Source organism: Chenopodium album, chromosome 23 (genome assembly GCF_948465745.1).
Source record: "Chenopodium album chromosome 23, dcCheAlbu1.1, whole genome shotgun sequence".
Taxonomy (NCBI): Eukaryota; Viridiplantae; Streptophyta; class Magnoliopsida; order Caryophyllales; family Amaranthaceae; genus Chenopodium; species Chenopodium album.
In genome coordinates, this window is record NC_137856.1 from 35,530,504 (window position 1) to 35,636,491 (window position 105,988).

The 105,988-nt window shown below is 33.4% G+C and overlaps 13 protein-coding genes, 3 non-coding genes and 4 pseudogenes across 19 annotated transcripts; 13 read left to right on the forward strand and 7 right to left on the reverse strand.

Annotated features, from left to right (window-relative positions):
* The first annotated feature begins 1,548 nt into the window (after window positions 1-1,548).
* Window positions 1,549-3,159, forward strand: LOC145609040 (zeatin O-glucosyltransferase-like). The gene has a single exon (XM_081664612.1). It carries the CDS (start codon window positions 1,549-1,551, stop codon window positions 2,974-2,976), a length of 1,428 nt encoding a protein of 475 aa, XP_081520738.1. The 3' UTR covers window positions 2,977-3,159.
* Window positions 3,160-8,271: 5,112 nt separating this feature from the next.
* LOC145607495 (splicing factor SF3a60 homolog pseudogene) lies at window positions 8,272-9,567 on the reverse strand (annotated as a pseudogene).
* Window positions 9,568-10,632: 1,065 nt separating this feature from the next.
* LOC145607496 (RING-H2 finger protein ATL22-like) lies at window positions 10,633-12,911 on the forward strand. Its single transcript, XM_081663129.1, has 2 exons — window positions 10,633-11,269; window positions 12,433-12,911. The coding sequence occupies exons 1-2, from the start codon at window positions 10,633-10,635 to the stop codon at window positions 12,909-12,911; spliced, it is 1,116 nt and encodes a 371-aa protein (XP_081519255.1).
* A 2,161-nt stretch (window positions 12,912-15,072) lies between these two features.
* Window positions 15,073-15,700, forward strand: LOC145607497 (RING-H2 finger protein ATL22-like). The gene is made up of 2 exons (XM_081663130.1): window positions 15,073-15,520; window positions 15,657-15,700. The coding sequence occupies exons 1-2, from the start codon at window positions 15,073-15,075 to the stop codon at window positions 15,698-15,700; spliced, it is 492 nt and encodes a 163-aa protein (XP_081519256.1).
* A 2,257-nt stretch (window positions 15,701-17,957) lies between these two features.
* Window positions 17,958-19,934, reverse strand: LOC145609559 (bark storage protein A-like). The gene is made up of 5 exons (XM_081665014.1): window positions 19,622-19,934; window positions 19,279-19,434; window positions 18,831-19,031; window positions 18,493-18,672; window positions 17,958-18,385 (listed from the first exon to the last, which is right to left on the reverse strand). The coding sequence occupies exons 1-5, from the start codon at window positions 19,892-19,894 to the stop codon at window positions 18,209-18,211; spliced, it is 987 nt and encodes a 328-aa protein (XP_081521140.1). The 5' UTR covers window positions 19,895-19,934; the 3' UTR covers window positions 17,958-18,208.
* Window positions 19,935-22,169: 2,235 nt separating this feature from the next.
* LOC145606626 (bark storage protein A-like) lies at window positions 22,170-24,585 on the reverse strand. The gene is made up of 5 exons (XM_081662434.1): window positions 24,279-24,585; window positions 23,629-23,784; window positions 23,179-23,382; window positions 22,834-23,013; window positions 22,170-22,424 (listed from the first exon to the last, which is right to left on the reverse strand). Exons 1-5 carry the CDS (start codon window positions 24,546-24,548, stop codon window positions 22,248-22,250), a joined length of 987 nt encoding a protein of 328 aa, XP_081518560.1. The 5' UTR covers window positions 24,549-24,585; the 3' UTR covers window positions 22,170-22,247.
* Window positions 24,586-33,109: 8,524 nt separating this feature from the next.
* On the reverse strand, window positions 33,110-35,963 carry LOC145609278 (bark storage protein A-like). The gene is made up of 5 exons (XM_081664803.1): window positions 35,682-35,963; window positions 35,412-35,479; window positions 35,139-35,294; window positions 34,168-34,521; window positions 33,110-33,504 (listed from the first exon to the last, which is right to left on the reverse strand). Exons 1-5 carry the CDS (start codon window positions 35,917-35,919, stop codon window positions 33,328-33,330), a joined length of 993 nt encoding a protein of 330 aa, XP_081520929.1. The 5' UTR covers window positions 35,920-35,963; the 3' UTR covers window positions 33,110-33,327.
* Window positions 35,964-39,241: 3,278 nt separating this feature from the next.
* Window positions 39,242-40,633, forward strand: LOC145607498 (putative RING-H2 finger protein ATL21A). Its single transcript, XM_081663131.1, has 2 exons — window positions 39,242-39,965; window positions 40,215-40,633. Exons 1-2 carry the CDS (start codon window positions 39,242-39,244, stop codon window positions 40,631-40,633), a joined length of 1,143 nt encoding a protein of 380 aa, XP_081519257.1.
* Window positions 40,634-42,728: 2,095 nt separating this feature from the next.
* LOC145607500 (putative RING-H2 finger protein ATL21A) lies at window positions 42,729-43,874 on the forward strand. Its single transcript, XM_081663132.1, has 2 exons — window positions 42,729-43,467; window positions 43,690-43,874. Exons 1-2 carry the CDS (start codon window positions 42,729-42,731, stop codon window positions 43,872-43,874), a joined length of 924 nt encoding a protein of 307 aa, XP_081519258.1.
* A 1,760-nt stretch (window positions 43,875-45,634) lies between these two features.
* On the forward strand, window positions 45,635-47,301 carry LOC145607501 (RING-H2 finger protein ATL22-like). The gene is made up of 2 exons (XM_081663133.1): window positions 45,635-46,358; window positions 46,916-47,301. The coding sequence occupies exons 1-2, from the start codon at window positions 45,635-45,637 to the stop codon at window positions 47,299-47,301; spliced, it is 1,110 nt and encodes a 369-aa protein (XP_081519259.1).
* Window positions 47,302-55,117: 7,816 nt separating this feature from the next.
* LOC145607502 (trans-resveratrol di-O-methyltransferase pseudogene) lies at window positions 55,118-56,769 on the forward strand (annotated as a pseudogene).
* A 208-nt stretch (window positions 56,770-56,977) lies between these two features.
* On the forward strand, window positions 56,978-64,317 carry LOC145607503 (trans-resveratrol di-O-methyltransferase pseudogene; annotated as a pseudogene).
* TRNAV-AAC (transfer RNA valine (anticodon AAC)) lies at window positions 56,984-57,057 on the reverse strand. Its single transcript has one exon. It is a non-coding gene; the product is annotated as a tRNA-Val (tRNA).
* A 622-nt stretch (window positions 64,318-64,939) lies between the features above and the next one.
* TRNAV-AAC (transfer RNA valine (anticodon AAC)) lies at window positions 64,940-65,013 on the reverse strand. Its single transcript has one exon. It is a non-coding gene; the product is annotated as a tRNA-Val (tRNA).
* A 91-nt stretch (window positions 65,014-65,104) lies between these two features.
* Window positions 65,105-65,178, reverse strand: TRNAV-AAC (transfer RNA valine (anticodon AAC)). Its single transcript has one exon. It is a non-coding gene; the product is annotated as a tRNA-Val (tRNA).
* Window positions 65,179-70,337: 5,159 nt separating this feature from the next.
* On the forward strand, window positions 70,338-72,280 carry LOC145609720 (putative RING-H2 finger protein ATL21A; annotated as a pseudogene).
* Window positions 72,281-73,230: 950 nt separating this feature from the next.
* Window positions 73,231-74,777, forward strand: LOC145606608 (putative RING-H2 finger protein ATL21A). Its single transcript, XM_081662400.1, has 2 exons — window positions 73,231-73,975; window positions 74,350-74,777. The coding sequence occupies exons 1-2, from the start codon at window positions 73,231-73,233 to the stop codon at window positions 74,775-74,777; spliced, it is 1,173 nt and encodes a 390-aa protein (XP_081518526.1).
* Window positions 74,778-84,395: 9,618 nt separating this feature from the next.
* Window positions 84,396-87,411, forward strand: LOC145608899 (putative protein phosphatase 2C 8). Of its 2 annotated transcripts, none has more exons than XM_081664484.1 (3): window positions 84,396-85,057; window positions 86,635-86,740; window positions 86,856-87,411. In XM_081664484.1, the coding sequence occupies exons 1-3, from the start codon at window positions 84,416-84,418 to the stop codon at window positions 87,167-87,169; spliced, it is 1,062 nt and encodes a 353-aa protein (XP_081520610.1). In that variant the 5' UTR covers window positions 84,396-84,415; the 3' UTR covers window positions 87,170-87,411. The 2 variants fall into 2 exon arrangements, with proteins under 2 accessions (XP_081520610.1, XP_081520611.1); XM_081664485.1 differs by having other exon boundaries at window positions 86,895-87,411.
* A 7,700-nt stretch (window positions 87,412-95,111) lies between these two features.
* LOC145606695 (spermine synthase-like) lies at window positions 95,112-100,286 on the forward strand. 3 transcript variants are annotated; one of them, XM_081662516.1, is made up of 11 exons: window positions 95,112-95,362; window positions 95,874-96,091; window positions 96,229-96,267; window positions 96,471-96,547; window positions 96,642-96,764; window positions 97,551-97,655; window positions 97,732-97,804; window positions 97,949-98,020; window positions 98,222-98,417; window positions 99,343-99,472; window positions 99,951-100,286. In XM_081662516.1, exons 2-11 carry the CDS (start codon window positions 95,908-95,910, stop codon window positions 100,044-100,046), a joined length of 1,095 nt encoding a protein of 364 aa, XP_081518642.1. In that variant the 5' UTR covers window positions 95,112-95,362; window positions 95,874-95,907; the 3' UTR covers window positions 100,047-100,286. The 3 variants fall into 3 exon arrangements, with proteins under 3 accessions (XP_081518642.1, XP_081518643.1, XP_081518644.1); XM_081662517.1 differs by having other exon boundaries at window positions 95,889-96,091; XM_081662518.1 differs by having other exon boundaries at window positions 95,112-95,329.
* Window positions 100,287-100,875: 589 nt separating this feature from the next.
* LOC145609379 (pentatricopeptide repeat-containing protein At2g02980, chloroplastic-like) lies at window positions 100,876-103,833 on the forward strand. The gene has a single exon (XM_081664876.1). It carries the CDS (start codon window positions 101,032-101,034, stop codon window positions 103,780-103,782), a length of 2,751 nt encoding a protein of 916 aa, XP_081521002.1. The 5' UTR covers window positions 100,876-101,031; the 3' UTR covers window positions 103,783-103,833.
* Window positions 103,834-105,988: the final 2,155 nt, after the last annotated feature.

A 105,988-nucleotide genomic window follows, 5' to 3' on the forward strand; every position in this document is an offset into this window, starting at 1 on the left:
AACTTTATCCATTTATTACCACCTTTTGATCACCGATATGAAAATGTCTTTACGGGCCTACCTTATCGATTACGACAAGATGCTTTTCACACTATGGAATAATGAACCTTAAACAAAAATGGTCCAAGGAAATTAAAGAGCTTCCCATGCTAGCTAACATAAGAAGCAAGTAGGCTGATTCTTATGATCTAGGCCATGCCAGCTTGCAAAATGTTGCAATAGAGAAAGGGATAAGTAGTTTTAATCAATCACTTTATTGCAACTACTATTGAAACTCGACATGGAGCTTGAGTGCTTGACCAATGTGATGGGAGACATACTACACCATTTTACATCATTAACATGTCCAGTTTCCTTGTTTTTTAAAAGGAACATGTTCAATTTCCTTATTCTTTAAATTGCGTAATGTCTCTAATAACCATAAATTATTGCGTACGGAGTAGTAATCAACTGAGTTGGCAGGGTTTTTGGGTGGCGTGTTATTATTCTTTTAACAAATAATTCTTATTATCAGATAAATTAAGCATAGATGTGAATGCTAGACCAACAATCTAATCTAATCTAATATATATATTTAAAGGAGAATTTTTTCCCGAGTTTTTAGAGCGCCATGTAGGATTTTTATTTTAAAAAAATTATTAGAGTGCCACATATGATAAATAATTTTAAAACTCTACAATAGGATTATGCCATCTACGATTAGTTAACGTGCTACGTAGCATTATAAATTATAGTTATAGCCAATAAATAATTTAAGTGGCACATAAGCATAATTGACCAATGAGATTTTAATGGTTGCATTAATCAAATACGAAATATTATCTTATGAAATTAGGAATTTTATCTAATATTTTAAAACAAACACGAAAAAATGATATATTACGTACAACTAATAAAATACGGAGTAACAAATGTAATCACATAAATATGAAAAATATTTTTTTTTAAAAATATAAACGATTTGTGCATCGCACGGGCTTATCTAGTTATTTTAAAAGCAAACATCAAATGATGATTTCTAAGCAAAACTAGTGCTTTGAAGAAAAACCTAAATTAGTAAAGAGGGTTCTACAAACTTGGTTTCCACTACCTATCAATCATGGCTACTTGCCTTCATTTCTCATGGTTAATTACTGAGCTTTACAATAATCAATGACATAAGCACACTGATCAAGCAATCATGACAAGGACATGATTTGATTGTCTCCAAATTAATATTGTCAAATAAAGCCGCAATGCAATACAGTAATTCTTCACCGTCTAAAATTAGTAACATAGTTTAAAATGGTTTGAAAAGTAGTCACTTTTAAAATTTTAGTAATAGTATATCACTAGAATTTTCTTCCTAAAAATTATAGACATTATTCAACCCATGATGTCACAAACAATAGAATCACAAAAGTAGCACAAAGGAGTAATGAAGAGAGGCTTGAATACAAGGATAAGTATGAGCATAATAAATGACATATGCTTGTATAATTTATCCTAATCTTCTAGCACTATATAAAGGTACAACCTTCAGGCCAAAGATGTAACCCAACACTCAAAATGGCTGATCAAAATTACCATAAAAACAATAAAAAATATGACCTTAAACATCCCTCAATTGCAGCAATCATAGTACCTTTCCCAATGCAAGGCCATCTCAATGAGTCTCTCCATCTTTCCATTCTTATAGCATCATATGGCATACCGGTTCATTTTATCGGATCCATGGCACACAATCGCCAAGCCAAACTACGTCTCCATGGTTGGGACCCGAAAAATACAAGTAAAATGCACTTTCATAACACACAACTACCTCCTTTAAGCTCAAATCCTCCTAAACTCAATGCCTATACTAAATTCCCTGGGCACCTCCAACCACTTTTCGATGCTACTTTACAGCTTCGTAAACCTGTGTTCCAACTTCTACAAGAACTATCAGCTAAGTTTCGAAGAATCATCGTTGTTCATGATACTATGATGGCTTCAGTTGTTCAAGATGTAAAATTAATCCAAAATGCAGAGTCATATGCTCTCCACAGTGTCTCTGCCTTCACCATCTTCTTCTACGTTTGGGAGTTGATGAAAAAGAAACCTTTCCAACTAGATATTGATATCCCAAACGACAAAATCCCCTCGAGTGAAGGGTGCTTTACACCCGAGTTTGAAGACTTTGTAGCAAAGCAATACAAAGTTTTGAACTTCGAGAGTGGAAGACTCTATAACACATGCAGACAGATTGAAGGTAGATATATGGACTTACTGGCAAAGCTACCAACAAATGCTAACAAAAAGCAATTTGCAATTGGACCTTTGCATCCGGTGGAGATAAAAGGCAGATGCAGCAATAGCAGACATAGATGCCTCGAGTGGCTGGACAAACAAGAGACAAATTCAGTGATATATGTATCATTTGGAACGAGCATATCAATGACAGAAGATCAGATTAGTGAGTTGGCTGTTGGATTAGAAAGAAGTAGGCAGAAGTTTTTATGGGTTGTTAGGAGTGCTGACGGAGTAGAAATTGCTGCAGAAGATGATGTCAGAAGGCCTCGGCTGCCAAAAGGGTACGAAGACAGGGTACAGGACAGGGGAATGGTGGTAAAAGACTGGGCACCTCAGCCTGAAGTTCTTGCACACCCATCAACAGGAGGATTCATGAGTCATTGTGGTTGGAACTCGTGTATGGAGAGCATCAGCATGGGAGTGCCAATAGCAGCATGGCCTATGCATTCTGACCAGCCAAAAAACAGCATTTTGATAACAGAAGTCCTAAAGATTGGTTTATTAGTCAGGGATTGGGAACAAAGAGCTAAGCGAGTAACATCAACTTCTATAGAGAATGCAGTAAGACGATTGATGACATCAAAGGAAGGAGAAGAGATGAGGAAAAGGGCAACAAAGCTAGGTGGTGCAGTCCGAGGATCAGTTGCAGATGGTGGAAGTTCTCGATTAGAAATGGATTCTTTCATTGCTCATATCAGTAGATGATGATCTTTCTCATCAAACTACACAAGAAGGGTATGGTAAAAAGCCAACAAATAAACATTGTTTCTCTTAGTAAAATTGTGGATTGAACACTATTACATCAATGCTACATAAAATAAATTGCAAAGCAATCTTGCACGAAACTACAGTTGTACAAACAATATTAATTAGTTTGATAAGGCTCTTAACAGGAAAATAAAGCTTAATTGACAGTATTATGCACTTCTCACTTCCTGAAAGTAGGATTTTTACTACCTCAATCGCATTCAGATGTCAAATTGTTAATTTCACCATTGTGACAACTAATTCCTGACAGACGGAATGTTATTCTAACCATTGGAACATTTACAAACAGAATTTTTTTATATACGTAAGCCATGTATCCTCCACGACTACCAGCAAACTACCTAGACACCTAGTTCATGATTGCAATCATCGATTACTTGAACAAGCTACTATGCACTACAGGCTTATTAGAGCACTACAGGAAGTACCACAAGAATCTAGAGAAACTATGAACAAGAATTCCATGACACTTGAGAAAGCACAGAGCTTTGACATAATATCTAGTGGTCCAAGTTCCAGGCTCAACCAATTAATGGAAATCTTGCATCTTTAAAACGTGCAACTTTTATTAAAATGACTTATATCCAAATGTCGAGTATCCGAAACAAGTCCTAGATGAGAAAGAAAGGACCTGTGTAACATATAGCCGCTTCTCACTATCACTTTAACCCTCTGTTCTCTTGAAAAATCAAAGATATATAGCTATTAGTAACTATCTCATTATTACAGATGTTGCTTTCTATGCACCTTTATGTTTTTTTTTTTTTTTTTTTTAATGGTAATACGCTGATTAAGATCAAACTATACTATTAATCCAATGAGTAAATAAACGAATTCTTGATCCAATATGGTCTAATTGCACCAGAACATCAAACTATGCAGATCTAGTTACTACTACATCACAATCAACAAAATTGCTAGGAATATCTATCTACTCTACTTGTTTTCTATTTATTAAAGTGTCCTAACAAAAACGTTGCGAGAAATTTTCATTGAGCCAAGCACGCATAAGCTGACCATATATAAGCCTAGTAAGGTTCCATCATAAAATCGGAGGGTTAGCGTGCCAAACTTATATGTTAGCAATCCTCCTCCCCTTTTTTTAAAGGGGAACAATTAGTCTCAACTCACGCCTAACTGACCATATATAAGCCTAGTAAAGTTCCATCCTAAAACCGGAGGATTAGCGTGCCAAACTTATATGTTAGCAATCCTCCTCCCCTTTTTCAATGCGGGACAATTAGTCCCAACTCACATGTACAATTTCCTTAACACATAAACGTGTCAACTAGTATAAAACTAAAACTTTAACACTGGGATATGGAAATTACTAGTATCCAAGATCATCCAATCAGTCTACTTTTTGCAATTGTGTAAAACAATCATAAAATCCATAAATTATTCGATGTATGAATATAAATTTCTTACATTTGTGAGCTTTGATACAAATACGAGCGAAAAGTGTATGAATACTGTATTAAAATTCAAGTTATCAATAGAAAAAAAAAAATGAAATTACCGATAATTTTGGAGCCTCCAACTTGTGAAAATTCCCCTTGATGCTGCGTCCAAGAATTTGACAAAAAGACTAGACAGGATCGTTTGAATCGTATTCAATTTGGGTTGCAATTCAATTGATATTCAGGTGATCAATAATTCGATTAATTTTTTGGGGGTTTAGGGTTTGGTTATATATTCGACTGTAATTGGAGTAGTATGTTAGAGAATTAATTAATTAATTAATTTTTTTTTGACCAGAAAATCAATTAATTGAAGCGCCTTATTTCATCTCTGATTTTTTTCCACATCATCCTAGAAAATTTTCATTTAAATTGACCAAGATATAAAAAAAAAAAAAAAAAAGCAGTCTAATTGTGAAAGGTATTAAGATGAACATCACAAATTCTTATATGTAAGTTGGCCATACGATATGTGTAATCATCATAAAGGGTTATTTTGTCAGTGTTATAGAAGTTAGTCAGTTAGTATTACATTGTTTATTCGGTTAGTATTATACAGATTACTTTGTTCTTTTATAAGCGGTCACAATCATATGGTATGGCCAGCCGCACACAAAACACGCTACTGCATATATTTGGAGAGTTATGATGGTTTTGATTAGTACTTATTAATATTGATTCTTAATCTAGCATTAAAATATAATTATTAATCATTATATGACCATGAGTGGATTCGCTTATTAACAAACTTCTCATCATAATCTCGTTAACAATCATATACAAACATATAACAACAAAATTAACAACATTATCAGAGCCTTAATCTCAATGATGAAGTCAATTAACTAATATGAACCAAGAATCTATCTCCTTTCTCCTTTAGAATCTGACTATGGATTTTGTTAGAGGACCAACGTACTCAACCAAAAGCTTAACCTGATGGTTGAGGCCCCGTGACCTTTGTGTCACACTGACTCTGATACCAGGTTAGAGAACCAGCGCAACTAAAAGTTTAAGCTGATAGTTGAGGCCCAGGAATATATTTTATACTCTATCAGATTTTTTATATGCTCCTTTAACCCCAATTTCTTCATACACAAACATATTACCAATTAAAATATTTACATACAACAATTTGCAAAATGTTGAAAGCAATAATAACAAGGCTATCATCAACATTTAAGGAGTGATTCTAAGAATGCCTTATAATTTATTCTCATTTACTATACATAATCAAACAACCTGATTACCTGAAACAAAACCTCATATAGACCCACAAATTGTATGATCAGAAGTTGAAAAATTCAGCATTGAAAGCGGCAAACAGGACAAGTTTGACTCAGGGGAAGCCATTGATCAATGCAATGAGCATGAAATAGATGGAAGCAATCAAGAAACTCTACCATTTCGCCGTCTTCATAATCATCCAAGCATATCGAACATCTTTTTTCATCGTCCCCTTTAGGCATGCACTTGGAGGTGTAGGCCACTTTTGGCCTCAAAGTTATTAAAATCTCTGAATCAGCTTCGTGGCACGCGACATTAATACAGCTTAGGAGACATAATGCACCCACCACTGGCATCAAAGATAATATTTCAACAAGAAACATGATCAAATGTACAAAATTAGATTAAAAATGATGTTTGTTTTGGATGATGAAGACGATTGAGAGGTCAGTTTTTAGGGGGGGACTAATTAGTTTGCACGTTCAAGTTGAAAGTTTTCCCCCACTAATGAAAAATGTTAGGCCCCTTCTTTTATTTGGGGTTCTAGGACATTTTCAACAATTTTTTAAATTTGCGATTACAAACTAAAAGTATTTTTTTTTTAATCTTATTTCTTTTATAATTCTTTTGTTATAAGCAAGGACCATGTTAAATTTTATGTTTTATGACGTAACTTCACCTCCAAAAAGAGGAATTAAGCTCCAATATGAAACTTGATTTAATGTATCTTTATGTTAAACCTTAGTGGTTACGCTTAAAGTAGAAACATTAATCATTAATTAGCGAAACAACACCAGGCCAATTGACACATTGTCATATATTTATATAATTGAACTAATACAAATTTAGGTATTATGCTAAGTACCTTTGATGGATTAGCCTTTGTATACATCAAAATTGTTTTTATTAAATTCCATGTATAGAAAAAGAGTTTAGACCAAAATATCCAAGTTTTAACACTTCGATCAACAATATGTATCTCAGTCATACATCTTGCATTTGCGTAATCAAGATCTATAAATTAGTTGAATTGAAAATTAATTGAGACGTAAATTGAAGTAAGACATGTTCGAATTTAGGTCTTATATTGAATTGGTAACTAAAAAAGGTGTAGCTAATTAGGCTGAGGATCCAAATGCATGGCGGTTATATGTATAGGTAATTAAATTCTTCATATTGAAAGAGAGCTTTACCAAATTTTATTTGAATTGAAATTAGCTTGATTCACTATTTTTGTTTTATAAAAATGATATATACTCATAGTTTATTGACATTAAATGTACGGATATTATCCAATAGTCATTATCAAGAATTGGTTGAGAAAAATGAGTTCGAATTCTTGACAATGAGTTCTAAGCACGCATTGAACTAGTTTATATCTTGAATTAGTACTCCTAAGTTAAACTAGGACGTGCCAACCAATCAACATGTTACATACATTGTCAAAATGCCCACGAATAATGCTTTTATTAGTTGGATCAATTATCTTCATTCATATTCATTTCATTGTTAGAAATATTTATAAGCAAAATTAAATTAGCCATTTATTGAGAGCATGGCGTTCATAGGAGTCCTAGCTATAGTTCCTGTTATCGCGATTTCTTGTTTGGCTACGTTTATTGCATGCCAACATCCTCCTACAACATTGACTACACCCAACTTATGGCCTTTCTTGCAATTTGCTTATCAGGAGAAGCCAAACGCGTTCCATGGTTCGTTTATTAGTGTTCCCATTGATAAACCTGAGAGTTCAGCCCAAGGTGCAGCTAGGAGAGCGAAGAGAGCAATCTAGTAACGCGATTTATTATTAAGTGCACTAGGGATTGATGGCCAACCATTATATATATATATATATATACATATACGGAGGAACTCGTATTTGCTCAACATATATGCTTGTTGCTGGAATGTTGAATATATATGGTTTTGGTGTTTTAAGTATCTCAATTTTTTTTTAAAGGTTCTACTCAGATTTTCATCATTTTGCCAAGTATATTGTCATTAGTGGTGATTACTAGTTATTTTTCTTTCTTTATGTTGCTCATCTGATTTGTATATGTAGTAGACGTACGAACTTGTGTGGTACTATTAACTAATGTGGCCTATTGTCTTAGCAAAAATTGTAACGCAAAAGTTGTAGAACACTTTATTAGAAAAGATGTACGAACTTGTGTGGTACTATTAGTTTCCCTGTATTCATACACTGCACTACAGTGTTATACTACGTATGTTTCTTAGAAGTCGTCTAATCTATTGCATTATTATTGACTTATTTTAGTCAATTATGGCTTCTGCCTTAATTAGCAAAAAGCAAAAATAGAATTATGACTATTGTCCTTGATCTCATCTTTACTAATCAAGTGTTCTACAACTTTTGCATTACATTATTTGCTAAGATGCAATAATATTAGATTAGGTAATTAAAGGCGCAACCTATGATGATAGAAGAAAAGAACTTGATTCAATGATATCAATTGATTGGAAATCTTGTACTATAAGAACAAATTAATCTACTACAAGAATTAAAATAGTAAGGGTAATTGATCTAAACTTGAATGATGCCCTGCCTAACAAGATCATTGTAGGTCTTCTTGTTGTAAACATTACCCTCTGCATCCTCGTATTCCTCAAGTACATCAGGCTGCCACAATGACAACCCTTTCCTAAGCTGAATCTGCTGCCACAGCTCCCTGGCATCATCGATTTGAGTGATCTCATGAAAGCTCTTGGTGTTGGGTATACCCAAGCAACTCATCCCATGCTGATGACGCGCTCCATGGAAGTGCTTTTCATAAGCCCTTCGTCCCTTGTAGGTGAAGTTCCCACATATCTCACACTTAAATTCTTGGTCAAGGCCGTGAAGCTTGTAGAGCCAGTAAGGTATAGGCTTCCCATCCCAACCAAGTGGCAATTTAAGCGGATTACAATCTGTTTTGTCGCCGTAGTCCTCTTCTACATCATCACTTCCTATGTCATGTACGAGTTTCTCATGATCAGCATCACGATCACGAGCTAACTCATCGAAAGTCATCCCCTGCCTGTTCCTAAGACGTTCTCTAGTCCACTCAAGAACGTCTTTTAGAAGCTCACACAACTTGTTTACTTTGGCTTCAATTAGTGCAGTTTCCTTACAGTAGTAGTCATGTTCCCCTAGGCCTTTTTCCTTCTTAAAGTGCTTTCGGTCAAGCTTCTCTAGAGGCGTATTCTTCACAAGAAGAAGTCTCTCCGCTCTTTGGTAGACAGTACCACCAGATTTAAGCCCCAAAGTGTTCAATGCCTCGTTAAGCTTCATCGGTCCTAACTCAATTAGACTCTCAACCGTGCTATATCCATCAAACTGCTCGATAACATCATCGACACTAGTCGTTGTCCTAGGCCGCTTTTTTTCTCTTTCAACTGTCCAACGCGCCTCAAATTCAGATTCCACACTCTTAAACACCCTGTCTAAGAACATCAGGGGCTTCGTACGATCCAAGAAAGACATCAAGTAGGCAAGCACACCCTCCATATACTCCTTGTATTGTGCAGTTGCCTTGAATTTGGAAGGAATCGTATCAATTGTAGGAAAATTATCAAGATAAACCAGATAATTGATAGGGTGACCAAATTTAGAATTAATATACCTGTTATAACACTCGTGTAAATCCACATATTGTCCGAAACATTCTTCACCACTGAAGGGTATCTTCATGTTTTGTAAATTAGCCAACATCTGCTCGTACTGCTCTCCATCACGGACCACCGCTGAAGTCGCCTCGGGGTTTTGACGGCCAGATTCTCGTATCATCTTTAACATGTCATAAAACACATCAAACACCTTACTATTGTTGTAAACATCCATCATAACAAATTAACAGATTTTCCTTAGACAACTTCTTAATTTTTCTCTCAAATTTGATTGAATTTTTTGTTTCAAATCAAAGAAGTTTCTCTCGTAAACTAATAAAGCTAATCACTGTTTTTTTTTTTTTTTAAAACAAAGCTAATCATATATAGATATTTGAATTCTATTATAAATTAGATTATGCATCGCCGACTCTTATATATAATGGCTACCTAAATTCTATATCTTAGCAAAATTTGTATTTTTGGTAAATATTATTAAGGGAAAGTGTTTTGGTAATATTATTAAGGTAAATATTATTTTTGGTAAATTTATATTTTTCGATTGAAGTTGGATATCAGAGATTGATATTTTTTTTTGGGAACAAACACTCAGAGATTAACAATAGAGTAGCTTTTTTTTTTTTTTTTTTTTGAGGGCAATAATATTTTTTTTTTTTGACAAGGAGGGCAATAATATTATAATAGAGTAGCTGGTTTAAGTTAATACAATAATACCCATTTAAGATTTTTTTTACAAAAGTCAACAATAGATTTAGTCCGACTGAATTTCATTTTTGAACTAGAACTAGTTAAAAATTTAAAATTTCTAGGTTTCAAAAAAAAAAAAAAAAAAAATTAAATTTCTAGATTTTTCATCAATGGTTAAAAAATATAACATATCTTTTGTTTATTTGTTCTTATCTTATATGATTTCCGATCTTTGATAGATGAGATTTGTAATTTGAAAACTAGATAAAATATAAGTATGTGATTAATTTACGATTATTTAGATTTAGGGAGTAAGTAAAATATCCTAATTGATGTGGGTTTCTAAGTAAAATACCCTAATTGTTTTGAATTTAATTTCTAGGTTATCCTATGTGATAGGGTTTAAGCGTACTAGACAAGTGTGATACTTTGTTGAGAAGAAAATCATGAAGAAGATTGATTATTATACGGAGTATTACTTTGTGAGAATTTAATGAAACAATATTTTTTAATTGAGTGAGATCTAAATTTCCTTATAAACACTTGTCTCTTTTAATATCGTAATTATTGGGTAAAAAGGATAAAATAAAGCATGAGAAATTCGAAAAAGCCAATCGTTTTTCCTCTCATCTTCCTCTTTTTCCTATGTATGCTAAACATTAGCAAGGGTGAAGATGATTGCCGCACAATGACTTGCAAGACTTCGAGCGACATCGTCGATATCTCGGTCGCCTATCCTTTCCGGTTAGCAGATCGTCAGTCCGAGTCGTGTAGTTCTGCAGGATTCGACGTGTATTGTGATGACCAATTAGGCTTCCTCCTAGAGCTCCCTAATGCGGGGAACTTCACTATCGATGCCCTCGACGGTTCTTTGAGACTTATAGAGCTTTTGGATCCGAATGATTGTCTTCCAAATAAGTTATTATCTCTAGATCTTTCGGCGATAACTCCATTGCAAGTAATTGACAAAAGTGAGGACTTTTGGGTGTATAACTGCTCTAGTGTTGATGACTTTTATGATCCCTTCGGCTTGTACGATAAGATTGATTGTCTTAGTGGTTCGAATTATACCGTTTTAAGTGTGAGCTTAGGTCCAATTGCTGACGAATCTAATTGTGCGTTGCTTAAGACCGTGTCGGTTCCACTAGCTTCTGCGGCTTTTGGCAATTACAGTACGCTTAGTAATTTTTCAAGTTTCGAGCTTAGTTGGGATACTAGCCAGTATTCTGGTAAGTGACTCCTTTTATTTCAACTCGCTATTTTTGTTTCTCCAATTCTTGTTCAACATCAATGCTTATTATTCGCGCTTATATTGCTTACAATACTTATTGTTGAATTGATAAGACTAATACTCCGTATATACTTCATCAAGCCATTGTGTATGTATGAATGTGTGCGTTCGTATAATTGTGCGTTGTTAAATTAGTTGTGTGGTTTAATTTACAGTCTTTATATAGGCTTGTGTTGCCTATAATAGGGCAATTTGATTGAGGTCAATTTTAAGAAATTGAGTTAAAATAATAATATGATTGCTTAATCTTTGAATTAGGTTGTTAGATACTTCATCAATAATTATAATTGTTGAATCGATTTGACTAATACTCCATATGTACTTCATCGAGCCATTGTGTATGTATGAATGTGTGTGTTTGTTTAATTATGTATTGTTAGTTAGTGTAGTTTATAGTCTTTATTATTGCTCGTTTTGCTTATAATAGGGTAAGTTTGATTGATTTCAATTTTAAGAAATTGACTTGATTTTAATAATATAGTTACTTAATCTTTGAATTAGGTTTTGTTACATACTTCGTCAAAAACAATAGGAAATTAAATTAAAGCATTAAAAATTCCTAGAAATTTGTTAATTTATTCTCTCATATTGCTCTATTACTTATGTATTCTATAGATGAGTAGCACTGAAAATTGTAGCACAATGAGCTGCCACACCATACATTCTTTCAACCACATCCCGGTTATCCCCATCGCCTTTCCTTTCCATTTAGTAAATCATGAGCCTGTGTGGTCCTGTGGTTCCCCTGGTTTTCGATGTGTATTGTGATAGCAAGTTAGGCCCTTCCTTGAGCTACCTAAAGCCGGAAACTTCACTATCGATACCATATATAGACATCTCTTTGAGACATATAGAGCTTTCGGATCCGAAACTTCACTATCGATGCCATATATAGACATCTCTTACCAAACTACAAAATTATACCGTTTTAAGTGTAAACCCAAGTACTTCTGTCTATGTCTATGAAACAAATTGCAAGTTTACATAATTAATTTGTAAGGGAATGGATTAGTTGCTAATCTTGCTACTACAACGCTATAAATTGTGAAATTTTGATTGTACTTTATCTAGTAATTTTGATCAGAATTCTTACTACTACAGCTTCTAGATCCGGCAATGGCGGCAACACATCAGATGACTCATCAGATCATGTACACTACGGTGGAGTAGCAGCAGGAGTAGCATTAGCCTTGATGGTATTTTTTGTTTGCTGCTGCTGCAATTCCAGACCTCAGCCGCCGTCAGGGATAAACGTTGTAGCACCTGTTGTTGCTACCATCAGTACAAATCAGGCAATCTCACAAGAGCAAAGTTCAACACCATCGAATAATGTGCATCAAGGAGGACTCGATCAGGTCACGATTGACTCGTATCCAACCGTGTTGATTGGCAAGAGTGGCCGCCTGATTACACCAGATGATGGCATTTGTTCAATTTGCTTAATGGATTACCTCCCTGGTGACAACCTAAAAATATTACCAGAGTGCCTTCATCGCTTCCATGTTTGTTGTATTGATTTATGGTTATCGACTGAATCTACTTGCCCCATTTGTAGACATTCTCCACCTTGCAATCCTTAATTAAACTACTTGATCATCATCATGTGTAATTTGTTACACTGGCAATCTCATATATATGTTGCGCGTTATAACAATACCATTTATTTATGTCTGTCATTTTATTTTTTTTTTCGAACAAAGGATGCATTAATTAAGTTAAATGTTGGTTACAATCCATGATCACTGGGACATCACCAGTCAAATAAGTATTAGAGTTTGCAGAACATGAGTTCAAGTCTCTCTCAAAAGCAACAATACAAGTTTCTGGTGGAGCATGCAAAATACAACATTCGTTCAAGCGATCCAGATTGGTTCGAGCATCCTTTGCCAGTACGTCAGCTACTGCATTACCCTCTCGCTTCTCAAAGTGCATATCCACATGGAGGTCCATCCTTAGGTCCCTGCATTTTAGTAACATTGATGGTGCATTAGAGGTACAGTCAATGGACAAAATATCATCAATTGCACGTTTAGCATCTGAGCAGAGGATTGTATTTGTCCAGTTTCTTTGCTTAATCAGATTCAATCCCAGATGAATAGCTTTCAGTTCGGCATCATAAGGCGAGGCTAAAAAGCCTCTCCAGCTTAGGCCGACAATCCATTCGCCAGACGAGTTTCTGCACACAACAGCGCATCCAGCTTCTCTTAAGGAGATCAAGAAGGATGCATCACAGTTAACTTTGATGGAACTTGAAGGAGGGGGAAGCCAGTGTAAAGGAGAGGGCTTTGGACTTTCAGAGCTACACTTTGTGGAAAAGAAGTACTCTGAAGCAGCCCATTTACACTGAGAGATTGCTGAAGAAATTGGAGAGCTAGAATTTGAGAAGTACCAAGCATTTCGCCTTAACCAAATGTGCCAAATAGCAAAGGTGAATACAACATTCCAAGGTATAGACCAAGTGGTCATGCTGCTAGACTTAAGGTTAGCTGATAGCCAGTCAATCCAACCATTGAGGGGGGTCACAATCTGGCAGGGCAAATGAGTCCAAAACTCTTTTGCTCGAACACAGTGAAAAAAGATATGGGCACAAGATTCTTCTTGGGATGGGCAGAAGAGGCAATTTGGGGGGATAGAATGGATTCTTTGGTGGAGGTTTTTTCTGTGAGGGATACGCTCCCAAGCTAAGAGCCACAAAAACGACTTTATTTTTGGGAGGGTGATTGAGTGCCAAATCAGGGACCAATGCATATTAGGGGCAAGGTTCGGGATTGACTCTATGATTGCTAGCTTTGCTTTGTGAGAGTCGAATTTACCTTTGTAGGACCAAGAAGAGAAGTGAGAGTCAGTGTGGGAGACATTGAAAGTTGATTGAAATAGAGAGAAGGTATCATCAGAAATGGGAAAGGAGATTACTGTCTCCATATGAGGTTTGGAACAATTGTTTATGGTGGACAAAGTGAGGGAGGAAGCGTTGGAGTTGAGCGGCCCAATGAAATACTCTCTAAGGGTCGTTCTTAACAACCACCTATCTTCCCATAGACTTATGGCACCCCCATCACCTACATCCCAAACAATACTGCTTTGGAAAAAATTCCAGACCTTCCCAATGCCCTTCCAGATGAACGATCCCTTGGTGAAAGAAGATGGGTTGGTCTTGTTCTCAATGTAAACTTCTCTCAAAATTTCAGCAGCCCATCCTTTTTTATTATAAAGATGCCAACAAAGCTTTGCAAGAGAAATGGTAGTAAAAATACTAATTAGTGTCTTTCTGTATAAAACAATTGGATGTATTCAAGGTGTAACAAATTTTTTATGATAGATTTTGGTCTGTATGTTTATGGAAACTACTCTCCATTCTTAAAACCCTTTAATTTGGTAAACCATAATTATTATCGTCCACTAATGAACATAATTTAAAGCACTACACCCAAGTATCTAAATGACTTTACAAAATTCAAACTAAACGCCATTTGACCAATCTAGAATCACTTGAAGCTATGTATCGAATGTATTGAATTAATTGTACTCCTTTAAGATTTTAGATAAAGTCAATGATACAAAAGTCAAAATATCATCTTTGAATTAGCACTAGTTATTTATGTAAACAAAAGATGTCGATAGCACGCAAGATTAGCAACTGGACTATGCTTGAAGCAAATTATTTAATTTGCAAGCATGAAGAATTCCAGAAGGTTTATCATTTTCCCTCACATATTCTTCTATTTTCTTTGTATATCAAAGATGAGCAGTGCTGAATTTTGCGGCATAACGAGCTGCCAGGAAAAAGTATCTTCCGATTCATTCGATGATATCTCAATCATGTCTCCTTTCCGGTTAGTAAATAGCCAGCCTGAGTCCTGTGGTTTTCCCGGGTTCGATGTGCATTGTGATGACATGTTAACCCCCTTCCTTGAGCTCCCTAATGTTGGAAACTTCACCATCCATGCCATATACTACTCTTCGAGGCTTATACAGCTTTCGGATCCAAATAATTGTCTTCCACAAAAGTTGTTATCTCTAAATCTTACCTCGATGGCTCCTTTCCTACCACAAACCCAAAATAATAGTGAGAATTTCTGGATGTATAACTGCTCTGTAGGTGGTGATTTTATTGATATCTACCAATCGTATGAAAAAATTGATTGCCTTAGCGGTTCAAATTATACCGTTTTTAGTGTAAGCGGCCCAGGTTTTAGCTATGTAACTGTACTCGGCTTTTTTTGAGAAATTTCAAACATGTACACATATTTAACGATAGTTTATAATCGGTTGTACAATACATTATACAAAAATTGATTTTATGAATTATGATATAATTTTGTTAGGCTTATATGTGGTCATTAACCTCGCGTTTCACTCTTTGATGTAGCAAATAAGTTTGGTGCACTACTCCAATCATTATTAACAAATTGATTTATGATAGACCACAGACCACCCTAATTAAATGGAACTGCTTCTTGGAGCTTTATTTAATAACACGTTAAGGGTAGCTACATTTGCATCATCAATATAACACATACTCTACCATGATTATTTCTAGCATCTAAAACAGTTATGAATTAGGGCATGTTCACTTCAGCTTAAATTAATATAATTTCAATTCAGTTCAGCTCCAATCAATTCAATTTAGTTCAGTTCAGTTCATTTTAATTCAGATCCTAATTTCCTTCTCTCATAAAATATTCATTTTAGCTCTATCCAGTTCAGTTCAGCTCCAATTAGTTCAGTTCAGTAATTGTGAACAGGCCTTTAATCCCTTTTCTTGCTTTTTCAAAATGTGCATTCATATCTATACTACATATTTTTTATAAAGTGTTTATATCTAAACAACATATTTTTATTAAATGTCGTGTAACTTGTCTAGGTGAATTGCAACACTACAAAATGTGTTTATATAAAACTATATGCCGATTTTTAAGTGTTACTTTAATCGGCACATAGTTTTAGACACTTTAATTGATTTAAATAAAATAAAAGGTAAATAGAATGGGTGAAATAGTAGTGGGTTTTGGATGGAGACCATTAAAGACGAAAAATATAAAAATACCACTGTGTTTTGTAAGTGTAAAGTGAGCCAACGGATACCTTGTTAAATTTTCAAAATTGGAACTGAAACCTGTTACACTATGCTTTTCAAAATAACTCCCTTATCCGGCCTCAACTCTCATCCCTTCTTTTTTGAGATGGATTGTAGATTTGCGGGTAGTCCGGGTACATGTCTCATCAATTGTGAAACACGAGTTGTGAATAACGTGAGATTCCATTATTTAGTTGCTAAATGTCATCATATAATTGTCAGAGTATTTAGAAAGATATTAAAAACGATATCATTAATGAAGAGCTTTTTTTGTCAAAAAAAAAAAAAAAAAAAATGAAGAGCTTTGAATATTACAGTAGATCAAATGTTAAAAGTACATGATGCTTTTCTCATATGCTTTATTACGTACAGTTAATTCAAATTTAACATGACTCATCCTCTAATAATTAATAATCTATAGTCTTGCCTTTTGCACACATATTTTGGAAGGTACATACAAAGATTTAAATTTAAGATAACATGGTATGGAATATGGATTGAAAAAAGATGGAAAAAAAATCAAAAGTTGATTGATTAAAGGTGAGTATAAAAAGTAAACAAAACTACCAACACAAATTCTTATATGTGACCGGTCACACGGTGTGCTCAACCAATATGGAGTTACTTTATTTATGTTATAGGGGTTACATCGTCAATATTATATAGGAGTTACATGGCTAGCGTTATAGAGGATACTACGTTAGTGATGGAATTATTACTTTGTTTTTTTTACAAACAGTCACATGGTGTGGCTAACTATATACAAGATGCACTGAAAAACTAAAAGTAGATGTAAAAATTAATGAAAATTAAGTAATATTTATCATGAGGAGAGGTACTTGTAATTTTTATATATGAGCCCCTTACGTGGTCCAACATTTTGATTCAAACTCATTTTTATCTTGTATATCTAAATATTAACATGCCACATTTAATTTGAGCATCAATTTCTATAATAATGAATTGATATATATATATATATTTGTAAATACTTGCATGTGCATTTGATAATTTAGATTTGGTTCATAAACTTTTACCCTAAATATACACATTGTAAAACTTTATCTCTAAGTACCTATCTAGTAAGCCGCACATGAGCGATGATCATAAAAGCTTAAAAGACCAACTGTGAATATCCTTACGAGTATATAGTGTTAAAGCACCGACTCAACCTAAAACTTAAGCTGATGGTTGAGGCCTAGAAATATATTATATACTCTATCACGCTCCATCATACGAGAGCCCATGTTAAAGGACCAACTAAATTAAACCAAAAGCTTAAGATGATGGTTGAGATCGAGAAATATGTTTTATCCAGGCATGTAAATATATAGTTATTACTTTGTAGGTTTTATTTTCTTAAACGCCATAAAAATTATCTTCATAGCATGAGCGTGAAAATATCATAATTTTTGTTCTGTAGAGATATTGTACAGATTATATAGTCTTTACATATTCAATGTAGTAATATATATATTTTTTTTTCCAAGTAACTCCCATCAAGAACTCTAAATTTTTGTTTTTGACGGATCAAGAACTCTAAAATTAATTGAAAATAAAGGGAAATATGTACTAAAGAGGCCAATAAGTTGCATAGACTTCACTCATCATCATACAAAGCTAATTACGGAGTACAAAGCTTTGGTAGGTCAAAGTTCTAAACACCGTAACCTAGATTTTTCTTCCACTTGGCCCTTATTATTGAAGCACTTACTGCAAAGTACATACTTGGCTAAACGCCTAACATCAACCACTCCACACACAAAACACTTTAGTAGTACTTTTTTTTTGAAACACACTTTAGTAGTACTTGTACTTAATCAAAGGTAGCTGATTAGCGAGTAATTCAACAAACTTAGAAGCCACTTTGAACGAATTTTTGGTTGCCAAAGCACCAAGTTTTTTGTCATACGGCATTCCTGGCTTGTTCGAAGCACCACGAAACACGATATGTTTCACTCCATTGGCAACGGCAGTCTGCAACATCATAGAGTATAATTAACAGCCATTCGAATTACACAAGTAATATTTAGAGATGGAGGAAGTAGCTTAGTATATATGCACGTTAGACTTAGAAAACTCACCGAGACTACAGCGGCACTTTTCCTGTCAACGGTTGAGACGTTGAGGTGTTTGTTGAGGAACTTCCCGTAAGCATGGTTCATCAAATATGCATCGGACGATGCGCCTTTAACACGATACACAACACTAGGTACATCCTTGGTGCACAACCTCTCATCAGTGCAGCTTTCAAGATTCATATCCTGAAAAAAATATTAAAAAAAAAAAAAAAATCAAAACTTGGTTAGACCACTCTTTTTACCAAAGCGTACCTCGGCCTGGTCCATAATCACCTCTATATACTCAAAATTGATTAATGTTTGTAATAGATCGAATATGGTGAAAATGAGGTTGAAATTACCTTGAGTTGAGAAGCCATTTCAAGCCATTGAGGATCAATGTAATACCAAAAGGTTTCCTTGTTTGAACCTTTAGGTGTATATTTATTGACCTTTTGGTATTGCAAACTACCCAACTTATTATCTCCTGCTTCTGGAACATTGTAGTCTCCAAATCTTAGTGATGGTAGCTCATTCGAAGCTTCTACTCCACCTTCATATTCCTTATGATTGATTGTCCAAAGGAATTAATAGATTAATTACAAGAGTGAAATGAACGAACAAATAAATACTCACTTGTTATAAATCTATCTCAATCTCTTAATGTGTACGTACTTTAATTACATTGCCACGTATACTTATATTTGGTTGAATTGAGTTGATGAAAACACATATAGAGGGACGGAGGGAATATATAAATAATATTAAAAATTATACGATATGGAATACAAACATATATACATAGTGTACCTTCCATGTCCAAGCGCTAATAAAGGAAGTTTCAGCTAGCACAGCAACATCAGCAAGTTTCACTGAAGGGCTAACTGCGGCGGCGTTTCCTAAATCGATGATCCCCGTGATGTGGAAGTGATCAACCAGAATTTGTACTGTTGCACTTACATGAGCCTACAAAAGACGAGATTAATTACCGTCATAGAACGACTAACCTAATTATAGCACGTACGTGTATTAGTATATATATATAGGACTAAACTTTTGTAAGATATATTCTAACAATATATAACTAAAACAATAGGTTTAATTTTCAAACGAAATATTTAAATTAAGAGGTATAGTACTAGATAATACTTACGAGGGGAGCAATAGAGACAACGTAGATGGTAGGAACACCGTTGAAGGTACCAATGTTTAACGTTCTTCCGGCTATTTGCATTGAAGGAGTATCGGGCTCAGGGACGTACAAGCCTGAATCCAAAAGGAGCTTCTCATAGGAAGCACCGGATAAGATGAGGCCGATAAAGGGACCGTCAAGGTCGGGGTGGTGTAAGGGGAGTGGCATGGTGTTGGGCACCATTGCTAGTAGGAGCCCTATAACTATTGCCACCCCTAACATCTCACGAGCCATTATGGTGTATTGTATAATTGTGTTTTACTCAACTTGCTTTGTTGTGTAACTTGTGTTAGTGAAGTGCAACTCTACTTGTGTTCTTATATAGAAATGTAGCGGGCCCTTCACACTCAGATCATATCAAAATGTGCAATCATACCTATAAGGCTATAATGGTGCAGAGAATATAGGTATATGATATCTTGTTAAATTCATTTTACTATTTTTTTTTTAATTTCTAAAATTTACTATACAGTTTTGACCATTTATTTTTTATTATAACATAAAATTAATTTTTTCGTCGATAAGATCTTTTTCAATTCAACTTAATGTATATCGGCCATTGTTGGGCAAATTTATGATTCCATACTAAAACAAATTGGTGATGGTATGAGTAACCCCTCTACCTTATAAATTAGAACATTTTCTCCCACATTAATTGAGTGTATAGGTGAGAGTTTGTAATAGGGTGTGTATTTCATATTGAAGAAAGTAGAATATTGTGTTAACTCTATAAGACTAAAGGATTACGTACTCCCCTCATTGTCATATGACTTTAAGATGAAACCTCCTTACTCGTATAAAGTGGACACTTGTGATGGGTGTGTCCTAACCCGTTTATCATTGTATCTGGTTGTAAAAATATTCAATCAATTAACTCAAAAAAAAAAAAAAAAGTTATCAACCATAGTTAATGTGGTTTTAAAAAGGAATTAGATTGGCTATTTGTTATAGTTTTTGTTGTAGTAAAAGGGTAGTCCTGTAGTACAAATTAAATGTGATATGCATGTGTTACACGAATCATCTTTTGTCGGTTCTTTTCAACTTTTTCTACAAAAGAAAATCAAAAAGCTGTTTCTCTTATAATTAAAGACAATGCTTAATAGTCTTCAAAAAAAAAAAGACAATGCTTAATATATAAAAATAAAAAATTAAAAAACATAACAAGTGGACATTAATGACTTAGGCTTTTTCCTCTGTTTTCTTTTGAATGCATGTCTAACTTTTATTGATACGTCTGCTAAGATACATCTTTGATCATTAATATTTTTTTTTTATAGAAGATTATTAATATTTTTAGGAAAATGGTATACATACCCTTTAGGACTACATATAAGCATTAAAAACACTCTTGAAAATTGTTTAATTTTAGAAAATCATGATAAAAACACACTAATTACACTGATGTACGCGTGTTTTTTTCATGAATTCCTAATTTTATACAATTTTCAAGAGTGTTTTTGATACTTATATATAGCCCCCATGTATAGCATTACCCATATTTTTAATTTAACATCAATTTATATATATATACAAAGTTAATAGTATGTAAATTGATATATTAGTTAATGAATTAGTTAAAACTAGTAAATTCATACTCTATAATACAAAGTCAAATTAATGAGCTTATTAGTGAGATCAAACAAATGTAGTTTCTAGATAGATTTAGGGTATGTTCTGATTGACTGAACTGAACTGAACTTATTGGAGCTCAACTTTAACTAACTGAATATTTTACGAGAGAAGGAAATTAAGATAAGAACTGAACTGAACTTATTGGAGCTGAACTACACTGAACTGTAAATAAGCTAAAGAGAACAAGCCCTTAGAGTCTTAGACTATGCTTTCTTTATCATATATATATATATATATATATATATATATATATATATATATATATATATTATTTACGTACTCTAGATAGAGTAAATTTAGATAAAATAAGGGTTGACTAGTTCATGTACTCCTTAAATAAGATAAAGAAAAATAAGTTTAGATAATAAGATAATGGTTGATTAGCTTTAGCGTACTAAAAAAGACTAGGATTGATAAGTTCCAATAAGGTCGATCTTATAAGAGGATAAGATACAAATTGCATTGTAGTTTGATGAATAAGGGGTATTATTGTATTTAACATCTTTTGACACAACTCCTTAACATGTGACAATTTAATTATAAGAAATGGAGAAAGTATTAGATAATAAGCTAAGATATTCAAATAATTAAGCTCAATAAAATGATTTCATATATATAATACGATAAATGAAAATTAGGTGAAAAAGAAAGCTACCTTAGCTCTTAGTTTAATACTCGTACAATATAAACAAAAATGTAACTTCAATGTGTATCACTAATTAATTTAACCTTAATTTAACAACCACAAAAACATATGATCAAATAGGGCCAACCATTTAATTTGCATAGGCTCTTCATTTATTATCTTACAAAGTTGGGTACAATGCTTAGCTCAAAGCTCATACACCTTAACTTTGATTTCTCTTCGCTTTGGCCCTCTTTATTTTGGTACTTTATTACAAAACTAAATACAAGCTAGACATGGAAAAGTAGTAAACATACACAGAAAAACACTTCAGATGTACTTGTACTTAAGCATAGGTAGCTCATTAGCGAGTAACTCAACAAACTCGGAAACCACTTTGAATAAGTTTTTGCTTGTCAAGGCTTTGATTTCATTGTCTGATGATGTTCCCGGCTTGTTCGAAGCACCACGGAACACAATGTGCTTCACTCCATTTGCAACAGCAGTCTGCAATAACATCAAGTAGTATAACAATTTATGTTACATGAGTTAGTTTCATCGTAATAATAAGTGTATGTACTCATGACTTGAAATAATGTATTATTGTTGAGGAAATCTTTGTAGATGGTTAAATTCAACAACACAGTTTTTGTAAATTAGGAAAATATTTTTTTGAAAAAAATTAAAGGTTTGATTGTATACTTCTCTAGCTCACACACTATATATGTTCGTTATTAATCTCAAGTCTTAAGTTGAGTCTTGGAATTTCAAGACTCAATCAACTTGAAACTTGCTTGAGATTTAGGAAGAAAAATGGGAAAAGTTTTAAACATAATTCTTAAGACTCTTAAAACTCAAGATGATGATGTCACCCCTTGGGGCTAAAATTGTTCTTAGCCTTAGAGATAAAACTCACCGAGACTGTGGCGGCGCTTTTCCTATCAACAGTGGAAACACCGAGTTCCTTGTTTAAGAACTTCCCATAAGCCTCATTTTGCACATATGAATCCGAAGATGATCCCTTTGCACCAAATTTAACACTTGGTACGTCCTTAGTGCACAACCTTCCGTTAATGCAGCTTTCAAGAGTAATATCCTGAAATAATAAAAACATACAATCAATTAACACATAATTCTATTAACAATATTCCTATCTTGATTCAAAACTATGAATTATTATATATTATGATCATATATACGTAGTACTGTGTATTGTAACGTAAGGTACGTACATTATGATATGCTTAGGGTCATTACGTACCTTTAGTCGAGAAGCAATTTTAAGCCATTCAGGATCAATGTAATACCAAAAGGTTTTCTTGTTAGAGCCTTTAGGTGTGTATTTGTTGATCTTTTGGAATTGTAAACTTGCTAGCTTGTTATCTCCTGCTTCCGGAACGTTGTAGTCTCCGATTTTCAATGATGGAAGATCATTCACCGCTTCCATTGTACGGCCTTCGTATTCCTGGAGGAAATGATGGATCATTTAATCAATATTAGGAGCCTGATCGACAGTTAGCCAAATAATTGCATCACAAATCACACATTTGTTTATTAAGCAGGGAACATGAATTGTATGTGTTCGAATACTTTTGGAGTGCCCAGGATCTTTAGTAAACATGTTATCGATGGTATAAAAATGTCAACTTCATCGATGGTATTTATTAAGGACAAATCTTAGCTTGAGTAGAAAAGGTGTAGTAGTATGTACCTCCCAGGTCCATGCACTAATGAAGGATGTTTCACTAAGCACTGCAACATCAGCAAGTTTTACTGAAGGGCTAATAGATGCAGCGTTCCCATAATCGATGATCCCTATAATTGGGAATGTGTCGACCAGCATTTGGACTGTTGAACTTACATGAGCCTACAAATATTGTGAAAAAATAATTATTAGCAATCATAATAATAATTTTATAATCAAACAACGTTCTTGTAGAGTTGGAAGGTCCAAATTACAACATGTGTGTGATCAATTGACACATAAACACAATGTGTGAAAAAACAAATACTTCCTCCGTTCAATTTGGAATATATGCTGTGGTCATTACACTTCCTCTTCCATCCGGGCAACACAACTAGTTGATTGGGGTATTGCAAATACTGCGTAATAAAGTTTGTTTCAATTATGATTTTTTTTCGTTTGATTATAAGAACTATTTGTATCTCTACTAGGGCAATATTGTCATGTACTTGTAGTGCTACTGTCATTCAATATTGTCATATAGAAACGACCTTAAATTAAGGTGGTTAGTTTTCGCGCTCCTCTTTTTCCCACAATTGAACAAGTCATATTACATGTACACATGTATATATTAAGCAATAAAATTGATGAGTTGATCGATACTATATAAATCTTACCATAGGTGCTAAAGCAATGACATAGATGGTAGGAACACCTTTGAAAGTTCCAATGTTAAAAACTCTTCCGGCTTTCTTGACGGACGTTTCAGGGACAAACATACCAGAATCCAAAAGTAACTGCTCATCATTAGCAGTCGATAAGATGAGCCCAACAAAACTACCACGGCGATCAAGGTTGGCGCCGGTTAAACGAGATTGCATGGTGTTGGGCACCATTGCAAGTAGGAGCCCCATAACCATGACCAACCCCAACATCTCACGAGCCATCTTGGTGTTTTTAGTGATTGTGTTTATGTTTGGCTAAGTTCACTAGACTAGCTTGGCTTACTTTGTTGTGATTTTAAGAGTGTAACGCTTGCCATTATATAGAACCTGCAGTGGGCCCTACTCCATAGATAAAGAAGTAAGGATTAAGTGGCTCTGGAAAATTCTAAAAAAAATGTGTTGGTTTCTTTTTTTTTTTTTTTTAATAATTTTTTATAGGTTATTGTTGATAATTATTACTTCGAGTATAAAGTTGTGAATTTAAGTTGATTTGTAAATTTAAAGTCACAACTAAAATTTGATACATTTGATAGAAAAATATATGCGTTGAAATTCAGTTCAGTTCAGTTCAGCTAAGTTCAGTTCAGTTCAGCTCAATTCAGTTCAGTTCAGTTCAGCTCCTAATTTCCTTTTCTTATAAAAAAATTTATTTCAGTTCAGCTCAGCTCAGTTCAGTTCAGCTGACTTCAGTCAATGAGAACAGGCCCTAAATATTAAAACCGTAGAATTGTATCAATATTTAAACTAATGATTGAAGCCCAAGATTTTATTTATACTTGTTAATCATTTAATAAGAATAAGATATAGCTAGAAGCATGTATGAAAAGAGTAGTATCACATACCAATACTCCCTATTAATTATTTATTCTTTGGACCATCAAATCAAATTAAATAGGCCTAGCTATTTCTTTTCGATTTAGAAGTACTCTATATTAAATTTTTACATTATGTTTTATCCTAGCCTAACCTAAATTTGTACTTCCTAATTTGAATTTCTCAAGGACAAGGCATACTTGGAGATTTTTTTGTCATTTGAGGGTATGTCGAATTTGCCTTAAGACGTGATGATTAAGGATGAATGAGATGGTTCCGAGCACTACGTATGACTCCTAAGGCCCTTTGGGAACCTATGTAAGTACTTGGATGCATAATCTCTGGGTGAAAAAATGATATATGGAAGCCAAATATGAAGGCTATAATACACAAGATTGGAGCCATTTAGGAGGTGTCTGGAGCTGATGTCGGAAATTCACGAAACACTACGGGATGCATCTCGGGGTCATATAATATTGTTTCGACTTATATATGACCATTATTCGGCTACGTAAAGACCCCGTGAAAGCATATAGCCAATACAAGAGGTGTGTACGAAAATGGTTACATTGGATGCCTAAAGGCGAATTGGATGGTTCAACCCATCCAATTAAACTCTTAGAGGGCATTAGGGTCCATGGTAAAAATCTCGGCAATTTTTATTTTCGGGAGAAAAAAAGTAAAAAAATTCAAAAATTGAAGGTTGTAATCCACGTTTTTGAGGAATTTTGAAGGATTTGCAGGGTCCGGTGTCAAAAAGTCTTGAAATACTAGGGTATATATCTCGGGGTCATATAATGTCGATTAGAACTATATATGATCATTATATGCTGCCATAAATGTTCGTGGTAAGCTTGACTTTATGAAATCTATGCAAGTTGTAAATGGGTAAATTGGATGGTTAAAGGCAAATTGGATGGTAAAACCCACCCAAATGGACTCCCAGAGGATATTAGGGTCCATGATAATCATCTCGGCATTTTTCTGGGCCAAAAAAAGTAAAAAATTATCAAAATTGAAGGCTATTATCCACTTTTTTGAGCAATTTTGGAGGTTTTGGGACCCTGTCTCATAAAGTCTTGAGATGATAGGAGATACATTTCAGGGTCATATAATGACGTTTGAAAACATATATTACCATTATATGTTGTCATAAATACAAGTCTTGAGTATTTCTTAAATAGTAAAACACATAAAATTACACGTGTATTATTACTCTTCATTATTAATGTTTCTTGCATCTATCACAACAAATATTTAATATGTACTATTCCTGTTATAATTTAGTACGGCCTATACTAAATGTTTGAAAAATAAGTTTTTCTTTTTTAAAAAAAAAAAAACAAAATTAATGGTCTGAAAATATAAGAACAAAGAACATGCTATAGGGGTGTGGAGATTGTAATGAAGAGGTGTGAACTGTACGTGAAGCAAGTATGTGCGATGGCTTTATGCTTAGCTTGTTTATATAGTCCTCAGTAGGCAGTAGCAAATGAGAGCTATTGAGGATTATCAAGGCACGAGCGCACGACTGCGCAGGCGTGCATGACTGCATGAGGTAGTTCGATTGAAGATAGATCGAGGTGATAAGATTATTTGGCTATGCTAATTTATGAGTGGCAACACTCGATCTGTGGCTCTGTGCCACTGCCTCAGCATTGCTTCGTACCGCGTTCAATGACTTCAATCGGTTGCCGCAATAAGGCCAGCTAGCATGTTGTTGAGCCTACGAGTAAACCCACATGTGAGTGGTGTGTTGTCCCACATTGGTTTAGTTTATAAGTTTAAGTTTGTATTGGGATGTGTATCCCACATTGAACAAATAAGAAAGTTGTGTCCATCTTATAAGGCTAAGGGGCTACTCCCCTCATTGCCAAATGGTTTTGAGGTGGAACCTCCTTGGTCGCATCAAGTGGACAACTGTGTTGGGTGTGGCCCAGGCCCGTTTATCACATGTCCATGCCTTGCATTGGCTTACCTATACTGTAAAGTTCCAGTACAAATGGACATTTTAACAACCATACATATGTTTATTTGCTTATGTATATGTCCTTATGGTGGTTATTAGGGCCGCGGAGGGGGAGGATATTTGTGGCGGATCGGAAGTCTTGGGTTTTCAAAAAACAAAAATTATTAAGAACTTTCAAAAATATAAAATGGACATGGACAACTCAAACAAAGCTTAAGAGCTTCCATACTTAAACCAATTGACAATAGTAGGTACTCCTCTACATTATAAAGTGGAATAATGTCTCATCTTTTTCCAATGTGGGATACTCACAAGTGAGCTACAATAAGTTTCAACAGTACTTAAAAAAAAATAAAAATAAATAAATTAATTAATAAAACCCTCAAGGATACAGGGTACTCATAGATGGTAACAAATCAAGGGAAATTTTTGCATCAGTACACGTTCCCCAGTCGCTCCATTTCAAAAATGTCCCAAACTTTTAACGCTTGTACGTGTATAACCGACATAGTTGAAGAATGAGGACGTACACTTACTGTTTTATGAACATGATAAGGAATTAGCGGCCACTAGCTAAAGGTTGTACTACCCTAATCTGCAATGGGCTTCAATTCTCACACGTTTATTATTGCTTTGTCTCATAAATTTTACTACGTACCTCCGTTTTTAAATACTTGCTCCATTTTTTCATGTGAAAATTAATAAAATATGAAGGTAGTGGATTAGTTGAGAAAATAAAAATTTGTAAAAAGCAAAAGTAGTGGAAGAATAGGAGAAGAGAGAATATTATGTTGGGTTCACTAAGTGTGAGAAATGAATTAAATATTGTAAAAGCTTTTCAAAAAAGGAAATGGAGTAAGTATTTATAAACGGTCGGAAATAAAAAGTAGAACAAGTATTTAAAAAACGAAGGGAGTAATATCTAAATAACAGATTATCTCTGTTATCCACTTTTAACAAAGTAATAATTATTACGGATTAACAACTATGGAGTATGAAAGATTCGTACAGGAGTTGTGGTCCTTGTGAAGTACTCCCTCTCTTTTTAAATACTTGCTCAATTTCTCCATGCGCGGAGTTTTAGGAGAAATTGAAGAAAGCAATAAAATATGGAGGTAGTGGGATTGGTGGAAAATAAAAAATTGTAAAAAGTAAAAGTAGTAGAGTGAATTAGAGGAGAGAGAATATATGTTGGGTCCACTATGTGAGAGAAATTAATTAAATATTGTAAAAACTTTTCAATAAGGAAATGGAACAAGTATTTAAAAACGGAGGGAGTATAAGGTTAAAAAATTAAGGTAAAAAATCTTCAATTTATACAATTATCTTGGTTTATAGTTTAATTTAAATAGTTAAATTTGAACCAGTAATTAAACACCATGAAGTAATTAGTAGATTTTTAGTACAAATGAAATCTTACAAATTTACCATACATAAATGAGTGATCTCAATCATTTTCACCGGTCATCGTATAACTTTAAAGCGGTAGGGTCAGATGCTTGTTATATATAACACGTTGAAATGTTGCATAGGACCAAATCTAATTAATTTTGATCATTTTCTTTGGCCCTCTATATACAGTACTGGTAAGTGGTAGACCCATTTACTTGTTTTCTATTCTCTAACACGTTTGATAGGAATGAGACTTTACAACCAGTAATGATGTGACCTCCATACAATTCATACACCGTAAAAAAAATTATTTGAATTAGGTCTAGACTATACGACTATACGTTAATTATTGTTGCACAAATCTCAATGTTCAAGTAGAGTGGCCTGGTTGCATGAGTTCATCGATACCTTTTAAACTACTACGTAACTAGTACCTGTATTAGCTTGGGTAATTCAATTAAGAGATGGTCTAAATTGAAAATCATACACACTACATACCGTAGTGTAATGGAATTGAACAAGAGAGACAAATTAGTAAGCATATCATAGTAATTAATTACTTAATTGGTATGGAAACTACATCACACAAATAATACGGAGTAGTTTTCTAAATTCATATCTAGAACATATTAATGATCAAGGCAATCATTTGCATTTAGGACTATTTGATTGTAGCTTATAGCATAACCATTGCACATTACATATACACTTATTTGAAATAATCTGAACTTATCTTAATTTATCTGAAATAATCTGAACTTATCTTAATTTATCTGAAATAATATGAACTTATCTTAACTTATTAAATCTTATTAAAACTTATATTTTAGTTGTAATTTGTAATTGAGTAATCCTTATTAGAATTTAGTTTACCTAAACTGAATTTAATTGGATTTATCTAAATTTAACTGAACTTATCTAAACTTATAACATCTGAAATAAGTAAAAATAAGGTGGTAGAACATACCCTAAAATGTGGCTCACTCAATGCAAATTATCAAATATGTGTTAGGAATTCGTCTACTGAATAAAAAATCTACAATATGGGACCAACTTTGAAAAAACGATGTTGAAATCAATTAAAGTGACATACTTTGACAATTGACAAACATTGCTTCCGTCCGATCTAACATAAATTTTTATGACACGTTTTTTAGGAAAGAAAGGGCTCTACTTACGCCCAAAAAAAAATATTAAATGAATAAATTAATTATAAAAAATACCTATAAAATAAATAAAAACATAATAATGAAAATTATGATATTTTCTCTGTTATTATATAATTAAGATGTGTTATATTCACCTGATATTCACTTAATTATATGAACTTAACTTACCTGAACTTATTACACTTAAAATAAATAAAAAAAAGGTGAACATCTGAACACACCCTTAATTAACACGTAAAAATTGGTACTATACCATTTAAAAAAAAGCTTAAGTGAAGTAATTTTATTAAACGGTTTACTGTAAAATCAAGTTAGAGGAACTTTATTTTATTCATGGAAATGTGCAAGTGGCGGACGATATATATATTGTAAAAAAATGGAAGGGGATGGTTGTGGGAGATCGAATACGCGGTCTTTTTTATCAAATGTAGTCTCTATCACCACTGCATCAATGTCAATTAGTATAGTATACTACATTATTTTAATTAATCTTTCTCCTCACATAATTTCTCCCTTCCATTTATCTCATCCATTATTACTCCATCCGCCCCTTAATTAGATGACTATTTCTCTTTATTATGTAAGTAATAAATGTTAGAAATAATCATCTAATAAAAAGACGAATGGAGTATTAATTATCTTTTACCGCATCCTTTATCTTCAAATTAATTATTAACCTACACTTCCTAATACTTCACTTACATACGATACGATAATATATCATTCACCTAAACGCTCAAACCCTTTGCCAATCAAATTTGTCTAGAAAAATGGAGGGTGTGAGAATTGCGACGACAAGATTAAACATTATCCAACTATAGTTGACGAGTGGTACTGGTACTAGATCAATGTACACTTCACACATGGAATTATATGAGCGGTCGTTCATATTTCTCTCACGTTTTCGGATATTGACAGTACTCGAATCTCTCACTCAATTGGCACACGTGGGTTATTAGAAAGATATTCTATCCACAAACTTCTTTTTTTTTTTTTTTTTTTTTTTTTTTTTTGCAAGAATTCTATTTATAAACTTCAATTTTTTTTTCCTTTCTTTTTCATGGAGTAAGTTCCATTGAACCTCAAAATAGATATAGACATATTCTTGAGGTTCAATCATTAGTTTAACTTTTTGGTTATTTTAGTCTATTATCATGTTTTATATTTTATCACGGAGTACGTATAAAGTAAAAGAATATGGTTTTTTTTAAAGATAGAAAGTAAAAAAAAGAAGGAAAAAATTAATGATTTTTGTATATATAATACTCTGTAGCAAAAGAAAGTCCTTTCATGTTAGAAATCTACTTAACACTTGTTAAATATTGGGGCATGCTTGGATTGAGGGTAATACATTAAAATGAATGTGAAAATAGGGAAGAAGGAGAGAGTGATGGTGTGATTGTAAGAAAATTATGTAGTGATGGTATGGTGTGAGGTGAAGAAAGAGGAATAATTATGTACCCTCATGTTGGGGGTAATAATTACACTAGGGGGAGGGTGGGTAACTATTCCTCCATATATCTCTTTTCCTCATGGCACAACAAACTACCTTATTTTATTTGTAAACACCATGTCTTATACAACAACAACTCCAATTACTTTTATTTTTCAACTTTGACTTTTATTACCCGCTTAATACATTACCTCCAATCCAAACATGCCCTTAAACTTAATGTGTAGTATGTAGACTAGAGAGATAAATACACAACCATTATTACATACTGAGTATATAGCTTACAAAAAAGTAGGGTTGGTCCAATAGTCTAACCAAAAAGATATTGTAGAAAATCTGATAAATCAATTTAAATGGGATTGCATACATAAAAAGTACAAGATAATAACAGTCACAATGTTCATTTTCTTCATCAATGATAGTAAGTTTTGCTCAAATAATATAACTTTAAGGTTGATGGAATTATTGATTAATTGACCACATCTACCTTTTGATTGTTCTTGTTAGCATCATAAAACTAGGTATCACTTAACGAAGTAGTGCTTCATTTTTATTCTATTTTTTTTTAAATTTTTTTTTTTTTTTTGAAGAAAGTGCTTCATATTCTATTACCTGAAGTACTGTAGTACATAGTGATTGACTTTGATCTTAATTGATTCACTAGTAGAGTAAATTTTGTTCTACTACATTATTCTTATCAAAATTGATGATTTATCGCTTACAATTACTTTTACAGAATGTTATTATTTAAGTTATTATTTAAGGTGAAGGAACCCGATCTTATTAGTTTTTTAAAATTTAAGATACAAGGTAAGAAACATGCCGCGCCCTAGAAAATAGCAGGTCCAAGCTTGTTTCATAAAGGTCTTTTATTTATGCGACCTACACCTACCAACAATGTCAACATTAAATTGGTGCCATGACTATGCTTCTTTGTGTTGCCAGTGTAGGGAAAACAGTAAAAGGAGAGGAGAGGATTGCATGAGATAGAGGAGATCGAAGACGACAAAGGAGACTTTGGGAAGAACGGGAGGGTTTTAGGGTCTATAGCATACTAGCTTAAAGATCTTTACTCTTTAATTAGGATGCCATTAGTATTTTATTAGCATAACAATAACGAAGCATTTCTTTTGAATGAAATTATTATTTATTTTATATTTTATTTTTACCTTGAGGATGAAATTGAAACAAATAACATATGGATGCCAGTAAAAATATCCCTTTTTAATTGCTACATACGAAGTATATAAAAAGATTAGAGGAAAATTTAAGAATTGAGAAATTCTACAAAAAAAATTAACATAGGCTTTTGTTGTTGGATAGATGCACCAATATTTTCAAAATCTTTATTCTTCTTAGCTTTTAGGTGATGCGGAATTGTACTCCCTTTTGTTCTGTATTATATTTCTCATTTCTATTTACATGACTTTAATGACGTATCATAAATCATTTATACCTTTAATTGTTTATTGACAAAGATTATAATAAATTAAAGTTGATACTATAAATTTGCACATTGAGATGAATTTAACAATATCTCACATAATCAATTTTTATAATAGTAAGAATTATATATCAAAATGTTCAAACTTCAAAGTGTGACCATGTATAAAGTAGAAATGTGAACAATAAAATGGGACAAAAGCAGTAAATTTCAATGAAATAGTGTTCTCTTTATTATAAACCATACGTTACCATATATTCAGTATTTCGTAATTCTGAATTACCTCGTACGGAGTATAATATAGTGGAATAATCCGTAATAATCCGTAACACAAGTTCAACCGATATGAACATCACTCCTTAGAATATTGTTTAAAATAACTGTGTACTCCGGTACAATTATTGTGTACTCAATGCAAGCAAATTTGTCAATTTTGAATATATTTATGAAAGCATGCAAATATATATAGTAGTACTTGAGTCCTTTGATTTGAGACCAAAATGGAAGCTCTTGATTTATTTAATCCAACGGAAAAGCTCAATACAGTCAAGTGTTACATTAGCCCAAAGCTCAAATTAAACAACATAACAATCTTTCTCTTCGATTCCCCCCTTTTGGTCCCTGTTTATTTTAGTTATCAACAAGCTAGCATAACTTAGTAGAATAAATAACTTCATTCTACTCAAATTAAGCCAGAGAAAAAAATAATAATAATAATAACAAGAAAAAAAACAAGGAAGCTGCAGATCGAAGCATGAAACTTAGTAGGTCATGGCGTAGTTCTTGATGGCAACTGGATACGCGGCGTCAACGAATTTGGCAACCGTCTTGAGAACATTTTTGGCAGTGACTTCGGACAACCTAGTTTCTGATGGACTTCCAGGCCTGTTTGATGCACCACGGAACACTATGTGTGGAACTCCGTTTGCGATAGCAGTCTGCAACGTAACGTAAGTGTACAAAATGTTACGGAGTGTATATTATACCAATGGTTATAGAACTTATATCGTAAACGTGAACTTTAATTAATTCTACTCATACGTATATGAATTATTCTTTTTAATCGTATTTATTTTAATAACATAGTGTCTTTGTATCAGTTGTATGAATAAATCACGTGAATATAGCCTAGTACGTTAGTACCTAATTTTGACATATTTCAAATTGACTATTTACATACTACCTTCGTTTTTTTATTAATTGACACGTTTTGAATTTAGCACTATTGAGTATTGACGCATATTTCTTTGACTATGTATTGTGATTTAGATGTGAACAAAAATATAGTCAAGTGAGATCTTGTTAGATTCGTTACAGTACATGTATATTTTCAAAATATTAACTTTTAAAAAATTTTGATTATCGGTAATTAAAGATATGAATGATGAATTTGTACATTGGCAAACGTGACTAAGGAAACGTGTCAACTAAAAAAAGGATAAAGTATTTGATTATTCTTAACCTTAAATATTATATGGATGTCAGTATCTATATATCTATTTATCATGGCACATATTTAAAGGAGTTACTTTCATGAAATGGCACCATCTAATAAGTGGACCATGCAGAAATTAATACTAATTTGAAATGAGAAAACTGACCGTGACAACGGCGGCACTTTCGGTTTCCACGGCGGAGACACCAAGTTTTTTGTTAAGGGCCTTTGCATAAGCGTCGTTCAACAAGTAAACATCAGCAGAACCAATTTTAACGTCGGGGCCGATGTGGACCGTAGGACGTTCACCGTAATTGATATCAGATGCAAGCTTAACCCAGTCGGAGTGGACGTTGATAAACAAGGCTTTCTTCTGCTTTGAGCTTGTTGATGTGTAAATCGGTGTCGATTGGTACTCAATACTGCCCAATGCATTTTCGCCCGCTTCAGGCAAATTGTAGTCTCCAAAACTCAAACTTGGCGCGGCCATCACTGAGTTGTCCGCCTCCGACTCGTACTTCTACACACAATCGTAATAAATAAACTCATTCAAATTAGTAATATATAGACCTAATTATAAAAAATAAAAATGCACATGTGAGTTGTTCCACGTGATAATCAAACATATAAATGTTCCTATATATGACAGAATCACACTAGATTTTTAAGTGATTAAAAAAATAAATAAATTATGTAGCAATTAATAGTGTAACTTCAAATTAAGTTAGGGACTAACAGAAAAACATAAATATGTGTCGTATCTCATTTATTTATCATAACTATAACATTATCATAACAAAAACATCCCATCTAATTTTTTATTTTATTTTTTTTATTTATCTTTTTTTTTTTTTTTTTTTTTTTTTTTTTTTTTTTTTTGAGGAAAAAAAACATCCCATCTAATTAATCATCAGTAAATTTAGTTTTAATTTTGAAAATTTATTTGTGATTTAAATATTTCTTTTTTTATCATACATGATTAATTATATGAATTATATCATGCGTGCATGCATGTGTATTCCAAAGGTAATTAGATAGCTCGATTTAAATTGTTAAATTCTCAGTTTCTTTGTAATAGTCATCATCAAATTCGATCCGATAGTTAATGTTTAGAAATAAATAGGACGAGGTACTGACCTGCCACGTCCAAGAACCGGTGTAGGCGACTTGTGTAGGCACAAGAACATCAGTAATGAACACCTTGTTGCTTACAGTTGCAGAAGATCCATAGCTGACGATCCCCGAAAGACGGAATGTATCTATAAGAATTTGCACGGTCACTCCTACATTGGCCTAAGTTTTCAATCGTCAAGATTAGTTAGTAATTTCGTAGATAAAGCATATATATATGTACTAATTATATGAAACCAAGATATATATACTCCGTAAAAGATTTTCGTAATTTCTCACCAATGGCTCCCCAGCTAAAACATAGATTGCTGGTACGTCATTGAACTTCCCGATGTTGAATTTTCTTCCTGCATAAGCAATTTATAATACATTTAATTTATAATACAATTAATTTAAAAAAAAAGAGCAAGAAAAAAAAAAACTAAAACATTTTTTTTTAATCTCAAGGTATATATTATGTTCCAAGCTTTATGTTGATTACAATATATAATATATATGTAGGTTAACCAATTTTATTTACTTATCGAAAGGCCGGAGAGGAAAGCATACCGGAAATAGTTAGGGAAGGGATAGATGTGTGAGGGGTGAAGTAAGTTGAGTTTTTAAGGAATTTCTCATCTCTTCCACTAGAGATGACCAGCCCTAAAAATGGGCCGGATTCAAGGTTGATCCTCTGAACAACACTAAAGAGAGGGTGGTCGACGTTCAATTGCGTGGATTCGGGCACCAAAACAAGGAGCCCTAGCACCAGCACCGCCAATTTCACTCCCCACATCTCACTAGCCATAGAGAATTTTTTTCGTTCAAGCTAAGACTAATTAAGGGTTAAGGATTTAGAAGAAGTATTGGTTGTGTGATGAACTTTGGTGCAATCCTAAGTTCCTTTATATAGACTTTTGAGATGAGTGATGTACGTAGTCATCTATGCATGAATGGATGACAATTATTCATCTCTCTCAATCAATGAAGGGAAAATAATTACCGTAATGTAACGATCCCCAAGGTAGTAAAAGGTCATAACTTGACAAAATAGGTAATTTGATACTTGCTGCATTTCCAAATAATTGCAATAATTGGACAGAATGCGTGCCAATAATGCACAAATTTACCCTTAATTATTTATATGCAATTATGTTCTAATAATAATAACACAATCACATATTTAAAAAAAATATGTAGTCATCATATAAATAGTATGTATCAAAGTCAATGATGCGAGTATGTCATCTTATTTGTTGAATCCCATTGTAGCCCACTTATGAGTGTCCCACATTGGAGAAAGAGGAGAGAATGTTTCACTTTATAAGGTAGAGGAGTACCTCCTACTATTGTCAATTGATTTTAGTATGGAAGCTCCAAAGCCTTGATTGTGGGCTAAATTCCCCTCCTCCTTGTTTGGGTTGCCCATGCCATTTCATATTGTTTCGAAATTTAACACTATTATAGTACTTCAATTCCTTCATTTTATTATATCAAAATCTGAATCAAGATTACGCTTTAAAACACTACAGTTTAGGCATTATTGAATAAATATTATTAATTATATAACAATTATACTGATACAGATGGAATATCTTTGCTAAGAGGTTTTTTATTTTTATTTATTATTATTATTTTTTTTAATCTTTGTTAAGAGTTTGCCTATTGAGTAAACAAAAAATAAATCTACAATTATTAGATAAACAATGAAAAAGTGTCGTTGAAATTAATTAAAGTGACATACTTTATTGACAAATACTCCATTTATCTTAATTTAACTATCATGAATTATTTCAACACAATTTTTAAGAATAAAAGGGATCTACTATACTTTGGAAGAAGGATAGAGGAAAATCATCAAAAAAAAAATGATAATATTACAATAATAAATTTAATTATGATGACAAGAGTAAAAAAATACTCTGTATATATGCGACTTAATATACAAATAAGTTCTCTTTGACCTTTGTCACTCCATTCTATTTCATCAATGTTCAAGTTTATACTCTATGTATCGCTCCTTCATCTCTATAATTCGTCTCGTATTAATTAATTGTTTTTGTTAAATTTTTTTTTAATACTACCTCCGTTACATATTATTTGCAACGATTAGAAATTCTAGAGAGATAGTAAGTTAGTAACTAGTAAGTGACTAAGTGGTACTCATAGTGCTCAAGAGTGAAGACAACTGAGCAGTGACATGATAAGACATTAACGAGCGATAATTGAGGATTGGTACTAAAATGTACACATGCCATTATATGTGTGGTCGTTACATATTTCTCTGAGACAACCCTAGAATCTCTTAGTCATTTGGCTCACGTGGATAAATTACAACTATATTTTATTCGATTATATTTATCTATATAATTGTCCTTTTCAAATATGATCAGTTTTATCTAGGTTAAATTAGGGTACTACGTACTAGGTCAACTAATTGCGTCTAGGTTCATTTTGACCCATGCATCAATGCATAAGATTAAAACCCCTTCCACTGCTCTTGCAAGTAGCAACTCTTCTAGACCCAAAAAAAAAAAAAAAAAAAAAAAAAAAAATAAAAAAACACCTAAGTTATACCTTTGACTTTTGTATTATTTGTATATTAAATTTTTATTACAAACATCAAATTTTATAAGTTAATAAATTAATATAAAGTTAAAAAAATTAAATTAATGGTCAAAATTAAACATTGACTTGTACGATATTTATTTATAGTATATATATAGATATGAAGATATATAGTAAGTGAATTTTTTAATAAAATTTAAATGAGAGTATGAGCCTTATTTGAAATTATTATCCATACAAAATGAGTCCAAGTTTAGGTATACTATATACATGGAGTGTTTCCTCTACTCCTCAGTCCTCCCATCCAATAATTCAAATGTCTCAAATGGCTAAGAGTATTAAGACGGACAACTATTCTGAAATTTTCTTCATGGAGGCGGATGCACAATGCTCTGTGCATCTGTTTTCTTTTTAAAAAGGCGGAATGAACATTTAGTTGTTCACTAAAGAACATACAGTTATTTAATAAAGAACATCTAGCTTTTTTATAAAGAACATCACACATAGTTGTATTGTATTGAACATATAGTTGTTTTGTAAATAACATATAGCTATTTTGTAGAAAAAAATCAAACTTTATGTTCTTTATATATATCTAAAGAACATCCGTAATATTAATAAAGAACATGATAATTAGAGGTGGTCAGCTTCAGCCTGGCCCGAAAATAAGGCGGGTTTGGGCAAGCCTAAAAATGCATTTTTAGATAAGAATCCAAACCCGACCCTATAAAATCCCGAAAAGCCCGCTATGTTTTCCGAGTTTGGGCACAAGATATTATGTTAAGGGCCAACCTGACCCGAATTAACATTATGTCACAAATAAAAGTACATTATATTGACAATCAAAGAACATGAAGATAAAGAACATTTTTTTTTTTTTGAAAACATAAAGAACATTATTTAACATTCTGTAACATGTTCTTTTCGGTTTAACTGAATGTTCTTTATATTTCTATACAATGTTCTTTACAATTCTACATTATGTTCTTTTCACATTAACTAAATGTTCTTTACAGTTCTATACAATGTTCTTTCCGCTTTTTTTTTTTTTTTTTAAGGGATGCACTATGCGGATCGTGTATCCGCCTGCAGGAACCACGCATTGATCAAAATGCGTCCATATAAACATACAAGCTGATCTTAATATAAATTATCCTTGAAAACTAAAATATCGAACAAAAGTTTGGCCCATGTTCTTAATCTAGAATGAAGTCCAATGCTCCTACTCTCCTAGCCCACCCTTTCCCCTCTAAAATTGGCCCAAAATCTAAATGGTTTTGGGCTGGAAATATGAACTTTCATCTATCTAATTAAAACACGGTCATTAATTAAAAATTAAGTTTAACTCTATAAAAATAATTTATAAGCGTTGGTATTGAGCAAGTCGACTTATTTCATCTATGATTTTTTATCAATTTCATAATTTGGTCAGCATAAATGAATAATAGTTGAATAATAATAATGCACAATTTCACTAGTTGACTTTATTGTTCCAAGCCTTCTAAATAAAAACATCTATGAAACATTCCATAGATTTTCTCTTTCTCAATTTACTAGCCATAATGATTTCCTTGAACATTCCAAATAAGTTCTTGTTTACCTTGGTACCATTATTTTCATTTATATTTTGTGCTACTGCACAAAAATGTAAAGACTACCAATGTAATGCAAACTTATTTGGGCCTGAAATCCGATTCCCATTTCGAGCAGTCGATTATCAGCACAAGTCTTGCGGCTACTCTGGATTTGATGTTCATTGTAATGGAACAAAAGCAACACTCGAGCTTCCTAACTCGATCACATTTGAGATCGATAGAATTTCCTATGACGAACAAAGTGTTGTTCTCAGTGATCCTGATGGGTGCTTGCCTTTGAAAATTCTCTCTCTTGATTTGTCCACCTCTCACTTTTACGCCCTTTATTATCAAGAATTCGCGGTCTTTAACTGCTCGGGCTACTTTGATGACGGGGAACACAACAACACTACATACTACGAATTACACAAAGTTGATTGCCTAAGTGGTTCAAGTTATACTGTTTACTCTGTAAACGATAATTGGGCTGTTTCTCTTTTGTCAACTTGCCATTGGATTGCAAATGTTAGTGTTCCTGATTTTGATGGATATTTATATACTGCAATTCTTAACAATGACTCACCGTTTACTCTTCATTGGGATGAGCCAAAGTGTAGAGAGTGTGACATAATCAACCGGCGTTGTCGTGTTAGAAGGGATTCTACTCATGAAATTGAATGCACGTCCAAATTTTATTCAAGTTCTACAAGTGGTAAGATGTTAAATGTTCTTTTTCCCAAATCTTATGTCTTTCTAACATTTCAAATAAAATCATATACCATTAACTTTTTGTATGATTTTATATCTTTTACCGCTCCATCTTTAATTTGTGGCTTATTGAATTGATTGATATCAATGCTTTAATATAATAGCACAAATGTTTGAGATTATTAGTTAATCTTAGAGTTTGTACTAAATAACTACTAATAAATTTTATTGTGGTTGTTGTCGTTGTTAATAGTTTTCGACTCAGAGACAAGTAGCAAGGCTTTTATACTTTCCTTAGGGATTGGTTTACCGGTGTTTCTAGTGGCTATATTTAGTCTGTTACGGTGGTATCAACAACGAGGTCGAGGGCAGAGAAATGATGAGCCAACTATGGGAAGTATAATGAGGCAGCGCAATCATACTACTACAGGAATCAGCCAAACCATATTAGATTCCTATCCAACTATTGTTATTAGTGAGGGCGGTCAATTGAGCACTCTTGATAATAATACTTGTCCAATATGTTTGTCGGAATATAAGATGAATGAAGTCTTGAAAATTTTACCTCACTGTCTACATCGCTTCCATGATGCTTGCATTAATCAATGGCTTGTCCTAGATGGTACATGTCCAATTTGTCGAGTTATTCCAAGTCATCAATCCAGCACATAGACATGCTCTCAAGATCAAGAATGAATATGCTACTGATAGTGTGTAATGTGTAGATAATACAGTATCATCATGTGTTTATTGTGCTATAGTTATATGCTTAAATTATGTACAAATATGTAAGTACCTGAATTATTGAATTATACTTCTTTAAAACCTTGTAAAAATCAGGTCAGTATGACAAAAACTGTTTGTTACCATTTTTTTTGACAGAGGTTACCCTTTCTCTTAAAGCAGAGGAACGGTTTAAAGTGAACTTTTTCTTTAAATTTGGATAAAACTAGATCTAGACTAAACTTTTTTATTAACATGAACCAAGAAAGTGGTAGTTTACAAAACCAAATCATCTCTTAATGCAGTGTCCTATGTACTGTGATAAGTCTAATAATAGATGTAAAAGTTTGAACATTAATGTATAAGTTTCAATTTTATTATTGACAAAAAATTATTGTGGTATTATTTCTCGATTTAGTGACAAGAGACACAGTACAAGGCCACTTTCATATGTCGTCTATTGCTTAAGAACGGAGAAGATATCAACAATATACCAAAGCATTGCAGGCAATCCATTTGATAAAACAAATGATGGAGTTTTATAGGGTAAAGAAGAAAGATCTTCATATGGTCTTTATTGATTTAGAGAAGGCATATGACAAGGTGCCAAGAGAGATACTTTGGTGGGCAATGTTGAAGAAAGGTATCCCACGAAGGTATGTAGACCTAGTTAAGGATATGTATCGGGATGTGTCAACAAATGTGAGGACATGCGGAGGGTTGACAAAAGATTTCCCTATTACAATCGGATTGCATCAAGGGTCTGCATTAAGCCCTTTTCTTTTTGCAACGGTTCTAGATGAATTAACTAGACCAATTCAAGATGAGGTTCCATGGTGTATGCTGTTCGCAGATGATATCGTTTTGGTGGATGAGACTAAGGATGGGGTTAATGTCAAGTTGGAGCAATGGAGGCAAAGGTTGGAATCTAGAGGGTTTAAGCTAAGTCGGAGTAAGACTGAATATTTGGTATGTCGTTTTGGCACTCAGAGGGGGACAAGCAATGAAGTGGTGAGTTTGGATGGAAAGGATTTGACCATGAGTGAATGTTTTAAGTACCTAGGGTCGATCATCCAGAAGAATGGTGACATTGATCAAGACGTGACCCACAGGATTAAGTCAGGGTGGCTTAAATGGAGAGCGGCCACGGGAGTGTTATGCGACCGCAGCATTCCCTTAAAGTTGAAGGGAAAATTCTACAGGACTGCCATAAGACCAGTGTTGCTCTATGGTACAGAATGTTGGGCTTCTAAGAAAGAGCATATTAAAAAGATGGAGGTTACGGAAATGCGCATGTTAAGGTGGATGTGTGGAAACACTTTAAGAGATAGAATCAGAAATGAGGTTATTCGCAAGAAAGTAGGTGTGGCGGGCATTGTAGATAAATTAAGGGAAAATCGTCTGCGTTGGTTTGGACATGTAAGACGGAGACCCGAGGGTGCACCGGTGCGAAGAGTGGAAGAGTGGGACCATGGAGGGATTAAACGAGGAAGAGGGAGACCAAAGATGACTTGGTTGGAAGGAGTGAGGAAGGATATGAAGTGCATGGATTTACGTGAGGATGAAGTTTTGGATCGTAAGGGATGGAGGAGAAAGATTTATGTTGATGACTACACGGAATAATCAAATTTGGTTCATGTTAGCCGACCCCACTTTTGGGATTAAGGCTTTGATTGATTGATTGATTGATTGATTGATTGCAGGAATTAAAAACTTCATGATCCGAATGTTTCAGCTTTGACTCATAATAAACAATACTTTGTATATGCTAATATAAGCTACTTGCAATATTTAAGTACTTTAGGGAACTCTTAAATAAACATGAAAGAACCAAAATCAATAGTTAATTTCCAGTTGCTTGAGCTCACGCGTTGAGATACAAGACTAAGTATATCTAAGGATCATGTGCTGATGAATTCAATTCTTTTGTTTAAGTCCTTTAATTTTCAGGCAGCAACATAGTGAGTAGTGGTGACTAATTAAGTTTGTTTGATTATTTCTGTACATTTATATTACAATAATTGTGCTCCATTAATCTTTAGTCATGAACAAACTAATGATAACTATCAAACTTATGTTCTCATTTCTATTACCATTTTTCCTTTTAGTTGCATCTAAATCTAATACTGCAGACACCCAACAATCGTGCTTAGAGTCCATTTGTGGGCGACACAATGGACACCTAACCATCCGATTCCCCTTCCGCCTTATAAACATCCAGCCCGAATCCTGTGGCTACCCCGGCTTCAATTTATTCTGTGATGCCTCTAACAAGACCATTCTCCACCTCCCAAATTCCGGAAACTTTTCAGTTCAAGCAATAGATTACCAGAGGCAACAAATCACACTTAGTGATCCCGACGATTGCCTACCTAGAAGATTTCTTTCCGGCCTTGATTTTTCTCATTCTCCATTCCTTTTCAAACAAGAAGATTACTTTTTTCATAATTTTTCCTTCTACAACTGCTCAGAAAAAAATGAAAACTATACCGGTTTTGAGCGTAAGGGTAAACTCGGTTGTCTAAGTACAGTCCCTAATTTTGCCATTATTGGTAATGATCCTGATTACTTTGCTTCTTGGTTTGAGTCATGGTGCGAAGTAATTAAGAACATAAGAATTCCAAGTGATACTGTCAACGAGTTGTCTCGTCTAAGACCACAATTGTTGCTTGGTTGGGATAAACCGAGCTGTGGACTTTGCGAAGGGAATGTTACACGATGTGTGTTCAAACGTGACACTAGTACTCTTGAAACTACGTGCATTCGTTTTGGTCCTCCAATTGGTAAGCTCTCTCTAGCTTTAAAACTTGCAACCAATTTTCTCGATCTTTTGTGTTAGACTAAGTTCTCAAAGAAGTTGATGATGTATGTGATTTTGCTACTTTATAACTTTCAATTATGTAGTCATGTACTTATGTGTATTATATGCTACTTTATACTTATTATGACCATTTGTATATATGTGAGTTTGCTAGTAGCTTATATTTCTCCTATCTATTATGTAGCAAGAGAGCTTTCGAAGAATGCATGCTATGCAATTGGATTTTCGGTAGGCCTTGGTGTACCAGCAGTTCTACTCATTGCTCTGATACTTTATAAAAAGGTAACTCGGTCTCGTCGTAGAGCAGCAGCAGATCAAAATGATGGGAGAACTTCTGTTGACACGAATTTGCAAGGATGGTTGATCTGATATTGTTTCTATATAGCTAACATTTGATGAAGTTTATATATATGTCTGTAAGTATATATGTTTATTTGTTCATATAGGCTGTGAAAATTGTAATGGTCTAAAATGTTGTCCTCTTGTCACATGCAAGTTTTATGTAAAATGCTTTGCACGCACAATTGTAAATTAATATAAGCTATTATACTAGCAATTAGTAATGGAGATGAAATTTGATAATTAGCTAATTAGCCGAAACTGACTTAGCTGATAAGACAAATTCTAAGACAAATATATATTATTATTCAACTCCTTTTGCATGCCCCCGGTTTACAATAATTTTATTGTACATCGAACATTTTTGCGAAAAGTGACCCTTTTTCTTTATAAAAGTGACCCTTTTTCTTTACAAAAGTGACCCTTTTTATTACAAAAGTGACCCCTATTTTCACAAAAGTGACCTTTTTTCTTACAAAAGTGACCTTATTTTTTACAAAAGTTACCCTTTTTTTACACAAAAGTGACCCTTTTTTTTACACAAAAGTGACCCTTTTTTTTCACAAAAACAGAGTATCAAAATAAAAAAAATAAACACAAAAGGCAAAAGTTTTTGTTCTATAACAATCATCACCTCTCAGTTTCGAAAGTATTGTTCTTGAAGTTGCAATTTCAGTCCCAGATGATATCACACCCTCTCCCACTTACCACCTTCTTCCTAACAATACAATACATTTATCCTCCATCATATTCACTTTCTTCAAAATTCAACCATCTTTCTTCTACAATTAGCAAGTATTTTCCTCCATTTTTTCTCTCCTTTAATGGTGAAATCAATTAAGCTTGAGAACAACAACCCTTCCGAAGATCCGCCAAACTCCTCCGACCCGAATTCCTCCCTTGCGTCCTTCGTCGTTACCCGTTTCTCTCTCATCTCGACCTCTTTCCCTGTCCTCGAATCACTGACACCCACCTCCAAATCACTGGCGCCGGAATTGGGGGAGGGGGGGTCAGCAAGGTCGAATCGGAGGGGGACGCCGGATTCTTGGGAGAAGCTAAGGGAGTGGCGACGGTGGTGGGTGTTTTTCTCGGTGATGAAGTTGCCCAGCCAGCCCGATTTACACTAATTTAGTGTAAACCGGATGTTAGTAAGAGTTTGTGATTATTATTATTATTATTGGTAATTACACTAATCATTCCTTTACATATATGTACTCAATCCGCCTCAAAATAACTAACACGTTTAACAACTCCTTACAAAATGTTAAACTCGAGTATCCTCTGATCTATTCCTAATTGGTAAAATCGAGTAACCAAAACACAAGTACCCGATTTTACTGGATCAGGTCATGTACCAGTGTTTCAACTACCTAAAAAAGCGGGTACTCGATTATGAACATCCCTAGTTTTTAGAGAGCTACAAGGGCGGGTGATAAGAATTGATCTCAAGATCTCTTGGCACTAGAAGGGGAGCTTTAACCACTTGAGCTATCTCTCGCTCTCACTCTCAATTATATGATTAGGTTTTCAATAATTGGGATTGAGTTTAATTCTATGAAATTAAGTCAAAAGTCTTGGTGTTGAGCATGTTTACATTCATAATTTGGTCAACGTAAAAGTTGAACAATGCACAATTTCTCAAATTGACTTAATCCAAGCATGCTAAATTAAAACATCAACGAAACATTCTCCCAAAAAAAAATTAAAATAAATAAATAAATAAATAAATAAATAAAATAAACACTTCTACGAAACATTCCATTAGTTTTCTCTTCCATCATTCACTAGTCATGATTTTCTTCAACCTTCTAAAAAAGTTGTTGCTTATTTTGGTACCATTGTTTTCATTTATTACTTATGCCATTGCACAAAAATGTGAACACCACCAATGTGATCCAAGCACTGAAGCGATTGGAATTCGATTCCCATTTCGAGAAGTCGATCATCAGCCTAAGCCTTGCGGTTACCCTGGATTTGATGTTCGTTGCAAAGGAACAAATGTAACAATTGAGTTTCCTAACTCGGTCACACTTGGAATCGATAGTATTTATTATGAAGAACAAATTGTTTATCTCTGGGATCCTGATGGTTGCTTGCCTTCAAAACTTTTCTCTCTTAACTTATCCACCTCTCACTTTTATGCCCTTGATTACCAAGTATTCACGGTCTTTAACTGCTCAGGCTACTTTGTTGACTCAGAATACAACAACACAACAAGCAACGAGTTGCACAAAGTCGAATGCCTTAGTGGTTATAGCTTTACAGTTTACGCTGTACAATCTCTTTGGGCAGTTTCTCTTTTGTCATCGACTTGCCAATTAGTGGTTGCAAACGTTAGTGTTCCCGGTTACAGTGATGGTAGTAAATTTTATGATTTCTTTAACGATGAAACAGAGATTAGTCTTTATTGGGATGAGCCAAAGTGTGGATTGTGTGAGAAATTACATCGGCATTGTGGTGTTAATAATTCTACTCATAGAATCGAGTGCACAACGAGCCAAATTCCAAACTCAGGTTAGCCTTTCTTGTATACATGTATTCCAATTTCTTTTGCTCTTACTTCCTGACATGTCGAATTTTCAACTAAATTTCATCAATTCAAATACAAGTAGCTTCTAAAAATGTTTACAAGGGTATGTACGACATTACGAGTAGTGTACGACTCTGTACTATGTATGAATGTATCCTATCTCCTATGTGCCATATTCTCCAATTTAATTCTCAGGGTTTTTTTTATAGTCAATTAATTTCCGGATTAATGAATTAACTAACAAAATCGGTGTCTTTGCCCAAAACTTTTAATCAAGTTTGCTTTAAACTAACATAGCTTTATCCCATGCATAAAATGCTAAGATAAATAATTTTAGTAAGTATGCATGATGTCTATTGACTTTATTCTCCCTTTTTAAGGCACGGACTAAAAAGGAAAATTGAGCAAATATCAAAGATTGAAGGTGGTGTAAAAAATTACAAAGTTCATTCATTATCTTGATCTTATGAGTGATTTTTGACTTTTTGTTTGATCTATTTTGAAAACTAATATTTCATATTTAAATTTTCTCATTACTTAGGGGGGAATCTCAAGTCTCTTGTACTTTCTTTAGTAATTGGATTACCGGTGATTCTGGTGGCTCTATTTGTTTCCATGGCATGGATTCAACGTCGAATGCAGAGAAATAATGTATCAGCTACGGGCAATACATGGAGGATGCGGAATCATACGACGATAGGAATCAGCCAATCCACATTAGATTCCTATCCAACTGTTGTCATTAGTGAGAGCGGGCAATTGCCCACTGCTGATAATAATAATTGTCCGATTTGTTTGTCAAAGTACAAGATCAACGATGTCTTGAAGATTTTACCTCACTGTCTACATCACTTCCATGTTGCTTGTATTGATCAATGGCTTCTCCTAGACGTTACATGTCCAATTTGTCGAGTTGCTCCCCTTTAATCTATCTCATTTTCAGACGCTCAAGTTACTAAATGCTACTGATAATATTAATGTTAGGCACAAATAGACCTTGTATGTATGCTGTCATTATGTGCTATAAATATCATTTGTTCAAATATAATATGAAGTATGTACGTGGATTAGTGAATTTTGTCTACTTATACTTCAAAGATTTGTAATTTATCAATTTGGGTGTGTAAAGGGTTAAACAAACTCATGATATAAAAAGGTTTTCATGTTCAAGCCACAGAGCTATGTATAGTTAAGGTTTCGCTTTGAATTTAATACGTGGAGTTATTACTTAATTAATACAACCACCAAATCAAACTAAATAGAGTAAATAACTCTTTTGAACTCAAGGATACAGAGGTACGATCCTATAGAACAGATCCTGTTCAAGTAAGGTTGTAGAGTCATGTCATCATGATCCAAATGTTTCAAGTTTTCAGCTATATGACCCGGAATAAACTACACTTGTATATGCCACTAGCTTAGAGATCAGTAACATCATAATTCTTAAGTACTTCTATAATCTGTTTATTTAAACACCGACAATTTCCAATTGATCACATTTACGCGTTGGGATATAAGACTAAGTATATCTAAACAGCATCATTGGCTAAAACTATATGAAATACTGATGAATTCATCAATTCTCTTATAAAGTATTTCTGAAAAAAGTCTACACATACTATTCCTTAATCTGACTTGCGCGCCGCATCATCGTTAATGGTGACTCTGACTCTGTTTGTTTGATTACTTCAATACTTATGTACATTGTAATTTATGTTACAGTAATTATTATACACCATCACTACTACATAAACGAGCAAAAGCAACGGTCAAATGCAACGGTTAAATCTAATACAACGGTTTAATGCAACGATCATAGCTAGTACAACGGTCTAATGCAACGGGTAAAGCTAATGCAATGGAATTTTTGCCTATTGTAACAGTTTTAACATAACCGTTGCAGTAGCTCTTCATATGCAACGAATTTTTTGCCTTCTGCAACGGCTTTAAAATGACCGTTGCATTAGTTGCTCCATATTAAATTATCAAGTGCGTGTCTTTCTTGATCGAGCAAAATTACGGAGTAGTAGTAAAATAAAGAGTACCCAGATCTAACTCGAGAAACCCAAATACGGAATTCCAATAAAACCCATTTCTTCTCCATTGAAACTCGAATCTCTCTCCTCCATTGAAACTCATTCTCTCTCTTTCTCCTCCATTGAAACTCGTTCTCTCTCTCTCCTCCATTCTCATCCCTCGATCTTCATCCTCAATCTCTCATCTCTTAATTCTCAAACACAAATATCTTTTCTTCGATTCTTAGGGTTTTGAAGTTGCCTAAGATTGGAGAAGCTTTTATCGGGTCTCGCTCCTCGCTCCTTGTCCTTCTCGCCTCCTTCACCAGGCCACACTCTGTCACTCCCAAGAGTCTCAGCTCTCCTCTAGTCCTCTTGCTTCGTCGTCGATACCTCTTGAAAAGGGTAATTTCTAGATCTGAAGTTCCAAACTTCTAAATTTCGTACAATCTAGTTTAAATTTCTAATATTTGTGTTGATTTTCGTAGTATCTCGTTTAATTATCGATTTTTGTTAGATTATTAAGGGTTTAGATTTCATATTTCGTTGTTATTGTTTGTGAATTGCTATTTTGTGTGTACTTGAAAATTTATTTCAGTTTTATTTATAAATTATAGTATGTTGTGATTAGTTTCCAATTAATAGTAGTCTAAATATAATTGGGATAAATGGTGCTTGTTAATATTATTGAATTGTTAGCTTTTTTGGTTTGTAATTAATTAATTAAATTGTTATTTGCGTGTGACATGCTGATGAATCATCCATGTGGATGAAGAATTGGATTTTGTGGTTTGCGTTGTATTTTGATTTTACTTCTGTTTTATTAGCTTGTGATGGGGTGGAGAGATCGTACATTGTTGCCTGTTACAGTCAGTTTGTGATGTTCATTTGGGCGGAGAGATTGGTTCGTTGTATGATCAGAGAAGGCCCTGGATTTTTGCTGGTAGTAGGTAATGATACTATTTGCTGGCATATACAGGGCGTTTGGCATGTAGGAATGGGAGTTTGGGGGTTAGAGGGTGGGATGGGGATTGGGATTGGGAAAAAGTTGATGGGAATTCATAAAAATAAGCCAAGTCTTTGCTTGGTTGTTGAGTGAGAATATGTAGGGATAAAATAACAATATTACAAAAATCTCCTTACCAAAACCTTTCCTTCTTTCTTTTCATTGATGGTAAGATAGTCATTTTACCACCCCTCCCTATTCCCATCTCATAATACCAGCCCCCCTTGGTATTATTTTGATAGGAATAGAAGGTATATATTCCCATTCCCTTCCCATATTCTAATCCCATTCCCACCTAACAAACAAGGGATTTTATTACAAGTGGGATTAAAAGTCCCATTCCCAACCCCAATTCCCACATAGCAAACGCCCCCACAGTTGATTAGTTTTTCTGTTCAGTCTGAATTAGTGTTTGATGACTGGTTTTCCTCTTAAGTTTAAATTAGTGTTTTGTAGAAGCTATATCTGACATGTATTAATATGGAGCAAAATTGTTTCTCTCTATTTTCACTCGCACCCCATAGATTCTCAGGGCTCAGCGCTCTGATAAGATCTATTTGACAGTTTCATTGCCTGAAGCTAAGGATATCGTAGTGAAGAGTGACCCTGAGGGACTGTTTATGTTTTAAGCTACTAGGCCACAAGAAGAGAAGTACTTATTTACTCTGGATTTGTAAGGTGCTATGTGCCATAGCACCTGAGGTTTGTTCCCTTTATTTTAACTTATGTTGTTCTATTTGCTTTGACATCTGTAAGGAAGACACTGTTGCTTGGTATGGAAACATTTTCTTTTACAAGTATAGTTGTGATGCTCTGTAAGCTTCCTATGTTTCTTGTATTCTGTGAGGTTTCATGCATGTTATGTGAGCTATAAATTACTTGCTTGAACTTTCTTTTTCTGTTTTGCTCTTATGCGTGTGAGTAGAACCTGATGGGAAGAGTGGATTTGATTGGCATTTTGCTGTACAAGTTGTCTTTAAAGTCTTCTCTTGTGTGTTTATAAAGTGTGTTTTATGTTGTTGTTTACAAATTATCCCACGAGTAGCTTAGGTGAGCAATTGAAAATCCTATAATTAAGAAGGATGTATTTATTTTTTAATGCGTGGTGTAGAGTTACATGACATTTAAGTTTTATTTAAAGCTTGCATAAGGTGGATTCTTTGATATTTTTGTCTGCACTTGGCACTTGCCAATTAAATACGTGAAATATGACCAACTTTGCCGTATGCATAGGAATTTGCTGCAATTAGTTCTATTGATGGCTTATAAATGGTGGATGCCATTGTTTCAGGTCTCAAAACTAAGCCATTGCTGCTGCTACTATTTTTGCTCTGCCGTAGCTGTTGTTGCTGCTGCCCGGAGTTGTTATTGCTAATATTTTTGTTGTGCCGGTGGCCCGGAGCTGTTGCTGCTATTCTGCTGGAGCTGCTACTACTTGAACTGAATTTATTTATTTTTTTTGTTTCTTTTTAAAGTGTGTAATTACAGTTATTAGAGAAAATATATAAGTTTTATGTATAGCAGTACAAGAATTATTTCCGTGAAGCATTAATTGCATAATCATGCAATGTAAAAATAATTAAATAAAAAAAAATTTATCAAGTTGAAAGGATTGTCATTCAAATTTTTTTTACCTCATTTGTAATTATTGAATTTGTAATGAGCATAATAATAATAATAATAATAATAATAATAATAATAATAATAATAATAATAATAATAATAATAATAATAATAATAAGCTGATGCAACGGTCCTAACAAAGGGAAATAGGCGTTGCATCTGATCTATATAAGCATTGCATCAGAACTACTGCAACGGTCTATAAGATTGTATAATGACCGTTGCATTAGTTATATAACGCTGTTGCATTAGGTCCTAATGCAACGGTCCATGAGAGAAGTATATGATCGTTGCATTAGGTCAAAAGAACCGTTGCATTAGACCTAGTGCAACGGCCGCAAAAGCAACGGTCCAATAACCGTTGCAGTAGGTCTATACAACGGTTTTTTGCCCTATTGCAACGGTTTTTAGGGGTTGCATTTGCTCATTTATGTAGTAGTGCATAAACATTCAAACAAATTCAAAAATCATGGAAATACCAACATATATTTTGCTATATACACCCGGGTGTACCGTACACCCAACTAACCTAAGGTTAGTTACCCAACTAACCTAAAGTTAGTTTTGGCTTTTCATTTTATGATAAAATTTAAAAAAAAAATGATCTAAATGAGAACAAATACTCATGGATGTACGGTACACTCGGGTGTGTATAACAACCTTTTAAACTAATAATACTAAGTGTTAACTTATGATCTACTTTCTTTTATCAATCTCTTTGGTAGCATTTACAACAGCAAACACCAAACAATCGTAATAAATATCATGCTACTTATAATTTTAAATAGCTCGCTATAACGGAGTATTTTATTTGTTGAATATAAAAAGATAAAATTAAAGAGAAATTAAAGATATATAAGGAAGCAAAAAAACTAATGAACGTTAGAATATTATTTGCTTGAAGAAAAATGAGATACATCAATTCCCTTTCTCAAAAAAAAGATACATCAATTTCCTAAAATAAGCTAATGATAAACTACCGATGCTAAATATTAGGAACCAATTCGTCCACTACTAACCCACTTATCCTCTTAACTAATAAACATAAACGTAGACATACAATACCAAATTACCAATACTTTGACTAAGTAAAACCTACTAAGCATAAAACTAAGGGTTTGTTCTCATTAATTGAACTGAACTGAACTTATTAGAACTGAATTGATTTGAACTGAACTGAAATGGATATTTTATAAGAGAAGAAAATTAGGAGCTGAACTGAAAATAATCGCATGAGAACAGGCTCTAATAATCCTAAACAACTAAGCACAACTTAGAAGCTCAACCCAACATTATTTACATACGTCCTTGCAATATGATTTTACAAAATACCCTTCCTAAAAGCTCTTCAATATCTCATTACTTCATTTAAACTACATAGCATCACCGAACAACAGACAAAAATTAGAGCATCCACATTGGTGGAGTAGTTCACAATTTCTCTTTCCAATTTTAATTCTTTCACATCATATCCCACTTACTTAAGTCACTCTTTTATTGTATTTTTTTTTTTTCACAATGGTGAGCTAGCTCACCAGCTTAATACTATCAAAAAAAAGTTGTTATATTAATTTTGGGCAAAAAAAATTAAATGAAAAATGCAAAATTTTGCCACTTGTCATATTCTTGTTGTTTATCATTGTGCTCGTGTGCCGAGGCGGTTAGTGACTTGGAAGAGGGAAGAACCTTATCCCATGAGTCACCTTTCACAATGGTGAACTAGCTCAAAATAGAAGAGAGAGTATTGTGGGGAGGGTCTTGAGTCACCCATTGTGGGTGCTCTTTAAACATAAAGTAATGGTCTCCTTTATTATTTCTGAACATCTAGAATAGTACAAGTGACTACTAGTACTCTGAGTTTTATAATTGGTTAATTCCATATATTGATGTATAAATCAAACTATGTTACTATTCAAAAAAAAAAAAAAAAAAAAAAAAAAAAAATCAAACTATGCTAACAGAGCAGAGAAATAAAATCAAAGAAGAGTGAATTTCCTAACAGAATCCTGGAAGTTACCGGACCTCATCTGCTCATTAAGATTAGCTTCAAAGAAGCAGTGAAACACGTTATTTCCTGACGTTTCAAAACAATTTCCTAATAGTTGACTCAAGATATAAAACAAAAATTGACCTTTAATTATATGTCTTGTAATATTATACTAAACCAATTAAATTTCATTTTATATACTAAGGCAACATATAGGATCAATAAGACAAGATATCATTAGCGAAACACTAATTCAAAATTAATTATGTTTAATAAACCTTCTGTTCCCTTTGCAGTGTTTTTCAGCATCATCTTCGTTTTACTTCTGTTTAGGTTGTTTTACAGGAAGAGAAGAACCGCAAGAATCCAAGCCCAAATACCAGTATCCATGGATCAAACCCAAGCCCAAGGTCAGGCCCAGTCGACCCACGAACAGCAGCCCAATAAGGGGCTGAATCAGGAAACAATAGATTCATATCCAACGATCGTGGTTGGAGATATGTTGCAATTAGATGACAACACGTGTCCCATATGTTTATGTGAATATGATCAAAGTGATGTATTGAAGGTTTTGCCAGAATGTGTGCACCGGTTTCATTGTGAATGTTTGGTCGAATGGCTTAAATTAAATGACACGTGTCCTGTTTGTAGGACTCATCCACCTCGCCTTAGTTCATCAGAAACTTAATTTTTTTTGTAATTCATAGAATATGAAGTTCTTTCTACGTTTCGTTAGAATTGAGATTTAGATATTGGATGGATGGATGGATCTCATATTCGCCTATGTTGTTAGAAAATACGAGTACTTAATTGATTTATTCATTGATCGAGCTGTCTTCGCAACAAGAAAGAAAGTGTGCTAAGTCTTGCTATGGAGTGCGATGTGTAATTTGTTGACTATACTATGTACAATGAAGGAACTGCCTTGGTCTTCTACGCTTCTTTTTTGGGCTAAAAGTCTTTATTTAGTCTATTAAAATATATGCTCTATATGTTGAAGTATGTGATGTCATTGTTGTATATATAGTTGGATGTTGTTACTCCGTATTATTTGAAAGGATAAAGTTGGATTTTTGGCTTCAAATTTGTTTTATCAGACACATCATTAAAGTTGTATATATGGATGGGGTGGACTCGCAGTGAAACAAACTCAACCAATGTTATTAATCTTGATCTTTAAAATGGCAAATACCAACCCACATGCAATTGTGAATTGTCAAAACTATCAGCACCAAAAACGTTCACTAGCTAATCTTTTGTTTTAAACTCTTGTTTATAACCCTTGGTTTGATAAACGAAACATTATTTTCAAATTGATGTGACATCTCAAAATAAGGCATCACATGTTGTATGACAGAGACACAGAGCCAAATGTAACAAAGTTTCGTTCATTCATGATCGATAAATTAATCAAGTCTTTTTTTTTCTTTTTTTTTTCCCCTTGAACGGTTGAATTGGATGCATGAGTAGTTTGTCAATTGCCATAAAAGGCCCAACGTACATGCAATTGCTCTAAGACTAATTGCACCAAAATAAAGGTTCAAACTAATGAATTTGACATAAAATGTTTCCTAGTATGCCCTTAGTATATATGATGACATAATTAGCTTTGTTTTTGACTGATCGTTCCTTGCGAGAGATGTTATGAAAGGTACCTAACATTTAAGTAGCATGGATACATCAATTTTTGATAATTATCTTCTAATTATGTGAAATTTAAGTAGTTGGATAGTCTTTAATTTGTGAACTTATATGTTCTAATTATGTGAAATTTGCGATTAATTTACATGTTTCACTGTGTCTATGGTTTTATTTCCAGTTTTCCCTTATTCATGCAACTTATAGCCTAACAGCCACATTGATATATATTAGGCATGACACAGATGGTTAACTGATTTATAATATTGAAAAAAGGAGTTGGTTTTTCTCAATTACTTACATTTTCAAAAATCCTTGTTAGGTTGTTAGGAGGTTGCACTTTTAAAGATCGACAAGAAACAATTGATGATATCAATTACAATATGATCGATTAGAATCATATCACAACTTTATAAATACACAACCAATGAATGAAAATAAATTAGTTGAAACCAAGCACAATAGCTAGCCAAGATGCAAGCCAAAGAACTACTAGATGCACAAGCTCACATATGGAATCATATTTACTCTTTCCTAAATTCCATGGCCTTAAAATGTGCAATTCAACTAGGCATCCCAGATGCCATCCACAAAAATGGCAACCCTATGACTCTTAGTGAACTAGCCAATTCACTTTGTATCCACCCTAACAAGGCTTCTTCCCTATACCGCGTAATGCGTCTCCTTGTTCATTCCAACTTCTTCACCATGAAGAAACTACTCAATGATGGAGAAGAAGTGCTTGGTCTTACTATAAACTCACAACTTCTATTGAAGGATCACCCGCTCACTCAAGCTCCACTTGTAGTGAACGCGCTTCATTCTATCAATACCGAACCATCACACTACTTGAGTAGTTGGCTTCGTGATGAGGTTGAGTCTCCTTTCCATGCTTCTCATGGGAGGGGTTTTTGGGAACATTGTGTTCATGTACCGGAACTTAACACAAATTTTAACCAAGCTATGACATGTGATTCTCAATTTGTGACTAGCTTGTAGGTTAAGAATGATGAGTTTAAGGGCTTGATTGAAGGGATTACAACTTTAGTAGATGTTGGTGGTGGCCAGGGTGCTATGGGTAAGGCTATTGCTGAGGTCTTCCCTAGGGTGCAATGTATCGTGCTCGATCAACCACATGTTGTTGAGGGATTCACCGGTAATGGCACCAACTTGATTTATGTTGGTGGCGACATGTTTAAGACCATTCCTCCTGCTCAAGCAGTTTTGCTCAAGGTAACTCAAGATAACTTGTCTTTGTTTACATTTTACTCGTACTATATCAAAAAAATATTAGTTCTAGTTGATTTGAACTTGAAATACAATGCATATGATGATATGAAGAACATAGTATAGAGTATAGTAATTATTATTTTTATGTTTTATCATTGTTTAGATTTTCAATCATAGTATAATAGAGTTGAAGAAGGCAATGGAGAACAATATAAATTGAAGTCAGTTTTTTTTGGAGTTGAACATTGAACAAATGCAAACATTAGTACCTTCTAATTTAATGTCAGAAATTTAATTTTTCTTTTTTTTTTTTGGCTTTGGTAACTTGTTGTAGTAGGTTGTTTTTTGTGATGAGTACTCTACTTGCAACTTCTCAAACTTGAGTACCTTTTGTGCAACTTTCTCCAAACTTCAGTACTCTCAATTTGTATTAACTCTAGTATAATACGGAGTAACTCTTAACCAATATTATTATTGCAGTGGATATTGCACGATTGGAGCGATGATTATTGCATAAAGATACTCGAAAGGTGCAAAGAGGCAATTCCAAGCAAAAACAAAGGAGGGAAGGTGATTATCATTGACATGGTGGTAGAGGACAAAAGTGAAAATTACAATATTGCCCATTACTCAAAGACCCAATTTTTATTTGACGTAAAGATGATGACTTTTGACATAGGATCAAAGGAAAGAACCGAAGAAGAATGGAAAAAGCTCTTCATCAAAGCTGGTTTTTGTGACTATAAAATATATCCTATTTTAGGGGCAAGATCTGTCATTGAGGTTTATCCTTAATTAATAATACGAAGTAATTTTTCAAGCATCTACAACTTAAGTATTTAAGCATGTAAGCGCATGGCGTACTAGTGTTTCCTGTTTTTTCTTATATGTAATAGTGTAATACATACCAATGAGCTAGCTCTTATATGTAATAAGTGCAATATTTTGCACATAAGCTTGATCTTAGTGGATTATATACGTTAATCTTATTATTAAGTATTATAATTCAATCATTAAGGTCTTGATGGGCATCTTTTATATTAATTTATACCGTACATAATTAAATGGAATTCTTTTATTTTGAGAAAACGATTTTAAAAAAATATGGAATGGCTTCGCCCAGGTTCGAACTGGGGACCTTCAGTGTGTTAGACTGACGTGATAACCAACTACACCACGAAACCATCAGTGTTCAACAATTGAATGTAATAAAGGTAAAGCTAATATTTAATTGGACCAATGCTTTATTTGAAACTAGATTAGTGTCTGGCGATGTACGGTAAAAATAATTTTTTTTCCCATAATTACTTGTAATATAATATAAAGAGTTGGAATAATTTATGAATGTTGAATGTAATAAATTTATCATCTCAAAGAAATATTTCGGCAAAAGTTAATAATTTTTCTTGTATTTACTAACATATTAATTTTTATAATTACGTAATAACAAAAAATTGATTGATACTTTACATTTTCCTAGAATTAGACGTATGGTATAGTTGTCGAACGTAACATTTATTTTATAATAATATCTACTTCTAATACTTAATAATTGGGAGGGGACTGGAACATAACCTCCCAAAACTAATCCCCAAGTCCAGATTAGCCCGAAAAGGTAAATCGGGTGGAACACCAAAAAAAATATCTAATATTCCATTAGTGTACAAACAAAATAAGCAAAGAAAATGAAGGAAGAAGGTTTGAAGAAGTTCTTTTAGAATAGACTTTGAGATAAAGAAGACTTTAAGGAGATTTTTTCGAGATAAGGACTTGCAAAAGTCGCCTCTCTAAACCATTCCTCTAACTCATTCGATGGATACGATACCGATAAATAAATCGTAATATTAAAGGTATTTAAAAAATAAATTAAAGTGATATTTAAAGTAATTTCCTTAATATCAATTATATGAATCAATTTTATTAATAGTTTTCGACAAAATTCGATAATATTCCGTTCAAAAGACGTTCCTGCGATAATGATAATATCTTTTACCTAAATTAGTGGCTTAAATTTTTTGTAATTAAAAGAGTTAAAATATTATTTTAGGTAAATATATATGAAAAATTAAGAACATGAAACACATTTTATATATAAATTATATATAAGAATTGGAATAATATTATTATAGTTGTATTATACAAATAATTCAGAAATAAAATTTATTTTGCTAAAAATGGAGGTGAAGTTTTGGAGGGAAAAAACAGCATTAGGAATTGACACGTGTCATTCCTGATATCTGTTTTAGTATTATAATTATAACTAGGTTAAAACCTGTGTGATGCACGGTCTACATAAAACCTATTTTTAATTTATTTTTAGTTTGTACATTTTAAAAATAAATCACTATTGTACATGAATATAATAAGAAATACATACATTTTGTAATTTTTAATTTTTTTTATTTTCATTAAAATTCTAATATAATGATCAATGTTGTCTAATCATAGTTCAATGTAGGTCATATATTAGTGTGCTATTCAAAATTGTTTAAATTTTCAACGATAAACTAATAGGGTTTAGTTGTAATGTCGAATCTTCTAATATTTAAATTTCAAAAATGTAAAATACGATAGCAAAAAATAAATAAATAAATAAATAAAAGAGATGACATCATCATTGCATTTAGGTGGGAAAATTTTTATTGAGAGAGCGACACGTGTGTAATGATGACGTCAGCAACTTCTGTTTTAGTAATAATTAATAGATAGATTAATAGCTAACGAGACAAACATGATATAAATTGAAAAAAAATGATTGATAAATATACACCCTAATTATAATTTCGATGTGATATAATTTGAGGAAAGAACAGGGGAAAAAAATAAATTAAAGAAGAAGAGGGCATTATTGTCCAAGGCATGAATAACCAAATAAGCACCTGGCTTGACCCAAAGAAAGGCATGGATTTCAAATAATTAAGAATAAATATTAGGAAAAATTGTCGGGAATAATTCGACCTTTGCCTCATCCGCCTAAAATAATCTCACCTGGCCTTTTTGATTTTTTTTTTTTTTAATATTAGCCAACGTGTAAAATATATCAGTCAAGCCTCCCGTACCAAACAGTTCGTGCGTCTATACGACGCAATTCCTTCTCTATTACTTAATACAGCCACCAAATCAAACTAAATACTTGTACGGCTTAATCTAGCTCTTGCGTTGATTTTGGCTTTATATTATAAATCTATAATCAAAGCTGATTCCAGCATATAAATGATGCAAAAGTCAAATTATTACTTTTTTTTTTACGCATAAAAGTCAAATTATTATGATAAATAAAAACAAGAGAAATTATCTAATACATATTGATAAGGACGGAGAAATTATCAACATCTAATACATAGGAGTATACTACATTAGATATTGCATAGCTGGAATGGATTGGAATGTCACTGGGTTGGAGATCATTCAGCGACATAATATAATACTTAATTACTTAAATACTTCTTCCCTAATATAATCTCTTTATTTAAAGACCAAGAATGAAAATCAATAGTTAATTTCCACTTGATCTGATTGCATTTACGCGTTGGGATATAAGGCTAAACTAAACAGCATCATTTGGTTAAAACTACTGTATATGATCTGAAATGCTGATCAAGTCTTTTACAATTAATTTCTGAAAAAAGTATACAAACACATTATTCCTTAATCTGACGACTTGCGCGCAGCATCATGATCGTTAGTGGTGACTCAGTCTGTTTGATTACTTCTCCACATTATAATTATATTACTGTAAACATTATAATACTATACCCTAAATTATCCAATTAAAATTAAAGAAATTTATAATTCACTACAATATAATCAATTAGCTTGAATCATATCACAAGCAACTTTATAAATACATAAGCAACTAACCGATGAATATAATGAAATTTTATTAGATACAATAGCCAATTCAATTAAGATGCAAGCCAAAGAATTACTAGATGCACAAGCTCACATATGGGATCATATTTACTCTTTCCTAAATTCCATGGCATTAAAATGTGCAATTCAACTAGGCATCCCAGATGCCATCCACAAAAATGGCAACCCTATGCCTCTTAGTGAACTAGCCAATTCACTTTGTATCCACCCTAACAAGGCTCCTTCCCTATACCGCGTAATGCGTCTTCTTGTTCACTCCAACTTCTTCACCGTGAAGAAACTAGTCAACGGAGAGCATGTGTTCGGTCTTACTATAAACTCGCAACTTCTATTGAAGGATCACCCGCTCACTCAAGCTCCACTTGTGGTGAACGCGCTTCATTCTATCAATACCGAACCATCACACTACTTGAGTAGTTGGCTTCGTGATGAGGTTGAGTCTCCTTTCCATGCTTCTCATGGGAGGGGTTTTTGGGAACATTGTGTTCATGTACCGGAACTTAACACAAATTTTAACCAAGCTATGACATGTGATTCTCAATTTGTGACTAGCTTGTTGGTTAAGAATGATGAGTTTAAGGGCCTAATTGAAGGAATTACAACTTTAGTAGATGTTGGTGGTGGCCAGGGTGCTATGGGTAAGGCTATTGCTGAGGTCTTCCCTAGGGTGCAATGTATCGTGCTCGATCAACCACATGTAGTTGAGGGATTCACCGGTAATGGCACCAACTTGATTTATGTTGGCGGCGACATGTTTAAGACCATTCCTCCTGCTCAAGCAGTTTTGCTCAAGGTAACTCATCTTTCATTTTAATACCATTCTCAAGTAAATTCATCATCTTGCATTACTTTCATCGATTGCTTCTAGGGGTGTAAATAAGCCGATACGTTCGTGAACTATTCGCAAACAAGCTCGGTCAAAGCTTGGTCAAAACTCGTGTGTTAACCTAATTAACAAGCTTGAACTAAAATCTTAACCTCGTCAAATAGATGAACAAAGCTCAAATAACGTGTTCGACTCTGTAATGTTCATGAACAACTCGTTTAAGTCTATTTATAAGTTTTTTCACACCCAATCAAAATTCGTAAAATTTATATATCTTTTATTCATATATGTTTGTAAAAAGTACTAATTATTTCATCATGTAATAGCATGAAAACTCCTTCATTACCTTTTTCTATAGAAAGAATGTAAACATTTTATATAAAATTAAATAGATGAGTTAAAATTTGAAAGAAACCATTTTTGTAATAATAAATTAAGGCTCGTTTAAAATAAATAAGCCCGATTTAGACCCGTTCAAGGTCGAACTTAAACTCGAAATGCAAATGAGTATGTTCGTGAACAAAGCTCGAACAAGCCAAATTCTTAACGAGCCCAACTCGAACAAGATTTTTAAAAGCTCGTTCAAGCTCGAGGTAGTTCAAATATAAATACTTCTTATCAAGCTTAGCTCGAACATACTAAAACTCGATTCGGCCCGGATCGTTTGCAGCCCTATTGCTTCCTAGCTAGGAATTTTTATTTGTGAGGATATCGTGCACTACTTTTTGAAGAACTGTCAACCAAACTACTTCATACCTTGAATATGTAATTTTGAGTCAACCAAACAGATAGGAATGTACGTAACATATCACAATTTTTATTTAAGAAGTATGTTGCCTTTTTCAATATAAGTATATAACACAATGTGATACAAGGTTACATGAGTTATATTATAACTTGTCTTTGTTTACATTTTACTCATACTATATTTAAATTAAAAAAATAATTAGAAAAAAAATTTAAAAAAACAATCCTAGTTGATTTTAACTCGAAATACAATGCATATGATGATATGAAGAACATAGTACAAAGTTTAATAATTACTAGTTTTGTGCCTCGTGCGATGCCCGAATTGTTTATTGAATATTAAAACTTTGGGCTAGGTTGAACATTTCTTGACCCGTAACCTAAAGTGACCTGATTCGAAATAACTCGTGATCCGACCCGATTGTCAAATCTACATATAGTAATAAAATCATATTAGAATGTGAAGTATATTATTCTAATCAATTAGAAAATATTACAAACGGACGTTGTACCACGTTTTGAACTATTTTCTTCGCTACAAAAGAATAAATTTATATTTTGATTATTGAGAGTTGTTATCTAATTTTTTTTTGATAAAATTATAATTTAACTAGTTTTGTGCCCGTGCAATGTCCGGGTTGTTTATTGAATTTTAAGATAAATTTTTAATTTATATGTCAAGTTTTAAAACATATCATTGATACAAAGTTAATTAGGAATTGATGTATTTTTGTGACGATTTAAATATGTAGTAGGCATGTCATGACTTATAATAATAATATCGGTGAAAAACATTTCTTGACCCGTAAACTGAAATAATGACCCTGTTCGAAATGACTCGTGACTCGACCCGATTGACAGGTCTACACACAGTGATGAAATTATATTAGATTGTGAATTATATTATTTTAATTAATAACTAGAATATATTTTAAATTATGGATGTGGTACATTTTGAATTAATTCCTTCGCTCCAAAAAAAATATTATGATACAAAAACTAAATTTATATGATAATTTATGAGAGTTATAATCTAATTATTTTTTGAAAAAAGTTATTAATCAATTTGTCATATTGGTACTTTGTCGAAAACAAACTCTAAATTAACAATTTTTAACCTAATATTCTATCCACATTTGATTGAAAATAGAATTCTAAACTAACTTTTTTATCCTACAAATTGAATTCTATATAGCTCTGTCCTACGGGCCTGTTCTCTTCCGTTGAAATTCAGTTCAGTTCAGCTCTTATGTCTAATGATATAAAGCCAAATTTCATTCTTTTAAGCTCTTATTACAACGACGCAACAAATAATAATTTCGAGAAACTGAAGGATAAAAACAACCAAACAACGGCATACAAAGAAATAGTTAAATGTATTGGAAACAATACTTCAACTGTCAAGTTAACAGCTTGGAATTCGATAATATTACATGAATTCAACCATCCCAAAAGTATGGATCCACGGCTTACTAACCATTCAATTTATAATTCAATCATATTAAAATTGTAACAACAACAACAAATACAAACTAACCAAAAGGAAAATATTCAGCTAACAAAATATATCTATCTAATACGAAAGGAGGAATGATACTAACCTATCCAAAACAAAACTATCTAAAACAAACTAGGAAGAGTGTTGATACTAACCTTAGCTTTGACACCTTCACGTAGCAGAACAGCCGCCGAAAAATCAAGCTCAGCCGGCTGGGCACCGCCGATCTGGTGGACTACAGGATGAAGCTAGGTGACGGCGTCGTTGGGGGCAGGAGGAAGAAGATAGCCTTTTGGGGTTTTTTTTTCTCTTTATTTGGGGTTAGCATTAAAGATACTAGTTAGTAGTTACATTAATAGTGGGTTAGAATAATTGCCGTGTTGGAATGTTGGGCCAATGCATCTGTTTGCTGTTCGTATTTTTACTTTTCTTTTTTTTTTTTAATTTTTTTAAATGGGTTAGATACATGTAAGTGTTTTGTGTTCTTTTGTCATAATACTATTTTATTTTAAAATTAAATAGTATATGTGTTTAAAATATTTAGAGGTTTTAAGTTTTTAATATATTTTCCATAAATTTTATAATTATATAGTAGATTTTTCATAAGAAGCTTAATATGTACATTTGTATATACACATAGGTATAGTAATATATAATCAAAGAGCACTAATCCGTAGTTAAAAATCACTAATTAATAAGTTCAGTTCAGTTCAGTTCAGTTCAGCTCAGCTCAGCTCAGTTCAGTTGATTTCAGTCAATCAGAACAGGCCCTACGTGGTGCGACACTGTGTTCACTTAGCTTGGCGAAAAGTTGGAATGCCAAGTGTCGTTGTCTCGTCGTCTGACTAAAAGGTTTAGCTTTATATATTAGTTATATGATTTGTACATAGCTTTTTTATCGAAGATAAAACTCTAAACTAACAATTTTATCCAAACTTGATTGAAAATAGAATTCCAAACTAACTTTTTTATCTTACGAAGTCTATCCAAATCTATTCAACGTGGCGCGACACTTGGCGAAAAGTTTGACTACCAAGTGTCACTGTCTCATGGCCTGGTTAAAAGTTTAGGTTTATATAATAGTTATATGATATGATATGATATGATGATTATTATTATGTTAATCATTGTTTAGAATTTCGATCATAGTTTAATAACTCTTAAACCAATATTATTATATCACAGTGGATATTACACGATTGGAGCGATGATTGTTGCATAAAGATACTCGAAAGGTGCAAAGAGGCAATTCCTAGCAAAGACAAAGGAGGGAAGGTGATTGTCATTGATATGGTTGTAGAGGACAAAAGTGAAAATTACAATATTGCCCATTACTCAAAGATCCAATTTTTATTTGACGTAAAGATGATGACTTTTGACTTAGGATCAAAGGAAAGAACTGAAGAAGAATGGAAAAAGCTCTTCATCAAAGCTGGTTTTAGTGACTATAAAATATATCCTATTTTAGGGGCAAGATCTGTCATTGAGGTTTATCCTTAATTAATAATACGGAGTAACTTTTTAAGTATTTACAAGAACTTAATTTAAGTATTTAAGCATGTGAGCGCACGGCGCACTAGTGTTTCCTGTTATTTCTTTAATGTACGGAGTACTACATATGTAATACGTAGTAAGTGCAATATTTTGCACATAAGCGTGATCTTTGTGGATTATTTATGTTAATCTTATCATTATTACTGTTAAAGTATTAAGTATATTCTATTGAATAATACATATAAGTGTCCCACACAAGAAAAGAAGAGAGAGTTAAACACTTTATAAGGCTAAGAGGTTATTCCTTCTATTGTTATAAAGTTTTGGGATGAACCCTCTTTGGTCTTGTGAAGTGGATTATTCGCTCTCTTAATTTGCGGGTGCGGCCCAGACTCGTATTATATAAGTACATATAATGAGCTGTCTTAGCTTGACGAGCATCTTTTAGAAATACTTATATTTATACCGTTCAAATCCTATTTTCTCTTACTACCTTCGTTAATTATTATGTGCAGCAAAATAATATTTTATGTCTCACAAATAATACTCCTTTGTTGCACATAATAGGGATAGTTAACGAAGGTAGTATTATGTGAGAACGATTTTGACGGAAAAAAAAACCATTGAATGGCTTCGCCCAGGCTCGAACTGGGGACCTTCAGTGTGTTAGACTGACGTGATAACCAACTACACCACGAAACCATCTGTATACATTTCCTGCATTAACTAAAATTAAACTAAACCCATAATTAGACAAATGGTAATTTGGAAATTTCTTGAAACAAATATGAAATGGCTTCGCCCAGGTTCGAACTGGGGACCTTCAGTGTGTTAGACTGACGTGATAACCAACTACACCACGAAACCCCTTTTGATTAATTAAAACGTGATAACATTGTAGAACTAGTTCTTGAAATCACAACCCAGCCTTTTTCACTGTTCATTCATCGTTTTTTTGTTTGTTCGCTTATCAATTATTACTGAAAATTTTATAGTAATCATTTGAAATATAACTACCATAAAATTTTATTGATTAGTACTTAATTGACATGTTTTTATTCAAGTAATAAATTATATTACTTTATTTTTAGTATAAAATAGTATTATCAATATTTTTTTATTTGTCAAATTTTTAGTTTCATTTTTGTAATTGTTATTATTATTATTTTATAGTTTCTCAAAAATTATTTATTTTATGTTGGATTAAAAATTTTAAAAATTATTTTTAATTGTAGGTATTAAAAGACTAATTGTGTCCATATTACGATGTGAAAAAATAAACCGATTATATTTTTAATTATCAAAATAATATGATAGTCATATTTTAAACGATCGCGTATAGATTGAAAGTAAAAGTGTGTTTTTTGATGGATTTCAACGTAATACTATGACCGTTAAATAATGAAGATTAATTATCATTTTTGTGGGACGTTTTAAGGCATATTCTAACACTTTCATTATTGATTCTAACAAAAGTATGGTCGTAACATTATTAGGAATGAAAATGATGCAGATAAATTCCGAACCAGTATAGATTGAACCTTTATACAAGTATGTGCAATTTGGCCAGAGTTGACCCATGAATAGAGATGGCAATGGATCGGGTGGAGCTTCACCCGCATCCATCCATTATCCTAATTGCTCCATCCACATCCATCCGTCATCCGCTTCACCCATCATCCATATCCGTCCGTCCATCATCCGTGGATGAAACGGGTGGAGCGGATGACAAATGGATGAGTACTAAAATGAAAAAAAAACTCACATAAACTTTAATTTTTGGATATTTATATAACAACTTTTTTATTTTATTAATAAAAAAGAAACAATAACAACATATTGTTTGAAAAATTAATTTGCAACAAAAAAAGACAAGTAATTTTCTTGCACATTCTATATTTTATTAGTAAAATTCTTTGATTAATAATTTAATATATGTTAAACGGGTGGGTGAATGGTTAGCGGGTGAAAAAAATATCATCCACATCCGATCCGATCCGATCCATCATCCGCTTCATCCGTCATCCGCTTCTCATCCACTTAATTCGGGTTTTCGTCCATTTATTTTATACGGGTGGAGCGGGTTAGCGGATATCCACTTAATATTGCCATCCCTACCCATGAACTGATCTAATCAAATTGACTTCTTCATTAAATCTAGTACTATTCTAATAGATACTTACTAATTTTAGAAATAAATATTACCATAGGCCAATAAACAAATCATAATAATTAAGGAGTATTCAATGTTCTTCTGTAAATAAATTCAAAGGCAAGACAAACATTTCCTTTCTAATCCCATTGAAGAAATACAATTACTAATCATATTTCTACCAATTAAATTATGGTTGATGTTATTACCATACTTGTTACAATTCTTGGTGTCATACTTCTTCTTTCAAGTCTATGTTGGACTTGCCGGAACAGAAGAGTCCAAGTTCAAATATCGTTTGCCATGCCCGAAGCCCAAGCCCATGTCCAGGCCCATGTCGAAAGCCGGCAGATTGAAGACAAGGGACTTGACCAAGAGACGATTGATTCTTATCCAACGGTGGTGCTTGGAGAGGGTGGGTCGTCGATGAACCATCAAGATGATAACACGTGTTCTATTTGCTTATCGGAGTATGTTCCCAACGATGTATTGAAGATTCTACCGGAGTGTGTACATCGATTTCATCGTGATTGTTTGGTTGAATGGCTTAAATTGAATGCCACGTGTCCTGTTTGTAGAACGCATCCACCTCATCATAGTCAGGCCTATACTACTTAATTAAGTCTTGAATTGTGTTACGCAATGTAATGTTTGCCTATTTGGTGTAAGGATACAATTATAATGTACAAGCTAATTAACATTGAATTATGGAGTTTAATTGAAATTGTAAATAAATTGGATGGTTTTCTTAAGTTTGTGCATTTAATTTTTTTATTTGGCTTAAGTGGAGAAAACGTAGGCCTAACTTTGAATGAATAAGGTCTAGGGCTAGGCCAAAGAGCCTTACGGCCAACCCAAGCCCCAGCATTGCTTGCAAATTTGGCCTGACCCTCTTAATTTCCAAGCACATATCCAAATCAGATGACAAAAGGTTGACATAAGCCAACTTTGACCGTACTTACAAAAATGAATATGATTGAATTTGATATAGAACTCACATTATGTTAAGTCTTTGATTTACAATAAACTTGAAAGTGACCTGAATAGCTCATCACTCAAATACTAACCCAACATAACAAATTGATTCAACTATAAATAATAATGTACGTAAGTCATATTGATCAGACCAATAATGTCTTTAAATTTGACCAAATCATTTTGTTTATCTTTTTGAATGCTTATGTCAATCAATGGATGTCTTCTAAATTTTAAAAGCAGTTTAAATGGGTTACACTGACATAAGAGTAGTGTTTTTTTTTTTTTTTTTTTCTCCAATACAATGAGGTAAATACATGTTAATTGAAAAGGAAATATCTTCATAATATATAAATTAAAAGTATTGTATTTTCCTAAAAATCCAATATAATGATCATGGTCCAAATGACAATATTTTTAAAACCTAAATTGAATACCAAATTACCAAGTCTTGAGGAGATCATTAAAATAAGACCAATATATATAATCCAAGTTAATCAACTTTAATCCAGCTTTTGGTAATTACTTCCACCAATAAATTAGGATCTCATGCACTACAATACCCTACTTCCAACTTCTCATTTTTCTTAGCCAAAACATTAATTAAATCCATGGTTAATCTTGCAATTATTCCAGCAATTGCTATATTTGCTGTCTTCATATGTTATGCTTGTTGTTGTTGCTGCCTAAGAAGAAATAGCAACAATAGCCAAAGTCCTCGAACCACGTATGTGTTTGATATAGCCCCAAGGTCAAGAGCAAGCAGTCCAACAACGTTACAGCCTCATCCACCACCACCAATTGAGGTGATTGGCCTCGACGAGGAAACAATCGATTCATTCCCGAGTATAGTGATAGGAGAGAGTGGAAGGATGATTAAACAACATGATAATACTTGCACCATTTGTTTGTCCGAGTATACTCCTAAGGAGACGTTGAGGATCTTACCTATATGTTTGCATAGATTTCATGCTGATTGTATTGATCAATGGCTTCGATGTAACGGAACTTGCCCTATTTGCAGAATTCTTCCTCCAAATTCATAGTAGAGTATGTATGTCTCTTCTTTGTGATGACTAATTGTGTTGGTTTAATTTGATTGTTACAAGTTTTTGTTCGATTTTGAGCTGATTTTGTTAATATAATCTAGGATATAATTGGTAGATAATTAATTAGTACTAGTTGTATCTTGTATAGTTGATATTTTTTCACGATCTTTGATTATCAAACTTGATTAAAGTTTAAAATTGTTAAGAAAAATCCATGATCATAGGAAAAAGTCTAGGAGGAGACTTAGTTGAAACGTAACCCTGCTTGCACGACATCGGTAGACTTTCATTATTAGCATCTACAGCTATACAAGAAATAGTATGAAATTATTCAATAGTACCTTTTTTTTTTTTTTTTTTGAGGAAATTCAATAGTATATTCTTATATAAATTGAACAAATTTCCCGATATTATGGTTCCATTCTCATGTCATAAGAAGAATTATATCTAGCCATACAGAGCGGATAATCATTAGGGTCAGGCTCAAAGGGACGCGAGCCCATAAACTTTTAATTTATTCCATAGTTGCAAAATTTGTTTTAGTTAGGAAAATAATTAACATGTAAGTTTAATAAGTTGTCCCACGTTGAAAAACGTATAAGAGGGATGAGTTGATGACCAACATACAACCTAATGAGCATTCCTTTGACTTTGTAAGTGGATCGAACTCTCCAATTGGTGATCACCTCTATGGGATACAACAAGCTTTTGCAAAATGTATTGAAGAATGAGAGAGAGAGAGGACTTGGTGATACTTGTAGAAATTTGTTTATTCTACTCATCACCGACCTTTTCTAGATTATAAATAATTCTTTACTTAACCGTATAATAGTGTATAAAACTTTCCGATCCTTACTATTAATGATAATTAAAAAATTTGTACTATTGTATTCTATACATTACAAAAATTATTGATATTTGTTACTTCATTTTGAAGAAAGAATTAAGTAGTAACATCCACAAACTCCTTTTTTTTTGGGTGTTTAGACACTTAATCACTCAATTCAACCAAATTAAAGCAGACTTTTTGTGAGTAGAAGCTTCAGCAGTGGGCTCGACATGGCATATACTGATATACGGGCCTTGTATCTCAAATTGGGTTGTGCTAAGTGTAGGATTAGGCCCAATTAACTTCTTCATGAAAATAATTAAAAGCCCAATAGGCTAGAAGCCTTGGAAAATCTTCTTGGGCCATACTAGCCCAATAGAGATCATACCATCCATAAGAATTAAGTTAGTTAGTCCTGTGCCCAGTTTAAGGGGCTAATCTACTTGTAAGTTGTAACTTGTTTACTCTGTATCTCGGGGCTCCGATCATCCTATCTAATTCAATCCAAACTCGAGCCGTAATGGATATGAATATTCAAATTAAGTAACTCAATAACTAATATTTTTGGTACTTTTTTGTACTTCATTGCAAATTATTTGACAAATAACTAATCACACATGTAAATTAGACAATTATAAAACATACTTAGAACCCAAAGTTTTCAAACCTATTTTTAGTCTATATATGATGGAAGGGGAAAAAAAAATTCAAAATCAGACTATTAATACAACTTTGAATTAGAAAACACAAAATTAAACTAATTGAACAATTGCAAGTTGCAACAATAATACAATTATTCCTTGCAAGTGAGAATCATGATGACACAAACATTTGTTGCATGAATCTTCAACTATACAATTGACTTCATTAATAAAACCAAAATAGATTAGATCATTGTTAACATTATACCAAGCACCTATCAACTAATTACAAAGTCAATGCCTCAATGGTATGTGAACACTAAATGATCACAAAAAACCAAAATATATTTCATAATTAGAAGCTAAGTTGTATCACTCAACTTTACAAAAATATGCATATCCTCAAAATACCAATCTTTTTTCTCCTGTTTTTTTTGTTCTTAATCTCAACCAAATCCATGGAAAATGACACAAATCTTTCTGATCTTTGCTTAATACAAGTATGCAGCTACCGCGAACCGGTCAATCGATATGTTCAATTTCCATTTCTACTTAGCAATGAGTCCCTTCCAAGGTCTTGTGGATATCCAGGGTTTGACTTGTTATGTAACAAAGATTATGAGCTACAAATCAACCTGCCAAATTCAGGGGTGTTCTCTGTTCAAGAAATAGATTATGTTCATCAAGAATTATGGCTTAATGATCCTGATAATTGTCTCCCAAAAAGGCTTCTTTCACTTAATAATGCCTCAAATTTTATTGGTAAAAATTCTCCTTTTAGTCCTGTTTTGGAACAGGATTACTGGTTTTATAATTGCTCTAATGATTTCTTCAACTCTTCGGATGATCATCAAGCGAAGCCAATCGACTGCATAAGTGGGCAAAGTTATGGGGTTTTTGCTACTCCCTTAGAAAAAATTGTAAAGGGTAATTCTTCTTTATGTGTTAAAATAGGTCCTATAAAAGTTCCTATAAGAAAAAGGTCTAATAAAATTATGTACTCTTCTTCGGAACTTAAGGATGATATTATGCTCACTTGGGCTCAACCTCGTGAGTGTAGGCAGTGCTACAAAAGAGACGGGAATTGTAGGTTTAAGAGCAATTCTAGCTTGGAAGTGGGATGCTTCAACCTTCCTCGTCGTGGTAAGTCTATTTAACTATCTATAATAAGCTATCTCTCTCGAGTTTTACCATATGTTCTAAAGGGTGAAAAACTGAAAATAATCTCTAGTTCTCAAAATAACGGTCAGATGTGCATGATCAGTGGCGGATCTAGGGGGTACATAGAGTTATAGTTGTACCCCCATTCTGCCAAAAAAAAAAGTCTGGTAAGAAAAGAGATCGCCTGTATCAAATAGGAGGTCTCATAGGTTCTGTTATATAATTAGCCAAGGCAACAAATCAGACCGCCTTTTCGTGTAACATTAAAGAGACTGCCTACTTAAAAAAACAAGTCTCTTATCCTCTTTGGTGATATTTTTAATTTTTTAGCGGGAGATGATTATTTTTCAATCAAAGAGACCTATTGTTCCAAATAACAGGTTTCTTCGATAATCTCCCTTTTTTTCACAGCCATATTAAGTTACTCAATGATAAAACTTATCGTTGGAGGATGGGATGTATCGTACACGCAATTAGTAATACAAAGTAAAATTATTTATGAATTATTAACTCAAAATTTAGTTAGGAAAAAATTATTGCAATTCACATTATTTCGTAAAATTTTTTTATCGAAATTCATTTCGTACCCCCATTTCACAAATCCTGGATCCGCCACTATGCATGATTGGGAGTTCGATCTTTTTTTTTTGTTTGTCATTTTCTATGTTCTAATTATTTCTTCTTTTATTTGATTGGTTAATTCATCTTAGGTTTTTCAAGAGGAGCAATGGTTGCTATGTTCTTGGCATTTGCAACACCATTGATATTGGTTACTATATGCATTATATTTTACTGTATCAAGGCCGTTTTCTTAAGAAGAAGAGCAACAAATGCAAGTCTTTCAAGTCTTATACTCACCTTAACAGTCACTCCGCAACCTCAACCTCAACCTTAACCTCAACATGTCATCCATGGTCTCGACCAATCAATAATCGAGTCATACCCGAAAGTAGTCCTAGGTGAAAGTCGGAGACTGCCAAAGCCGGATGAAAAATGTTGTCCAATATGTTTGGGTGAATATTTAGCCAAGGATATTTTAAGGACGATACCGGATTGTCGCCATTGTTTCCATGCTGATTGCATTGATGAATGGCTTCTTTTGAATGCCTCTTGTCCTGTTTGCCGATATTCTCCTTCTCAAATTCCGGAAAATAATGCTTAATTAGCTTATTTGTTCATAATCATGGATTGTACTTAATTATTTAAGTCCAAATTGTAGATATGTAGTTGATTAACAAAAATTATGCAAGACTATGTAGGAGACAATTTTTTTAATGTAGAAGAATGAAACTATGGACAATGCTCCTTCAATTCGTTTTTGTAAATCAAGCAATATTTTTTAATGTTGATGTTGTTAGAAAAATATCAGACAATGATCAACCTAACTCTTAAAAACTTGCTGAGATCAATGTGAAATTTATTCGATTGATTTTGATTTAAAACATGAAACAATATAAAGTCTAAAGTGCTATGTGCCTATGTGCGTATGTTTGATCTCAATATGTGGTCGTAGAGTCACCTTCTTTATTATTTTATTTTTTTTTTTATCTTTTCAAAAATGTATAGCTACTTTACGTTGTAATTAAAAGAGAACCAAAGAAGTATATATATGTATGTGCTCCATTTATCACTTAATAATATATCTTTTGCATTCTGCAAAAGACATCGTGGGGAATTTGTAATGACAACCTAGTTTGGTTTTAAAACCTTAAATAATTAAATTGATTAGTACAAGTGGTAGCTTTGAACATTTGTTTTCAATCAAAATTCCTTAAAATATACAAACATTATTTATCAACCTGTAATGATTAAGACTTTTATAATTTGTTACATCATTATCTTGGTTTTCCATTCTTCAATTCCATTGACATAATTAATAAATAAACCTTGTTAATGTTGATGTTCTTTGCACGTCAGCCAACATGTCTTGCTACTTTGCTAGATTTAATTGTACCTCTACGTACAAAATTCATAATTTAATTTCATATTTTCTACCAACCATTATATTATTAGATAAAGTCAATGATGATGAACAAAAGATGAGGACTAATTGATAAGTATCAAAATATTGTAATGTTCTAGAGTTAGAACAAGTTTTCAAAGTTGATACAAATGCAAATCCTCAAAATTTCAATCTACTTCCTCCTAATCTTAATCCTTTCATTGTTGGGCACGACGAATTCCAATCATGAAAGCTCAAAGATGGTTGATCATTGCTTAATACAAGTATGTAGCTACAAAGAACCGGTCTCTCGGTACGTTCAATTTCCATTTGTGATCAAGAATGATTCCATGCCATGGTTTTGTGGGTATCCAGGGTTTGATTTGACATGCAATGGAAATGATAAGCTACTAATCAACCTACCTAAGTTAGGATCTTTTTCTATTGAAGAAATAGACTATATTAATCAAGTGTTATGGCTTAATGATGTTGATAATTGTCTTCCAAGAAAGCTTCTTTCGATTAATGGTTCGAGTTTTATGGGTAATAATTCTCCTTTTAAACCTTACTTAGAGCAAGATTACTGGTTTTATAATTGCTCTAATGATTTCTTTAATTCTTCGGATAATCTAAACATTACACTAATTGGGTGTCTTAGTAGTGCAAATTATGGGGTTTTTGCTAGTCCTTTGGACAAAATTGTTAAGGGTAATTCCTCTTTGTGTAGTAAAATTGGACCTATTAAAGTTCCTATAGGACCAAATAAAAAGGACTATTCTTTAAATTTAAGGAGTGATATAAGGCTCACTTGGTCTCAACCTACTGAATGTGCCAAGTGTTATGAGAGAAATGGTCGATGTAAGTTCAAGAGCAATTCTAACTCGGAAGTGGAATGTTTCAATCTTCCTCACCATGGTAAGTTCCCCCTCTTTTTTTATTTAATTACAACATTTCATCCATGTACAAGTTTAAAGCGTAATGGTAGATTGTTGTGAAGAAAGTTTGATCCAAGACTTTCTTTCACTAACTTATCGTGATCAATAAGTCATTCGAATTGCTTTTGGTTTGGTTCAACTCAACTCAATTCAATATTAGTTATATTTTAGGTGATAAAAACTAGTTATATACTTGTAGCTTGTTTGGACTGGTTTCAAGTGATTTTAAATTTATTATTTAAGTCTACTAGCTTGGTTATTAGATATTTTTTTTTAACGGAGATATTATTATTCGACCACATCATTTTTCTTGTAGTTTATAAGCTAGCTCATACCCCTTTTACTTGTTTCCAGGACTAACAAGACAAGCAATAATTGCCATTGCATTGGCATTTGCTACACCATTAGTGTTGGTCACATTCTGTATGCTATACTTCATATTCAAGGCGGTTAATCAGAGACGAGGAATTGTAGGTGCTACACTCGCGCAAGCAGAATCAAATGATCCGCAACCTCAAACTATTATTGTCCAGGGGCTCAATCGAGACATAATCGAGTCATACCCGAAAGTAGTCCTAGGTGAAAGTCGAAGACTACCCAAGGCGGATGACATGTATTGTCCAATATGTTTGGGTGAATATATGCCAAAGGAAAGCTTAAGGACGATACCAGATTGTGGTCATTGTTTCCATGTTGATTGCATTGATGAATGGCTTCAATTGAATGCCTCTTGTCCTGTTTGTCGAAATTCTCCTTCTAAAACTACACAAAATAATGATTGATTGGTTCATGTTATACACTTGTACATAGTCTTTTAAACTGTATGTACATATGTATAGTAGTATATGGGAAAAATGGTTGTACTTTGTACAAAATTTTTGATAGAGTATAAAACATATTCCTGGGCCTCAACCATTAGCTTAATATTCCACTTGAAAGTGGAGGGTGGATGAGATTCGAACCTGTGACCTTTGTGTCACGCTGGCTCTGATACCATGTTAGTGGACCAACTCAACCAAAAGCTTAAACTAATGGTTGAGGCCCAGGAATATATGTTTTATACTCTATCAATTTTGTTAGACTATGAATTGAAATAATACTCAATTACTCATGTATGTTTTTTTTTTTTTTTTTTTTTTTTTTTTTAGGAAAAATACTCATGTATTTTTTGTTTTCTCAATGTCAAACAAATTAAATTAAACTCATAATTATTGACTAATTAATCTAATTTAAATTTGATTAAATTCAGATCAAAAGTCGTGCTCAATATTTAATTTAAGCTAATGGTTGATTCTCTTAGTTGGTAAGGCAATTTTCTTGTCTACTTTTTTTATAAGGCTTTTTTTTTTTTTTTTTTTTGTCTATTTTGAGCACATACAATGTTATTTCAGGCATTCAACATTGAATCATTCAATTGTGCAACTCAAATGTTAAAGACAAGGTTTTTTCGATTTCTGTCGAAAGACAAGGTTTTTTCGATCTCATTCAAAAAAAAAATTGTTTTTCGATCTCCTTCAAAAGACAGGGTTTTTCTCCTCTTATTGAAAGAGAATTTCTTTAGCTTAAAATCCGGGATAATATATCTGATGGATCGCCGGGAATTTGTTTGTTGGTGAAAAATTATGCAGGGGTTGCAAAGGTTTTCAATTTTTCGAATACGGTCGGATGAATCCAATGGAAATCATCCTCACAACTATAAAGGATCATTAGATTGTCTCTCTAACAACGTTGTACTTTCCAGCAATATAAGTAGAACATTTTCCACATTACAAGATCTGCTTAACTTAAATTCGATTGTCATTATAGATGTCGGGTTTCCTTAAAACTTTTTAAAGCAGTTCTAAATTGTATTTGTGTTGTTAGCCATGTATGGTAATTGCCAATTATGCCCAAGTAGATTGAGGATAATACAAGATTTAATAAGCCCACAATTCACTACTTTTTAATATCGGCCCACAATTCAGTAAATGGCTACATTCCTTAAATTCGCTGTGTCAACGACTACATTTCTTTTTTTTTAATTTTTTTTTATCTCCACTTAACTCCTCTCTATTTCTCCGCATAATCTCTCTGCTCTTTCTTCTTCATCTTCAAAAAAACCTACTCCCTCCGTCCCCAAATGATGGTCACTTTTAAAGAAAAATCACGGGAATTAAGGAGAATTAAAGAAAGTACGTCGAAAAAGTAAATTTACATTGGGTATGCAAAAAAATAGAGAGAGAAAGTAATTAAAGTACATGGGAAAGTTAAATTTGCACAAATATTTTTGCAAAAGTTAGAGAATTTTGATAAAAAATAATATTAATGGTACTTGAAAAAGGCAAATGTGACTAACATTTTGGGTCACTAAAAATGGCAAAAGTGACTATCATTCGGGGACGGAGGGAGTACAACATAGTCAATTAAAAGCTATTTTAAACTGTTTCAAACTCTCTCCCAATCATTCACACACCAATAAAATTGGTGATTGATGCGCACATCCGTCTAAGGTTTTACGGTTTCTTTTCTAAATTTTTCAAAATATACTGATTTTTTTTATCCATTATTGCAAATCAAGAACAAACGACTCTATCAATTCATTCAATTGGTTGATTCTTTATTTGAAATTAAAAAGAAATATATATATATATATCTCTTACGAATTCCCTGAATTCTCCACAATCCCCCTGTTGGCCCTGTATTTTTTTTTTTTACTACATTTATTTTAATTTTCAGGGGTCAGAATGGTAGTTTTTTTGGTATAGCCAATTCCGTTTTCAAATCTTTAAACTCATACATCGTAATTGATCATATTTTTTTTTTCGTTAACGGATTTATAAGGGTAATTTAAAATAACTATTTTTCTGTTATTTGAGTTTTTTTTTTCTTTTATGGAGAAAGTATTTATATTTTTATTCTAAATACCAACAAAATTAGAGGTTTAAATTTGAAATACCAAGGGCAAAATAGTAATTGAGGGTTTAATTGAAATACCCTAAACCCTATACCCAAACCCTAATCCCTAAACCCTAAACCCTAAACCCTAACCCTAATTCCTAAACGCTAAACCCTAAACCCTAAACCCTAAACCCTAAACTACCTAAACCCTAAACCCTAAATCCTAAACCCTAAATCCTAACCCTAAACACGAAATCAAGGAGATGGCTTATCTCTCTAATACAAATCTTGTTCTCCATTACATAGAAAGGGAGGAAAAAGGAGAAATACTTATTACAGCATAGTAGGAAAATTGGTTATAGCATATGGTCTTATAAGCACACTGAGCTTGAAACCTATTAGGATCTTTAAAAATCTGCCCATTTGTGAGGATTGTCATACAACAATGAAATACATCTTAAAGGCAACTAAAAGAGAAATAGTCATGAGAGATTCCAGTGTGCTTATCGGACTATTGGAGACTATTGGTGACTATATCGGACTTCCTTAGGTAGACACAAGAGGTTTATCCAGTGTTGGAATTCTCACAAGACTGTATTGTTTCGACTTACTTGAACCAAATGCAAAGCTAATGCTAGCTCTGTACCTAAAACAAGTTTATTAAACCAACTTACAAGTATAGATTCCATGCTTGCTAGGTTCTAAATCGCACTTAGTTAATGCGTTTACACCTCTCAAAGGCATTCCGAAATTGGATTGCTTTGCTAGTACTGCTAACAACAAATTCCTGGGGAGAGGGAGTAAGTTATTAAACTTGGACGGCAATCATAAGCCACTTGCCATTACACTAATTGTCCAAATAAAGGTCGATGTATACTCCAACTTGTAGTATCCGTTACCGTCATACAGTTACTCTAGTAGTGGAAATAGGGATCATATAAACTTTTTAAGAGTAACATTTAATGTCTTGCAATAAACTACCGTGCAATCATATGAAAACCTACTCTGATCCGATTCATAACTAAAAATTGTATAATTGTTCATACAACGTTACAAGTTGATACATCTTATCTTTAAAGTTAAACTCCATACTTATCTATGTATATATATTTATATAAATTTTTTAAAAATATATATATTATATTAAAGAAATTGGAAGTACGGAGTATCCACAGGTTTGGTCAGTTCAATTAACATAACCTTAATGTATATTCCCTTTTTATACGGAGTACACTATGCATTGCTGTACATAAAAGTTCTGTAATGGCTTTTTGTCCACTACTTTGTGACGAACTCCATGACACTCTTCACGGTTTGAAAACATATTCATCACTTCCCAATAAAAATTGCATCAAAGAAGTGAATCTCATCATATATTAAAAACTACATAATTCAACGTTATGGTTCGTGGTCAATTGCATTTTTGCCTATTAAATTTGAGGTGTAGGATTCAATTCTCATCATATGTGGGTATGGGAGGAACAGAGACTAGGATTAAAAATATGAATGGGTGTAAGATAAAAGCCAAAAAGGAATAATAAAAGGTGGTTTGTATAAGAAAAGGTAAATAAAATAAAATTACAATAATAAAAAAATGTATAAACATGTACTTTTCGTATTATCTCCGTTAATTTTTAGTTACAGTATAGAAAATTTTTATGTTTCACAAATAAAACTCTTCTATTACAACTAAGATTTAATAGACGTATGTGGTAGCATACTAGTAATTTTATCACCACCTTTCATAGATAAGAAAATTTCTTATACAGTTATACATGCATGTAGATCATACAACAATTGATTGTTGGTGTAATGGTGATTGGGACTACACTTGGTAGAGAAGACTTGTGTTCGATCCCCCACACCAACAATTGAAGGAAATTGAAACCTAACCATCTAGAACTGATTTACGTGTAGATGATAATACGGTTCAATTACTTGACCACAAGTTGAATGACCCATCATCATGTCACTACTTTCACTAAGCAAGTTAGCATGCTTGGTTGTATTTTAGTTGTACCGGGTATTAGTCTGCTACAACGAGGTCCAACAAGAAGGCCCGCTAATCTGATCCAGCGACACGTAACCCAGTTTTTCTTTAATCAGAATCTTCCCTTTGATCAACTTTTTTTTTTTTTTTTTTTTTTGGGCTACACTTTGATCAACATTCTGCTGTTCATTGATTTCAATAATCTACCTGTATTTAAAGTAACCCCGTAGTAAATTTTTCAAGGGATTAATTAACATGAAAATAATACATGTTGTTAAACAAATCAGTATTTATAGGTATTACTCCCAATACTCCGTACTTTCTTTTTTGTTTTTTGTTTCAAGGTAATTTTATGTTATGAAAAAACAAAATAAATGCTTCCAAAAAATCAAAAAAAAAATGTCAATAATCTCTACTGGTATTATTTAGGGAAACTTTGACAGCGTGACATGTTAATTTTAATATGATTGTGCTCATAATCAATCATACTAAAATTTAAGTTTGGTCGAGCAAACTTTATTTTGCATAACTCAACTTAACTCAACTCCGCTCATTATTACAACTTATGTCCACCAACAATTCATGTACTATACATTCTTTTGCCAAAACAATTATAGCCTCTCATAATTAGAAAATTGGAACTTATAGATTATCCTGTTGCATGTATTTTCCCATTGAAAATGAATTTACTAGTATTATACACTTTTTATGCATGTACTTGTATTTAGAAACAGAGTTGGAACAAATACATTGATCCAACCTTCAAGAACTAAGGGCCACCACACTGTTCCAAGGACACGTAATCCAAATTTCATTATCAGAATCTCATCCTAGTGATCAAAACCTCCGCTTTTAAAGAATTCAACAGATTTCAATATCATAAAATATCCTATAATTATTTATGTTGGTGCAAAAATATCTTATAAAAAAAAAATCTTACGATTAAAATAATACGAAATACTTCGTACAATATTATACTTTTCAAAGGCCTAATTATGATAGTTATTCATATTGTTACCTAATTAATATGACCATCTAACTAACGTACGTAACTCAACTAACGGAGGAACAAGTCAAGTGCCGAAAGTCACTCGTGTCAGTTTATCCAATTTAACTTCTAAACTATTCACTTTAATTTTTTGATCTTTTGGTACTATAAAACCGAATTCATGGACCAAATAATATTTTTTTTTGTTGATTTTGTTATACGTGGTACAAACTTTAATCAAAATTAGATTAATAGGTAGCTTCTTTTAGAGAATTATATATCATGGAATGATTTGTGTTATGTATGATTTGACTCTTAATAATACTTTATCATATTTAATTATTCTTCAAATAAAGTTACTCCATATCAATTAGCATATGATGAATTAAATAATAATGAAAGAAATAGGGTGATTTAATTAGTGTTGAATCCGGGTTGCGGGTCTCTTCTAAACTGGGTATTTAATCGCTACTGGATAAGAATTTACCTCGACAGGATGTCCAGCCCCAAAGAGGATTATTGATTTGGCCTTATCCAGTTAGCTCTGAAGTTCTAAGGACACTCATAAGTGAGGGGGAATGTTGAATCTCATTGTAGCCCACTTATGAGTGTCCCACATTGGAGAAAGAGGAGAGGTGTATCCACTTTATAAGGTAGATGAGTAACTCTTACTATTGCCAATTGGTTTTAGTATGGAAGCTCCAAAGCCTTGTTTGTGGACCTAACTCTCCTCCTCATTGTTCGGGTTGTCCAGACCCATTTAATATTGTTTCGAAATTTAACAATTAGCAATGTGGAAAAGGGCATAAATATATAGTTATTAAAAATAGTATAGAAAAGATTTGAATCCCTCACTAAAATACACTAAAACACTTCTACCTCCCTTGGAATTGGAATTGGTTTTACCGGGTCCTAAAATTTAGGAATTGGAATTGGAACCGCCGGGTACCCACTTATGTATGTAATTGTTAAAATATAATACAAATCTATAATTCTTATTATAGATAGTATCATTATTAGCGTTTAATACTTATATTTATATATACATTAAGCTATATGTATTCATGTTAGGTATTAGTAATACTTTTTTATTTTACAAATTAGATACATTTAACATATTTTTATTATTTAAAATTTATTTAGTTTAGGATATATTGGGTAACCGGGTACCCAACCGGTTCCGGTTCCAAAAAGTTGAGAATTGGAATTAGAATTGGTTATAACCGGGTCCTTAATTTATTACCCGGAATTGGAACCACCGGGTCCAATCTCGGTTCCGGACCCGCCGGTTCCTAACGGTTCCGGTTCCAATTCCGGGTACCCGGAATTTTTGCTCACCCCTAGTTATTGCATGCATATAATGATGTAATGTGAGGAATTTAATCCTATGTATTTCATGCAATATTTTATGTAATAACGTAATAACTACTGAATAATTAAGATGTACCTTATTAAGAAGGCGAGGAGAATCATGAATATAGATAACGATATCAGTACTATAGTTGCATATAAAGTTTTATTTTTCTAGAGTTACAATCAAAAGATGCTATAATGTGAATTTATTCATAAATTGGCGGTATAATTTGATGTTCATATGTTGATGCAAGTTATGAAGTTACAATATATACTTGGTAGGTTACTGATTTAAGATACAATCACGTCTTATAATAAGTCGCTATATCAATATTTCCGTGGTCCATAACACATCAAAAATAGATTTACCTTCACCTCTCGGCACTCTAAAAATCCTACAAATGGAGAGGAAAAATAAAAAGGTTGATCCACCACACCAGCTCAACTAAGGGCCTGTTCATATTTACTGAACTGAGCTGAACTGAACTGATTGGAGCTGAATTGAACTGAACTGAACTGAATGGAACTGAACTGAACTGATTGGAACTGAACTGAACTGAACTGAACTGAATTAAGCTGAAATGAATATTTTATGTGAGAGGGAAATTAAGAGCTGAACTGAACTGAACTGAACTGAATTGATTGGAACTGAACTGAACTGAACTGAACTGATTGGAACTGAACTGAACTGAACTGAACTGAACTGAACTGATTGGAGCTGAACTGAATTGAACTGAAGTGAAATTAAGTAAATATGAACAGGCCCTAAAAGCATTTGTCTAATGTGTTTTTAAAAAATTCTTTGGTTTGTCGAGTAAGAAATGTATCATAGATTCATAGACATTACTTTTAGAAGAGTCTTACAAATTTACAACATTTCTGTTGGTACTTAACGTGTCGACATTTGACATTTGGAAAGTTAATTTGACTCTTAATAAGCATCTTGATTGATATTATATTCTTGGAATGGTAAGCTTAGAGTTAGCTGGTAGCTGGCACTCGATCAATTGATTATTTATTAATTAATCTTCTTTTTGGGTTGGTATTTCAAACTTATAAGCAAGTAAAATGAATTCTTAGTAACCGAAATTAGAGATTATAGTAAGCTTACATTTGGCATTTACACATTAAAATCTTCAACCGTTTAGTACTCTTATTCAAACTTGTAAGTAATTTGACATTTCAATTGCATTCATTTGATTTTATTTTGTGACACAACATTAATGTAATTATAAATATAAAAATTGTTTTGGCTGATGTGGTCCAATTGGCACATGGTATTTAATAAATATAAATTATAAAAGTTTCCACTTTTGTTGCCAAATTTAATCTAGGTGCTTATGAATCACGTACGATAATCTATACCTAGTCAAAACAATCACAAATCACAAGTGTCATATGTCTCCCTTCCTTTTTTATATCCCTTGAATCAATACTATTTTACTAAAAACATTAATAGGTTGTATGTTGAATGAGCCAATTACACTAATTACTAAATTACACATATATGTAAAATATTCGAATATGTAACACATCACACATAATGACATAAACCCTTAAAATTACATTGTGTTGCCAACTAAAACGCGAAATACTACTCCGTATAGATCGAAGTCTTTAATTATGAGAATGATAAACACGAAAACTTTAGGGCATGTTCTTATTGACTAACTGAACTGAATTGAAATGAAAATTTTATAAGAAAAGGAAATTGGGAGCTGAACTGAACTAAATTGAACTTATTAGAGCTGAAGTGAACTAAATTAAACTGAAAATAATCGAATGAGAATAGGCCTTAAGCATTATTAAGTATAGAAATATTTTCATTTATATGTCAGAATAATTTTATTGGAGTAAAAGAAAATCTTTAAAATATTATTATGTGTTCATACACATTGTATGTGCAATTTAAAATTTTCTATAATTATATTGAAGCATTTAATAATGCAGAATATTTTTAAATTAAGGTTGGAAATATTTTCCGATAAGCTAAGGGCCTGTTCATATTTACTGAATTGAGCTGAACTGAATTGAACTGAACTGATTGGAACTGAACTGAACTGATTGGAACTGAACTGAACTGAATTGAGCTGAAATGAATATTTTATGTGAGAGAGAAATTAAGAGCTGAACTGAACTGAACTGAACTGATTGGAACTGAACTGAACTGAAATTAAGTAAATGTGAACAGGCCCTAAGTTAGGTGTATTTCATTTCTTTCAAAAAAAAAAAAAAAAAAAAGTTACTCCCTCCGTCCCTAAATTACATTCCTCTTTGGAAATTTACACGGGAATTAAGGAGGGAAGAATAAGACAAATAACAATAATTAGATTATGCAATGGGAAGTACAAAGATAGATTAATTATTACTCATGACAAGTCATCAATCCTTTGCAAAAAAAAGGACCAATCACATGCTCCTAATTAAAAAGTTTTAACCAATCATATTCATTTTAATTTGGCACAAGGATTATGAGTGAGATTAGGTAAGGATGAGTGAGAAAGCATTAAATATAAAACAGAAAAAGAGAATTGATTTATTAAAAAAAACTTACCAAAAATAGAAAGAAGGAATGTAATTTTGGAATACCAAAAATAGAAAGGAGGAATGTAATTTAGGGACGGAGGGAGTAGGTGTATTTCATATAATCGTATGGGTAAGTTCCAATAAGTTAAATTCAGAAACAAAAATGTTACGAGTACAAGTGTATTTCTCTTCTTTTGATAAAATCTTTGACCGGGTAACTTCGTAGAAAAATAAGGAAAGTTTTTTTAAAAAAAATCTGAATTTACTATAGAAGTGGTAGAAAAATTAAAAAAAAGATTTGAAACGCAAGAAACATAAAACTCAACAGAGGTCAAGCAAAAGATACTAACGACTACTCAATCGCCACGTTTTCAACCCACAAATCTAAACGGGTCCCACACTTTGTAACCCCACTATCAAAACCGTCAGATTAACTCTCCACGTGTTTCCCTCATTCTATCTGGACCGTCCACGTCTTTCGTCAGCTAATCCAGCTGTTGGGGTTCACTTCCCCAGCAATGACCGCCGTATCGCAAAGCACGTGTCATCACCATCATTCCCAACCCAACGGCCCACATCTCATCTCACTTTTCTTATTTTCCTTTTTGTATATATAACCACCTATCTTTACATTTCTCAATGGTTTATAACATTTTCCATTTTTTTTAAAAAAAAAAAATTAAAAAATGACACTAAGAGAAATCTCGTTGCCGGAGGGAATCTCCTCCACGGCGGCGCATACTACTACGGTAGACCCGCAGAAGGCGAAGTCATCTCGGAGAAGAAGAGTGGAGATCCAACGGTTGAAATCGAGTTGCAGAGAATCACAAAACGGCGTCGTTGAGGATGTTAATGAGAATGACACGTGCGGCGTACACGGGGGGGTGTCGGTGATGGGGAGGAGGAGAGAGATGGAAGACGCGTTAACAATGGAGAAAGAGTTAGTAGAGTTAGAGTTGAGAAAGTACGATTACTTCGGAGTGTACGATGGTCACGGAGGAAGCCACGTGGCGGAAGCGTGTAGGGATAGGATGCATGCGATACTACTGGAGGAGGTAATGAGATGGGACACGTGGAGGAAGAAGAGTGGGTGTGGTGGAGGTGACGTGGAGGGTGTTGATTGGGAGGAAGTGATGGGGAAGTGTTTTGAGAGGATGGATGAAGAGGTGGGTGGTGGTGGTGATGAGAAGGTGGAGGAGATGACGGTTGGGTCGACTGTTGTTGTTGCTGTTGTTGGTAAAGATGAGATTGTTGTTGCTAATTGTGGTGATTCTAGAGCTGTTATTTGTCGTAATGGTGTTGCTGTTCCTTTGTCACTTGATCATAAGGTATTTCATTCTTGTTATTGTTAAATTTTGAAATTTTTTGCTGATTATGTGTTCGTTCGCCTTTAAAAGTTCTTCCTGTTTAGACGGTGATTGTCTCATAAAATAATTACCCTAGTTTTTGTGTGTTGAAATATGGTTAATTTACAATTAATAATGGAAAAAAATTGGCAAAGGGTATGAAAAAGGAGTGTTTTTAGTAATTTTTTTTTCAAGTCCGTGTTTCGATCCGATGATATAGAATGAAAAATTTAGCTAGAAAGAAGTTGGTAGGATGATGTTTTTGTGAGGCATTTTGTAGGTGTGATTAAAGTGAGTTTTTAGGTGAATCGTGACTCATAGGTGGTGAGAAAATCGATGAGATAACATAGGATTTTTGTAATTTTTTACACCGTAATTTTTCTTTCGTGGATGATTATACGGGATAATCACTTTTAGTTCATAGAGCCGACCTTACTTATAGGATTAAGATTTTAATTGATTGATTGACTCACGATAATTTTTTTGTTTTCGCCCGAGAACTAGGTGGAATAAATTATCTGAACTTATTTTTCCGAGGTAATTATGTATTTGGCTTGACCCCCAACCATTGGTTGTCTCGACTCAAATCTGAATTAGATGACATTTATATGAGGTTAGGGAGTGTTTGCTACTAGGATCTGGAACAAAGGCTAGACTTTGAAGTGGTGTTAGGTTGTCTATGAGCTTTGCCACTAGAAGACTGTAGAGATATGATTGGCTGAAATGGGAATTGGATCTTAAAAATTGATTTCTTATTTATAAATTGCCAGCTTTGTTTTAGGTAATACATGTATATGGGTTTCACACTTCTACTTATGAAATTAAAACAAGAATGAGCAAATCTTGGACATCTAATAATAAAGATTTAGAGTATCCTTGATATAAATAGTTAAATACTATATGTTGGTGTTTACGTGTGCGATTAGGATTCGGTTAGAGACTTAGAGTTGAGTATACTCACAAAATTACCTTATATCGCGGGTTTCTTTCTGATTTGCATTATCCAAATTAGAAAATCGAAAGTGATGAAATTTGGATCTGCACTCCATATAGAGTTAGTTGTAGCATTGGCAAGGGATAGAATTTCCAACTTTGATATTACAAATAAGGTTGCGTATATTTGATCCCCTTGTTAGAACTTTTGTTGGTAATCGCGATTGACCCTGTGTAATCTCTATAGAATGTAGAAAGCATTGGCAAATTCGAGATATGGGCATTTGTGATTACTATTCAAGATCAATCATAAGATAAGGTCCCCCCTTTCCCCTCTTCTTCTATGGGCTCTATCTGAAAATTGATAGTAAATGCGAAGAACAAAAAAGATTGTATACAATCTAGTTTATTGTCTCGTCCAAATTCATACATTTAATATCGAAGCACACGTATATGATAAATCAGTTTGCATGTCTCTTTGTGTTGCATATTTGTGGCTCAATAAGGACCCCCGCTTTAATTTGTTTAGGTCAAATCATTGAATATCTGTCTCTATTGTGTTATTCATTTCGTTTCTACCTTATAGTTAAAGTATAAGGTGCTAATAACGTTCAACTTCTTCTTAGCCTGACAGACCCGACGAGCTGGCTAGAATTGAAGCTGCTGGTGGTCGCGTGATCAACTGGAATGGCCATCGAGTTCTAGGAGTTCTTGCAACTTCAAGATCAATAGGTATTACTTATTTATTAAGCAGTCCTTTATATTGTGATGGATTACGAGTCTACTATAAAGTTAAAACAATACGCTTAGTTCATTGTCTCACACTATTAGCTTTGTTTGATTCCAGGAGACTATTATCTAAAACCGTATGTGTCATCTATTCCAGAGGTAACAATCAGCAAAAGAACGGAAGCTGATGAATTTTTGATACTGGCAACCGATGGTTTATGGGACGTTATCTCTAACGAAATTGCATGTCAAGTGGTAAGACGATGCCTTATGGGCAGAATTAAATCGCAAGAGTTCTTTAACCAGATTAGTAAAATAAGCAGTAATCGCGCAGAAGTTGCTGCTGTTTTACTAGCCGAATTAGCCATTGCTAAGGGCAGCAAGGATAACATAAGCGTAATAGTTGTAGATTTTAAAAAATTCAGTAGATAGATTAACCTGTTCATAAGAGGGCTTGTTCAAGAGGTAAAAAAAAATGTGTCTTCTGTTTAGTCAGCCCAGAAGGATTGACTTGATTTTTGACATTCTTTCTTCTTTATTTTCACATTTTGGTTGTTGCAACCTGTAAGAGGTTTCTTGTACAGCAAAAAAATTCTACCAAGAAAGAAAAATCCGACAGGTCGTGTCGGAGAGATTATTACTAAACGCTAATTAATCAGATTGTTAATATTAATATTTTTGCTAATACGTGTTGTTGATTCAATAATTGCTTCCCAAAAATGATTTCTAATGTAGTAGTTTATTGCAGAATCAAAGTTGAGCTAAGGTGGTTGAACAAATTTGATTATCTTGAGGTTGTAAATAGTAATTTAAATTTGGTGTTTAATCAATGGGGATAGTTGGTGTGTTTTTAAAATGTGTATCATAAAAGTTACAAGTATAAACGTAATTGTGTATTTGATCTCCTTCTCTTGGGAAGGAGAGAATTGTAGATATCTCTTACTGATTGTGCTAAGTGCTAGGGTTAACATTGTCATCTCATATTGAGGTAATTGCGATCACTATTAAATCTAAGCCGTCTAGGCTTAAAAGACCTTATTAAATCGTATTGTGGTAATTGCAATTACTATTAAGTCTAGGTCATTTTAAATCTTAATTGAAATCTATATTTTTGTGGCATATTTTTAAAATTCAATGATACAAAGTGTCAGTTTTTTGGTTTGTGTTGCTACGAGGAGCATAAATCCAATGCAAGATGGAAGAAGATGATGGAGATAAATCAATTAATCAAACTAAACTACTAAGGATTTAGATATGAGAGTGAGGGATAGCTCAAGTGGTTAGAGCTTTCCTCCCGATTCCAGGAGATCATGGGGTCGTTTCTCACCCCCTGCCCTTGTGGCTCTCTAAACACCAAAAAACTAAGGATTTAGATATGTGTAGACACATTCTAAGGCTATTTCTAACATCATCTTAATTCTTAAAATCTACGGAGTTTTAATGGGGGCAATTGTCAGCAAAATAAATAAATAAATAAATAAATAAATAAATAAAAAACAGAATTTCGCAAGACTAAACGTTGATCAAAACTCGTTAAATTATATTGTGCAAATAATGTAATACTACCTTCGTTTCTTTTTAGTTGACACGTATTCCTTTTCAGGAAGTTTCTTTTTAGTTGACACGTTTTCTTTTTGGGTAAATTTTTTACTTTGCATTTAGACCACTCTCATTTATGGGCAAAAAAAAAAATGCCACTATCTCTCTACCCACTTTCTCACTCCACTTTTCCACTTTTTCTTATGGGCATTTTTTTCCTACAACTTCTCACACATTCATGGGCTAAGAAAAAAACCACACCACTCTCTCCTATTTTTTCTCCCTCCTAAAGTATTACTATCATCACATTATTTATTTTTTTTCTTTTATTTTTTTGCTGATTTGGTACCATGGCCCACACTACTTTAGCAATTAATTTTTGCCATTGTTATGGGCATTTGAGGATTTCCCCATGGACATTTTTTCTAATGCTCATGAGTGGGAAGCCAAAATTTCATTGTTTTCATTAAAAATCTCCTCATGGGTAAAAAAAAATGCCCATGAGTGAGAGTGCTCTTACAAGCTACCCCACTTGCTTTTTCATTTTCTATCACTCTCTCTCCTCTCCTTAATATATGTGCCTAAATCAAATGCGTCAACTAAATAGAAATGGAGGAAGTAGGTCAAAGTATTGTATCGGTATTGTATCTTGCATGTAAAAAATATTGTAGAACTGTGGAAGTATATTCAAGATGGATCAACTACAACTTGTCTTTTTTTACTAGACTAGATTGGGTTGTTGGTCTTTTCCTTTTATCTTATTATTTCTTGAAATGGGGCCTTTGGTCCTCCTAAATACTTTATTGGGCCTTTGTTGGATCGGACTTGCAAATTTGATATAGTCCTTGTCAACGACTTGTTTTCTTCCTTAAAAGACTGGAATCCTAATAATATCTCTTTCTCCTTTGATTTTAATCCTGTATTGTAATTGTTTAGACAGATATATAAAAATAAATAAAACTATATATGAAAGTATATACCGAGTAATCAAGACGAAGCTAATAAGACCTTACATGATTATATTTTTCCATATAAAAATCATGATTTGTGATTGAATAGGATTATAAGAGTGTGTGAATAGTTTTAGAAGTAGAGATGTAGATGTTACAATATTCAGGAAATATAAGAGAAATATGGTGCAATATATGTATGGTATATACATTATTCTACCGTTTGTCCGTTTGTTATATGGGGTACTTAGTGTAAAAATACTCCATAACAATTTTATTCCTCAAATTACATAAAATTCAAGTTCGCAAAGAGTTGACATGTTGTAGTTTTTAAAATGCACCCTTTGACCATTCGATTAATAACTACGAAGTATAGATTATCGTACTCAATTATATAGCATATAGAAGTTTTGCAAGGTGATAGCCAAAACCTGACACGGGTATCAAATTTCATCAACTCCCTTTGTTATTTGTGATTCTTTCAACATCAAAAAAGATAGTGATGTATTGTAAATTTGTAATTTGTAAGTCAATTATATAAAACATTTGTAAAACATTACATATCTGGTCCAAAGATAAATAAAAAAACTTTTCCTACAAAAAGTCAAGAGCCACAAACTTTAATCACTCATAATTACGCATTGACATGAATAGTGAGAGTGTGAGGCTATGCAAAATGTTTTTTTTTTTTTTTTTTTTTTTTTTTTTTAAAAGGCAAAGGCTATCTACATAACATATGTAAAGATATTGACATAATCTTAACTCAGTCAAACACTCCATCAATTTATTACTTAACGAGATCATGAAAATGCACGAGCAAGATTGCAAGAACAAAAACACAAACCATAAGATCTAATATAAAATTTGATGATTTTCAATAGGCTAAACACTAGCTCTCGCCACAAGATAGACTGATTGATCACACACACGAAGTCACAAACCTCCTTGCATTGATCGTGAAACAAATTGATATTAGGTGTATTACTGATTCTCAATTCACCTGTAAGTTATTCTCTTAATAATAAACCGATACATAGTACTACTATGAGTTTGTATCATGTAAGAATATATAGTGAGATACACTATTTATATAATCAGTTGGTTTTAAGATGAAATAATATATAGAAGTTGATACGGTTGATCTAAAGTAATGTAGTACTTTCAAAGATTGATAAGAACCACGGCTTTTAGAAAGGAAGGCATGCACCTCAGATATTACGAGAATGTGATTCTCACTAAGCAGCATCACAAAATTATGCATTGCTTTTTAAGTTTCGCATTCAACTCAATTGTAAAAGAAATTCAAGTCATATTATTAGTAGCTGTTTGAAGACCCACGTACTACTTTTTCCATGATGATCACGCCGTGGGTCCTACTAGACTTTTTTTTACTTCCTCAAAAGTTACAACATACACACAAACTACTACATCTATTACATATTATTTGCAACGACTAGATACTTTTTACTCACACTTTTTGATAATAAATGTAAATACTATGTACTTTGTATATATTACGAGTAGTAAAAAAAATTATAAAAAATCGCCTAAACTTTCTACTTTGAAAATTTATACTTCACATACAATTTAACTACATTTTACATGATAGCATGCATATTAACATAATACTTAATTACATGTGCGTTCATATTTGTATTATGGTTAAAACAATACATATATGTCCGAAGTTTTTTATTTTTTATGTGTCCGAAGTTAGATTGTAAGAAAGATCAGATAAATGAGCGCAATTTAATTTGAAAAGGAATGTGTGAATGGAATGACTGAATGAGCTCATCACCTTATTGTCCCATGATTATCTTTTTTTTGAGATTGATTATTAGGCTTTTCTGGTATAATGCCCGCTTACCTTTCTTTTGTAGATTGTAGGCCTTATAGATTAAATATATGCAAAGACTTTGACCGTGCTATAATAAATATACAAAAATAGGGGGTAGAAATATAAATATGATGTGCTTTTTATATTTGTATTGTCCAATTATTATATAATGTTTGTGTTATAATACTCAAATGAAGTGTAATTACAATAATGTTCAAGGGAATGAAGTAATAAAGGTTACATATATATACACTCCTGAAAGCAAGATGGAAAATGTCGTATGCAAAGTGGTACGATGACAATATTGACATATATATACGACACATATCTCATGCACAATTGCACAACTAACCATGCATTATTATTCATTGGTGTGTCGTGTAAATCATTAAGTTCTTATCAGTCATCACTACTACTTGCGTAGATATTTGGCTATATATTCGGCCCCTTTATCTCAATCAGAATTGAATAATTGATGATCGAAGAGAAATAATGAAAAACGTGCTTATATTAGAATTGTGGATGATAGTTTATGACGACTATGATATCTCACCGTTCTCCTCATAGCCACTCCTTTAATGGCTTATCCTATGTTCATAATCTGCACCAAATTTTGTAAACGTTTTTTAACAGCCATATCCTCAAGGTAACTCTTTAATTTGTTCAGCCGAATTTTCGGTATTTTTTAATTTATATATGGAAGGAAAATGGTAAACATAACCCTTAAAACTATGTTCAACTAAGAGTATTTTCTGATTAATATTTTTTCTATAAATATTTTTCGGTTTATTTACGTTAGAAACTGTCATAGAGATTATTTTTGGCTATAATTTTCTAGGAATATTTTAAAGTTGCCAATTTGAATTGATAATGTGTACGGAGTAAAAGTAATGTGTATTTATGTACACTATCGTATCCATATATGAGGTTCCATCCGCTTTTTATAATAGGTCACAAGTTCAAATTTCTCTCCATAATCTCACTTGTAATTGGTGAAGTCGTCGCCCTTGTGGCTATTTTGGAGTCATTTTTCTAAATTTTTAGCTATAATTTTTTAAAGGTTTAAGCTCAAATAAAGACCAACTTGAACATCCATTTAAATGAAAGATAACCTTATATTTATATAAAGTAGTGATAAGATGCATGATAAGCACATGTAAATGGAAGATAAACTTTTTATTGTCAATTACAATATGCACGATAGTGGTTGGTGATGTTAGGTTTTCATTAAATTGAAAACTTTATTAGATAGGTTGTAATTGACCCTAAATTGGTGGATTTGCCAGGTGTTGCATACTTTGCTTATTAGAAGATGTTCTACTTTAATCTAACAAAGAATTTTCAGATGAGAAAGATTTCTAGAATATGGGAAAAAGTCAATTTAGATTTTAAAGTAGTTTTTGCATAGAAATATTTCGTATAACTTGGAGTATAATGGAAACAGAATTTATTTTTATTTTCTTTCAACAAATTTTCCACATCATTATCTTGCTTTTTATCTGTCTTTCTTCTTATTAATTATTCTTATGATCATACATGCATCAATGCATTAGGATGCATGGCATTTGATTCTGATTCTAAAAGCTATTTCCTAATTTGTAGTATTTCAGCTCATATAAACGAGGAAAAGCAATACATGAAAATTATTCTTACACATGAGAATACTTTTTATAAAGGCTTAAGGTTTAAATTTTAGTCCTCTTTAATTTTTATCTTAGATCGCCAAGGCAATTATATTCTTAGCCTCTTTAAGACATGGTGCTAGCTCAAACATAAGATAATAAGATTAAAAGTCATTTATTAATTGCTTTTATGACTCTTGAAGTATCACCCTATCTTAATTATGACGGAGTAGATGACATTGTTTTTAGACCTCTCACACTATGTTTTTTTTTAATTAATTTATTTATTTTTATAATCACTGAAGAAAAATGCATTTCCATCCAATGAACAAATTATCATCCATTGCTTTTGGCCAATGGCATAGTTCTATCCTCACCAACACAAATCCCACCTCCTACCCTTCTAGGGCATTGCTAGCTAGCTTAGGTTTCTTGTGATAAGAACCTTCTATTGGGGTTTGATTGATCTAGCATGTAAAAAAATAAATAAAATAATGTCGGTGTCCCATAAATTTGATACATATGCCCCTGCCTCCTCCAAGGACCTTCACTCCATGGACCCAACATTAAAGGGATAACAATTGAATGCTCCTAAATTCTTATACGACTTGGCCTTGTTTATTTCACCTTATTTTTACTTATTTCAGAAAAAATAAGTTCAGATCAGAAAAAATAAGTTCAGTCCAGATCAGATCAGAAAAAATAAATTCAGATCAGATCATCGTTTTATGTGCGGCTTTTTTCGTAATGCAAAAAATTATGAAAATTACATATAAATAAAATACACATTATTACGAATCTAACAAGACCCCACTTGATATATTATAGATTATCGTACATCTAAAGTCAAAGTTTGGTCAAATTAGACAATCAGATCAGATCAGATAAAATTATATCAGATAAGTTCATATAAGCAAAAATAAGGTGAACCAAACAAGCCCTTAGTCATGTAGTAGTGTAGTACATGACTTTTAGCATTAAAAGTCTTCAAATTACTCGTATAACAAAAAAAAAATATTTGAAAACGTATTCGTACATTATACTAATCTAACAATAAAGTACATAATAATATTTGACATCTATATTCTATAAATTAGTAAAAAAATTAAATCGAGTAACCGAAATAATTAGTACTCTTACTATTTTTTTTTTTGGAAGTTATTATATACTCCCTCCGTTTTTAGATACTTGCTCCACTTTCCATTTGCAGCCGTTTTTAAATACTTGTTTCATTTCCTTATTTGGAAAGCTTTTACAATAGGACCCAATATACATTCTCTCTCCTCCAATTCTCTCCACAACTTTTACTTTTTACAATTTTTTATTCTTCCACCAACCCTACTACCTTCATATTTTATTACTTTCACCAATTTCTCCTAAAGCTCCGCGAATGGAGAAATGGAGCAAGTATTTATAAACAGAGGGAGTACTAACCTAAACTGGGTCTGTTCACATTTACTTAACTAAGCTGAGCTGAATTGATTGGAGCTGAACTGAACTGAATGAACTGAAATGATTAGAGCTGAACTGAACTGGATTGAGCTGAAATGAATATTTTTTAAGAGAGGAAAATTAGGAGCTGAACTGAACTGAATTGAATTGAACTGATTGGAGCTGAACTGAACTAAACTAAACTGATTGGAGCTAAAGTGAATTGAACTGAAATTAAGTAAATGTGAACAGACCCTTAATATTAATACTTCGTAATATATAAATGTGATTTTATTATTTCAAATTTTCAAAATGCATATATTCATAATATACAAGATTATCAACATTTTACTACGTATATTTTTTGTTACAAGATATTGAGTTATTGACCATCAAAGTTGTACATTGATATATGCACATGTCTACAGTTCAAAGTGATGCACAATAATTAAAAAAACGGTGAGAATACACGAGTATGAAGTACTCCCTCCGTCCCTAAATTACATTCCTCCTTTCTATTTTTGGTGTTCCAAAATTACATTCCTCCTTTCTATTTTTGGTAAGTTTTTTTTAGTAAATCAACTCTCTTTTCTGTTTTATATTTAATGCTTTCTCACTCATCCTTACCTAATCTCACTCATAATCCTTGTGCCAAATTACAATGAATATGATTGGTTAAAAATTTTCAATTAGGAGCATGTGATTGGTCGTTTTTTTTTTGCAAAGGATTGATGACATGTCATGAGTAATAACTAATCTATCTTTGTACTTCCCATTGCATTATCTAGTTATTGTTATTTGTCTTATTCTTCCCTCCATAATTCCCGTGTAAATTTCCAAATAGGATTGTAATTTAGGGACGGAGGGAGTAGTGTATTCGGTAAATTATATTGAGGTCAAACTGTTGCAATTATTTAGCATGGAGCTTATATATTTTTTTTATTGCTTTAATAAATGCACCTACACGAGTATATAAAGGAAATACTTCCATTTCTAAATTCTCGAACTTGTCAAAGCTACAAACTAACCAACAAATTTTTTTTAAAAAAAATAAAAATAAAAAATTAACACATTGCAATTGCAAATTTGAGTTGAAGAAAGAAGAAAGATATAGAGGAACCCTTAAATTTCTTTTTTCTTCTGTTGATTTTTTTCTGTAATTTCCACTTTTTCCCGCTCAATTTCTGATACCCATTTCATTTCGAAGAAGAAGGTAATTGACGAATTTAACATCGTCCATAGCAGGGTATTGTCTCTTTCTCTCTCCTCCATTTCTTGTGTTTTCTGTAAATACTTTGCTTGCATTTCGATTGTTTTCATCTGGGTTTTTTTCTTAATTCCTGGGTTTTCTTTGGATTGATTTAATTTTGAGGTTTCGTTTTTATCTTTCTTTAATTTTGTTAAACCCTAGCTGCTCTAAGAAAAGGAAATTATATATAATTCAGTTTAGCATATGCTTTTTTTGAGTGTTACCAAATTTGAGAACAATAATTTATTTGGGTAAAAAAAATGTATTGTTCTAATATTCAGTAACAAATTATAGCTTTTTGAAGTGTTCATAGTTTCCTTTTTTTTTTTTTTTTTTTTTTTTGTCCTTAAAAGACACTGAAATCAGAAATTTATATGTTATTTAGGGAAGTTCTTAGCTTTGGTGATTAGTATAAGTTAATAATGAGTGATTAGTGATGATGGGTTCTTATATAAAGAGAGATATCTATTGTGATTATGAATTGAGGTGTTTTTGGCTGATGTTTTAGAGACTGGAGACGCAGGAAAAGAAGAGATTATTCTATGGAAGGCGGCGTAGAAAGAGGTTTGGAATGCCAGAAGATTATGGATGGGAAGGTGAATGACAATGGTGAAAAAGCAATCCCTTCATGTTGCCTCAAGGCGAGAGCCGCAGTTCCTGAATCTGATGCCAAATGCCATTCAACTGTTGTTTCCGGGTGGTTCACAGAAGCTCGGTCATCCTCTGGTCATTATCCCAATATTTGACTTATACTTCTTTTTATGTTCTTTGGATTGAATCATTTGTGTGATTTTTGGTTGCATCTAAGTTGCTCAAATTATTGATTGTTTTTATCCGTTTGGTTTTGTTTATGGCACATAAAGGCGAGAAGCAGCTTTATTACAACAATCCAATGTGGCCTGGTATATTTTCTCTCCATGATTTAATCACATTGGCTAGGATTATTCCGCAAATTTTTCCTGTTTGTGCTCTTAGCTTTTAGGTTTAACTGCTTTTACTCCCTTGACGAGTTAACTACATGAAATGACTTAAAGGTCGGAGCAATGATAATAAGAAGATGAATGCCTAGCTATTACAACTAATTGCCTTGTATTATGCTTTTTAGGAGCAGCGCACTCGATTAAAGTGGAGAAAGTTTTGTTCCAGAAAAAATCATTGTACCAAGAAGTCCTTGTCTTTGAGGTTAAGCTCTTAATATTGTTTTGAGTGCCAGAGTGTGCTGTTTATAAATCTGTTTTAAATGTCCTAACATTTTGATACATGTTAATGCTTGCAGTCAACAAACTATGGGAATGTGCTAGTTCTTGATGGCATTGTTCAGTTAACTGACAAAGATGAATTTGCATACCAAGAGATGATAGTCCATCTTCCACTTTGTTCTATTGAATCCCCCAAAAATGTGAGTGTTTCTTTGTTCATGAGATTTTTTCATATATGCCTGGATCAGACAGCTGTTCTGTATTCATTTATCTACTACGCATTTATGTTATCAGATGTGCTGGGAGATGAATCTTATTTCACACTCCCTGTTGTTTCAAAACATTTACATTAAATTTACTTTCAATGTTGGCATATTCACATACTTTACTTTGACCATTGTTTGTGATTTATATATAAGGAAAAAAGTGGGACCTTGTTAGATTCATCTCAATTTGATATGTTGACCTAATCTCTGCATATCTTGCATTGTTGTTTTGACTGGTTTTGATAATCATATTGAGTATGTAGGCCTCCAAGGAGAGGATTTGTTCAACTAAAAGCATAGACCAGTATGTTTTACCTATCAATTATTTACTGGATGAGTGGGATTGTGAGTATTATTGGCAGTGGAAACCCTCCTCACTTCTCATCCCTACTTTTTATCCTACCATTTATCTTCTTTTGTGAATAGGAAGATCTTGCAAAGCACTAAACTGTGCTCTCTCCTCAATTTTTGATTATCTTTTAGATGTCTGCTCATATCTGTCCATCGAACTTCTTGGTGAAATTCTCCGTGGACAACTTTGATAATGTATCAGTGGTTTTATTGAGTGTGACTCATATAGAATTATGTGTTTCAATTGGTTCTGCTTATTTCATTGATAAAATGTTTGTATAAATTGTGTTATTACACTCTATTTGCAGCAGCTAATGCTCTGTGAAGCGTGAATGTCTGATTATTATTCTGTTTGACACGGTAATGCAGGTTCTTGTAGTAGGTGGTGGTGATGGTGGAGTTCTCCGTGAGATATCTCGCCATAAATCTGTGGAGCATATTGATATTTGTGAGATTGATGAAATGGTTATAGATGTAAGTGTCTTAAATTAGTTATCCTTAGGTGTTATTGTCTGAACTTAAGATTGAACATCAGTTTTCTTATATCCAGGTTTCTAAGAAATTTTTTCCTGAGTTGGCTCTTGGGTTTGAAGACCCACGCGTCACTCTTCACGTTGGTGATGGTATGTTTCTTGACTACATACTTTTATTTTTTGTTTTGTGAGCTTTTATTGGTATGTTGATTCATCAAAATTGGAGCCTATATCATGACTAAGTTACATTTATTTTTCTTTCTTTCTAATTTCTAATTCTCTATTTTCTGGCAGCTGTGGAATTTTTGAAAAAATCACCAGAAGGAAAGTATGATGCCATAGTTGTTGATTCTTCAGATCCTGTAGGTAAGTTGTAAATTTATATGCTGCCATAGTTGCTGTAAGTATTGTAAATAAGTAATATAATTGGCTGGTGCATTTCTGAGCTGATTACTTTAAAAGCTTAAACAAATATGGTAGCTATAAATTTTCCGTAACATGGCTGAGAGTATGTCACTGTTGATTTTGTCTTATGCTCTGAAGTGATTATTGCCTTTTTTCACGCAGGTCCTGCGCAAGAACTAGTTGAGAAACCCTTTTTTGAGACATTGGCAAGAGCTTTGAGGCCTGGCGGTGTACTTTGTAACATGGCAGAGAGTATGTGGCTTCATACTCATCTTATTGAGGATATGATATCAATCTGCCGCGAAATTTTCAAGGGTTCTGTTCATTATGCATGGACTAGTGTGCCAACCTATCCAAGGTACATATGACCTAACGCTTGAAGTCTCTGTTTGTCTTCATATTGCTTGGTTGTGCAATCTTATTTCCTGAACTACCTAACAAGAAGTAAAATAGATATCTAATGACTAAAATACTTTCTGTGCTCGAGGCATTGTTTTCTTTCCTTAGCTTTATTTATAATTTATGCTTAGTGCTTATAAAACAAATTGCTATGCGTAGTTGCTACATTCCCATGGGTCTGCTCACTTCACTGGCCTAACTCTGTTAATTACCTCTCTGGACCTAACTGAAGGGGTGGGTTTGTTCCTTACTTCCTTCCTGTCAATTTGGGTACTCCACCCTTTTCTTGAGCAACCTCCTGAATACCTACACGTGCAAGTGATGTAAGCAAAAATGTGAGTCTCTAAGGCTCCATATGCTATGATATATTTGGGATATGATAGCAAAATCCATCACTGTAGCTATGAAATAAACAAAGGTAGCCAGGTAGCTATGAAATATGGAATGAGTTAAAATTCATCTCATTTCATTTACCTGTTCAATGTTTCTAACCTTAACAAAATGTGAATCAAACCTCCCCCATCACTTTTTTTAATTTACTGTATTGGGGGAACAGGTAAATGTGAATCAAAATGTGGCGTTGACTTTAATGCATAGAATTCATTTCCACGTTAACTGTACTATGTTTTGAAGGAGGGCAAGACGTAAGATGCTTATGTGACTTTGTTATGTGGTCCATTTTCCCTTGTCACATTTCTTAACTTACTGTATTAACATAATACGAAGTATATTTTATTTACATAGATTGTTGATCTGTTTCATCTGTTTTTGCATTAAAATGTTAGATCATTAAAAATTTGTTTCACCTATTTCGAATTTGCACAATTGCACAGGTATCCAAAACTCATTTTATTGACTGAATGATTTTGTTTCATTTCTTTCAGTGGTGTTATTGGATTTATACTTTGTTCAACAGAGGGGCCACCAGTTGATTTTTTGAATCCAATCAACCCTATTGAGAAGATCGAAGGAGCAGTCAAGCATCGAAGAGAACTCAGATTTTATAATTCTGAGGTAAGGATATGCTATCTATAATTGTCTTGTAGCGTACTATTTCTATTGTTTTTGGAGAAAAATACTCTATTGGTCCTGAGAATTGAACATATATTTGATATTTCTTCGCTATAAATGTTTCTATCTCCCTTCTTTTATGTTAGCTGTGTTCTTTGTTGTGCTTCATTTGTTAGCTTTTAATCACATAGCAGCAAGCACATCGCCACCCTGTTGTTTCACCTCACAGTAGCTATGTTCTTTACTTTTCCAAAATAACTGATTATCAGACAATCAGACATTATATGTCAAGAAGTGTAAAGTAGGGGATTTGACTTCATGGTTCTACCTTGTCTGTATTATAGGCTTTATAGCACAATATCGTTAATATAGCTTGCATAAATTGACCTCTATGTTTCACTTCCACTGGAGAGTTTCTGGAACTTAAAAACATGGTGTACATGTACATCATCTAACTTGGAATAATGTTTGATAAATGCAGGTTCACACTGCTGCCTTCTCCCTGCCGACATTTCTGAAGAGGGAGGTCAGTTCTCTTCGTGATTCCTCATCAACCAAGGGAGCTCGTTTTTCATAATAGACAATGCAGTGCACCTCAAAATATTCTTATGACAAGATTCAAGAGTTATTCGAGTATATATGTGTTCTTCGTATCATGATAAATCGTTGTTTTAAGATCACATGGATGATACGTTGTTAGTAGCTAATTTATATTGATATCAAGAATAGGGTTAAGACTATCAACTTGGAATCTATTGAATAAGAATTGACTTAGTACTAGAATAAAAAGGCCGCCCTAGTAAGTGTTAATTTCATCTATTTTGATCATTTTGTTGTAGTATATCTGTCAGTTTATTGTCACCTATTCCATCCAAATCTTCTCAGATGGCCAATTTCTGGCCAAATGATAAACTTCAAGCTTCATGAACGTACTACACCATCTACACGTCTGTTAGTGTGCACGTACCTTGTCGGCTTGGTTTCCAATTTATGGCTCAATTTGAGCCCCCTTCCTCCCATCAAACACCCCCCTATCTCTCTCCTATCACCTGGATCTTTTTTATTTTTTCTCTCTACCTCTCAGTTCCAAAAGTTGCCTAGGGAGTACGGGAAAACCAAAATGATGCAACTAAAAACATCAAAGGAAGTGATATTATTTAACAAATGTTACAATTACATGTATGCATTTGTATTAGCTAAGGTAAATGTAAGTTACATAATTCATTGAAAATGATTATTAAGTTTTGCCAAAATTTTTAATTAGTAAAAGCGTTCTTGACCCAATTGGTAGACTTATACTATTATGGGTCAAAAAAAAAAAAAAAAAAAAAATACTATTATGGGTCATGGTCAGGTGGATTTGACTTGAACGCCAAATTATAAAATTATCTGTCTATAAAGTCAAACTCGAAATTATCCAATCCAATCCGAACTAAACACAACAATATAATTTACGGGTACGATACATTAGCCATCAGGTGTTCTTATTTGCGCGCGAATCTCTGCAATTAAGAACACCGGCTATTCTAACAATGAACTGAAGCAAGGTAGTGACACTGACAATGACTCGTCGTCTTTTCTCTATTTCTCGTACTTTTGCAACCCAATCTGTACAATTCCTGGGGCATACGTCGCCGGAATCCTATCTTTTCCAGTGTAACAAAAGAATCCGAGACCTAAGTAAACTTGGTAAAGTTGATGATGCCCGCCAAGTGTTCGAAAAAATGTCTCACAGCGATTCTGTTAGCTGGGACACAATGATCTCTGGGTATACCCGAAACAACCGGGTTATGGAGGCTCAGGTGCTTTTTGATGCATTTTCTGGAAGAAATGTGAGAACTTGGACTGCTATGTTAGCTGGGTATGCTAAAGTTGGTCGACTTGAGGAGGCTAGGAGAGTGTTTGATTCTATGCCGGAGAAGAATGTCATTACTTGGAATGCTTTGATTACTGGGTATGTGCAGAATGGGGATTTGGTCTGTGCCAAGAATTTGTTTGATGACATGCCTCAGAGAAATATTGCTTCTTGGAACACTATGATTACTGGGTATTGTCATGGTGGTATGATGAAGGAAGCAAGGGAGCTTTTCGAGCAAATGCCGGAGAAGAATCCGGTTTCTTGGATGGTTATGTTATCTGGGTATGTTGAGATTAATAGTTTTGTGGAAGCTTGGAATGTATTTGGGAGGATGCACCATACTGGTTCAATGCCTGATCAGCCCATGTTTGTTGTAGCTCTATCAGCTGTAATTGGTTTGGAGGCTTTGTATTTAGCGTATAGTTTGCGTAGCATTGTGATAAAAACCGGGTATGAGGAGGATGTAGTTATTGGCACTGCAATTTTAAATGTCTATACAAGAAGTGGGAGGTTGGACATGGCAGTTGACTTCTTCAATAGAATGCCACAAAGGAATGAATACTCATGGACAACAATGATTACTGCATTTTCGCAGTGTGGAAGATTGGATGATGCGATTGCATTATACAAGATGATTCCTGAACCAACAGTTTTTTCACAAACTGCTATGATGACTGCATATACTCAGAATGGAAGAATCAAGGATGCTGAAGCTTTATTCAAAGAAATTCAGAATCCAAATATAATTACATGGAATGCTATGATCGCAGGGTATTCCCAAAATGGAATGATTGATGAGGCAAAAGAAGTATTTGGGCGCATGCCAACAAGGAACTCAGCCTCTTGGGCAGCCATGATCTCTGGACTTGCACAAAATGATAGATGTGAAGAAGCTCTTCATATGTTCACAAGGTTCCATAGTTTAGGAAACTTTCCCACTGATTCTTGTTTCACTAGCTGTATATATGCCAGTGCTAGCCTTGGAGCAATTGAAACAGGAAAACAAATGCATGCCCTGGCAATCAAAAGGTGCTGTCAGCATAATTCTTTTGTGGCAAATGCATTGATCTCTATGTATTCCAAGTGCAAGAATATAGAAGATGTTTCTCAAGTATTTAGTACAATGGGAGTGAAGGACATTACTGCCTGGAATTCTCTGATAACTGGACTGTCACACAATGACATGCTTAAAAAAGCTCGTGACACTTTTGAAAAAATGCCTGAACACGATGTTGTGTCTTGGACTGCTATAGTGTCGGCTTATGTGCAAGCTGGTGATGTTGATGCAGCCCTGCATCTGTTTGGTGACATGTTGGCTAGACAGTTGAGACCAAATGAGTTAACAATTACAACTATTCTAAGTGCTTGTGGAAGTGCTGGTGCCATGAAGCTTGGGGAGCAGATTCATGGATTCCTCAGCAAGCTTGGGTTTGACTCATGCCTATTTGTTAATAATGCTCTGATAACTATGTATTTCAAATTCGGAAGTGAGGGTGGATTTTCTATTTTTGAGGACATGGCTGAGAGAGATCTGGTCACATGGAATGCAGTTTTGGCAGGCTGTGCGCACAATGGTCTGGGTAAAGAAGCCATAAGTTATTTCAGGAGGATGGAAGCTGAAGGGGTTTTGCCAGATCAGATTAGTTTTCTGGGTATATTATGTGCATGTAGCCGTGCAGGGCTATTAGCAGAAGGAAGGGCCTATTTGGATTCCATGTGCAGAGATTATGGGATAAAGCCATTGGTGTACCATTATACTTGTGTGGTTGATCTTCTTGGTCGGGCTGGTCAACTTTCTGAAGCTGAGGCATTAGTTGAAAGTATGCCTGTTGAACCTGATTCTGTAATTTTGGAAGCCCTTCTTGGTGCATGTAGGATCCATTGCAACATTGAACTTGCTGAGAAAATTGCCAAAAGGCTCTTCCATATGGATACAATTAAATCAGGGACATATGTGCTGTTGTCTAATTTGTATGCCTCTCACAGTAGATGGGATAAAGTGGAAGAAATAAGAGAGCTGATGAAAGCTCGGGGAATGTCTAAAGAACCAGCAACCAGCTGGATTCACATCAAGAATAAGCTTTATACTTTCCATACAGCTGATAAGGGGCATGATTCAGTGGAACAGATTCACACACTCTTAGAGGAATATTATGGACGTTTGAAGCTGACAGGGTATGTGCCCAAAACAGAATTCGTTCTTCATGATGTGGAGGAGGAGCAAAAACATAATCAGCTCCTTTACCACAGTGAGAAACTTGCTCTTGCCTTTGGGATTCTCAACACACCAGACAGATCATCTATATTGATTTTGAAGAACCTTCGTATTTGTGGTGACTGTCACACTTTTATGAAGTTCATGTCCAATGTCACTCAAAGAAAGATCGTTATTCGAGATAGAAAGAGATTCCATCATTTTGAAGATGGTGCATGTACTTGTGGTGATTACTGGTGAGACATTTATAATGAATATGATAGTATCAAACTATCTATTCTCACTAGTTCCTAGAAGGAGTAGAAGCTGATGTGTCAGAATAACATCAGTTATGAAGGTAACTCATTCTCACTTTCAAGTTTGTCATTTGCAAATCTGAACTATTGAAATTGCAAATGAACTGTAGTTATTAGTATGGGCTTCTTAGTCACAACTGAAATATGTGTTTTGTCTTCCATCAGCTAAGTGAAGCCAAGTGGAAATAGTGAAGATGAATATATAGCTACTGCTACTTCTGCGTTTTGCATTATTTGACTATATCTTCATATAAGCTTGCAGCAGATTGCTCTTTTTCATAAATGTACTGGGAGAGGAGTCAGTTTATATGGTACTTGATCTAGATGAAATGTCCATCTTCTTTTGAGAAAATGATCATCCTAAGTCCTAACACTAGTACTGCATTAGACAGTTGGGATAAAACACATTCTTATACATGCTCTGTGTATCTATATGATGAATGAGAAAACATCAGACATCTTGTTGAGTGTTTCATGTTGTCTGCATGATAACCTGTGGCTTTCCTGCATACTTAAATTTAGTTTTGGATTTTTGTCTGAGGACAACTTTAATCATGTATCAATTCTCTAGTATTATTCACTTTTATATGCTTCAACTATTTTAGGTTATCTCTCAGAAATTAGCATAGTATCTACTATTCGTCATTCTAGTAATTGTTGTAGAGTTTCTGGTGTGGCAGTAGTAGTGTGGCACTCTACTTGCAGATGCTAAGGATTCTCTGCGCATATATTGATAATTGTTCTTGTTGTCTTAGTACTGCAGGTTCTGGTAATAGCGTCTAACTGGTGGAAGTGACAGAGGAGTTCTCTGGGAATTTTCTCGCCATGCCTTTTTGAAGCACATAAACATTTGTGAGGCTAATAAATGATTGTATATGTAAGTGACATACTTCGTATATTGCAGTCTTGCCTTAAGCTGTGAACTTTGGAATACTTAACAGCAGTTGCTTTCTTAATTTTCTTATATCCAGGTCTCTGATAAAAACTATTTTTCCTAAGTTGGCTGTTGGTTTTGAATAGCCCCGTGCCAATCCTCACATTGATGATGGTATGTTTCTTGACTGTGTGTTGTTTTTCTTTGACTTGTGAGCTACTATTGATGCTGGTGATTTATCAGTATTGAAGGATTAGCTACATGTTTTCCCCTGTACTTTTAATTGTTGGCAGCTGTGGAGTTCCTGAAGAATGCACCCAAAGGGAATTGTGATGCCATACATTTCGATTCTTCAGATCCTGTAGTTATGTTGTACAAGTAAAATGATTCACACTTGCATATCTGAGTTGATGACTGATTTATACAGAGGAAATCTGGGCTGATGAGCGTTTTAAGTTCTGTGTTATATGCCGTTTTTCATACAGGCAAGGCCAAAGAACTTGCTGAGAGACCCTTGCTTGAGGGTTGGCAATGGCAAGGGCAGAGAGTGTGCACTGGCTTCATACCATATCTGTATGCCTGACTCATGAGACTTTCAAGGGTTCGTCTCATTATGGATCGACTAGCTACCATGACTACCAATTCAAGGTAATATGCACCAATGCTCGGCGCCTCTATTTGTCTTTGTATCTGCCTTGCATGTTTCTGTCCTGCATTCTTGTTTTTCTAAACCTCAAAAGAAGTAAGAAGCTAAATGAAGTATGGTGCTTTAAAACCTTTTGCCTCCTCACATCCTCAAACTTCATGTACTGTATTTTTTATTCATACTTAACATTGACTGTCGATTTCCTAATTTACCTATCTTCATGAAACTAGGGCTTGTTTAGATTTTGCAGTAGAGCAGTACAATAGTTCAGAGTTCGTTTTACTGGAGTTTATGTTGACTACTATTTGACTATTTGTATTCTGTTGCTTTGACAGTGGTAATTGAATTGTTAAACAGGTAGACCATCAGATGATTTTTGAATTTGAATCGAATCAAACCTTTTGAGAAGGTAAAGAAGGCACGGCTCAGCATCATAGACATACGAATACTTGATTTTGAAGTTCTGTCATACAGTATGATAAATGAATAGATTTTTATTACAGTATCTTGTAAAAACTGTTGCACACTTGGGTTAACATACTTAATATGAGATTTTCATCCAAGGAAATTTCAATTCATTGTCGGAACCTTTTGTGTCCTCTTGTAAAACCCTGTATTGGTAATCTACCC

Excerpts from the sequence above, each read along its gene's own strand:
- LOC145609040 (XM_081664612.1), top strand. The coding sequence starts at position 1,549 with ATGGCTGATCAAAATTACCATAAAAACAATAAAAAATATGACCTTAAA.
- LOC145607496 (XM_081663129.1), top strand. The coding sequence starts at position 10,633 with ATGAGAAATTCGAAAAAGCCAATCGTTTTTCCTCTCATCTTCCTCTTT. Across the intron at positions 11,270-12,432 it reads GGATACTAGCCAGTATTCTG|CTTCTAGATCCGGCAATGGC; the intron begins GTAAGTGACTCC and ends TTACTACTACAG.
- LOC145607497 (XM_081663130.1), top strand. The coding sequence starts at position 15,073 with ATGAGCAGTGCTGAATTTTGCGGCATAACGAGCTGCCAGGAAAAAGTA. Across the intron at positions 15,521-15,656 it reads TTTTAGTGTAAGCGGCCCAG|GCTTATATGTGGTCATTAAC; the intron begins GTTTTAGCTATG and ends TAATTTTGTTAG.
- LOC145609559 (XM_081665014.1), bottom strand. The coding sequence starts at position 19,894 with ATGGCTCGTGAGATGTTAGGGGTGGCAATAGTTATAGGGCTCCTACTA. Across the intron at positions 18,673-18,830 it reads AAATGGCTTCTCAACTCAAG|GATATGAATCTTGAAAGCTG; the intron begins GTAATTTCAACC and ends TATTTTTTTCAG. Across the intron at positions 18,386-18,492 it reads AAAGTGCCGCTGTAGTCTCG|ACTGCCGTTGCCAATGGAGT; the intron begins GTGAGTTTTCTA and ends ATGATGTTGCAG.
- LOC145606626 (XM_081662434.1), bottom strand. The coding sequence starts at position 24,548 with ATGGCTCGTGAGATGTTGGGGTTGGTCATGGTTATGGGGCTCCTACTT. Across the intron at positions 23,014-23,178 it reads AAATTGCTTCTCGACTAAAG|GATATTACTCTTGAAAGCTG; the intron begins GTACGTAATGAC and ends TTATTATTTCAG. Across the intron at positions 22,425-22,833 it reads AAAGCGCCGCCACAGTCTCG|ACTGCTGTTGCAAATGGAGT; the intron begins GTGAGTTTTATC and ends ATGTTATTGCAG.
- LOC145609278 (XM_081664803.1), bottom strand. The coding sequence starts at position 35,919 with ATGGCTAGTGAGATGTGGGGAGTGAAATTGGCGGTGCTGGTGCTAGGG. Across the intron at positions 35,480-35,681 it reads CCCTTCCCTAACTATTTCCG|GAAGAAAATTCAACATCGGG; the intron begins GTATGCTTTCCT and ends TTGCTTATGCAG. Across the intron at positions 35,295-35,411 it reads TTTTAGCTGGGGAGCCATTG|GCCAATGTAGGAGTGACCGT; the intron begins GTGAGAAATTAC and ends TTGAAAACTTAG.
- LOC145607498 (XM_081663131.1), top strand. The coding sequence starts at position 39,242 with ATGATTTCCTTGAACATTCCAAATAAGTTCTTGTTTACCTTGGTACCA. Across the intron at positions 39,966-40,214 it reads TTATTCAAGTTCTACAAGTG|TTTTCGACTCAGAGACAAGT; the intron begins GTAAGATGTTAA and ends CGTTGTTAATAG.
- LOC145607500 (XM_081663132.1), top strand. The coding sequence starts at position 42,729 with ATGAACAAACTAATGATAACTATCAAACTTATGTTCTCATTTCTATTA. Across the intron at positions 43,468-43,689 it reads TCGTTTTGGTCCTCCAATTG|CAAGAGAGCTTTCGAAGAAT; the intron begins GTAAGCTCTCTC and ends TCTATTATGTAG.
- LOC145607501 (XM_081663133.1), top strand. The coding sequence starts at position 45,635 with ATGATTTTCTTCAACCTTCTAAAAAAGTTGTTGCTTATTTTGGTACCA. Across the intron at positions 46,359-46,915 it reads GAGCCAAATTCCAAACTCAG|GGGGGAATCTCAAGTCTCTT; the intron begins GTTAGCCTTTCT and ends CTCATTACTTAG.
- LOC145606608 (XM_081662400.1), top strand. The coding sequence starts at position 73,231 with ATGCAAATCCTCAAAATTTCAATCTACTTCCTCCTAATCTTAATCCTT. Across the intron at positions 73,976-74,349 it reads TTTCAATCTTCCTCACCATG|GACTAACAAGACAAGCAATA; the intron begins GTAAGTTCCCCC and ends ACTTGTTTCCAG.
- LOC145608899 (XM_081664484.1), top strand. The coding sequence starts at position 84,416 with ATGACACTAAGAGAAATCTCGTTGCCGGAGGGAATCTCCTCCACGGCG. Across the intron at positions 85,058-86,634 it reads CTTTGTCACTTGATCATAAG|CCTGACAGACCCGACGAGCT; the intron begins GTATTTCATTCT and ends ACTTCTTCTTAG. Across the intron at positions 86,741-86,855 it reads TGCAACTTCAAGATCAATAG|GAGACTATTATCTAAAACCG; the intron begins GTATTACTTATT and ends GTTTGATTCCAG.
- LOC145606695 (XM_081662516.1), top strand. The coding sequence starts at position 95,908 with ATGGAAGGCGGCGTAGAAAGAGGTTTGGAATGCCAGAAGATTATGGAT. Across the intron at positions 96,548-96,641 it reads AAGAAGTCCTTGTCTTTGAG|TCAACAAACTATGGGAATGT; the intron begins GTTAAGCTCTTA and ends TAATGCTTGCAG. Across the intron at positions 97,805-97,948 it reads CACTCTTCACGTTGGTGATG|CTGTGGAATTTTTGAAAAAA; the intron begins GTATGTTTCTTG and ends ATTTTCTGGCAG.
- LOC145609379 (XM_081664876.1), top strand. The coding sequence starts at position 101,032 with ATGACTCGTCGTCTTTTCTCTATTTCTCGTACTTTTGCAACCCAATCT.